The 103322-nt window shown below is 40.6% G+C and overlaps 2 protein-coding genes across 2 annotated transcripts; both read left to right on the top strand.

Moving 5' to 3' along the window:
• The first annotated feature begins 2415 nt into the window (after positions 1-2415).
• med28 (mediator complex subunit 28) lies at positions 2416-11174 on the top strand. Its single transcript, XM_072252978.1, has 4 exons — positions 2416-2592; positions 4245-4311; positions 8215-8327; positions 10433-11174. The coding sequence occupies exons 1-4, from the start codon at positions 2431-2433 to the stop codon at positions 10628-10630; spliced, it is 540 nt and encodes a 179-aa protein (XP_072109079.1). The 5' UTR covers positions 2416-2430; the 3' UTR covers positions 10631-11174.
• A 12297-nt stretch (positions 11175-23471) lies between these two features.
• haspin (histone H3 associated protein kinase) lies at positions 23472-103104 on the top strand. The gene is made up of 15 exons (XM_072254396.1): positions 23472-24004; positions 41708-41929; positions 44865-44985; positions 57970-59358; positions 71590-71698; positions 72315-72499; positions 73595-73795; positions 79625-79710; positions 81965-82027; positions 87078-87169; positions 89094-89173; positions 89268-89356; positions 90675-90817; positions 97481-97580; positions 99038-103104. Exons 1-15 carry the CDS (start codon positions 23472-23474, stop codon positions 99243-99245), a joined length of 3621 nt encoding a protein of 1206 aa, XP_072110497.1. The 3' UTR covers positions 99246-103104.
• Positions 103105-103322: the final 218 nt, after the last annotated feature.

Raw genomic sequence — 103322 nt, 5'->3', positions numbered from 1 at the left:
CGAGGAGGAGGTGATGGACTGACAAGTCAGAACGGGAATGGGGATAAGAATTAAAATGGTTGGCTGCAGGGAAATCCCGCTTTTGCAGACGGAGCAGAAGTGCTCGGCAAAGCAGTACCCCAAGCTGCGTCAGGACTCCACAATGTAGAGGAGCCACATTAGGAGCACCAGATACAGTGCATGATCAATTGCCAGTATTTCTATGAATAATCAAGAATCTTAAAGCAGCCTGCCCATTGGATATTCTGTCATATCCTAAACGTCGGCAGACTGTACCATGTACAAAATGGCCAGAGGCATCTTGCCAAGGTTATTCAAAAACAGTGCATGGAGAAAAAACTTGCACCTTCCTTTTTCACTACTTACACTATTTGCTTTTATATTAATGATCAAATAATCATGTAGGTAGAAATCAATCATTGAATGCATATTTCATTATACCCATTTTACTGGATATTCTATTCTGAAATCAGTAAGAAAGTTGAGAATAGGCAATCATTATGTCCCTATTCGGTTAAATAAAGCCTGTTATAGAGGCAATCCCATTATCCATAGCACCATACAGATGTGGAGACAAATGGGGAAGCATTTGAAACTCAGAACATTATCTTTTCTTGTACCTGTATCAGCGAACCCCTCTTTTATCCCCTCATGTATAGATGGGGCCTTTGATGCATGGCGAGAATTGGGGATAGGCAGCGTTGGAGACTTGTACATACAAGGGATTTTTGCGTCATTTCGGCAGCTCCAGGACAAATTCGGATTGCAAAAGAGTAATTTTTTCAGGTATCTCCAGCTAAGACACTAAATAAGATCACACCTTTCTGGTTTTGAGACAGCAGAAGCTGATAAATTAGATAATCATTTAAGATTATGTTTAGGGACAGAACACATCATCGCCTATCTGTATGCAAATTTGTTACATAGTTATGCTTTATGTCCCAGGATACAAGAGTATTGGAAGCAAATATTTGAGGTCCTATCGAAGGTACTAAAGGTTCAGATAATACCAGACACCATTTTAATAATTTTTGGAACTTTTGCGAGGTCAAATAAATTCCAGGCTACCCAGCAACAACTCCTGACCTGTGGCATACTTAATGGAAAGAAACTCGTACTGATATTCTGGAAAAAGAAAGAAACTCCATCACTTAGACAATGGCTGGCTGCATTAATGGATAATCTGCATCTAGAGAGGATAAAATATGTTATCACGGACAGAGTCAAGGAATTTGAAAAAATCTGGCAACCATTACTGTTGTATTTAAAAGAGACCGTCAGCTGAACTAAGTGTGGGAGGTGGTAGGACCTAAACAGCACATACTTGGGGGGGGGGGTGGTGAGGGGAGGGTAGGGTTGGGAAGGGGAAAGGAGACGGGGTGGCAGGGTTTCCTTTGCTTTTTGCTTGTTTACTATACATACATTCATTTGACTTTCATAATGTTATAAGAAAGAAAAGAAAAAAGAAGCATTGTACTTCAGGACGTTGTCGGTTGTGGTTAAGCTGATGTTGCTTCACAATAAAAACATTTGAAAAAAAAGCTGAGAATAATATTTAAGTGACGTGAGATCTGCAGATCAGTGAGTGAATGGCTGCCCATAAACAAAATTACCCAAAAGGCAAACAGAGCTAATTTACCGTATTAACCAAATGGACCAGATTTTAAGTCTTCTTGTTTTTAACTTCATAGTTGTAGAATACCTTGCCCATTGTTACTCTTTGTCAACATTCATTTGTTCATTTCCACTCTTACTTCCTTCCCACCCACTCTTACCGAGATTCACCTATAGCTTGCCGGCTCTTCCTCTAGCCTCGTTTATCTCACCTCTTTCAGTCTAGATGAAGAGACTTATCTCTTCTTTCAGTCTAGATGAAACGTTTCGATTTTGAATTTTGACTGTCCATTCTACCCTACTGATGCTGCCAGACCTACTGAGTTCCTCCGGCAGCTTCTTTTGCTTCATTTGTTTTATTTTAGAATGGAATTTGTAACAATGCTTAGGTTTATTTGTTGATATCAGTTGCGGTAATACCATGGTAGTTTTTGAACATAAGTTATAACTCGAAGGAACTTTATGAACTGAACTGGCAACCAGCACATGTAGTGCAGCTTCCACAAACTATACTGATATAACTTAGCCATTAAATATTAGACAGGGCCATAATAAAGCGAAACTGTCCTCATCAAAAATTGAAGACACCCGGACAAAGCGTCAAAAATATAAATCGCCGGGAATTTTTACACGAATATGACAAAAGGCAAAACCAATAGGTCATCTTGACGTATTCACTCGGTAATCAAATCCCTTTAAAATTTGCTTTTCCCAGTTAAAAGTTGAAAGAGTTGTACGCAGCCCGCCTGCACTTTCTCTGCAGATTTGCGCAAACGCGGGGTTGGGAACCGCGCATGCGCATCGAGGTCCAGGAAAATGGCCGCTTCGCTGTCGGGGATGTTTTCACACCCGCCGCAAAACCCCAACCCGCCACCTCCACCGCCGCCTCCTGGGTCCGGGCCTACGTCTGTGGCCTCTGCGTCCGCGCCGGTACGGCCTCCCAGCACGCTGGTGGACGAACTCGAAGCTTCATTTGAGGTAACGGCGGCGTTTGAGGGCCAGTGGTTTTTCAGCGAGGAAGGTGGCGGTTGTATCCCGGGAGGGATGGCGGTGGGTTGGAATGGGAGGTGCACGAGTGCTCTTAGTAATCAGCCTTTCAGTGCATCTGCATTTATTGAGAAAGAATGAATAAGCTGGATTTTTAAGAAAAACGGGTTTATATGAAATTTAAGTTTTATCTTTGTAGAGATTAAAATTAGGGGCGAAGATAAATTGGACAATTCAGGAGAAAGTTTTGTACTAGAAAACTTTATATAGTACTTTATATGTATGCAAGACCATTTGCCTTTTATTTCTATCGACGTCAGGTAAATTTGAAAGCATGTTCCACAAAGTGTAGAGATAATTTCCAAATTTACATTTATCATGGGTGCTTTTAAAGAGAATTCTGGATAATAAGTGAAACAGTGTTGATAGTTTCTCTGGCACCACTTTCCAGCTGCAAGCTCTACCAGCCGGAAGAGCAAAGACAGCAAATACATGCAATTGTCATGATGAATTAGTTACTCTGGAAAGCACACATAACCTTGACTTGGAAATACATCATTGTTGGATCTGAATTCTGGAACTTCTTACTAAACAGTATGGAATACATTCACCTGGACGGTTGCAGCAGATCAGTATGGTGTTTCACTCACTCTTTCACAGGGACAGTACAAATTCTGGCAGACAATAAGAACACAACATATAAGAAATAGGAGCAGGAATAGGCCATCTGGCCCGTTGAGCCTGCTCTGCCATTCAATAAGGTCATGGCTAATCTGGCCATGGACTCATCTCCACCTACCTGTATTTTCCCCTTAACCCTTAATTCCCCTACTATGCAAAAATCTATCCAACCTTGTCTTAAATATACTTACTGAGGTATCCTCCACTGCTTCATTGGGCAGAGAATTCTACAGATTCCATACTACTGTGTCCTCTTGTTATTGTTTAGATTCCTTTGTATGTTCCACATCTTCATTTTTGTTATAATGTGACTCCCAATCCAATGGCTGGATGAGGTTTTACAATTCTTTGATCGTCTGAGTAAATCATGCCCTTAATATGGTGAAGTGGGGTTTAAAGACCAGCGAATCCTGTGAGTGTGGCAAAAGGGTGCAGAACATTGAGCACGTTCTGTGCAACTGCCCACTCTCACCTGATTTAGCTGACACTGACCTGCTCAACATCAACGAAACAACACTAGAGTGGCTGGCTGTCTGGTGTGACAAGCTATGATGATGATGCCCTTACTCCTGTCAAACTTGTATCCCATTGGAAACACACTTGCTTTGGCTGCACTGCTCACAGTTTAGATTGTCATGTTCATATTATATTTAAAACTTAATGCTTGGGAAAGTTTCTTGTTTCATTCTACTTTTTCCACAAGATTTTATTACAGTTGTGTGATTGTTGCCTGCTCTGTCTATTTAATGATTTCCCTTTTATGGACAAGCTCAGCTTACCCCAGTTTAATAAAAAGCTACTACACAAATATTTTACTGACATATTTCATTACTTGCTATCCACAGAATCCCTGATCTTGATTTGTACTCCAGTTCTAACATAATGGAAAATTGCTCTTGTGCTGGATTGTTTCTGTTAAATTAATTGGAAAATTCTAAATATTAATTGAGAATTTCTTGTAGGCCTGCTTTGCATCATTGGTCAGTCAAGACTATGTGAATGGCACAGATCAAGAAGAAATTAGAACAGGTGGGAAACCTTGGAAGAATGTATATAATGATATAAATAATTATTTAAGCACTAGTTTGTAGCTGGACCTAAAATGATTATGAAAGCTCTTTCTCTAGTGTGTTGTGTTCTGGTGGAAGCATTTTTCCAAATATATTTGCATTGTTACAAAGATGGAATGAACTGTAGTAATAATTTCAAAGATCCTGTTTACATTATGTATAAGCTTACATGTTCTTTTGTTGATTATTTATCTTGCTCATGTATTGATACAAGCAATGGCCTTATGAGGCACAAAAGGAAACGTTTACATACCTGAGAACACACAGACAACAAAATTGAAAATTAACCTTGATATTCTAACTGTAGTCTGTGTAATGAGGAAAGCATATTCACAGATTAGGCATTACCTCATGTTTGTACTCCTTGAGATAACTTGTAAAACTTAGGACACACTGACCTGGATTTTGTGTGAGCTGACTTACCGACATACAAATTTGGAGCAGCAGTATGACACTTAGCCCCCAAGCTTAAGATCATGGCTGTTCTGATGTAATGTCCACCTCACATTTATGTCTGCATAATGTCTGCATTTATGTCACCTTTCATACTCTGTTTCACTATCACACTTTTAAATGTTGATGTCTTATTTTTAAAGTCACTTTTAGTTGAAGATTCTCCAGCAAGAGAAAACATCCTCTTGACATCCACTCTGTAAATATCTCGTACAATTTTATTTCACTCAAATCCCCTTCACTCTACTATACTCCATCTTTAGAAACCTAGCATGTCTAACCTTCTCTCTTAAGACAATTCAACTATTCCAGGTAATTTTGTTTAGAAAACCTCTGAACTGCTTTCATTGAATTAACATTTTTTCTCAAATAAGGGGATCAATTTACATAGTACTCCAGAATTGGTCATGCCTCTGTCTTGCATAACAAGGTTAACTTCCATACTTTTGCATTCAATTCTCCTAGCAATAAAACAGTGACTTTCTGTTTAGCAACACACATAAAAGTTACTGGTAAAAGCAGCAGGTAGATTTCTCCCTCCCCCTCCCACTTTCAAATCTCTTACTAGCTCTTCTTTCAGTTAATCCTGACGAAGGGTCTCAGCCCAATACGTCGACTGTACCTCTTCCTAGAGACGCTGCCTGGCCTGCTGCGTTTACCAGCAACTTTTATGTGTGTTGCTTGAAATTCCAGCATCTGCAGATTTCCTCGTGTTTACATTCTGTTTAGTTTTGTCAGTAACTTTACTTAATTATCATTTGGAATCATGCACTAGGACTCCCAGATCTCTCTCTATCTAGCTATCTATCTATCTCTATCTCTCTCCCCCTCCCCCTCTCCCTCCCTCCCCCTCTCCCCCCACCTGAGAGCAAACTTTTTCATTTTCCTATCAAAATGGACAATTTCACATTTTACTAGATCTTTGCTTATACACTTAACCTCTACTCCTTTTTGCCCTCCTTAAGCACTCCGCACAACTTTTGTACTTTGAATTATTTGCAAATTTAGCGACTGTACCTTCAGTATAAATTGTAAAAAAAAAAGTTCAGCTCACAGTCTCAATTGGTATGGGTGCATAGGCTTTGGAACTTCGTTGGCTTTGGGATTCTGGTTTCAACAAGAATTAGTGAGCTTTCAGTAGCAATTAGGCTTTGGCTGTATTTTTCCGAGGTCTTGCTTCCAACCATCTTGACAGAAAACAAAACTGGTATCAAAGAATTTGACAGCTTTTAAATGTCTGATTTTTAGTGACATTTATAAACAAAATTTATGTAAACAATTTAAAAACAATGTCATTAAGTTGATAAATGCCATTTAAAGCAAACACAACCACTTCTGGGTCTTTAAAAGTTAAACAAAGTAGAGTATTTAAAAAAAAACACCCTTGGGAGAGATTGTGTCGACTAGGACTGCATTCCTTGGAATGTTGGAGATTAAAGGGTGACCTGATAGAGGCATATAAGCTCATGAGGGACATAGGGAGGTGATGCTAAAAACAAGAGCTCATAGGTTTTAGACTGGAAATGAGAAGTTTAAAATGGACATCAAGGGCAGCTTCTTCATGCAAAGTGTGATACAGGTTTCCCCCGCTATCCGAAGGTAGAGCGTTCCTATGAAATGGTTCATAAGCCGGAATGTTATAAAGCGAAGAAGCAATTACCATTTATTTATATGGGAAAAGTTTTTGAGTGTTTCCAAACCCAAAAAATAACCTGCAAAATCATGCCAAATAACACATAAAACCTAAAATATCAGTAACATAATAAAAGCAGGAATGATATGATAAATACACAGCCTATATAAAGTAGAAATCTAGCGCAGCGAAAATCTCGCGGAAGCGCTCAGCAGAAACACGGCGCAAGTGCTCTTGGCAGAAACACTCTCTCCAGTAACCTTTAAGCTATGAAGCTGCCAAATCATGCCAAATAACACATGAAAATACACAGCCTATATAAAGTAGAAATAATGTATGTACAGTGTAGTTTCACTTACCGTAATCGGGAAGACTCCAATAAATTGCAGTTTCGTCACAGTTAAACACTTATACGAATAACCACCTGACGCAATCAGCAATCGCCCCTGATCTGGGCCGACATTTACGTGTCAGGTGGTACCTAATTAATTAGCTTGTTTATTTCGGCTTTTTTCTTAAAGATGTGCTGGGTGCGTTCCAACTACTGTTGCACAACTGCATTCTTCATGGCAATGTATCGGTCCACGGCCCAGAGGTTGGGGACCACTGCTTAAACTATGAAGCTGTCTTCGCCTCAGAAACCGATCAAACCACCCATGACTACCTTTAAATTCCACTTTTGCAACACTTTCATCACCATCGTCCAGTGTTTTCTGTTTCAGCTTATTAAAAAGACTGATTTCAAGTATAAGAAAACATAACGGAACACCACGCTTTGTACACCCATCAATCCACTCAAGCAATAGACTTTCCATTTTATCCATTATTGGATGCTGACTAAAAGAGACCACTTTGCTACGAGCATATCCAACAGTAACATCGGCAGCTTTCAAAGTTCTTTCTCTCTGCGTTTAAATAGTGCAAATGGTGGACGCGGGCAAGTTCAACGCGCGGACAATGTCCTTACTTCGTTCACCACAATTGAAATGCTTAATTATGTCTAGTTTTACGGCTAAGTGTAACACCCTTACGAGCTCTCTTAGGCTTTTCCGATTCCTTAGAACTCATCTTGCTAACGGATGCGCAAAGTAAAGCGGGATAAAGCACGTGTTTAAGAAATGCCGGCTAGAATGCAGTTCCGGGGGAGGAGCTTGGCTGTTTGGACGCGCACTGCCTTTTTTTGTAACAGTGAAAATACCTTCTGTTAGCGAAAATAGGTAACTAATGTAGGTCTTTCGTAACAGCAAGGTGTCCTAAAGTGAATGTTCGGAAAACGGGGGCCACCTGTATTTGGAAAGAGCTGCAGAAATTGTGGGCAGATTAACAACATTTAATAGACTTCCAATTAAGTAACACACAAAATAATGCTGAGGAAACTCAGCTGGTCAGACAGCACCTTTGGAAAGGAATAAAGAGTCAACGTTTTAGGCTGAGACTCATCATCAAAACAGAGTTTTTAAAAGTCTTTTTGGAATATCCGCCTGAAACCAGGAAGGCTTGTGGTATTTACAGATTTTAATCACCCTTGCATGTTTCAGAAGTAAACTATTCTTTATTGATTTAACAAAATAAATGCGACCTGGCGCAGACTTATAAAGTCATAGTCATACTTTATTGATCCAGGGGGAAATTGGTTTTTGTTACAGTTGCACCATAAATAATAAATAGTAATAGAACCATAAATAGTTAAATAGTAGTATGTAAATTATGTAGAGTCATTTGCTTCTAACCAGCTTACAATTTTATTCATAAATGTGTTCATCTATAATGCTACAGGTGTAGAGCAATGCATTCAAAAGTTTTTGGATGTTGCCAGACAAACAGAGTGCTTTTTCCTACAGAAGAGGCTGCAGCTTGCTGTACAGAAACCTGAGCAAGTCATAAAGGAGGTAAAGAACTTATTTCCTATCGTTTTATAACTTATTGTGTTTGAGGGGAAAAAAATCAATTGACTAATCAGCATTACGTGCTAAAATAAAGTTAACAGAGTTGGTGGATTTGAGTCATGATTTTAGGAGTCATGGATTTTATTAGCCTGCGTAGTTGTCAAGATATTGAATTGTGTACATTTAAAAATCTGCAGAATAACGTGACAGTTGTTTATACTTTTAATACCCAAAAATACACACAGGACCCTATGAGTTCTTGATGGAGTACTTGGAAATATAAACAGTTTGGACATCAGGATCCTAAGTTTGGATTGTACCCTACAACTTCCATAATATTGAGATGATACAATTGGCTTTAATGTTACTGAGCCTGTGACAGAGGGAGTGCAAAGTAGATTTGGTAAGGGCAACAAGTACAACAGGCTTATGCCAACTTCATGCTATCTTGTTACCCAAGTATATTACCTTGTACCCATGTGTATTGTAAACCAGCGGTCCCCAACCACTGGGCCGCAGAGCATGCGCTACCGGGCCGCGAGGAAACGATATGATTTGGCGATATGAGTCAGCTGCACCTTTCCTCATTCCCTGTCACGCACTGTTGAGCCATTACCCACGCGTCATCCATTTCAGCGCGGGAAGGAGATCAACTCCTCGAGCTTGTAAATGACGGCAGGCTGAAAAGTCTGTTTGACCTAACAGCTCTGCCGGCATTCTGGATCAAAGTCAAGGCTCAATATCCTGAGATACCCACGGAAGCACCGAAAACGTTGCTTCCATTTCCAACATATCTCTGTGATGAATGTAACAAAAACTAACTTGCGGATTAGACTGGACATAAGGAACCCCGTTCGAGTATCGCTGTCCCCCATCATCCCTCTATAGGACCGTCTTGTTGCAGGAAAGCAAGCCCAGGGCTCCCACTGATTCAGCAATATTGGTGCGTTGCAATGATTTTATAAGTTCATACGGGGAAAATATGAGCTGTGTTTAATATCCAAACGTTACTTAAAATGTTATGATGCTATTGACTTATATAACCATATAACAATTACAGCACGGAAACAGGCCATCTCCGCCCTTCTAGTCCGTGCCGAACGCTACTCTCACCTCGTCCCACCGACCTGCACTCAGCCCATAACCCTCCATTACTTTCCTGTCCATATACCTATTCAGTTTTTCTTTAAATGATAATATCGAACCTGCTTCTGACACTTCTACGGGAAGTTTGTTCAACACTTACTTCAAGCTCCCCTGACCTCCCCTGATAATTGACTTATCGCTATATTCATGCGAGGAAAATGCGCTGTGTGTTTAATATTAATTTCGTTAGATAAAGCCTCTTAGAAAGGAAATTGAGTGTATTAGCCACTTATCACCGATATTCCGGTCGTGATTAACACACTCCCCCCCCCCCCCCCGAACAGATTTGTAGAAAAATTATCAACAGGAGCGCGCATGCGCAAATAATGCATGCACACTGGTGCCCGCGCAAGGCTTCATGGTCATTGTTGTCTTTCTGGGTAAACGCAACGTATTTGACTGCTACTCTTGTCCGCTGGCAACCATCCCGCCCCGGTCGGCCGGTCCGCAAGAATATTGTCAACGTGAAACCGGTCCGCACTTCAAAAAAGGTTGGGGACCCCTGTTGTAAACAATGACACAAGTGACTCAAATCCTCACAGTGCAATAATACTAAGAGTGGCCATTACATGGAAAGGAATAATTGATCTTGTGTTCTCTGATCTGATGTCAACTGCCCTACTGACATTGGGGAAGATGAATTTTAGATCAGAGAAAGTGTACAAATGTGATCAGTCTGCAGAAGGTAAATCTAACAAATTACATGAACAGCAAAGACCAACTGGACCTTGAAACAAACAGAGTATCTTCCAATTCAAAGGCTTTAACCATGCTGTCAGTTCAAATGCTTCGTACTACTCTTAAGCTGTTCCAGTGCTTTACACTACTCAGTTTTTGAAAAGTTTACCTTGAAGTATCTTTTGTTGTTGATAAATTCCTTAATTATTTTGTACTCTTTCAAGGCTTAAGCATTAAAATATTCTGTTTGGAAGTGTTCTTAACAATATATATGCATTTTGTAGGATGTTTCAGAATTGAAAAATGAACTACAGAGGAAAGAAGCCTTGATCCAAAAACATCTAAGCAAGCTGAGACACTGGCAACAAGTCCTGGAAGATATTAATGTACAACCCAAAAAATCATCAGATCTTGCTCAAGGACCTTTAGCCTATCTTGAACAAGCATCTGCAAATATCCCGGCCCCACTAAAACAAACGTGAAACTTATATCAGCAAGGCATCTGGAAGTTTCATATAAACTGTTCTAAGTCCCTCCTCTTTCCTGCCCTGTAGCCCATTTCCTTTAGTATCAGTTCCAAGTAATCCCTTGAATGAAGGTAGTTATAGAGTGTAAATATACAGTGAGCAAATCACATTGAAATTGTCTTCATTTTGATTTGAAGGCATAAATGTTAGCTATATGCAATATTTGTATGAAAAAAGGCTGTAATTGTCTTGTGAATACAATTGTTACAATAAAAATGTACAACAGATCTGTAGCAATTACATAAAATTGAGGAATTTTTGCAGTTTTCAGAGCCAAGTTTGCATTGAAATTATTTACTAGATACATTCTATCCTGTATAATGTTCTATAAAGCAAGTATTTAAAATGTCTTGGGGAAAGGTATAGTACCTATACTTTGTTAACCGTGGAGCCTTTGAAGAGAAAAGCATTTGCCTAGTAGCATTACAAACAAGGGAAAATCTGCAGATGCTGGAAATCAAGTATACACACAAAATGCTGAAGGAACTCAGCAGACCAGGCAGCATCTATGGAAAAGAGTGTGGTCAACATTTCAGGCTGAGAACCTTCATCAGGAAAACCCATTGCCCTCTGGTGCTCCTTCCCCTTCCCTTTATTGCATGGCCCTCTGTCCTCTCCTATCAGATTCCCCTTTCTCCACATCTCTTTCACCAATTGGCTTCACAGCTCTTTACTTCACCCATCCCCCTCTCCCAGTTTCACCTATCAGCTACTACTCTGTACTATTCCCTCCCCTCCCCCCCCACCTTCTTATTCTGATTATTTTTTTCCCCCCAGTCCTCCTGAAGGGTCTCAGTCCAAAACGTCAACTATTTACTCTTTTCCATAGATGCAGCCTGACCTTCTGAGTTCTTTCAGTGTTTTGTGTGTGTTGCCTTGTAGCATTGGTCAAATCATGGTGAATATTCATTGGAATCCTTGGTGTTCAGATGCTAAAACTGACATCTGTCCTTGTCTTTGCCCGTGCACTGCAAATTGTAGAAGTCTGGGACTTACAGATTCAGAGGTGTTGTGTGGCAAAATCTGAGTGGAGTTGATGGGATTGGGAATAGAATAAGTTACAGGGAAAAATAGTAGGGAATGGGTTTGTTCTGTGAGCTAGCTTAGACTCAAAGGGCCAAAATAGCTTAGTACATTGTAAGGAAACAATATATGGAGTGGAATTCAATAATAGCTTCCACAGCCATTCGTGATAAAGAAATGTAAAGATTTGGAGTAAATCAATTCCTATCATATCAGTTCTAAACAGCTTACTACTTATTCTGAGACTGAGATCTAGATAGCTAGGAGAAATGTCACTTGGTATCTCCAGACTGTTAACTAAATGACAGCTTTCAAAACTGTAGAACAAACAGAAATAGATTTAATTGCCAGTTGTATTTACAAACACTGAGCTTGGTCTAAATTAAAACATTGTAATAGAGCCAAGATCTTTTCACTTTTGACAAAATGACTTCAGTGATCAAAGATTATAGAATACTGCACAGAAATAGTGGCAACAGACAATTGTTTGTACTTTTGAGTACTGCTCAGGCTTTTACTCCGTTAACTGAGCTGTTAATGTGCCATCTAACTACAGTGCAAATCAGCACCAGTGAAAACCCTACTGCAAGTATGAGTCGGGCCAAAGAAGCTTTTCAGTGAATGCACATATTTTTCTCTTAAGTAGGGCTATGATGATACTTCTAGTCTGTACAGTTAACTACTCGGTGAATGGAAAACAAAGAGCAACTTCTACAACCACAGAACGTACATTGGAATGTGCAATGTTTTACATGTAATGGTGCACCAAAAGAAGTAGTTTCAACACACACAAAACGCTGGAGGAATGCAGAACTCATGATGAAGGGTCTTGGTCTGAAACATTGACTGTTCCTCCCCATAGATGACCAGAGTTCCACTAGCATTTTCAGAATCAAATTTAATTTCACTGGCATATGTCGTGAAATTTGTTGTTATACGGCAGCAGTATATTGTAATACATTAAGAATGAGTTAGTGTAAAAAAACATTTAAAAAAAGTAGTGAGGTACTGTTCAATGTTCTTTCAGAGATCTGTTGACAGAAGGGAAGAAGCTGTTCCTGAATCATTAAGTGTGTGCCTTTAGGCTCCTGTCCCTTCTTCCTGATGATAGCAATGAAAAGAGGGGATGTTCTGGTTGATGGGGCTCCCTAATAATGGTGGTTGCCTTTTCACTCCTTGAAGATGTTCAGGATGCTAGGGAGGCTAGTGTTCATGATGGAGCTGACTGAGTTTACAACTTTCTGCAGCTTAGTTTGATTCTGTGTAGTGCCCCCGACCACCCTTTACCAGACGGTGATGCAGCCAGTTAGAATGCTCTGCCCAGTATATCTAGAAATTTGTGAGTGCCTTTGGTGATATACCAAATCTTCTCAAACTCCTTATAAAATATAGCCGATGTTGTGCCTTCTTTGTAACTACATTGTTATGTTGGGCTCAGGATAGATCTTCAGAGATGTTGGCACCCAGAAACTTGAAATTGCTCACACATTCCACTTCTGATCCCTCTATGAGGACTGGTGGGTCTGCCCTTGTCCTACCCTTTCTGAAGTGGACAATAGATGCTTTGGCCTTACTGATGCTGAGTGCAAAGTTGTTTGCTGTAACACCTCTCAACCAGCTGATCTGTCTTGCTCACTCAGCTTCTCATCACCATTTGAAATTATGCCAACAATAGTGTGTTGTCATTAGATGCCATTTGAGCTGTGCCTAGCCAAACAGTCATGGGTGTAGAGAGAGTATAGCAGTGGGCTAAGCCCTTGAGGTGTGCCTGTGTTGATTCAGTGAGGTGAAGAAGTTATTTCCAATCTGCACAGACTGTGATCTTCCAGTGAGGAAGTCGCAGATCCAGTTGCAGAGGGCGGTACAGAGGCCCAGGTTTTGGAGCTTTTTGATTGGGTGGAATTGTATTAATTGCCGAGCTGTGGTCAATAAACATTATACTATCCAGGTGATCCAAGGCTGTATGAAGAGCCAATGAAATTGCATCCGCTGTAGACCTATTGTAGCGATAGTCCAGGTCCTTACTGAGGCAGCAATTGATTTTTTTAGCTATTACCAAACTCTCAAAACACTTCACTCTAGATGTGAGTCCTACTGGACGATAGTCATTAAGGCATCTCACCCTACTCTCCTTGGGCAGTGGTATGATTGCTTCACTTTTGAAGCAGATGGGAACTTCCAAATGAGAACACTTGCCAGTTGCTTGGCACAGGTGTTTAGAGCCCTACCAGGTATCCCATTGGTACCTGTTGCTTTTAAGGGTTCTTCCCTCTTGAAAGGTAATTTGACATTGGTCTCCGAGACAGAGATCACAGTGTCACTGGTTACTGTAGGGATCCTCATAGATGCAGTTTTATTCTCCTTTTTCAAAGTGTGTGTAAAAGGCGTTGAGCTCATCTAGGAGCGAAGCATCGTTTTGTAGGAAGTAATGGCTTGCAAACCCAGCCAGAGTTGACATGCATCTAATCCTCCTCAAACCTTGTTCGGAATTGTTCCTTTGCTCTTGAGATAGCCCTCCGTAAGTCTTACCTGTCCTTCTTATACAGTCCTGCATCACTCTCAACAGACTACAAACCTGATTCATCCATGGCTTTTGATGCGGGTATATACAGTATGTTCTTGTAGGCACACACTCATCTGCACAGGTTTTCATGAAGTTAGTGATAACTATGGCGTTCTCATTCAGACTCAATGGATCTTGTTCCCTTAGATTTTCAGAAGGCCTTTGACAAGGTGCCACACGTGATGCTGCTAAAAAAGGTAAGAGCCCATGGTATTACAGAAAGATGCTGGCATTGGCAGCACAGTTGCGCAGAGGTTAGCATAATGCTATTACAGTGCCAGTTATCACCAGTCAGGATTCAATTCTGCTGCTGATTGTCAGGTGTCTGCCTGTTCTCCCTGTGACTGTGTGGGATTCTTTGGAATCCGTAGTTTCTTGCCACAGTCTAAAGACGCATGGTTAGGGTTAGTTGTGGGCATGCTATGTTGGCATCTTGTGTGTAGTGACAATTTCTGATTTGGTTTGACACAAAATGATGCATTTTGCTGTATGTTTCAATCTACAGGTGGCAAATAAAGCTAATCTAATCTAATCTATAAAAAAATACATCTATTGAAATGTCGTATAAATGTAACTGTTCCAACCACTAGCACTTTGTCTGGTTATTTGTTTCACAGACCCATCACCCTCTGGTCCTCAGGTCCCATTTAAATTTTCCACCTCAAGTTAAATCTATATCATCTAATTTTCGGCTCCCTTCTCCTGGGAATTTTGTTCGTGGTTTTATAGACTAAGATCTCTCCTCTGCCTCTTTCACTCAAAGACAATGGTACCACCTTATTCAGCTGCCCTTCTAAAGTAAATCCTCCATTCCCAATAACATCCTCGTAAATCTTTTCATACCTTGTCCAGCTTAATTATATCCTTCCTATTGCATGGCAACTATGACTACAAACAATATTCAAAATTCAAAGTAAATTTACAAGGGACATATATATGTCACCATATACATCCCTGACTGAGATTCATTTTCTTGTGGGCATACTCAATAAATCTGTAGAATAATAATCATAACAATCAATAAAAGACTGTTCCAACTTGGTTGTTCAACTAGTGTGCAGAAATCAAAAAATTGTGCAAATACAAAAAGAAATAAAAATAAATAAAGAAGCAATGTTCAGAACATGAAATAAAGAATCCTTGAAAGTGAGATGCAATCTCACCAATATCTTGTACAGCTGTAAATACAGAAGTTAATATTGAAGGGTTAAACATTTTGGAAATTAACGTTGCCAGGGCTGGTTGAAATATTCCAGAATTTTTAACTTTTTACGAGGGATCATCCAAAAGGAATAGGTGTAGCAGTAGCACTAATATTAAAGAACCTATAAGGAGTGAAGAGGATATCACGTAGAATCACTCTGGGTGGAACTAATGAACGTGAAATTCAAAGTAAATTTATTATCAAAGTACACACATGTCATATGTTTTGTTTTCTTGTGGGCATACCCAATAAATCCAGGAACTATAATAGAATCAAACACACCCAACAGGGCAGACAAACAGCTGATATGCAAAAGACAACAAACTGCAAATAGAAAAGAAAAAAAGAAATAACAATAATGAATAAATAAGCACTAAATATCCAGAACATGGGTTGAAGAGTCTTGAAAGTGAGTCCGTAGGTTGTGAGAACAGTTCAGTGATGCGACAAGTGAAATTGAGTGGAGGAACCATCACGAACTCCCACTCAGACAGGAGTTGAAATGCTTCAACACCAGCCTCCCAAAACACTTCATCACTGTAGATGTAAGCTGCCACTGGGAAAACTGTGAATTCTGTCTCTGAAGATGACATGCGAGCAGCCTTTAGGAGGGTGAAGAAAATTAATTAAGTTGAAATTGTGCCCAGAGAGAACTTGAGATACTGTTCCTCACAATATGTTGGGCCTTGTTGGAATAGTGAAAGAGGACACGGACAGGACACAGTAAAAGTGGATTGGAGACCGAGGTGGAGACGGTCAACAACTTTAAATTCCTTAGTATTATCATTTTGCAGGACCTGTCCTGGGCAAAGCATGTAAGGGCAATTATGAAGAAAGCATGGCAACGCCTCTACTTCCTTAGGAGTTAGCAAGAATTCAGTATGACATCTAAACCTTTGACAAACTTCTACAGATGTGCAGTGCAGAATATGTTGATTGGGTGCATCACAGCCTGGAATGGAAACACCAATGTCCTTGAATGGAAAGTCCTACAAAAAGTAGTGGATAGAGCCCAGTTCATCGTCGATAAAGCCCTCTCCAGCACTGAGCACAGGAAAGCAGTGTCTATCATCAGGGACCCCCACCACTCAGGTCATGCTCTGTACTCACTGCTGCCATCAGGAAGAAGTTACAGGAGCATCGGCACTCATACCTCCAAGTTCAGGAACAGTTATTACTTCTCAACCATCAGGCTCTTGAACCAAAGGGAATAACTTCACTCAACTTTACCTGCTCCATCATTGAAATGCTCCTATCAACCTATGGACTCACTTTCATCTCATGCTCTTAATATTTATGTGCAAACCAACTAGCTGGTGTATTCACAGGTATCTTCAACCTCTTGCTCTGGCAGTGTGTGGTACCCACCTGCTTCAAGGAGGCTTCAATCAGTACCCAAGAAGAGCATGGTAAGCTGTCTAAATGACAATCACCCAGAGGCACTTACATCTATAGTGATGAAGTGTTTTGAGAGGCTGGTGTTGACGTATATCAGCTCCAGTCCGACTGGCAATTTCGAATCTGCTCCAATTCGCCTATTGAAACAACAGGTCTACAGATGCTATCTCGTTGGGTCTTCACATAACACTAGAATATCTGGACAGCAAAGATGCATACATCAGGACGCTCTTTATTGAATCAGCTCAGCATTTAACACCATCATCCCCTCTGAACTAATCAGCAAACTCCAAGACCTGGTCCTTAATATCCCCTTGTGCAATTAGGTCCTGGATTTCCTCACTTGTAGACCCCAGTTAGTTCAGATTGGCAATATCATCTCCTTCACAATCTTCATCAGCACAGGAGCACCACGGGGATGTGTACTTAGCCCCCTGCTCTCCATGCATTACACCTATGACTGTGTTACTAAATACAACTCCATCACCATGTACAAGCTTGCTGATGACATCACTGTCCTGGCCTGTATCAAAGGTGGTGATAAATGAGCATTCAGGAGGGAGACTGAAAATTTGACTGAGTGGTGTAATAACAACAACATCTCACTCAGTGTCAATAAGACCAAGGAACTGATTGCAGACTTCAGGAGAGGGGAACCAAAGGTCCATGAGCCAGTAATCATAAGAAGTGGAGAGGGTGAGTAACTTTAAATTCCTGGGTGTCGCTATCTCAATGGGCCTTTCCTGAACCCATCATATAAATATTATTGCAACGAAAGCACAATAGCACCTCTACTTCCTCAGGGGCCTGCAGAGATTCAGCATGTCATCAAAAGCCTTGGCAAACTTATGTAGGTGTGTGGTGGAAAGTGTGCTGACTGGCTGCATAATGGCCTCTTTTTGTATTTGCAGTTTGTTGTCTTTTACGCACTGACTGAACACCCAAGTTGATGTGGTCTTTCATTGATTCTATTATGAACACCAGTGCCTTTGAGTGGAAAATCCAACAAAAGGTAATGGATTCAACCCAATACATCACAGGTAAAACCCTCCCAACTGTTGAGCACATTTACATAGAATAGTACAGCACAGTACAGGCCCTTCGGCCCACAATGTTGTGCCGACCCTCAAACCCTGCCTCCCATATAAGCCCCCACCTTAGATTCCTCCATATACCTGTCTAGTAGTGTCTTAAACTTCACTAGTATATCTGCCTCCACCACTGACTCAGGCAGTGCATTCCACGCACCAACCACTCTCTGAGTGAAAAACCTTCCTCTAATATCCCCCTTGAACTTCCCACCCCTTACCTTAAAGCCATGTCCTCTTGTATTGAGCAGTGGTGCCCTGGGGAAGAGGCGCTGGCTATCCACTCTATCTATTCCTCTTATTATCTTGTACAACTCTATCATGTCTCCTCTCATCCTCCTTCTCTCCAAAGAGTAAAGCCCTAGCTCCCTTAATCTCTGATCATAATGCATACTTCCTAAATCAGGCAGCATCCTGGTAAATCTCCTCTGTACCCTTTCCAATGCTTCCACATCCTTCCTATAGTGAGGTGACCAGAACTGGACACAATACTCCAAGCGTGGCCGAACCAGAGTTTTATAGAGCTGCATCATTACATCGCGACTCTTAAACTCTATCCCTCGACTTATGAAAGCTAACACCCCATAAGCTTTCTTAACTACCCTATCCACCTGTGAGGCAACTTTCAGGGATCTGTGGACATGTACCCCGAGATCCCTCTGCTCCTCCACACTACCAAGTATCCTGCCATTTACTTTGTACTCTGCCTTGGAGTTTGTCCTTCCAAAGTGTACCACCTCACACTTCTCCAGGTTGAACTCCATCTGCCACTTCTCAGCCCACTTCTGCATCCTATCAATGTCTCTCTGCAATCTTTGACAATCCTCTACACTATCTACAACACCAGCAACCTTTGTGTTGTCTGCAAACTTGCCAACCCACCCTTCTACCCCCTCATCCAGGTCGTTAATAAAAATCACGAAAAGTAGAGGTCCCAGAACAGATCCTTGTGGGACACCACTAGTCGCAATCCTCCAATCTGAATGTACTCCCTCCACCACCACCCTCTACCTTCTGCAGGCAAGCCAATTCTGAATCCACCTGGCCAAACTTCCCTGGATCCCATGCCTTCTAACTTTCTGTATAAGCTTACCATGTGGAACCTTGTCAAATGCCTTACTAAAATCCATATAGATCACATCCACTGCACTACCCTCATCTATATGCCTGGTCACCTCCTGAAAGAACTCTATCAGGCTTGTTAGACATGATCTGCCCTTCACAAAGCCATGCTGACTGTCCCTGATCAGACCATGATTCTCTAAATGCCTATAGATCCTATCTCTAAGAATCTTTTCCAACAGCTTTCCCACCACAGACGTAAGGCTCACTGGTCTATAATTACCCGGACTATCCCTACTACCTTTTTTGAACAAGGGAACAACATTCGCCTCCCTCCAATCCTCCGGTACCATTCTCGTGGACAACGAGGACATAAAGATGTCCAGAGGCTCAGCAATCTCTTCTCTCGCCTCGTGGAGCAGCCGGGGGAATATTCCGTCAGGCCCCGGGGACTTATCTGTCCTAATGTATTTTAACAACTCCAACACCTCCTCTCCCTTAATATCAGCATGCTCCAGAACGTGCAATATTGCCATGGAAAAGCAGCATCCATCATCAAAGATCCTCATCACCCAGGCCATCCTCTTTTCTCACTGCTGCCGTCAGGTAGAAGGTACAGGTGCCTCAGAATTCATACCACCAGGTTCAAGAACAGTTACGACCCCTCAAACATCAGGCTCATGAACAAAAGGGAATAACTACAATCATTTAAGGATTCTTCTATCTTGTTATTTCATGCTTGTTATTTATTGCTGTATATTTATTATCTCCATTTGCACTGTTTGTTTACAGTTAACAGTTCCTGATCTCTACTGTTTACAGATCCTGTTTATGGTTACTGTTCTATAGATTTTTTTAAGTATGCCTGCAGAAAATGAATCTCAGTGTTGTCTGTAGTGACATGTGTGTACACTGATAATAAATTTTAAATGTAACTATTTATTGCATATTTATTATTATTATTTCTTTCTTTTTGTATTTATACAGTTTGTTGTCTTTTGCACACTGACTGAACACCCAAGTTGATGTGGTCTTTCATTGATTCTATTATGGATATTATTCCATGATGGGTTTACTGAGTATGCTCGCTAGAAAATGAATCTCAGGGTTGTATGTGGGTCCTGAGGTTCCTGTACCTTCTTCTTGATGGCAGTAGTGAGAAGAAAGCATTGCCTGGGTGGTGGGGGTCCCTGTGACAGCCTCTGTGTAGATGCGTTCAATGGTGGGGAGGGTTTTACCCATCGTTGACTGGGCTGTATCCACTACTTTTTGTCAGATTTCCCATTCAAGGTGTTTTCATTCCAGGCTGTGATGCAACCAGTCAATATACTGCTTACTACACGTCAAAGGAAGTTTGTCAAAGTTTTAGATGTTGTGCCGAATCTTCGCAAACTTCTACAGAAGTAGAGCGCTGCAATGCTTTTTTCATTATTGCACTAATGGGCTGGACCCAGGACAGGTCCTCAGAAATGATAACACCAAGGAATTTAAAGTTGCTGACCCTCTCCACCTCTGATCCCTTGTTGAGGACTGGCTCATGGATCTCTGGTTTCCTCTTCCTGAAGTGAATTATCTTAGTCTTGCTGACATTGAGTAAGAGACTGTTGCTATGGCACCACTCAGCCAGAATGTCAATATCTCTGCTCTATGCTGATTGTCACCACTTTTGTTTTGGCCTATGACAGTGCTGTCATCAGTAAACTAAATATGGCATTGGAGCTGTGCTTAGCCACATAGTCATAAGTGTAAAGCGAGTAGAGCAGGGGCCCAAGAACACAGCCTTGTGGTGCACCTTTGCTGAAGGAGATTGTGAAGGAGATGTTGTTGCCAATCCAAACTGACTGGGGTCTGCAAGTGAGAAAAAATCGAAGATCCAATTACGCAAGGAGGTATTGAGGCCTGGTCTTGAATCTTACTGGTGAGAAGCCCAACCCCCTCCACACCCACGAGGTAGTGATAATCAGGCATAGTATAAATTTGAAAATTAGAGGTGCAAGTATCAGAATAATCATGGAGCACTCATTTCAGAGATTTATAAGGATTTTGTCAGTGCTATAAGTAAAGATCTCAAATTAATGATGAGGCTATTTGCATCTCAAATGATGGGAAATTAATTCATTAACATGGGCAGACCATATCAGGAAAGTTGAGGAGAAATGTAAAAAAGTAATAAATGTGATGAGATGTTTGACTGGTAGGGAATGGGGAGCAAGTTGTTCAGCTTTGAAGAGAATGTATGTGGCTTCAGTGAGATCTGTATTGGATTATGGAAATATAGTATATGGATCAGCAGCTAGGTCTCTTATAAGGAAACTGGATGTGATTCAGGCTCAGGCCTTGAGAGTGTGCAGTGGGGCTTTTAAAACGTCACCAGTGTCAGCCCTACAGGTAGAAATGGGAATAATGCCTTTGGAACTAAGAAGGATGCAACTGATGGCAAACTACTGGGCTAACTTGCAGGGGCACAATGATTCTCACCCTACTAAAGGAGTGTTGCAGGAGTGCTGGGAAAATGGGAGGTTTCAGAGGGATACCTTTAGTCGGGTAGGGAATGATATCGCGAAAGAATGTGAAGTATTTGATCTGAGGATAAGTCCTTCAGTAGTTTATCCGGTTGTAGCTCCATGGAAGCTTGTATGGCCGGACATAGACTGGCATTTGTTAGAGGTAAAAAGGAAAGAAAGATATAAAACAGATTTGGTAAATGCATTTAACTATCATGTGATGGAAAAGTATAGTGATTATACTCACATTTATACGGATGGTGCGAAGGAACCTGAAACAGGAGTGACAGGGTTTGGGGTGGTAATACCAGCAAAAGAAATTGGAATCAGCAGAAGAACATCTAATAAGTTAGGGGTGTTTACAGTGGAGATGCTGGCAGTGTTGGTTGTGTTGCAATGGGTGCAGAAAGCCAGACAAGCCAAAGCATTGATATGTTCAGATTCATCCTCAGTTCTAGCAAGTTTAAGGTCTTTTCACACAAACAGTCGGCAAGAGGTACTTTATGAAGTCCTTCAGTTAGTTACAAGAATTGCAAATCAGGGAGGTCAGGTAAAGTTTCTATGGGTTCCAGCACATGTAGGAGTGAAGGGGAATGAGAGGGTGGATGAGTTGGCAAAGAGGGCGTTAAGGAAAGAAAATGTGGAAATGCACATTAGTATCAGTAAAGCAGAGGTTAAGTGTGTAATCTGGGAAAAAGTCAACCGAATGTGGCAAGAAAGATGGGACAGGGAGGGGAAAGGGAGGCATTTATATCAAATACAAAAGAGTGTTGCAGTTACTAGGGTAGGTAATGGAAACAGAAGAGAGGAAATTGTGTGGACTAGGTTAAGGCTGGGGCATTGTGCATTAAACAAAATATTGAAATTGATAGGGAAACACCAGACAGGATTGTGTGAGGAATATCAGGAAGAGGAGTCAGTAGAACATGTAGTTTTGTGTTGCAGGAAGTATGGGATACAGAGAGAGATGATGAGAAATAAATTAAGGGAGTTGGGGATGCAGGAATTCACATTAAAAGGGTTGCTGGGCATGGGTGAGAGAGCACAAGTCTGGGTATTTTTAGCGTTTTAAAGGGGGACAGGGTTTTTTTTTATAGAATATGACGAATAAACAGGAATAGGATACTAAGATGGTCAAAGATGGGAGGGTGAAGTGTAGGTTTGTATCTGTGTGTGTGTGTGTGTGTGTGTGTGTGTGTGATTGGGTGAAGGGATTTAGAATGTATGTCTAGTGCACATCTGGAGCAGAGGGTGGCGGTAATGCACCATTAAGCTGGTTGCCAACCGCCGTAAAACAAGATACAGACAGACAGACAGACACTTTGGGGGTGGTGAATCCTCAGAAATCCAAGAGGGCTGCTGAGGCTCAGTCAATTATTGCGTTCAAAACAGAGACGGGTAGGTTCCTAACTATTATATGAACTAATGATACAGGTGTAGAGCAGAAAAATAGTGTTAAGGCAAAAGATTAGCAAGAGTCTGTTTAAAGTTGGAACAGGCTTGAAGGGTCATATGGTCTACTTCAGCGCGCAATCCCTATGTTCTCATGGACAATTATATTCTCTTGGCAAAGACGGGAAATACAGTACGGCGTTACAGGCGAAGTTTGAGACTCAGTGTCCCGCTGGTTACTGGACTAGTCATTTAGGCAAATGAGCACGCCTTCAACAAGACACAAGTCCTGATGGGGAGTTTCGGCCCAAAACTGTTTATTCGCCTCTTTAGATGCTGCCTGACTCCAGCATCTTACGTGCGTTGTTCAAGATTTCCATCACCTGTATAACCCCTCGGATAAATGATTCAGAAATGCAATCGAACCGTCGCCACGTAACATCTTGGGAATTTAAGTTCAATGTATTAAATTTGGAATGAAACCCCTTAAGTGTTGTAACACTATTACAGTACCGATATTAGGGACCCGTCGGTTTATAAGTGTTTCCACACTCAAGTGTAAATGCAACGTAGCCGCCGCAACATCAGGCAGGAATCCGAATTCAGTTTTCAAACTGCATTCAAGAAACGTCTTCCGACATCCAATCAGAGCGCGAAGCGGAACCACGCGCTGTCCAATCAGAGAGAGAAGCGGTACCACCAGCTGTCCAATCAGAGAGAGAAGCGGTACCACCAGCTGTCCAATCAGAAAGCAAAGCGGCACCACCAGCTGTCCAATCAGACGAGGGGAAATTCAAACGGCGGGGCGGTTAATGGCTTGGTTTGCTCGCTTTCCACCCATGTCAGCGGTGTTTCCGACGTCTACTCGCCCGTCTACCGCAGCAGAATGGTGAGGAAGCAGCCGCAAGGTGGTCGTCTGGGTGTGGTGCGGACTTACGGTAAATACGGTACTCGGACGGTGAATGGCCCCAAGTGGCTGAGTCCAGAAGTGGGCCTGAAGCACCTCTTCTCGTCGTCAGAGTCCGCGAACGCATCGTCCTCGCTGTCTCCGAAGACGGACACCAGTGACGAGTCCTTTGTCGTAGGCAGAAAAAGGTGCCTGCCTCCGCTAAGTTGTAGTTGTTTTGTCTTGGGAGGTTCGTGGGGATGGTTTTGGGGACAGAGAGGGGAGTTAGATTAGGGTTCGGGTTCAGGACCAGGGACGTGGGTGAATTAGGCAATTGTACTGTTAAAAGTTTCCGTTCCGCCAGCCAAGGAAGTTCTATGTTCTGCCAAGGAGGTCCCTTGAGTCCCTTTCTGGAACAGCACTTGCACTCGGCGCATCAGGACACAATAATCCCTTTGTATTTACGTCAATCTACAACATAATGTATCTTCCTGTCATTGTTCATTCGCTCCTTTCTCCTTGATGTTTAGTTTTCCGTCTCTGCTACTTCCTGTACGTGCCTCTGCGTTGCTGCATGTACAATCATATCATCATCATCATCATCATCATCATCAGGTGCCATGCCCAGTTTGAGTTTTGACTGCCATGGCCCACACACTCCTGTTTCCGGTCAAGTGGATCAATTCATTGGTATTCATTTCCAATACTCTGGCTGCTGTCTCTATCATCATTTGTCTTTCTTTTCCGCTTGCTTTCTTCCCTTCAATCTTTCCCATAATTACCGTGCATTCTAACTCCTCTTTCCTAATCACATGTCCAATGAAGTTACATTGCTTTTTCATGATCTCATACAATCATATAAACAGCCATTTCCAAAACATCCCTCTTCAAGACACTATTCTAGCTGTCTGGTACAGCAACCAAACGACATACCACATGGTATATACTGTTCCTCACGTACATTTTCCCTTTAAACAAAACCGTACAGATCATGAAATATATAGTGGCAAATTCGTCAGTATATAGTGGTTCTTCATCACACGCTGCTCCACTAATCTTCCAACTATCCACTAAAAGTACAAATAATCCTTACACATTTTATTCTGCAATTGTTGAACATAATTGTGATCTTAACTTTGATTACAATATATGAGGGGTGATTGATAAGTTCATGGCCTAAGGTAGAAGGAGTCAATTTTAGAAAACCTAGCACATTTATTTTTCAACATAGTCCCCTCCTACATTTACACACTCAGTCCAGTGGTCGTGGAGCATACGGATCCCTTCTTTGTAGAAGTAGGCATCTTGGACCTCTACATCTAAGTTTGTGGCCTAAGGTAGAAGGAGATGAGTTATACAGCTCTCGTTACATGAACGTTCAGTTCAACTCTTTGAGTGATTATGCAGAAAGTTTGAAGTTAATAACTCACCTCTATCATCCCTGCTGTGGACCACTTCTACAAAGAAGGGATCCGTATGCTCCACGACCTTTAGACTAAGTGTGTAAGTGTAGGAGGGGACTATGTTGAAAAATAAATGTGCTAAGTTTTCTAAAATTGACTCCTTCTACTTTAGGTCACGAACATATCAGTCACCCCTCATATATTGTATACCTCGTGTAGAATATATACTGGATTATTGCATGGATATCGCCTGTATGCACTAAAATATCCTGGACATCATAGAATTTCATAAGCTATCAATAACGACAATAGATAAATATTTTGTATTTGTTATGCACTAATGTTCCAGCAATCTCTGATGGTTATGTTTTAAAACTCTCCATTTTTGCTTTCATACCTAGTATACTGATATGCTCTGAATATTGTATCTTTCCTCTTCACTGTGAGGGTCTTGTTTTTTGACTTCTCCAGTGCATTCAACACCATCCGTCCTGCCCTGCTGGGGGAGAAGCTGACAGCAATGCAGGTGGATGCTCCCCTGGTGTCATGGATTCTTGATTACCTGACCGGCAGACCACAGTACGTGCGCTTGCAACACTGTTTGTCCGACAGAGTGATCAGCAGCACTGGGGCTCCACAGGGGACTGTCTTGTCTCCCTTTCTCCTCACCATTTACACCTCGGACTTCAACTACTGCACAGAGTCTTGTCATCTTCAGAATGACGAGTCTTGTCATCTTTTCGGATGACTCTGCCATAGTTCGATGCATCAGCAAGGGAGATGAGGTTGAGTACAGGGCTACTGTAGGAAAGTTTGTCACATGGTGTGAGCAGAACTATCTGCAGCTTAATGTGAAAAAGACTAAGGAGCTGGTGGTAGACCCAAGGAGAGCTAAGGTACCAGTGACCCCTGTTTCCATCCAGGGGGTCAGTGTGGACATGGTGGAGGATTACAAATACCTGGGGATACGAATTGACAATAAACTGGACTGGTCAAAGAACACTGAGGCTGTCTACAAGAAGGGTCAGAGCCGTCTCTATTTCCTGAGGAGACTGAGGTCTTTTAACATCTGCCGGACGATGCTGAGGATGTTCTACGAGTCTGTGGTGGCCAGTGTTATCATGTTTGCTGTTGTGTGCTGGGGCAGCAGGCTGAGGGTAGCAGACACCAACAGAATCAACAAACTTATTCGTAAGGCCAGTGATGTTGTAGGGATGGAACTGGACTCTCTGACGGTGGTGTCTGAAAAGAGGATGCTGTCTAAGTTGCATGCCATCTTAGTCAATGTCTCCCATCAACTACATAATGTACTGGTTGGGCACAGGAGTACATTCAGCCAGAGACTCATTCCTCCGAGATGCAACACAGAGCGTCATAGGAAGTCATTCCTGCCTGTGGCCATCAAACTTTACAACTCCTCCCTTGGAAGGTCAGACACCCTGTGCCGATAGGCTGGTCCTGGATTTATTTCATAATTTACTGACATAATTTACATATTACTATTTAACTATTTATGGTTCTATGACTATTTATTATTTATGGTGCAACTGTAACGAAAACCAATTTCCCCCTGGGATCAATAAAGTATGACTATGACACTTCTTCCCCTTTTTCAGTTGTTTTAGAAGTTATCTTCTCTTTCTAGATCATCTTCAAGGATTTGAACTGATATGAAGTTGGTCTGCTAGAATGTATTGGCCTGGCATTAATAAGCCATGACTGGTGTCCTAGCCAATAATATATTAAAATAATTGGGCTCAGAATACATGCACTCTTAGGACACAAACATATTTTTATTTTGTGTACAAGAAAAACAGTATAACCCCTGTCATCTGCTCTGTTCTGAAGGCTGAACAAAAAACTACTACTTTCATAAATAATTGGCATTTTAGTTACTGTACTGAGTATTTGGTAAATTAAATTTGGAACATTTCGTAAATGTTTGAATTTCTTACTTGCAAGATCAATTACCATTCACAGTGCAGGTGTTGAAAGTCAATTGAAACTACAAACTGTTAGCTGATGACACTTTGAACTTAATAAAGCAATTGTCCTTTAGTTGTTTAGTGTATTTCACATTCTTCCATTATTCTTATTTTGTTGATCTCTGGCACCCTCACAGAGGTTGCCAACCTGGAATGCATGGACCCCTTGCTTAATGGTATTCCATGGCGTATAAAAAATGTTGGGACATATCTTCCCTGCAGAGTCTACAGGGAAGCTATGTTCTTGGTTAATTACACACTGCCAACAGACCTTCTCACCTACCTGGCTGCAGTAAGCAAGATAGGCTCCAAGTGGACTCGCTTCAGAGGTCTCTCTTGCCTGGGCTGACTACATATTGCAGCAGTCAGTTTCTCTGGATGTTGTCTTTAACCCTTGCCTTACTGCAACTTCCATGCTGCTAAACATCGTTAAGGATCTTCAGAATTTGGGCACTGCCTCTGTGTTGCAGTGTAGCCCCTTTTTAAAACATCCAACTCAATCTATGCTTGATTCCATCTATTTAGCTGTTCTGTAAGTAGTGGTACAGTGGATTTTTGTCTTTTTCCTGGAACGTGTAATTTTTGTTATATGCCTTCAGTCTAATTGTAACATTTGTGTCCTGAGGGAGTGTTTGCCTCATTAATTTAGGAAATAGAGGCAGGATTAGGCTATTATCTCTATATCACTTTCCCTGGGGTCAACCATGTGCTGAATCTGTAATCTCCCACATTGTTTGTAATTTTTTTGTTGTATTTAAAATTTATGAACTGACTCTCTCATGATCAGCTGAATTACAGACTTGTCCTCCAATTTTCTGACTAGCTTGTTCTCTCCAGTTCTGTTGTACTTCTGGAGACACAAGAGACTACAGATGCTGGAATCTGTTGGAAGAATTTAGAAGAAAAGATCTGCAGGTGCTGGAAATCCAAGCAACAAATATAAAATAATGGAGGAACTCAGCAGGCCAGCAGCATCTATGGGAAAAAAAGTACAGTCAAAGTTTTGGACCAAGTCCTGCCAAAGGGTCTCAGCCCAAAAATTCAACTGCTTTTTTCTATAAGTGCTGCCTGGCCTGCTGAGTTCCTCCAGCATTTTGTGTTTGTTGGAAGAACTTGTTGAGTCAAAGCACATTTTTGTGAGGAAAGGAATTGTCTCCTTGATATGACCCGCCTTTTTGCCTACTCCTCTTATCATGGACATCTCTCCTCTGTATTCGGTGACCTGATGCATGGTTTCAATGATGTAAATTCCTTTCCTCCCACAGATTCTGCGCTGCTGGATGAGTTCTTCTGTGTCTATTCCTCCATCTGCTTAAGATATCTTCTGGCCCAGGAATACGTTGCCTTCATGATACTTACGTGCTTACCATTGCGTTGCTCCATCTCAGTAGAAAATAGTTGACATATCTTGGATATTACAGACTGTTGTTATATTATTATACTCAATCAACAAAGTGGCCCATTGCTTATACTCCATGGAGACAGAATATGTTCCTTTAAGCTTTCTCATTTCAACCTGATTATTGTATGTGTTTCTGCCGCATGCATGGTTCTCCAGTGGAACTGTTTCCTTGTGTCTGAGCTATGCAGGAGCTATCATCTTTACTGGATATGAATTTCATATGTGACCATGCAATATACTACATTTGTATATACTGCATTTGTTTGATGGGTAACTTGAGTGGGCATTCTGTGGATGGTGTTTCCTATAATGTCTGCAGTGAGCTCTCTGTTTCTCTCCATGTAATTAACCTGCAAGGAAGAGAACTAAGCTGTCACTACATCTGTGGGATCGTTACCTGCTTGCACCTTGCAAATGGCCTGAATGAAAGAACCTCACATCTTTAATCTCCATCTCTCTACTGATGGATATTATTTTTTCCCTTGAAGGTGAAGTCTATCACTTTGTCTGAATTCTTTCCCCTGCCATCATGTAAGTATAAAGATGCCTGGTCTAGGATGGTCTTGAGATTTCCCCCCTTTTTTCTCCTAGTGTCTGTGGGCTGATCCACACTCTCCATCTGTTTCCTGTTGTTCCTTTGTTGTATATTGCAATGTTCAAATCTCTGGCACAACCAAGGTTCACCCAGCTCTATCAAGTAGCAACATTCCAAACTCAACATTTGTGTGGTTTCCTTTATGTTTCTTTAGTTTGCTATTTGCATAAGTAGATTAACATGTAGAGTATTCTTAATTGAAGGTGGTAACTTAATAATGTTTAGTACAACGATGCATTAGAGATGTACTACGTGGTACATCTTGAAGGTGTAAACTTACACTTTGTCTTGAACCTTTCTCAAAATTTCCTAAGCCCCTTTTTTTGATGTTACTGAGGAGCTATGGAAATTCGAGGAAGGGAACATGAAGCAGGTTAAGAATTCTTTCAAAAAAAAAGCACCAAGTTTTGTCAATGTAGAAGAGAGTGACAAGTGTTGGTGTTAGGTAAACCTTTAATGCACTTCTCACCAGAGTTCCTCATTCTATTCGCTGTAAATTTGAGGTCACCCAAAATTCTGCTGCCCAAATCCAAATCTGGATCCTTTTGCTTGCAGATCTATGCTAGCTTCTGGTCAACCAAAGCTTTTTTCCAAAAAAATGCTTTTGGCTGTTCCCTTCCCAAATGTCATACTCTCTTTAAGCTTTATAAACCCTTGACTTAACTCTGATTCACCAATTTTGTCCTCATAACTCTTAATTTAATTTCTCTCCCATTGGTAGCTGTATTTCTGACTGCTCAGATCCCAAATCTTAGAATTGATCCTTAAATCTCTCTGCTTTTATACCTCTCATGAAGAAGCTTCTTTTTAGTTCATCTCTTGATCAAACTGGAGGACATCTTTACCATGTATGGCTGGTATAACATTTTAATGCTATTTGGCTTATTTTTTAAATTACTGCAGTATAATCTGGTTGTGCAGGGGGGTTGTAAACAAATTCGTGCAATTAGAGATTGGTCGGTACCTTTGGGCATCACTGAGTCATGGCTGAAAGAAGGGTATGGTTGAGAGCTTAACATCGAAGAATATTGAACGTTTGTGGGTGGAGTTTAGAAATTGCATGGGTAAAAAAAAACATTGTGAATCATGTACAGGCCTCCAAATAGTAGCCAAGATGAGGGGTTGAGATTGCAAAGGGAGCTGGAAAAGGCATGTAATAAAAGTAATGACACAATTGTAATTGCCAGATGAAGTGGTAAATGCGGGCTCACTTTTAACATTTAAGAAAAACTTGGGCAGGTACATGGATGAGAGATGTATGGAGAGATATGGTCCACGTATGGGTCAGTGGGACTAGGCAGAAAAATGGTTCAGCACAGCCAAGAAGGGCCAAAAGGTCTGTTTCTGTGCTGTAATGGTCTATGTTCCATCAGCTTATATTTCTGTTTTATGGTTCATTTTTCAGAGCCATGTTTAATAAACTTTGGGGGAATTGTTTTGTCTCTCACTCAGCACAATGTCAGTTTAGGAGTGTTGAATGCTTACTGTTTCCTTTAAATATCAATAATGGAGTTAAAGATGACGCTACGAGTGACAGGAAGTTGTACTGTTGGATGATTTCTGTTTTAAGAGCTTGCTGCTATGCTCCCTGGCAGGTGTCTTGTTGTGGGTTGAGTGGGGGTAGGGGGAGGGTACTCCAATGCCGGTACTGTTTTAAGAACCCTTAGAAGTCCTTGTTATACAGGATTTATTTCTGCCCTGTTTCTTTGTTTTACATTTTTGCCTCAGAGCTGATACCAGAAATCTTGATACCACTTATGCCTATCTCTTTTAAAGGAGAATGGTTAGTCCATTAAATGTTGTAAGCTGGAATGTCAAGGGGCTGAATCACCCTGTTAAAAGGAGGAAGGTGTTCTCACATCTCGAACAGTTTAATAATAATCCTGACGAAGGGTCTCAGCCCGAAACGTCGACTGTACCTCTTTCTAGAGATGCTGCCTGGCCTGCTGCGTTCACCAGCAATTTTTATGTGTGTTGCTTGAATTCCCAGCATCTGCAGATTTCCTCGTGTTTGCATGTTTAATACAGCAATTGCATTTCTACAAGAAACACATGCGCAATTCTGACAATTCCTGTCTTATGTCACGATGGGCGGGGCAGCACTTCCACTCCACTTTTCAGGCTAAAGCGGGGGGGGGGGGGGTGGTTCTCAATTCTCATAAATCAAAACATTCCTTTTGAGCTCCACAATACAACATAAGATACAAACAGCTGTTTTGTCATTATCTCAGGGAAATTATATAATACATTGGTAGAGTTGAACATTTTTATTCTGCGCTGTCTGATCTGAGTTCATACTCTCTCATACTGGGTGGAGACTTCAACTGTTGGTCAGATCCAGTGCTGGATTGATCGTCTCCTATTCCCAGAGTACTAAGCAAATCGCCTCATTAATTCAGTCCTTCCTCTCTAACTATGGCATCTCTGATTAGTGCTTTCTCCACCAAATAAGAGAGAATGTTCTTTCTTCTCACACGTCCATCACACCTTTTCTAGAATTGACTACTTTCTAATTGATTACCAGCTGATTCCATCGGTCCGTTCCTGTGTTTATCAGAGTATAGTGATATCAGACCATGTACCGGCTGTTCTGTCTATAATTCTTCCTGGCCTTTCTCAAATAAACAAGCATTCGCGTTTTAATTCAACCTTACTGTCAGATAATGAGTTTGTAAAATTTATGGAGGACCAGATAATCTTTTTCCTTAATACCAATACGTCACCTGAAACCTCAAGCCTGGTTGTTTGGGATGCTTTGTAAGCATACCTCAGGGGTCAAATAATTTCCTACACTGCGAACATGAAAAGAAAGACCCATAAAAAATGACTAGATATGGCCAATCAAATTAAAGAAATAGACCAACAATATGCTCAAATTAAAAATCCGGAGATGTACAAAAAATGAATGGAACTTCAAACTAAATTTGACCTTATTTCCACTCACCCAATTGAACGCCTACTTTTGAAGAGCAAGAGCCGGTTCTATATCCATAGTGTCAAATCTGGTAAATTTTTAGCCAACCAATTAAGGGGCCTCAAAGCCAAACAACACATTACAAAAATTCGAATGGAAAATGGAAGCCTCACCTCGAATCATTTGGAAATCAACGACACATTCAGGAATTTTTACTCCCGACTTTACACTTCTGAATCCCCAAATGATAACATTTCGGTCGAAAATTTTTTAAACAGCTTAAATATCCCACACTTTCTCCTGATCTCAAAATGAGACTGAATGAGCCAATGTCATGAGAGGAAATATCCTCAGCCATCTCATTACAGCAGACTGGTAAATCTCCAGGACCCGATGGGTTCCCTGTAGAATTTAAATCATTTTCGTCACTGCTCTTACCTCAACTAGCCTTGGTTCTATCTGGTTCGTTTAAGCAAGGTAAACTGCCAGCATCATTTAATGAGGCATGCATCATTCTTCTAGCAAAGAGAGGCAAAGATCCAACAGAGTGCTCCTCATACAGGCCAATCGCTCTGTTAAATGTCGATGTCAAAATCTTAGCTAAAGTTTTGGCCCGTAGACTGGAGAACATCCTACCCTCAATTATTTCTGAAGACCAAACCAGTTTTGTCAAAAACAGCCTCCACTTTTTTAACATACGCCGTCTATTAAATATTTTATATTCACCTTCAGCTGGGATCCCTGAATGTGTCATCTCCTTAGACGCAGAGAAAGCGTTCGACTGTGTTTGCTGTTTTAGAAAAATTTGATTTTTAGACCAAGTTTTATCACGTGGATTAAACTCGTAGAACATCCTCAGCATCGTCCGACAGATGTTAAAGGACCTCAGTCTCCTCTATTTCCTGAGGAGACTGAAGTCCTTTAACATCTGCCGGACGATGCTGAGGATGTTCTACGAGTCTGTAGTGGCCAGTACGATCCTGTTTGCTGTTGTGTGCTGGGGCAGCAGGCTGAGGGTAGCAGACACCAATAGAATCAACAGACTCATTCGTAAGGCCAGTGATGTTGTGGGGATGGAACTGGACTCTCTCACGGTGGTGTCTGAAAAGAGGATGCTGTCCAATTTGCATGCTATCTTGGACAATGTCTCCCATCCACTACATACTGTGCCACACGACAGTGAGTAGGAATGCGATGAGGTGGAGGATAAATGCGTGGCTGAGGGATTGGAGCAGGGGGCAGGGATTCAAGTTTTTGGATCATTGGGACCTCTTTTGGCGCCGGCATGACCTGTACAAAAAGGACGGGTTGCACTTGAATCCTAGGGGGACCAATATCCTGGCAGGGAGATTAGCGGGGGCTACTGAGGTGACTTTAAACTAAAATGGTTGGGGGGTGGGAATCAAATTAAAGAGGCTAGGCGTGAGGAGGTTAGTTCACTACAGGGGAATGGGAACCAGTGCAGAGAGGCAGAGGGGTGTAAAGTGAGGGTAGAAACAAAAAGTACTATGGAGAAAAGTAAAAGTGGCAGGCCGACAAATCCAGGGCAAGCATTAAAAAGGGCCACTTTTCAGCATAATTGTATAAGGGCTAAGAGAGTTGTAAAAGAGCGCCTGAAGGCTTTGTGTGTCAATGCAAGGAGCATTCGTAATAAGGTGGATGAATTGAAAGTGCAGATTGTTATTAATGATTATGATATAGTTGGGATCACAGAGACATGGCTCCAGGGTGACCAGGGATGGGAGCTCAACGTTCAGGGATATTCAATATTTAGGAGGGATAGACATGAAGGAAGGGGAGGTGGGGTGGTGTTGCTGGTTAAAGAAGAGATTAATGCAATAGAAAGGAAGGACATAAGCCGGGAAGATGTGGAATCGATATGGGTAGAGCTGCGTAACACTAAGGGGCAGAAGGCGCTGGTGGGAGTTGTGTACAGGCCACCTAACAGTAGTAGTGAGGTCGGAGATGGTATTAAACAGGAAATTAGAAATGTGTGCAATAAAGGAACAGCAGTTATAATGGGTGACTTCAATCTACATGTAGATTGAGTGAACCAAATTGGTAAAGGTGCTGAGGAAGAGGATTTCTTGGAATGTATGCGGGATGGTTTTTTGAACCAACATGTCGAGGAACCGACTAGAGAGCAGGCTATTCTGGACTGGATTTTGAGCAATGAGGAAGGGTTAATTAGCAATCTTGTCGTGAGAGGCCCCTTGGGTAAGAGTGACCATAATATGGTGGAATTCTTCATTAAGATGGAGAGTGACATAGTTAATTCAGAAACAAAGGTTCTGAACTTAAAGAGGGGTAACTTTGAAGGTATGAGACGTGAATTAGCTAAGATAGACTGGCAAATGACACTTAAAGGATTGACGGTGGATATGCAATGGCAAGCATTTAAAGGTTGCATGGATGAACTGCAACAAATGTTCATCCCAGTTTGGCAAAAGAATAAATCAAGGAAGGTAGTGCACCCGTGGCTGACAAGAGAAATTAGGGATAGTATCAATTCCAAAGAAGAAGCATACAAATTAGCCAGAGAAAGTGGCTCACCTGAGGACTGGGAGAAATTCAGAGTTCAGCAGAGGAGGACAAAGGGCTTAATTAGGAAGGGGAAAAAAGATTATGAGAGAAAACTGGCAGGCAACATAAAAACAGACTGTAAAAGCTTTTATAGGTATGTAAAAAGGAAAAGACTGGTAAAGATAAATGTAGGTCCCCTGCAGACAGAAACAGGTGAATTGATTATGGGGAGCAAGGACATGGCAGACCAATTGAATAATTACTTTGGTTCTGTCTTCACTAAGGAGGACATAAATAATCTTCCAGAAATAGTAGGGGACAGAGGGTCCAGTGATATGGAGGAACTGAGCGAAATACATGTTAGTAGGGAAGTGGTGTTAGGTAAATTGAAGGGATTGAAGGCAGATAAATCCCCAGGGCCAGATGGTCTGCATCCCAGGGTGCTTAAGGAAGTAGCCCAAGAAATTGTGGATGTATTAGTGATAATTTTTCCAAACTCGTTAGATTCTGGACTAGTTCCTGAGGATTGGAGGATGGCTAATGTAACTCCACTTTTTAAAAAAGGAGGGAGAGAGAAACCGGGGAATTATAGACCGGTTAGCCTAACGTCGGTGGTGGGGAAACTGCTGGAGTCAGTTATCAAGGATGTGATAACAGCACATTTGGAAAGCGGTGAAATGATCGGACAAAGTCAGCATGGATTTGTGAAAGGAAAATCATGTCTGACGAATCTCATAGAATTTTTTGAGGATGTAACTAGTAGAGTGGATAGGGGAGAACCAGTGGATGTGGTATATTTGGATTTTCAGAAGGCTTTTGACAAGGTCCCACACAGGAGATTAGTGTGCAAACTTAAAGCACACGGTATTGGGGGTAAGGTATTGGTGTGGGTGGAGAGTTGGTTAGCAGGCAGGAAGCAAAGAGTGGGAATAAACGGGACCTTTTCAGAATGGCAGGCGGTGACTAGTGGGGTACCGCAAGGCTCAGTGCTGGGACCCCAGTTGTTTACAATATATATTAATGACTTGGATGAGGGAATTAAATGCAGCATCTCCAAGTTTGCGGATGACACGAAGCTGGGTGGCAGTGTTAGCTGTGAGGAGGATGCTAAGAGGATGCAGGGTGACTTGGATAGGTTGGGTGAGTGGGCAAATTCATGGCAGATGCAATTTAATGTGGATAAATGTGAAGTTATCCACTTTGGTGGCAAAAATAGGAAAACAGATTATTATCTGAATGGTGGCCGATTAGGAAAAGGGGAGGTGCAACGAGACCTGGGTGTCATTATACACCAGTCATTGAAAGTGGGCATGCAGGTACAGCAGGCGGTGAAAAAGGCGAATGGTATGCTGGCATTTATAGCGAGAAGATTTGAGTACAGGAGCAGGGAGGTACTACTGCAGTTGTACAAGGCCTTGGTGAGACCACACCTGGAGTATTGTGTGCAGTTTTGGTCCCCTAATCTGAGGAAAGACATCCTTGCCATAGAGGGAGTACAGAGAAGGTTCACCAGATTGATTCCTGGGATGGCAGGACTTTCATATGAAGAAAGACTGGATGAACTGGGCTTGTACTCGTTGGAATTTAGAAGATTGAGGGGGGATCTGATTGAAACGTATAAGATCCTAAAGGGATTGGACAGGCTAGATGCAGGAAGATTGTTCCCGATGTTGGGGAAGTCCAGAACGAGGGGTCACAGTTTGAGGATAGAGGGGAAGCCTTTTAGGACCGAGATTAGGAAAAACTTCTTCACACAGAGAGTGGTGAATCTGTGGAATTCTCTGCCACAGGAAACAGTTGAGGCCAGTTCATTGGCTATATTTAAGAGGGAGTTAGATATGGCCCTTGTGGCTACGGGGGTCAGGGGGTATGGAGGGAAGGCTGGGGCGGGGTTCTGAGTTGGATGATCAGCCATGATCATAATAAATGGCGGTGCAGGCTCGAAGGGCCGAATGGCCTACTCCTGCACCTATTTTCTATGTTTCTATGTTTCTATAATGTACTGGTTGGGCACAGAAGTACATTCAACCAGAGACTCATTCCACCGAGATGCAGCACTGAGCGTCATAGGAGGTCATTCCTGCCTGTGACCATCGAACTTTACAACTCCTCCCTTGGAGGGTCAGACACCCTGAGCCAATATGCTGGTCCTGGACTTATTTCCTGGCATAATTTACATATTACTATTTAATTATTTATGGTGCAGCTGTAACGAAAACCAATTTCTTCTGGGATCAATAAATTCATAGTCATAGTCATACTTTATTGATCCTGGGGGGAATTGGTTTTTGTTACAGTTGCACCATAAATAATAAATAGTAATAGAACCATAAATAGTTAAATAGTAATATGTAAATTATGCCAGTAAATTATGAAGTAAGTCCAGGACCAGCCTATTGGCTCAGGGTGTCTGACCCACCAAGGGAGGAGTTGTAAAGTTTGATGGCCACAAGCAGGAATGACTTCCTATGACGCTCTGTGTTGCATCTCGGTGGAATGAGTCTGCCTGAATGTACTCCTGTGTCCACCCAGTACATTATGTAGTGGATGGGAGACATTGACCAAGATGGCATGCAACTTAGACAGCATCCTCTTTCCAGACACCACCATGAGAGGGTCCAGTTCCATCTCCACAATATCACCGGCCTTCTGAATGAGTTTGTTGACTCTGTTGGTGTCTGCTACCCTCAGCCTGCTTCCCCAGCACACAACAGCAAACATGATAGCACTGTCCACCACAGACTCGTAGAACATCCTCAGCATCGTCTGGCAGATGTTAAAGGACCTCAGTCTCCTCAGGAAATAGAGACGACTCTGTCCCTTCTTGTAGACAGCCTCAGTGTTCTTTGACCAGTCCAGTTTATTGTCAATTCGTATCCCCAGGTATTTGTAATCCTCCACCATGTCCACACTGACCCCCTGGATGGAAACAGGGGTCACCGATACCTTAGCTCTCCTCAGGTCTACCACCAGCTCCTTAGTCTTTTTCACATTAAGCTGCAGATAATTCTGCTCACACCATGTGACAAAGTTTCCTACCGTAGCCCTGTACTCAGCCTCATCTCCCTTGCTGATGCATCCAACTATGGCAGAGTCATCTGAAAACTTCTGAAGATGACAAGACTCTGTGCAGCAGTTGAAGTCCGATGTGTAAATGGTGAAGAGAAAGGGAGACAAGACAGTCCCCTGTGGAGCCCCAGTGCTGCTGATCACATTGTCGGACACACACTGTTGCAAGCACACGTACTGTGGTCTGCCAGTCAGGTAATCAAGAATCCATGACACCAGGAAAGCATCCACCTGCATCGCTGTCAGCTTCTCCCCCAGCAGAGCAGGGCGGATGGTGTTGAACGCATTGGAGAAGTCAAAAAACATGACCCTCACAGTGCTCGCTGGCTTGTCCAGGTGGGCGTAGACACGGTTCAGCAGGTAGACGATGACATCCTCAACTCCTAGTTGAGGCTGGTAGGTGAACTGGAGGGGATCTAAGTGTTGCCTGACCATAGGCTGGAGCAGCTCCAGAACAAGTCTGTCCAGGGTCTTCATGATGTGGGAGGTCAATGCCACTGGTCTGTAGTCATGGAGGCTGCCGGGGCACGGCGTCTTCTGCACAGGGATGAGGCAGGACATCTTCCACAGCACAGGAACCCTCCGGAGCCTCAGGCTCAGGTTGAATACATGGCGTACTCCACATAGCTGAGGGGCACAGGCTTTGAGCACCCTGCTACTGACACCATCCGGTCCTGCAGCCTTGCTTGGGTTGAGACGTTTCAGCTGTCTTCTCACCTGTTCAGCTGTGAAGCCCACCGTGGTGGTTTCGTGTGGGGAAGGGGTATAGTCATGAGAGAGTGTGGGGGACTGTGAGGAGGGGTAGGAGGGGAGAGTGGAATATGTGTTTGTTGGAGACCGACAACAGATGGCTCGTGGGGGATGAGCAGGGGCCACAATGTCAAATCTGTTAAAGAACAGGTTAAGTTCGTTGGCCCTGTCCACACTGCTTTCAGCTCCTCTGTTGCTAGTTTGCCAGAACCCAGTGATGGTCCTCATCCCCCTCTAGACCTCTCTCATGTTGTTCTGCCGGAGTTTCCACTCAAGCTTCCCCCTGTACTTGTCTTTAGCATCCCTGATCCTGGCTTTCAGGTCTCTCTGTATTACCCTCAGCTCCTCCCTATTTCCATCTCTAAATGCCCTCTTTTTAGCGTTCAGGATGTCCTTAACGTCCTTTGTTACCCATGGCTTGTTATTTGAATAACAAAGGACAGTTCTTGTCGGAACATTGCAGTCCACACAGAAGTTGATGTAATCCATGATGCATTCTGTGAGCCCATCAATATCCTCTCCATGTGGCTCACAGAATGCCTGCCAGTCTGTCACCTCAAAACAACCCTGGAGCGCCTCATAAGCCTCCTTTGACCATTTTCTCACTGTCCTCGAGGTTGCAGGTTTACTCTTCACCGGGGCATGTAGCAGGGTTTTAGATGCTCCAGGTTGTGATCTGACCTTCCCAGTGGGGGGAGGGGAGAGGAGCTGTATGCATCCTTAACGTTAGCGTACATCAAATCCAGAGTCCTCTCCCCTCTGGTTGTACAGCTCACATACTGTGTGAAGTTGGGCAGTGTTCTAGCCATGGTAACATGGTTGAAGTCACCCGAGATGGTAATGAGGGCACGTGGGTGCTGGATTTGTAATCTGGCTATGACAGTGTAAATGAGTATGACTATGACTATGTTATATTCGTGTCCCACCGCCTCTGTTTTGACCAACTCTCAGCAATTTCAACCTCAAACGTGGAACCCGCCAAGGGTGCCCTTTAAGCCCTTTACTTTTCGATCTGGCCATAGAGCCACTGGTGATTGCATTCCGTAGTTGTGCGGATCTGTTGGGGATTTGGAGGGAGGGAGTTGAGCACAAAGTCTCCCTTTATGCTGACAATCTTTTACTTTTTATATCAAACCCGATCACCTCCTTACCCCCCACCCCCCCACGTTCTCAGTCCTTAACAAAATTAGCCAGTTTTCAGGGTACAAACTTAATTTACACGAGCGAACTTTTTCCAATAAATGGAGAAGCACAATTGTCAGAGTTCCATAACCTCATTTTTAAGGTAGTGAATGACCAATTTACTTACCTTGGCATCACAGTGACAAGGAAACAAGTGTCTTTTTGGAGAAAATTTCATTAATTTGTTAAATCATACAAAACAGAGCCTAGCACAGTGGTTACCCCTGTCCATGTCCCTGATGGGCTGAATTAATGTTGTCAAAATGAACATCCTTCCTAAATTCTCATACCTTTTTCAATCCATACCAACTTTCATTCCTAAAGCCTTCTTTGACTCGCTAGCCTCAGTCATATCATCCTAGTTATGGAAGGGCAAGCGTCACCAACTGAATAAAGTCCATCTTCAAAAATCCAGAAGTATTGGGGGCACGGCTTTTCCCAATTTCTGCTTAAGCAGCTAACATCAGGAATTCTGCAGATGCTGGAAATTCAAGCAACACACATCAAAGTTGCTGCTGCGTTCACCAGCATCTTTGATGTGGGCAGCTAACATACGTGGTCTCATCGTTTGGTCTCATCTTTTGGTCTCATTTTCACAACCAATCTGACTGCCCAATATGCGTGACAATGGAGCTGAACTCTATTAAGAATGTCTCCATCTCCGCACTTCTTGGATCCGCACTCCCTTTTCTTACACCTAAGCCAGTTGTTATTCCTGTTATCAGGCACACCCTGAGAGTATGGGCTCAGTTCAGAAAGCATTGTGGTCTCCATGGCTTCTCTCTTTCAAATCCTATTCTACGTAATCATCTCTTCCAGCCTTCTATATATGATTCAACATTTCAAGACTGGTATAGAAAGGGCATCAGGTGCTTTAAAGATCTTTGTATAGCCAACTGCTTTGCATCATTTAAACAACTGTCTGCAAAGTTTAACCTACCCAACACTCATTTCTTCAGATATTTGCAAATTGGACATCTTATCAGCCCTTTGATATCAAACTTCCCTGAGGCACCCAACACAAATGTCGCTGATATGTTTCTCTGCATGAATCCATTGTGCAAAGGTCTAATATCTACTATTTGCAACAAGCTAGCGGTCTTGAGGCGAGCCCCCCTTGACAAAATTAAATTTCTCACTGTCGGACAATTTTGGGATTCCGTTCTTAAGTTAGTTCACTCAACCTCTTTATGTGCCCGCCACTGCTTGTTACAGTTCAAGGTCGTACACAGGGCCCGTATGTCTAAAACTAAATTATCTCGCATTTACCCAGATGTTAATCCCTGCTGCGACAAATGCAAAAGGGGTGAGGCTTCCCTTATTCACATGTACCGGACCTGCCCTAGCTTGGAAAAATACTGGAAAGATGTTTTCTAAACTCTATCCCAAATACTTAATTATAGTTTGGAACCTAACCCCTTAATTGCTCTTTTCGGCACCTCTGGGGGGGGGGGGGGCCACGCACCTAAGTCCGACCAAACGTCGCACATTGTCTTTTGCCTCTCTTTTGACCAGGTGCGCGGACTTGCTCAGGTGGAGGGATGCTGCCCTGCGCACCCATGCTCAGTGGCTCAGGGATATCATGTCCAGTCTACACCTTGAGAAGATCCATTATTCAATTCTCAACTCAGACATGAAGTTTCAAAAGGTGTGGGGACCCTTTCTTGAATATTTTCAGAATTCTCAGCCAATCTTAAGGTCCATCCTTTTTTTCTTTCCTCTGCACATAAATCCCTGACTTCCAGCATTTCCCGGTAAAATTCTACGAATCCGGACTTATAAACATACAACAGTCTATGTATTGGGAAAATACACCTTCTCTCTACCAATGCAGCTCCGTGGGGACAAAGGTTCTGTTTAACCCGTTTTGTTAATGCAATGCTGGCTTAGAGATGGGGATTAGGAGGGGTGGTCGGGGCAGGGAGGCAACCAAAGCGTGACTGTACTATGGGTGTATCTCTTTCATAGATGTGAATTGTACATTTGATACATTTGTTATGAACTGCACAAACCTCCTTTATACTGTGCTCTCTTTATTTAAAAAAAAATAAAAAATTTGAAAAAAAAATCTTATTCTAAATCTTTTCAGACTGCGAGGGGGAGTATTGCGTAGCTTTTCAAAAGGCAAAGTGCTGAGAAAAAATGTTAAAAAGCAACAAAACACTGAAAGCCAAAAGGGGAAAAGTTATCTCCTCCGAAAGAGAAGGGTTTTGCGTAATAAGGATCGTAGCACTACTTCCATAGAAGGCGAAAGTCAAGAAGACAGTATATTTGTGGAAGAGAAAGAAAACCATTTTCCTCATGTTACCAGGTACATGTTTATTTATATGTATATACACAAGTTTTTCTTGAACAGTTTTTAATGAACTGAACAACTTTTGAGCTGATATCTTGAATGATTCTTCAAAAAATAATGTACAAGGCATGTTATTATTAATATCAGATCATAATGAATGTGCTGGCATGCAACTCTGGAGGGTTTTCATGCTCTGATCAATTTACTACAATTGTGTACCCATTTTAAGTATATTGTGGGAAATTGAATGCTTGTGACTTAACCATCAGCGTAGTTAAATCGGAAATTGATAGTGATTTAAAGTTTCCAGGGTACTGTTATATAAGACCGCGAGATATACAGTAGGAGCTGAATTAGGCCATTTGGCCCATCAAGTCTGCTCTGCCAATTCATCATGGCTGATCCATTTTTCCTCTCAGCCCCAATCTCCTGCCTTCCGCCCTGAATCCCTTCATGCCCTGATTAATCAAGAATCAATCAATCTCTGCCTTAAATATACATAAAACTTGGCTTTCATAGCTGCCTATGGCAAAGAATTCCACAGATTCACTACCCTCTGCCTAAAGAAATTCCTCCTCACCTAAGTTCTAAAAGGACACTCCTTTGTGTTGAGGCTGTATCCTCTGATTGTAGACACTCCCAACAGAGGAAACATCTTTTCCATATCCACTCTGTCATGGCTTTTCACCATTCGTTAGGTTTCAATTAGATCACCTCTCATTCTTCTAATTTGCAGTGAATACAGACCCAGAGCCATCAAATGCTTTTCATATGACGAACTCTTTAATCCTGGAATCATTTTCTTGAACCTCCTTTGAACCCTCTCCAGTTTCAGCACATGAGCCCAAGATGATGTGCACAGTACTCCAGATGCGGCCTCACTAGTGCTTTACAAAGTCCCTGCATTACATCCTTTTATATTCTAGTCCTCTTGAAATGAATGCTAACATTGCATTTGCCTTTTTCACCACAGACTCAGCCTGCAAATTAACCTTTAGGGAATCCTGTACAAGGACTCCCAAATCTTTTGGCGCCTTAGATTTTTGTATTTTCTCTCCAGTTAGTCAACCCTTTTCATTTCCTCAGACCCCTGTGGAACACCACTAGTCACTGGCAGCCAGCCAGAAGAAGCTCCCTTTATTCCCACTCATTGCTACCTGCCAATCAGCCACTGCTTTATCCATGCTTGAATCTTTCCTGTAATACCATGGGCTCGAAGCTTGTTGAGCAGCTTCATCTGTGGCACCTTGTCAAAGACCTGAAAATGCAAGTATGCAGCATAGACTGACTCTCCCTTGTCTATCCTGCTTGTCATCTCCTCAAAGAATTCCAACAGGTTTTCCCTGGAGGAAACCATGCTGACTATGGCCTGTTTTATCATGTGCCTCCAAGTACCCTGAAACCACATCCTTAACAATCGACTCCCAACATCTTCCCAACCACTGAGGTCAGACAACAGGTCTATAATTTCTTTTCTTCTGCCTCTCTCCCTTCTTGAAGAGTGGAGTGACATTTGCAATTTTTCAGTCTTCTGGAATTATTCCAGAGTCTATTGATTTTTGAAAGATTATTAATGCCTCCATAATCTCTTCAGCCTCCTCTTTCAGAACCCTGGAGTATACACCACCTGGTCCAGGTGACTTATCTACCTTCAGACCTTTCAGCTTCCCAAGAACCTTCTCTCAGACACTTCATGACCCCTGACACCTGGAACTTCCACCATATCGCTAGCGTCTTCTACAGTGAAGACTGATGCAAAATACTTATTCAGTTCTTCCGCCATTTTCTTGTCCCCTTTACTACCTCTCCAGCATTGTTTACCAGCAGTCCAGTAACCTCTCTTGCCTTTCATTTACACTTTATGTATCTGAAGAAACTTTTGGTATCCTTGTTAATATTATTGGTTAGCTTACTTTTGAATTTCATCACTACCACCTTAATGACTTTTTTAGTTGCCTTCTGTTGGTATTTAAAAGCTTCCCAATCCCCTAGCTTCCCACTAATTTTTGCGCTATTATATGCCCTCTCTTTGGCTTTTATGTTGCCTTTGACTTCCCTTGATAGCCATAGTTGTGTCATCTTTTCTTTAGAATACTACTTCTTCGGGATGTATATATCCTGTGCCTTCCGAATATGCTCCTGAGGAACGTGTTTTATATTAGAATGAATTATTTTAGTATTACAGTTTGGGTGGAACAATCTGTCTAAAGGAACATTGTTCGCAGTTAAAATTTTACTTAAATTCAATCATATGAATTGTTATTCCATGCCATTAAAATGAATGGAGTTACTGAACCTGTAGGGAGATTCCCCATCATAATGTTGGGAAGCATCAGAAGATAATGAGTTTTCAACACTGAAGGAGTTGCGAGCACTCAGCTGTGAGCAACTTTGGAATTTCTACATATTTATGCTTGTCTGGGTTCTTCTGTTTCCTAGTAGTTAAGGAGGAAAGTGCTGACAGTTGAGTGCAGAATTTGCAGTTCTCAGGAACATCAAAGTCATTAAGATGAACAGAAAATGGTTTGAGGGAAATTATTTTTGTAACATGATACATTCCAAATGTGAGCCACACCTGAGAATATCACTAAACATTGAGGTATGTAAAGAATTAAGTGGGGAAAAAAATGAAATGGTATGGGAAGAGAGGCAGATCTGGAAAGTAGAGTGAGCTGGTTTTCTTTTCAAAGACGTAGTTGCAGATTTGATAGCCAAATAGTTTCATTGCATGCTGTGTACTTTCTTGATTCAATTAATAACTACAATAGAGTTAGACTCCAGAAGGCATTCTGTTGTACTGATTCTGGAATTAGTTTTATCAAGTTTGTTTTTAAAAAAAACACACCTTCTGAAATAATTTGTTATTTTATTAACTATACCGCTTAAAATCTTTCTTCTTTCCTTCCTCTCTTTCTCCTTTTGGGGAGGAGGAAAGGTGAATTTAAAACAGGCACAAAGAACAAATCCCAACAATGGCACAATCCAAATTTGTCACTTATCGCCGGAAACTAAGGAAGCATAAAATTGCGTCAAATCAAGTTAGAAGTACCCAGTTTCAGATGAGGGAAAAGGTAAGTTGGTATTTCCTATGCTTCCTACTTATACTTTGCAATCATATTAAATAACAATTCGAGCTATTGTTTTGTAGTCGACTGCATCTGAGATGCAGCAGAATGCTAAATATGGAACATAAAATGATTCTGCAGCAATTTACATTGTGATTGGCTATCTTACCGGCAAAAATATGTTCAAAGCATCAAAGGTCTGTGTATCACAATATAAGCAATACAATGTAATTAAAAATATTTCCTTTTCTCTTCCCCTCCACAACACTTCAACAGCCCACTATCTTGTCAGTAAGGGCACTAGTTGGCTTTGCTTGGAACAATAGATAACATTGGATTTCAAATTTAATTCTTTATTGCAGGTTAACTGATACTTAATGTTACTTTGGCAACTATATTCTTTGATTTCATTTCTCTGTCATGAGGAGATAAAATTATGCTTTTTTATGCATTTATTTTGATTATGAGGACATTTATTGTCATTTAGTAATGCATGCATTAAGAAATGAAAAAATGTTCTTCCAGAATGATATCACAAAAAACACATGACAAACCGACTTAAAAACGAACAAAAACCACTTAATTATAACATATAGTTACAACAGTGCAAAGCAATACCGTAATTTGATAAGAACAGACCATGGCACAGTAAAAGTCTCAAGGTCTCTCGAAAGTCCCATCATCTCACGCAGACGGTGAACCTCCAGCGCCGCCAACTTGCCGATGCAGCATCCTGGAAGCATCTGACCACAGTCTGACTCCGAGTCCGTCCGAAAAACTCCGAGCCTCCAACCACCTATTTGACACCGAGCACCATCTCCGCCGCGCGCTTCGACCCTGGCCCTGGCAACAGGTGATATGCAAAGCCGAGGATTTGGGGCCTTCGTCTCCGGAGATTCTCGATCGCACAGTAGCAGCGGCAGTGAAACAGGCATTTCAGAAGTTACTCCAGATGATCCTCTGCGCTTCTTACGGCTGTCTCCATCAAATTTGGATTGTGCATGGCCCCTAGTTACACATAATTGATACTCATTTGGAATGGCTGCACGCGCTGCGTCGCGCCGCCATCTCCTCCTCCCTCCCTCCTTTATTCCAGTAAATGAGAATGGTTTGATTTCTCTGTGGTTTTGAGGGTTCTTTGGTGACTGATGAACTCAATATGAGAAGTGCAGCTTCTTCCATAATGGGGACAGGAGGTAGCTGATGGGGGCATTGAGAATTGATGTTTACAATTCTAGAATTTTTTTTTTCACTGTATCAATGCAGGCCAGAGGTGCCCAAGATTTGGGGTGGGGGCAGCAGGAGAGTGGCTGCCTTTTCTTCTTCATGCCCCACCCCCAACCTCAGTGCAGACTTTGAGCCATCCTTAAATTTGTTTTTTTTTTTTATTCTGTTCACCTGGTCACAGCAAAGTTCCTGATCATTTTCAGAGAGACCTCCAATTCTTTATTTATTTCATGCTATTGTTATCTCAAATGTACAGAGAATGGGTGGGAAATAACTTCGTGAAAGGGCCATAAGTTTTAAGAGATCTCACGAAAAGTGATTGGGTGAAAGTCTGGCAAATGAAGTTTAATGCAGGGGGTGATTAATATAGTGTTGTCCACTTAAAAATTAGAAACAAAGCAAAGCAAAATCCAGGGAGTAGGAAGCGCAGAATCAAATATCGCTATGATGATTGTACGTTCTAGTATCAATTGTTTGGTGACTATAAAGTATAAAGCATATCAAAATGGTGAGCAATTACAGAGCTCTGAAATAGAGGCAGCATGCAGACACGACAAGTAACTGGGAAAGCTAACAGTATTATTATTTATTGGAGAGGGAAATGAATGCAAAAGCATTTACGTAATGCTTCATTTATATAAGGAAGAAACACATCTGGAGTACTATGTGCAGTAATAGTCTCCTTATTTCAGGAAGGAACCTTGTTCATTGAAGGTTGAGTGCATTACCACGTGGAATGGGCAGATAATCTTGTGAATAAAGGTTGGGCAGGCTAGACTTGTAACTGATTAAAACTTAGAATAGTGCAAGGGGTCTTGATAGAAACGTCAGATCCTAAGGAATTTTTACAATATAGATGTGGAGCAGAAACTTCCCCTGAGAGTATAGAACCTGGATTGCTTTAAAAGTGTGGGATTGCCATTAAAGATAAAAATGAGAATGTTTTGGGCACTCTGTTTCTGAAAATCTCCTCAAATGTTGATGGGAGGAGAACCTGAATAAATCTGAGGCAGTGGCAGATAGATGCTTGATAGCAAGTTTGGGGTGGAGTGATGAGAATTCTTACTGTTAAAATTTGTAAATGCAGATTAGCCATGATTTGGATTGGTTGTTGAGGTGTCAAGTGGCCTCTACCTGCTTCTAATTCGTATGACTATATTCAGCTGGTTGAAATCCCCCATTATCAATACTCTGACTTTTGTATATCCTTGCAAATTAGCTTTATAATTTCCTCCTCACTAGTTGGCAATCTATAGATGGTTCTAGTACTTTAATGCTACCTCTGTTGTTTCTAAAGTCTAGACATATTGGATTTTTGACCATTCCAGAACAACTTTTCTCAGCAGCACTAATCTCAATAGGCTGCTATTCCATACCCACTCTTCCACGTCACCTCTTCAGCTACATATTTAGCCGTACAATGCTCTTGCATACAGTGCTTTAAGGAATTAAATAATCTGATCTTTACTACCCTTGAGGTTTTGCTTCTTGGCCTCTTCCCTAACTTCTCAAAATCCACCTGTACAACCACAATCCCTTTTAGTATGTAGCAATCTCACTGGTTTCCAATACAGATCACAACATTTGCCTGTTCGTATATCCCTTTTGGAATTTTCTGCAGCTGCTTGATGATGCACAAGAAAAGCAGTATAATGTTCTGGAATTATGACTGAAAACCTGACTGGTCCCCTAACAATAGCAACCCCTATGATTTTTGCTCGCTTGACCTTTTTGAGTAAATAATTTTTATAGTCCAATAAATGGTGGTACAAAGACAATGGAAATGGCCAAAATGTAAATTTTCAACGACATTGAGCGAAAAGCATGCCATTTCTATGTTTCTATATCTATATCTTCAAAGAAAATTGTTAAACTATCTGCAATAGTTTAGAGGCTTGATCATTGTGGTAACTGTTAATAATGAAATAAACACCTTTGAAACATTAGCACATCAAGCGGCATATATTGTTCAGGTGGATAGCTTTTCCCAGTTTGATGAAAGGTCAGAAACAAATTTTATAAAGCAGAGGGGGGGAAGGAGAGAACAGTATTTGATAAAAATCGAATTCTGGATAATGAGGAGGAGAAGATGGCGGTGTGACGCAGCTTGCGTGGCCACTCCTGTGAATGATATCTGTAATCTGTCAAGTAGGGTGCCGTGCACAATCCTGATTTGATGAAGAACGGCGAGAGAACGGAGGAACATCTGGAGAAACTTCTGAAATGCCTTTTTCACTGCCGCTGTTACTGTGTGATCCTGAATCTCCGGAGGGGAAAGCCCCGAGTTCTCAGCTTTGCTTGTTGCTCGGCAGCCAGAACGGGGTCGAAGCGCTCAGCAGAGATGGTGCTCGGTGTTCGCTGTCAAAGGGCTGGTCGGAGGCTTGAAGTTTTCGGACGGACTCAGAGTCGGCTGGGGTCGGGTGCTTCCAATGCATCGACAGTTGTCGTTGCCTGGAGGTTTATGGCAGAGAGAGTTTCTCCTTTCTGCCACCTGCTATCGGGGACTATCGGGAGTTGATCGGAACTTAGAGACTTTTTTTTTTACCGTTCCCATGATCTGTTCTTTATCAAATTATGGTATTGCTTTGCACTGCTGTAACTATATGTTATAATTATGTGGTCTTGTCAGTGTTAGTCTTTGGTTTGTCCTGTATTTTTTTTGTGATATCACTTTGGAAGAACATTGTATCATTTCTTCATGCATGCATTTCTAAATGACAATAAATGAGGACTGAGTGTCCTCATAATCTATTAAAGAACAGGTGTGGTGCTGGTATTTGATGAAAAGGTTGAGGGGCTGTTGATTAGAGTCCTGCAGTTCAGGTGAGTGGGTAGTTAGAGTGGTGAAATAGGACTTAAAAAGCAGGGGGGAGAAGAGAGTTGGGAATGGATTGGGATCTATCCGTTTCAATGGGAGAGGAGGATGGCAAAGTGGGAGAGAAGGGCAGTTGATTAGGAGTATCATCCTGGGTGAGTAAGATTGAAATCACATATTTAAAGTGATTGCAATGACAGACAAATGCAGAAAATAGAAATATATGCAGGAAAGGCAGGCTTGAGGGTTATTTTTGTTTTCAGATTCTATTATGAATGAAAGTAGTGACATTTCCCAAAGAGTATTAAGTTAATTTTCTTCAAAAGTGTACCTCACACCATGGATTTGAGTAATGGGCCATTTTTAGTTGAGTGACATGAATATTAATTAAAGTGATTGTAATGTAAGAGTATAAAGTACTGATTGAAAGCAAGCTGAATACAAAATACCTGCGAAGATTCGTGATGCCAGGACAAATGTATGTCCCTTCTATCTGAAGCCAAGAGAATTTATAATGGAGAATAGAGAAATGGAAAGTAAATTAATTAGATTTTGTGTATGTTTTCATAGCAGGAAGCAGAAAATACCACCCAGAAATATGGGAGTTCTAAAGGGAGAATAAGGAACTGAAGGAAATTAGTATTAGTTTTAGGAGTCTGAAAAAATTATTGATTCTAGGGGCTGATAAATCCTAAGAACTAGATAATGTACGTGAGCTGGCTGTCAAAATAGTAATCAAGTTCTAGTTTATTGTCATCTGACTGTACATTTATACAACAAAATGAAACAAAGTTCCTCTGGACCACAGTGCATCCACACAGCATGTATCACACACAGCACATAAAACAAAATATTATACTGCAAATAAGTTAATAAAATATAATAAAATAAAATGCATATAGTAAACCACAGCGCAGGTGTAAACAGTTTAAAAAAAAAACAAGCAGTTAAAAAGGGTATAAAAACAGTAAAAAAAAAAAAAAAAATCAATGTTTATTAATCATCTTTCAAATTCAGCATATTCAGTAATGGTTCTACAGATAGGGCAGCAAATGAGGCTTCACTATTTGAGAAAGCTGTGAATAGCAGACCTCTCAGTCTATCATCAGCAGTACATGTAAATGTACTATAATGGAGGATATAATGGAACTCCTAGAAAAGGATGATAAGAATTATCAGGATCTGCTTGGAATATGAGCTGAAGTCATGATTGACTAATCAATTGGAGTCCTTTGAGGATGTAACCAGCAGAATAGATGAGGAGCAACCTGTTGCTATAATGTATATCGATTTTCATAAGGATTCAGTAAGATGTTACAGAGGAGGTAAATCAACAAAGTTAGAGCCTGTGCAATCAGGGATAATGTGCTGGTATAATTCTGGGAATTTGGCAAAAAGCGGAGTGATAGTTTGTCTTTCTCAAATTGACATGCTGTGTCAAGTGGGATACTTCAATGACAGGTGTTCGAGTGTCCCCTATTCACAATCTTTATCAATAACTTCCAAATCTGCTGCTATTATATTAAATGGAATTGTGAGTGGAGAGGAGAACGAAAAACTGGCGACTTTGCGCGAGCTCTCCCGAGCAAACTGCCCTCTCCACTATCCTATACTCGAGAAACCCTTCTAAACCTCCAATCTAGCAAGATAAAGATCAACAACACCCTGGCGAAGCAACTGACCCAGCTGGAAAACACCGCGCCAGAATTGCTCCTTAAACTCCGGATCGCACCTGGACCCGACCAGCGAGGCCCACCACGTTCCCGGAGACCCACAGTCTGCTACCGTGCCGGAGCGCTTGGAGACACGGCCCATTCCGACCAGCACCTCTCCGGAGCAGACGATCAAACAGAAGTGACGGCGGAGACCTCAAGGTGCCCCAGACGCTTCCTCCGAGCGACCATTGTAAAGCCCCGTTGGTGGCCATCCACAGCTGCCGGAAGTGAGGCCTCCACCACCGACCTCAGAAATCAAGCCCAAAGGCTCGGCCCGATCCGGAACGTCCGATGACGCAACCAGCCGATCGATCCCTGTGGGCTTCGTCCACCAACCTAAAAGAGCTGACAACACACTGCATTGATGGAAACCTGGAAAAATGCACTACTTACCGAGGAAACGTGGGAAAAGTGCTGGGTTGCTGGTCAGATTGAAGCTGAGGGGCTTCAGGGTCCCTATGCCCGCTATCCTACTAGCTAATGTGCAAGCCATCGAGAACAAGGTGGATGATCTTAAAGGGATTCTCACCTACTGCAGGGAGATGCAGAACTTCTAGGTATTCTGTTTCACCGAGATCCGGCTCTCCCCTGCACCACCCCGCGCCCCCCCCCACCCCCCGACTGTGCCATCTGACCGGAGGGATTTTTGATCCATTGGATGGACCACACAGCGTCTTCAGGCAAGATGAGGGGAGGTGGTGTCTGCCTACTGATCAACACTGCGTGGTGCTCGGACACAGTGGCACTGACAGGCTCCTGCAGCCCAGACCTGGAACATCTGTTGGTGAAGTGTCGTCCCTCCTATCTGCCATGGGAATTCACCTCGGTCGTACTGACAGCGGTCTACAAACCCTCCCAGGCAGACATAGAGTGTGCTCTGAACATACTGTATGCCAACATCCGTGAACTTGAGACCAGGTATCCGGAGGCTTTGCTCATTACAGCCGGGGACTTTAACCAGGCCAACCCCAGAAAGGCACTGCCAAAGTTATACCAACATGTCTCCTGCCCCACTAGAGGCCCGAATATACTTGACCACTGCTACACAGCAGTCAAGGATGCCTACTGTTCCGTCCCACGACCTCACTTCGGAAAATTGGACCATCAGGCCGTACTCCTTCTCCCGGCTTACAAACAGAAACTGAAGCGGGAGGTCACGGTGTCAAATGTAGTGTCACGTTGGACGGAGGAAACACATGAGGTCCTCCGTGACTGCTTTGAATCGGTGGACTGGTTAGTATTCAAGGACTTGGCAGCTAACCTCGATGAGTATGCCTCAGCTGTCATGGACTTTTATTTGGAAATGCACAAAGGACTGTGTGTCTCGCAAGACGATCTGGGTATTCCCTAACCGGAAACCTTGGATGAATTATGAGGTCAAGTCCCTTTTAAAGGCTAGAGCTGTGGCTTTTAGGTCCGGGGATACCAGTCGCTACACGGAATCCAGGCGTCAACTCTGGAAAGCCATTAATGGTGCCAAGAGGCAATATCGAGCCAAGTTGGAAGCCCAGGCTAACCAGAGGGATGCCAGTAGACTATGGCAGGGTCTAAATGAGATCACTGTGCACTAAGAAAATCCAAGGAAGGCGACGGGCCCAGATGGCGTCCCACGACGTGTTCTCCGGGCCTGTGCAAGTGAGCTAGCTGGAGTATTTGCTGACATCTTCAACTGCTCCTTGCTTCAGTCTAAGATCCCCTCGTGTTTTAAGAAGGCAACGATTATCCCAGTGCCGAAGAAGAGCAAGGTGGCATGCCTGAATGACTATCGACCTGTGGCTCTGACATCAATTGCTATGAAGTGCTTCGAGCGATTGGTCATGGCACACATCAACCACAGCCTACCGGTCAACCTCGACACTTTGCAATTCGCCTACCGGAGCAACAGGTCAATGGCAGATGCCATCTCTCTGGCCCTACATTCCTCCTTAGAACACTTGGAGAATAAAGACGCATACGTAAGGCTCCTTTTCATTGACTACAGCTCTGCCTTTAATACCATCATTCCAAATAAACTGATTACTAAGCTCCGGAACCTGGGCCTTAGCATTCAGATCTGCAGCTCGATCTTCAGCTTCCCCACAGATAGGACCCAGGCTGTAAAAATAGGGGACAAGCTCTCCTCTACAATCACTCTGAGCACAGGTGCCCCACAAGGCTGTGTACTCGGCCCCCTGCTGTACTCACTGTACACCCATGATTGTGTAGCCAAGTTTCCATCAAACTCAATATATAAGTTTGCTGATGACACAACAATTGTAGGCCGTATCTCGGGTAATGGTGAGTTTGAGTTAGAGAGGAAATTAAGAACCTGGTGGCATGGTGCGAAGACAATAACCTATCCCTCAACGTCAGCAAGACGAAGGAATTGGTTGTTGACTTCAGAAGGAGTAGCGGACCGCACGACCCAATTTATATTGGTGGTGCGCAAGTGGAGCAGGTCAAAAGCTTTAAGTTGCTCGGGGTCAATATCACAAATGACCTGACTTGGTCCAACCAAGCAGAGTCCACTGCCAAGAAGGCCCACCAGCACCTTTACTTCCTGAGAAAACTAAAGAAATTTGGCCTGTCCCCTAAAACCCTCACTAATTTTTATGGATGCACCGTAGAAAGCATTCTTCTAGGGTGCATCACAACCTGGTATGGAAGTGGTCCTGTCCAAAACCAAAAGAAGCTGCAGAAGATCGTGAACACGGCGCAGCACATCACACAAACCACTCTTCCGTTCCTGGACTCACTTTACACCGCACGCTGTCGGAGCAGTGCTGCCAGGATAATCAAGGACACGACCCACCCAGCCAACAGACTTTTCATCCCTCTTCCCTCCGGGAGAAGGCTCAGGAGCTTGAAGACTCGTATGGCCAGATTTGGGAACAGCTTCTTTCCAACTGTGATAAGACTGCTGAACGGATCCTGAGCCGGATCTGGGCCGTACCCTCCAAATATCTGGACCTGCCTCTTGGTTTTTTTGCACTACCTTACTTTCCATTTTTCTATTTATGATTTATAATTTAAATTTTTAATATTTACTATTTTTAATATTTAATATTTGTAATCCAGGGAGCAGGAAGTGTAGAATCAAATATCGCTGTGATGATTGTACGTTCTAGTATCAATTGTTTGGTGACAATAAAGTATAAAGGAGATAAAGAATGTAATGTGGAGGGATATGAAGCTATGAAGGAATGGCAGGCACATCGTATGAGGAGGGCATGAACAAACGATGTCTGTATTCCTTATAGAGTTTAGAATGAGAGATCTCATTGAAACAAACAATTCCTCCCTGGCTCACAGGCTAGATGTAAGGAGGATCTTTGCTTTGGCTAAGAGGTCTAAACTTAGAGTATATAATTTTAGAATAAGAAGCAGGCCATTGAGACTTGGGCTGACAAAGAAATCATACTGAGTATGGTGAAGCTTTTGAATTCTCTATCCCAGTGGTCTGTGAATGCTCTGTCATTAGCTGCATTCAAAGTAGATGTTAATAGCTATCTGAAGATAAGAGGAATTGGGACATCTGGGGATAGTCCAGGAGAGTGGCATTGAGTTTGACGATCGGACATGATTCTGATCTATGATGGACCAAGCATGATGAGCCATATGGGCTATTGTGATGTTCTTATAAGGCAGGCTTGCTGCACAGATCCAGTGACCCATATCTGATCTGGCCTTGGGTACTTCTATATAGAGTTTACACGTTCTTCCTGTGAGTGCATAGATTTCCCTTGGCTGCTCTGGTTTCCTCCTACATCCCAAAGGCATGCTGGTAGGTTAACTGGCAACAGTTGTCTAAGTGTGGGCAGGGGTTTTGAGATTTGTGAGGAGATGATGGCTATGTACGAGAATAGTTTATCAAGGAAATAATTAGTTGGGTAGGAATTATGGGAATGCTCTGACTTCTGGAAAATATTAGCTTGGTAGAGATGGGTAACTTGATAATCAGACTGCGTGGTGAAGAGCCTTTGTCATCAGTGGCCACTTTATTAGATATACCTGCTCAATAATGAAAATGTCTAATTGGCCAGTCCTGTGGTAGCAGCTCAATGTATAAAAGTATGTAGACTTGGTCAAGAAATCCAGGTTTTGTTCAGAATGGGGAAGAAATGTGATCTAAATGACTTTGATTGTGGAATAATTGTTGGTGCCAGATGGACTATTTGGAGTATTTCAGAAACTGCTTATCTAATGGATTTTCATGCACAACAGTCTCTAGAGTTGGTGCAGAGAATGGTGCAAAGAAAAATCCAGTGAGTGGCAGTTCTGTAGACAAAAATGCCTCATTAAATAGAGGTCAGAGGAGAGTGGCCAGACTGGTTCAAGCTGACAGAAAGGTGACAGTAACTCAGATAAACAAGTGCAACACATTGCACCTTGTTAGAATGCACAACACATTAAACCTTGAAGTGGATGGGTTACAGCAGCTGAAGACTGTGAGCATACACTCAGTAGCCACTTTATTAGGTACAGGAGGTACCTAATAAAGTGGCCCGTGAGTGTATGACACTAATTTTATGTAACACACAAATACTATTTGTGGTGCACTAATTAAATCGACAAATTGTTAAAAATGAAGTTGAACACTGGGAGGTATTCAAAAATGGTAAATTAATATATTGAATGAGTAACCCCCAGGGAGTCCAAGTTATATGTGTAATAAAATGGACATAGTTGATTCAGAAGATAATGATGTAAAAAATGAAGTGAGAAAGTAAGCAAAAGGAAAAAAGAACTACCATAGGTCTTGGTAAATAGGATATGGAAGAGTGGTTAAGAGTAGAAAAAGTTGACTAAGTCATTAAGAGCTCAAATGTTTAATAGCGGAAAGCAGTGATGGTTGAGTGATAATCAAAGAGGCCTATGTACATAGATAATTAAAATATCATAGACAGATATAGTGTAATTAGGTTAATGGGATGTTGAGTTTAAAGAGAACTGGCATGCAAGGAAATACACATTTTGCTATAACTGCCGAAGTAACTGATGAGAGTATCTATAGTGCTTTTCTGGATATTTAAGAGGGAAAACAATATAATTTGCCAAAGTATAACCAAGGCTCTAAGGGTTAAAATGTAGTAACTAGTATTGCATTCCCTGTAAGTTAGAATGTATGGTATGATTGGATTGAAGTGATTGAGTAGTTGGGGGAAAGCTTTCTTCTGGTTGGGAGCCAAGGCTAATTTGAATAGTAATTACTGAATCTGGAAACTTCTGCACATAGGATGGTGACAATTTAGAATTATTTGATAAATAGCAGATGATGCAGTTGATAAGTTTATTTTAACAGATATGAATTATGTCACAGTTCAAAAAATGAACTACTGGAAGAACTCAGCAGATCAGGCAGCATTTATAAGAGAAGTGGAAGTCATCCTTCTTGTTTAAGGTCCTTCATCTGGACCTGAAACATTCATTGTTCTAGATTCCAGCATCTGCAGTCTTTTTTTTTGCCTCCAGGTCACCATTCAGCCCTGATCTCATTAAATGGCAGAATATGCACAAAGAATAAATTGTCCACAGATCCTATATTGAGCTTAAGGGGGCACTGTGCAGATTTAACAAAATTTATATCTACACTTGAAGAGTCAATTGACAGGTTATTTGAAGTTGCTGTGTATTTCCTTGATAACAGAAGTTTGAGTGGGTAATCTGAATAAGTTGAGAAAATACTAAAGATTCAATTGGAAGAGATGATACTGCAGTAAAAAAAAAATAAATTACAAGCAGGAGAGCATGGCCTAAAACGTTAGGTATTATATAAATGGAAATTAGGAAATTGTTGTTTGTGTGTGTGTTGCACATTTGAATAACTGAGATATGATATTCTCATTTTTTGTGGGCTAAATTCTGTAATTGTGCTGAAGTGAGATGTATTAAGTTTATTGAATAATTTTAAAAGTAACAAAATGAAGATGTGGGTTAAGACTGGTCGGTGCGGATAAGAATGTGAGGGGATTGGACAGAGTGGGGAAGTGGAATCAAAATCAAGTGAGTGATGCATTAATGGAGGGGACACAGGTTTTTTCTTAACAAAAAAAAAATTTGGCTTTGTGCAGAAGTACTTAAAACTGTGTTCAAGGAACAACAAACCATGGAAAGTATAATTCTTAAAGACTTTAAATGATGCATTTTAATAAGGGTCAATGAATTGAATCTACTCAAGATTCAATGGCAGTTCCATTGTTAAATCCCTTTCTTGACCTCGTGGGGGTGTGGTGGAAAAGCATCCAAGAAAGTAGACATTTTACAAGGTAGTCCTCTTAATTGGTACTCCATTCACCACTCTCTAAACATTTATTTCTTCCACCATTGGCACACAGAGAATGTAATGTACCATCTGCAAAATGCATTGCAGTTACTTGTTTGGATAATAAAATTCATGTCTACTACCATTAAGAAGGGAAAGGGCTTCATGTACATGTTCCCTTCTAACATGCACATTATCTTTGGAAATGTATTGACATTGCCATGAGAATGAAACTTGGAACCTCCTTGCTTTTGGAGTACCCTCACCAAAAGGAATGCAGTGGATCAGGAAGTCAGTCCATTGACTGCTCAATGACACTTAAGCTAGAACAATAACTGCTCACCTTGCTGGTGACACCCTGATTCCAAAGGAATGAACAAAAAAAGTTGCACATTGAGCACAGAATGTTAATCATGCTTGAAATTTATTTGTCATTATGATTAGTTTGGTTGTGATTGCCATATGACATTTTTCCAGTATTGTTTACAAATATGAATAACTTTTTGCATTTGGGGATACTAATTTTGGGTCTGTCAGATTTGTGTGTATGGAACATAATTCAGCTTCATCAAATTTAAACCTGACCAACCTATGGTTCTGTTTTAATTTGCTTTGCAGATTAAGGTATTAAGCACAGATATACAGTTATTTAACTTGGTCCAAAAATAATGGTTTACATTTCAAGGAAAATCGAAATTGTAAAACATAGGTGGGGGGAGAAGTGCTTTAGGAGCTCAGTAGTCCTGGTAGCATCTGTAGAGGGAAACAGACATTCAGTGATGTGGGTTTAGACCCTTCAGCTGGTTGACTGTCTGTTTTCCTTTACAGATGCTATTTGGCCTATAGAGATCCCCCAGCAGTTTGTTTTCTGCACCAGATTCTGCAACTGATTTGTGGGCAGTAATTAAAAACATAATTTGAATGTTGATTTCATAGTTGGCCTGGTATTTGTATCTAAATTAATAAATTCCTTTTCTGACCTTCTGTTCCAGGGTTTCATTAGAAGATCAGGTCAATCTACTGAGTCATCAGTTTGTTTTGATAAGATGAAAGTGTCAAACCCCAGCTTTATAAAGAAGCTCAACAGACTTCCTTTGCAAACCAGCACACCCTCTTGTACTCGGAAAATGAAAATTAAGAAGCCATCAAGATGCTTAATTTCTGTTGATAGTGAAAACGAGGAGGATTATGCGTGGAAAAACAGTGTAGAGCCTTGTACTGCTGAAACTACTGACCTCCCTAGTGTGGTGGAAATTTGCTGCTTCAGACAGAGTAATTCATCATGTAAGGAGCTTGCCTCTACAGAATTTTCACATTATTCAGAATTTCTTAGACAGTCTCATAGAAAGCTGGAAGGTACTTGTGGTTTTGAAACTGACCATAAACCTGTGGCTTCAGTAGAAGATTTTGAATATGTAGATCTAGTAACTTCTCGTCCATTTCAAGTTCAGAATGATGGTCGACAGCAAACTTCATACAGTTCGTTTTACAGTAAAGAATTATTTTCTGATGACCCTGAAGAATTTCAGGTATCTCCCAAGGCTGGCTTAATTCATGAAACGAATGATCTGAAAGTACTTGTCAAAGACCCTTCGGCAAAGTCTGGATTACTTAACTGTGCCTTAAATCTCAATTTAGTAAATAAACAGGAACATCGTGAATGTGGAAACAGGGATTCCAATTTGAACTTTCAGCCTGTAGTAAAATTAGATCATTTTTCAGTAGAAAACTACTTGCATAATCAAAGGTCATTGACCACTGAACATGGCTTCTCTAAAGCAAGTTCTTTCCAAGGAGATGCTGAAAAGAAACAGCAGATTATTAATAATCTGCATGTAAAATTCACACCCCAAAAATGTTTGGTAAAATCATCTAATAGCCTTGTTTGGAAGCCTATTGTGTTACTCAGGCGTCTTGAACTACAGCAGCACCTGTCACAAAAGAGAAGTTCAAGAAATTCATTATGTCTATCTGATGTTGATTTTGATGAATATAAATACTGTTTTGAAATGTTAGGTAAAGAACATTATGTAAATTCATATCCATCTGCAGTACATCTGAATTTGCAAATGGATCAATTAGGTGGGGAATCAGTTGTTCAAGACAAGTTTAGTAAAGGGTCTGTAATTGACACAAATGCTCTTCAAAATATTGGAGGGCAAAATGACAAAACACTTTCAAAGGAAAATCATTGCCAGATGAAAACAAGGAGCCTGTCTCGCCAAAATAATCTTATGAGTAACTTCAATGTACTGGGTGAGCAGAATACTCTCTCTAAATCAATACATCAAAAAAGGTCAAGTCCTATTTCAGCAACAGTGAAACGTCAAGAGAAATCCACACTGGATGCACTTAAGCCCACGTTTCTGCCAGCAACGGAGGTAAGGAACTATAATAGTCATACTATTGCATACTTGTTCGCACTAGTTTGTAATAACTTGTCTCAGTGAAAATCTTCTCCAAGTTGGGGATTGGTATGCTCAAGCCCTACTCCAGCATTTCATTTTTCATTTTAAAAATCTTTTTATTGATATATAATCTTCTACAGCTATAAAATACAGAAGTTCAGCAAATTAGTACATATATAATTAATAAAGCTGAAAAAAAACTTATATATGCTAATGAAAAAAAAATGACATAAGAAAAAGAAGGAAAAAAGAGAATCCCAACTAACTGAAAGAACCCCCACTAACTACAAAACAAAAAAAAAAGAAAAAAAAAAACCCATTAGGAACCAACTCCCAGAGCAATATGTCTTACGATTTTATATATATATATATATATATATATATATAAAAGAAGAAAAAGAAAGCAACAACTGCCAAATCACATTTGTATAACATAAAATTGGAAGGAAACCATATAAATTAATTCAAATTAAATGATAATATTTGGCAAAAGAGTCCCACCTTCTCTCAAAATCGAATCGGGGATCAAAAGTTCTACTAATTTTTTCCAAACAAAGACATAACATTACTTGGGAAAACCATTGAAGTAGTGTAGGAGCAGAGGTATCTTTCCACTTCAATAAAATAGCGCTTCTCGCCAACAATGTAACGAATGCAATTTCATGTTGGTTTGAAAATGAAATACCCCGAATATGATGCGGAACTATTCCAAATAGAACAGTCAATGTATTAGGTTGTAAATTAATTTTCAAGGTTTTAGAAATTGTAGAAAATAAAGATTTCCAAAAAGATTTCGGTGAGGGACATGACCAGAACATATGTGACAAAGTAACTACTTCATTTTTGCACCTATAACAATAATTATCTATATTAGGAAATATTTTGGATAGCCTCCCCTTTGTTAAATAATAACGGTGAATAATTTTAAACAGCATTTGAGACTTGTACTCTTGAGACAATTCCATTTTTAAACTATGTAATCCATATTGAGTGCTTCCATCATAAAGGAAACACATGGGAATAAACTATTAAGTGTCATTGGAGTTCTATTCTCAAAAGCCATTTTTTCCTTGGGCTTTGTGCATCTCCATATAACATGATTCCTTTAGTGTCCAAAAATCTATTCATATAATTTGTAGTTAAGCATTGCCTTCCAGGATTGAAGTTTCCAAAGATTCGTTGCAGAAATTTTCCTTCACTCAGTCCAAGTCCTAGCTCAAAATGGGAGCTGCTCAAACTTTTGTTCTTAAAGGCTCATATTTGAGGTTGTTGGAGAAATCTGTGAGCTGATGATATTGCTGACATTTGTGCAAATGTACCAAGGCATGGAATCCTCCTGGGCATTTGTAATATTACTTATGCATGTTGTACATTTAAAATTACTTTTCAAAAGTCCATTTTGTACTTCATGCCTACAAATGGCACAGGCCACAAATGCTGGAAGTCAGTTAAACCACAGTTGTGATGTGCTTTAATGTTGGTTAAATTTTCTGACTTTACCTGGCTTGTTGTGAAAGAGTCGAGGAGGCATCCATTTTCCTCCAGACAGGTCCCTTTAAAATTTCTCCCAGAATTCCTCCCTTTGCAGAAAACATCTTGGGCCTTGGAGCAGAATGCAGGAGATTAATACCTTAGTTTCTAGCTGTATACCTTGATGAAAAATCATCTTGTCTCCTCTGTTAAATTAGAATTTGTATTTCAGTATGACCCCCTTCTTGTTCTTCTAATCATCGGTAAATATAGTGTTGTTCTCTTTGGTCTCATTGTAGGGTAACCTTTCTTGTGGACCAAATGATAATTGAATTTTTTGCATTTTCTTTAAGGAGAGTATGTCATCCTTGAGTAAAGATGGTGTGTCTCAGGAGAACTCTATGTCATTGCCTTAAATTGTCCGTTGCGACACTTAAATTAACACAGATGTCTGTGGCCCTATTCAAAAAGGCATTGTAGGTAACTATTTAATCAACTGAAACATTATCTAATTACTTATCCCCACTGGTTTATGAAGCTTTGCTGTATATTAACTGGATGCTATCAAAAGTAGAAGTGCTTTATTGGCAATGAGCTATTTAAAGATGTCTTGAGGAGATGAAGCAAGTAATACAACTGTTAATACAAAAACACGAGATTCTGTAGATGCTGGACATCTTGAGCAACACACACAGTGCTGGAGGAACTCAGCAAGTTGGGCAGTATCTATGGTGGGGAATAAACAGTCAATGCTTCGGGCAAAGACTTATCTGCTCGCTTTTACACCTACCCCTTCCCTACAATTTTATTCTGGTTTCTGACCCCTTCCTTTCCAGTCTTGGTCTGAAATGTTGACTATTTATTTTCCTCCAGTGATGCTGTCTGACCCGCTAAGCTCCTCCAGCATTTTGTTTGTGTTGCTAACTTCAAGATTAATTTCTCCATCTGCTTTTTTTTTTAAGGTCAACTGTTCCAGGAACTTTTTGTTCAACAGTTTTCAAAAGAAACCTCCTAACTATGTTCTGATATACTAAAAATCTGAAACTTCCATAATATTTTTGTTTTCAACACATTTTAATTTTTTTTTCATTTCCCTTTGAGGGAGGCAATTTGGCCCATTAAGAAAGACAAACACTTCAGGGACCTGTGCACCTGCAAGATGCACATTACCCTTGGTATTTGGTTTGAGTGTGAAAATTAGAGCAAATCATGGAACTTCCTTGCTGTGGGAGTATCTTCATCAAAAGGAATGCAAATGTTACCAGAAATTAGTCCGTTTTGGATTGAGTAATAACTGCTGACCTTGCTGGTGACTCCCTGATTCCAAAAGAATGAATTTTAAAAAAAGTTGCATAAGTTATTATTCTTGTTTAACATTGTGAAAAGTTCATGAAGAGTTTGTATTCTGTTTATCAGAAAGCTTGATTTGATGTACAAATCATCCATTGGGCTCACCCTGTAAGTGCACTGATATCAGAATCAGGTTTAATATTACTAGCATATGTTGGGAAATTTGGTGTTTTGTGACAGCATAATTTTAAAAAAACCTGTATATTACAATAAGCAACTTGCATAAAAATTAAGTAAGTCGTGCAGAAAGAAAGCATAGAAAAAGTTAGTGCACATGGGTTCATTATCCATTCAAAAAATATGATGGTGGAGGAGAAGAAGTTGTTCCTAAAATGTTGAGTGTGTGTCTTCAGGCTCCTGTACCACTGCCTTGATTGTAGCAATGAGAAGAGGGCATGTCTGAGTGATGGGGGTCCTTAATGATGGATGCTGCCTTTTTGCGTCATCGCCGTTTGAAGGTGTTCTTGATGTTGGGGAGGTTAGTGCCCATGAGGAGCTGGCTGAGTTTACAACTTTCTGCAGCTTTGTCTGATCCGTTACAGTGCCCCCTCCATACCAGATGGCGATGAAACCAGTTAGGATGCTCTCCGTGGTACCATCTGTGAGAAATTTTGCTGACAACTTGTTTTATATGAAACATAAAGCACATTCTGCAGATGCTAGGAATCCAGTACGACACACAGAAAATGCTGGAGGAACTCAGCATGTCAAACCCTCTGCTCAGGATTGGGAAAAGCTACAGTGGCCCCTCCATACCAGTGATGCAACAGTTAGAATGCTCTTCCCAGTACATCTGTAGAAATTTGTGAGTGTCTTGATGATATACCATGTCTCCTCAACTTCTTATGACATATAGCTGCTGCTGCCTTTGTAATTGCATCAATATGTTGGATCCAGGATAGCTCTTAAAAGCTGTTGACACCCAGTAACTTGAAACTGCTCACCCTTTCTGCTGCTGATCCCTCGATGCAGACCCTTGATTAGACAGGAGTTAATTCAGGCCATCACCAACCTCTCAAAGTACTTTATCACAGTAGATGTGAGTGCAACTGAATGATAATCGTTCCGGCAGCTCACCCTGCTCTTGGGCACTGGTATGATTGGAATAAGTTAACGGAAATCATGTAGCTCTTTTGTTCCGTGAATTTTACCTGATGTACTTGCATTCAAGTTGGGAAGACAGATGGGTCTTGGGGAAGAATAGTTTTCCTTTATCTCTCTATCCTTCAGTATTTCTTTCATTTGGTTGTGCTAGTGAGGCCAGTTTACGATAAGGAACTTGGTGTTGGATGACCCAAGGAGTCCTCGTGCTTAGGGCACCAATACTGTTTTATTTGATGGATGTTCAGATAGTTGTATGAATGTAGCAAGATCTGGTCATCATCTGAACTTAATTTGCCATCATAATTCCATCACATTCCATTCATACTCTGCAATAATCAAAATGGTAAAGTAGAAGGCTAGCCATTGCTGCCTAATGTCACTCTCCAAGTATGCAATTATGAAGAGGCGTTCCTTGCCAGCTGAAGAACAGTGGGTATAGAGCAAAGCAGGCAATGCTTTCTATGTCTGAAACTTACTTGATGCTTATCCTGTCGGTTGGGGTGCAGGTTTGCAGTCTGTATCTAAATTTAGTAAGTCCTTGCTATTATTTGAACTGAATAATTTGCTGTAATTCCTGTTTATGCTTTGTGATATCCCCAGTGAAAGTCAGTTAATTTTTCCTTTGCCCTCATTGACTCTAACATTGCCCATATCACCAGCAGTATTATTCCAAGGAATACCACTGAGCAGAAAATGGCCATGACTAGATACCTGATTTCTGTGCCTGTATGTTTGTAATCCAGTGAGGAACTTAACAACTGTTGCGACATCTTAAAGGAAGAGTCTGTGAGATTTCTCCCCAATGGTTTCAGGACTCCGTTTGCTGTGCTGGAACCTGCACTAGCCAACTTACACTTTCTACTGTAGACTAATGACAAAACATCTGCATGATGTGTCAGTTACGAAATAAATGCAACAACTTGACAAAACTTATCTCTAGCACAGAGATTTTTTTTAGCCAAACTACTCAGCTGTCAGTTGGGTAGACTTAACAGTAGTAAAGTGGACTTGAGTCACGCAACATGCTGAGCTAGGAAATTTTCTTTACATTTTTACATTTGTCCATTCTCCCTGTCTCCCCGTCTCCCTGTCACTACTCAACTCAATACCATGAACTGAACTGAACTTTACTCATCATCGTAAGACTATCTATTTACCCCTAGACTTGAAGAAGCTTGGTTTTCATATATTTCCACACTTACTGATATACATACTTATATATAATCGTTGCTAACCTGTTTGATTTATCTGCATTTATATTACTGTATTGCGTGGTTACTAATAAATATCATTAGTTAGTAGCAATACTGGACTCCAAAGTGTTTTCCATTTCTGCTGGTACTTTAACCCGTCATGGGGTTCATGACAGGAAGAAGCCATTACCAGGCCTTGCTTTGGGAAGTGAGCCTATCCAGGTGATTGGTGTTTCAGTGTGAGAGTATTTTGAACAGTAATGATTCTGGACATTGCAAGATTGATATCGATAAGACAGGACATCAGTGGTATGTGTTGAATTGAAAGAAGGTTAATTACGACAGTCTTAGTTGATAGTTTGGGAGAGTAGATTTTGTGCGACTGATTTTAGGTAAGTCCATGTCTGATTTTTAGGAGTTCTTTATAGATCAGGACAGATTCATTGGATTCTTAAAGCAGACTGGAAAATTTAATGGTAATCCATGGCCACCTTATCGGGAGAGAGCACTTTTAAATCCAAGCTACAAAGGCTTAACATGAATATTGCATTGTAAAACTTTGCACATTGTGCTGTTTAATTTATACTCTCCTTTATAAGGTAAATAAGAGACATGCAAGTCTAATGTGTTGACTGGTAACTAAACATGACATTTAAGTTGAACTTCTTGATACCATATTGTAATTAGTGTACTGTAGGCTGGCCTGGGTCACGTAAAGGTTCAATTTTGTAAGCCTATAACTCTTTGTCAAATACCTGTTTTTAAGAGAATTCACTTTGTATTGTTATTTATATGCTTGCTATAATTTCATTTCATTGAATAATACCCTGAAACCTAGTCACAATTAACCTACTGAAATATATACTGTATAGAGTTATTAACAAATGCCTTGAAACATTTTACTATTACTAGAGTGCAAAATGCTTAAAAACATATATGTGAAATTGCATAAAGTTAGATTTTGGTTGTTAGGATATGTGTAACCTGAGAAGGCCCTGCACTTCATGAATTGCATCTTGATAATGCAAGCACCTTTTCCTCTGGTCCATCATAAGGGTATGCTCCACCACTGATCAGTGTTGCCAGGGAATGACAATCATAAGAATTTGCAATTGAATTTTGTTGCACTTTATATGTTATAAAAGTCAGGTTGCTTTATCACAGTTTTTTGGATAAATTCATTTTGGCTCGGTATTGTTTTAGTTACCATTATTTATGTCAATTTATGTTACCATTTATGATAGACAATGGTTTAGTTACCATCAAGTGTCAGATTTCTCAGTGGGGGAGCATTTTGGAGATAGTGATCACACTTCTATCTCCTTTACCATAGCTTTGGAGAGGGATAGGAACTGACAAGTTAGGAAAGTGTTTAATTGGAGTAAGAGGAAATATGAGGCTATCGGGCAGGAACTTGGAAGTATAAATTGGAAACAGATGTTCTCAGGGAAACGTACAGAAGAAATGTGGCAAACGTTCAGGGGATGTTTGCGTGGAGTTCTGCATAGGTATGTTCCAATGAAACAGGGAAAGGATGATAGGGTACAGGAACTGTGGTGTACAAAGGGTGTTGTAAATCTAGTCAAGAAGAAAATAAAAGCTTATGAGAGGTTCAAAAAACTAGATAATGATAGAGATCTAGAAGATTATAAGGCTAGCAGAAAGGAGCTTAAGAATGAAATTCGGAGAACCAGAAGGGGCATGAGAAGGTCTTGGTGGACAGGATTAAGAAAAGCCCCAAGGCATTCTACAAGTATATGAAGGGCAAGAGGATAAAACACGAGAGAATAGGACCAATCAAGTATGACAGTGGAAAAGTGTGTATAGAACCAGAGGAGATAGCAGAGGTACTTAATGAGTACCTTGCTTCAGTATTCGCTATGGAAAAGGATCTTGGCGATTGTAGGGATGACTTACAGTGGACCGAAAAGCTTGAGCATGTAGATATTAAGGAAGAGGATGTGCTGGAGCTTTGGGAAAGCGTCAAGTTGGATAAGTCACTGGGACCAGACAAGATGTACCTCAGGCTACCGTGGGAAGCGAGGGAGGAGATTGCTGAGCCTCTGGCGATTATCTTTGCATCATCAATGAGGACGAGAGAGGTTCCGGAGGATTGGAGGGTTGCGGATTTTCTTCCCTTATTCAAGAAAGGGAGTAGAGATAGCCCAGGAAATTATAGACCAGTGAGTCTTATTTCAGTGGTTGGTAAGTTGATGGCGAAGATACTGAGAGGCAGGATTTATGATCATTTGGAGAGGCATAATATGATTAGGAATAGTCAGCATGGCTTTGTCAAAGGCAAGTTTTGCCTTACGAGCCTGAATGAATTTTTTGAGGATGTGACTAAACACCTTGATGGAGGTAGAGCAGTAGGTGTAGTGTATGTGGATTTCAGCAAGGCATTTAATAAGGTACCCCATGCAAGGCTTATTGAGAAAGTAAGGAGGCATGGGATCCAAGGGGACATTGCTTTGTGGATCCAGAACTGGCTTGCCCACAGAAGGCAAAGAGTGGTTGTAGACGGGTCATATTCTGCATGGAGGTCTGTGACCAGTGGTGTGCCTCAGGGATCTGTTCTGGGACCCCTACTCTTCGTGATTTTTATAAATGACCTGGATGTGGAAGTGAAGGGATGGGTTAGTAAATTTGCTGATGACACAAAGGTTGGGTGTGTTGTGAATAGTGTGGAGGGCTGCCAGAGGTTACAGCGGGACATTGATCGGATGCAAAACTGTTCTGAGAAGTGGCAGATGGAGTTCAATCCAGATAGGTGTGAGGTGGTTCATTTTGGTAGGTCAAATACGATGGCAGAATATAGTATTAATGGAAAGACTCTTGGCAGTGTGAAGGATCAGAGGGATCTTGGGGTCTGAGTCCATAGGACACTCAAAGCTGCTGTGCAGGTTGACCGTGTGGTAAGAAGGCATACAGTGCATTGGCCTTCATCAATTGTGGGATTGTGTTTAGGAACCGAGAGGTAATGTTGGAACTATATAAGACCCTGGTCAGATCCCGCTTGGAGTACTGTGCTCGGTTCTGGTCGCCTCACTACAGGAAGGATGTGGGAACTATAGAAAGGGGGCAGAGGAGATTTACAAGGATGTTGCCTGGATTGGGGAGCATGCCTTATGAGAATAGGTTGAGTGAACTCGGCCTTTTCTCCTTGGGGCGGCAGAGGACGAGAGGTGACCTGATAGAGGTGTATAAGATGATAAGAGGCATTGGTCATGTGGATAGTCAGAGGCTTTCTCCCAGTGTTGAAATGGCTAACATGAGAGGACACATTTTTAAGGTGCTTGGAAGTGGGTACAGAGGAATTGTCAAGGGTAAATTTTTTTACGCAGAGGGTGGTTGGGCTGCTGGCGACGGTAGTGGAGGTGGATATGATAGGGTCTTTTAAGAGACTCCTGGATAGGTACATGGAGCTTAGAAAAATAGAGGGCTATGGGTAACCCTAGGTGATTTCTAAGGTAAGGACATATACAGCACAGCTTTGTGGGCAGTAGGGCCTATATTGTGCTGTAGGTTTTTCTATCAGCAGATCAGAATTAAGAATCAATTTTTTTTTTGTGTAAGGAAGAAAGACAAGATGGCAATGTAAGCCAGGTTAATTAAACCTAAGGATGTAATGTTAGAAAGCTCCATCTGTGGAGAGGTGAAAGTGAAGTTTACCAGTTTTTTTTAAAAAAGAGAACTCGTATGAATAAAAGCTATTTGAGAGCAGGGCATGTCTGACGCAGCGCGGGAAGCAAGAGAAATGCAGCAAACTATTAGAAACTAAAGATATAAACTGTTGAAAGTGGAATTTGTACTAAGTATCTCTACCTTACTTGAAAACCTCAGGGTGAAACCCCTGGAGGAGAGATGATAACATTAAAAGATCTATTGAAGCTACAGCTATAACAAGCAGCAGCTCTAATGAGACAATATCGGCAGAGACGAGTGTCCAAGATCATGTTACTGGGAATTAGTTCTGTTAAATCACATCAAGGGATCTGGTCAGGTTTTCTTTTTGAATAAGTTTGTGAATCGACTTTCTGTGGATGATCAACTATTTGATCCAACGAAACAAGAAACAAGATAGTGAAGAACAGACGTGGGAATGAATTGTTTCATGATGTAGAGGATTTAATGTTGGATGTGCAAGTTTATTTTCAGTTGAAGGATCTGAATTTGATTTTCTGCAAGAACTGATTATTTTTGCAATGACTTTGATAAGTTACTGAACGAGATTTATTTTGTTTAAAAGTTGTGATGGAGAATTGCTGTGAAAGGAGTTAAGCTGTATAGATATATAATTTTTGAATTTCAATTTGTAGATATATTGACTTGAACCGAAACTGAAATTAACCATAATATGGAAGAATAGGAGTTCAATTAGTTTTCTAACTAACTAGGGATAAATAAAAAGGAAAGGTTAGTCTGTAAACACTTAAATGGGGAATAATACTAGATCTAATTAGTGAGAGAAATTGAAGTAACAAAGGTTATTATAATGAATCTCACTGATTCTAACTAAACAAGAATTTGTTTTTTGTTGATATCTGAGATTTGGAACCTAAACAGAATATTGGAATTTTGAATTGTTCTTATTCATGTAAATATTTTGTATATCTTGTTTTTATAAACAAAACTTGCCTCCAGGAGTGTGTGTTTTCTATTCACTGCCTCCTAGAGCTTCTGATGGCCTACTAGCACCTAGTGTAGTACTACGTAATTTGATTTTTCTCATACAGAGTGCGGCAACCAGTCACACGAGATAAGACAAGCACTACAGCAAGGTTTGAGAACTTTGGATGGTAACAGATGGTGCAAATTTAGGCAAAAAGTAAAATGAAGCATATCTAAGGTTGGGGAAGCTGAGATCTGACAGGATCTTTGAGGAACTACAAAGGAAATGAGAGAGAACTTAAACAAGAAGTCGGAAGTGCTGAAACTGGTCACGGAAAGCCTCTGTATAGGATTAAATCCCAAAGCCTTTTGCATATAGATTTAAAAACGAGGTAATGCGGGAGTGGGTGCAACCACCTTTTGACAAAAGAGGGAGATTGTGTTTGGAGCCATAGTCAATGTGTGAAGTGGTAAATGAATATTTCACATCAGTACTCACCAGAGAGTTGGGCATAGAAGGTAGCAGGATCAGGGAGGTTCATATTCTAGGTCATCTTGATGTCAAGAAAGAGCTGGCATTAGAGCTCTTAAAGAACTTTGAGGCGGATAATTACCAGAACCTGATGGGATTTATTCCAGATTACTGAGAGAAGCAAGAAAGGAAATTGCTGGGGCTTTGACAGAGATCATTACCTAAAAGCAATAAAGACAGACTGGAAAATTACATGTTGATGAGTCATTCATCAGTGGTAGGAAAATTATTAGAAAAGATCCTTGGGTATAGGCTAAACTTGCATCTGGACAACCATAGTCAGCATGGCTTTGTGCAGCATAGATCATGTCTTACAAACTTGATTTTATATTTTATATTATAATTTGGACTAAAATGTAGTTGGTCTGATTAGTAAATTGCAGGCAATACAAAAATTGGCAGAGTTATGGATAGTGAGAAGGTCGACAGAAGATCCAGCACGATATAAATTGATTAGAAATATAGGCAGATAAGCAGTAGATGGGGTTTAATTTGAACAGTTGTTTTACCTTGGGAGCTCAAATGCAGGGTGGAAAGTATACAGTAAATCGCAGGTCCATTGCTCCCTGAAAGTGGCAACATAAGTAGATAGGGCCATAAATAAGGCACATGACATGATTGCTTTCATTGGTTGGGGTACTTAGTTCAGAAAGTCATGTTGCAGTTGTATAAAAACTTTAAGGTACATTTGGAGTACTGGTTGCCATACCTCAGGAAGGATGTGGCAGCTTTGGCAAGTATGCTGAGGATGTTCACCAGGAATTGCTTGGATTAGAAAGAACATGGCCTGGATTAGCTACAAGAAGAGGTTGGGCAAGCAATCTTTTCTCTAAAGTGTCTGGGCCAGAGAGATGACCTCACTATATAAATTATGAGATGCATAGGTAGTCAGAATATTTTCCCAAGGTGAAAATGTCAAATGCTAGAAGGCATAGTTTTAAAGGAGGAAAGTTTTAAGGGAGACTTGTGAGGCAATCTATTTATTTATTTATTTATGTATTACAGCTTGTTGTACTTGAGTATATCCAAAGTAAGAAAGGCATAAAATTTTGTCGTATTGCAGAAAAGAGACACATGAGTGACATAATTAAATCATGTGAATTTTGTATGATAGAAGAGATTGTGGGAAGTGACATAGAGAATTAATGATCCCCCACAGATCAAGCAGTATCTATGAAGTGGGCATCAACAGTTGACATTTTGGGCTGAGGCCCTTCATCAGGACCAGAAAGGAAGCTGGAAGAAGCAGAATAAGAGGGTGGTGGGGAGGGGTAGTACAAGCTTGAAGGTGATAGGTTAAGCCAGGTGAGGGGGAAAGTAGGAAGGTGGGGGAGGAGTGGTGGTGAAGTGACAAACTGGGAGGTGATGGCTGAAGAAGTAGGAATCTGATAGGTGATGAGAGTGGGCCATGGGAGAAAGGGAAGGAAGTGAGGCATGAGAGAAGTGATAGGCAAGCGAGGGGAAGAGAAGGGATGGGAGGGGAGCCAACATGGGGAATGGAAGAAGAGGGGGAGAAATTATCAGAAGTTAAAGAAATCGACATTCATGTCATCAGATTGGAAGCTGCTCAGACAGAATATGAAGTGCTGTTCTTCTAACATGAAAGTGGCCTCATCTTGGCAGTAGTTAGTCACCTGGATTGTACTCCTTCCCCTGCCCCACCTTCTTCTGTCTGCCTTTTACTCCTGATGAATGGTTTTACCCTTTGTTCCTTTTCCTGACCTGCTGAGTCCCTCCAGTATTTTGCATGTTACCCTGGATTTTCAGCATCTGCAGAATATCTTGTATTAATAATCTCCAAAAATCTGCTGGCTCTGCCAGCCAAATTTATTAACATTACCACTCTCACTTCCAGATAATCAGGCCTAAAGATAAGGTAGAGCCACCCAATGTCTATGTTCTGTACAATATAACTGATTTTTTTTTGTTTGCTTTTAAACCTAGAAAAAGAACTTACAATCATCATTTATGAATTCGTCAGTTTCCACGCCCCTGGGCTCTCGTAATTGGTCAAGGTTCAAGGCAGCTCATTCACTTCACAAAAAAAAGCAAGGTTTGGAATTATTCCATTTATCAATTGACTTTTCAAAAAAAAAAAAAAGGCACTTGTAATAAAACCAGCTAGGATATGTGATCTGTGATTTATTTATTTTTTGACTTGTGGCCTGCATCAACCCTGCCTATTTCATGTTGTGGTGGGGCTTCAGGTGTTTTTCCAGTTCATTATTTCATGAAGGCATGGCAGTCAATTTGTGGTAGACTGCAAGTAAAAATTCTAATTTGATATATCAATTTCCGTTGTAAATGTTGGGTGGTAGTCTCATAAACAGTTTTGCTGTCCAAAATGTTGATTTTTTTTTTAATTGTGTTATCTCAGTATAGTTAACTTATTTTCTTAAAAATGCTGTAAATAAAGGTTACTTTTTAAATTCCCACACATTGAACAAATTGCGGTTACACCTCTTTACCTTAATGATGCTTCAGTGAAGCTGCTGTGTCATTTATCCTAATCAACTATTATATTATAATCAAACTTGCCATTAAAGTTGAAGTAATTTTGAGTGCCTAACTACAGTCTGTTAACTTTCAATGTAAATTAAACATTTCTATGAGATTTAAGTATATGCAATACTTAAAGACAGTTTTGATTTTGTTTTTTTTTCTTCCAGTTATTACGCCTGTGAAATTAAACGAAAGCAGTCTGGAATTTGCATGTGCCTCACAAAGAGCACAGAGCAACAATCAAAGTAATTTGATTGCACCCCAGGGTACATTGGTTTCGATGGAAAACTTATCTCCAACTCCAATTTGCAGCAGCATGAAAAGATCCAAGTTATTCGAAAGTTCAGAAGTGGTGGGTATTGAGGCTAAGCACCAAAATAATGCTTGAAAAATTTGAAGACATTAACTTAAAGTAAAATACGCAAAAGTAAAAAGACAGGAAAGTCCTGTCTATACAAACTCAGTTTTATAAATTTCACTTTGACTTTGTTGAATTCCATGAGAGCAATTATAAATCATCTGCACAGTCAAGATATTGCACACCAACTTTCAATTCACATCTTAACAGTTGAAAGGCTTGCCAGAGATATTTGGAGCCTAAGAAAATTGTGAATCAAGTAATATGAATTGCAAGGAATTAATGTTTGTCCATTTGACCACAAAAGATTCATGAAAGCAGTGAGCAATTGATGATTTCTTTGCAGGATATTTACATGTTTTAATTTTTATTTGTGTCTTTTAACCCAGTTTGAGTTTTGTGACATAATTCAAACATCTGATTTAAAATTTACAAATGAATATCATGCTGATAAATAATTTAAACATTCTGAAACATAGTTCCACAGAGCTATTGAACAGAAACTGCCAAACCTTGACTACTTTTCCCAAGTGGCTGAAAAATCGTTTTTTGCTCTCATCTTTCCATGGGTGTTTAAGGATGGGCATTAATGGTGACTTTGCCAGTGACATTTATATCATGTAGATGAGTGAATAAAAACAAAAATGGAATGTGCCAGGTTTTCTGGAGCTGGAAGGGCATAAAGAAGAGAGTGGGAGGCTGAACAGATGGATCATGCTGATTAAGATGTTATGCATGAAAGATGAATTTCCTTGGGCCACAATTATTCACTGGCAGAAATATCAGTCACTAAATGTTTTATAATGCAGTGTCCCAAAAAATTGTTTCTAAGAAGTCATACTTTTTGGAAACTAACTATATGGGATGTAGGATGTAACAAAGAATTTAAAATATTTTCAAGATTATTGCTGCTTTAACCTTCCCTACAACTATGAAGACTTCTAATATTTTTTGATACTGTTAGTGCTATTAAAAGATATTTCAATTGACCTATTTAATATCAGAGGCTTATGGAATTTAATTTGTGATAAATATTAACATGCAAATATTTGAATTGTATCGTACAACTCTTTTTCAATTGCCCTTCAGGAAAAATTGTCATCTGCATTACTTCTATCAGTAATCCAATCAGATGAAGAGAAAGTATACAATGAATGTCATCAAAATGGACCTATTTCTTTTAAAGAATGCATTCCATTATCCAAACTCAGGAAGTGTGAAAAAGTTGGAGAGGGAGTCTTTGGAGAAGTTTTTCAGACAATAAATAATGGAAGTGACGTGGTCTTCAAGGTATTTCAAGTGTGATTTCATAGAGAATTTACAGTTGATATCAGAATTTTACAGCAAGGTAAAAAGTGTTGCATATGCAATGGCTCTTTACCAAAAGGTATTGTTTGAACTATGGCTTTGTATTTCTCGCGTGCATTAACGTTTTTCTTTTCAATACTTACGCATTTCCCTTTTTAAAAGGTGTTGTCATGATACTTTTAGGTGGTGCACATTAGAACCACTTGCGAAAAATGCATTGCAATTGCAAAATCAACGAGGATTTTCCTGTAAACAAGATCTTCCAGTAAGATGGCGACGTGTTTGGTTGCAGTGGCTTCGATGGTGCTACTGCCATATTTAAATGTATTTTTAATGATCGCAAGATCATGTTGAGTATTAAGAACTTAAAGTACGGGCCGGCTGGTGGCGCAATGACATCGGCACTGAACCAGGGAGCAGAGGTTCCCGGGTTCAAAACCAGTCGGGTCCACTCCCGAGTACACTTTCCATCCATGCTGGGTTGAGTGTCAAGATCACAACTCAACCTCATAAAATAAAGGGAAAAATACCGCGAAAATGTCTGTGTGAGGAGTGGCACGCCACACAGTCTCCCTCGCTCTGCGCCTTGTAAAAAGACATCGTCACGGATGCACGCATGCACACGCAGACGCACACATGCACAGACTCGCACGCATGCAGGTACACACCAAAAAAAAGAGAAAGAACTTGAAGTACTGCAGGTCTACCCCATTGGGGAGTTGCTTGCTGGCAGAGGAAATGAAGGAGCTAGCGACGTGCTGCCTGAGTTGAACGAAGAGTACAGTCAAATAGTGAGTGACCGTCTTGGTTGCTTTTCTTGTCATCGCAAGACTCTTGGGCATTAATGTGGTACGCAACAAGTTCAATTTACTGATTTATTGGCAGAGAGTAGGGGTGGATGGCAGGGGAGCTGTGTGTCCTCAGTTGTAGGAACGACTAGCCTCAAGCCATGGTGTTGCCTGTTTACAGCTACTGGGAGAGAGGCATCGGAGCTAAGGCTCCCCACCGGATGTAGCGTGGCACAACATTTAGGCTAGAGTTGGTGCTAATACCCCCCACCACACTCCAATGTTTGCTTGGCAGGACGATAGTCTCAGGGTCTGGACTATATATATCTATAGTGTGATTATATTTGATTGATATCCTATGTGTTTGCTATCTTGTATGTGTGAGGACCAAGCCATGGTGTTGTCTGTTTACGGCTGCCGGGAAGAGGTGGCGTTGGTATACTCCACTGAGGCGTTAAGGCTGGAGTTGGTGCTGGCCCCCTCCCACCCCTCGCCCACGTGTTTGCTTGACAGAAGACAAGGTCATCCACAGATTTTGGCTGTGTTGGATGGCTTGAGTTTGGACTTTTTTATTGAGTGGCAGTATCTTTCTATCTTATATGTGCTATGCGTGCTTTGTGCTGTGTGTGACTGTTGGTACCGACCTTGACCCTGGAGTAATGCTGTTTCATTTGGCTGCATTTGTGTATGGTTGGATGACAATTAAACTTGAATTAAATTACATCTCTTAGTCACTCTGACAGCACCTCCCATGTATTCTACCATAGGAAAGACGAGGGTAGTGGGAGCATTGGAATATCACTACTTGCAGACTCCTGTACTGGTTGTGCATTGTCTTGATTTGAAATTATATGACTGGATCTAAATACTGGAATTTCACATCCAACAACAGAGTACCTTCACCAGAAAGACTGTGGTTGTTTAATAAACCCCATCTTCTCAGGCAAAAATAATAAATGTTGGCACTGCCAGCAGTGTTGTGATCTTGAGTAATGGATAAGTAATTAATAACTAAGCTCAGTTATATGAAAGCTGATCTGGCTTTGGCATCGGCTTCCCTTTCAAGCTATCATCTTTACCATGAAGAATTGGTTTCAGTGAATGCCAATTACTACATTTTAATTTGTAATGGCAGCTTTAATTTGTAATCTTGTTTTAGATTAATTTGAATTGTACCCTGCATCCATCTGATAAGACCTTAAAAATAAAAAGTGTCTGCCATTCATTCATCTCTGACCCTGCTCCATCATTTAATCGGATCACAGCTGCTCCCTACCTCAGTGCAGTATCCAGCATGCTTGGGCCTTTGGTGCTGGACAAACAGGTGCTCCAAACTATTAGATGTTATTCTATTAATAACCCTATATACTTTAACTCTTTAAAATATTACACAGTGAAATAATATCTGTTCCATTGAAACTGGCAAGTTTAAAGTGAGGATGGAAAAGGAACCCTGAGGGAGCATAGAAAGGGGGTGAGTTTACAGGGAATACTGGAACCTGGGCACCAGTGAGTGGGTGGATAGCATAGCAAACATCACCTGAAGACCAAAGATCCATATTTTGGAATATACAGAAGTGAATTCTCAGTTTTGCTATACCATCCCCAGATCCCTTTAAGAAGCCTTGATGACTATTGCCCGGTAGCACTCACATCTACAGTAATGAAATGCTTTGAGAGGCTGGTCATGACTAGACTGAACTCCAGCCTCAGGAAGGATCTGGACCCACTGCAATTTGCCTTTTGCCACAATAGGTCAATGGCAGACGCAATCTCAATGGCTCTTCACACGGCCTTAGACTACCTGGACAACACAAACACCTATGTCAGGATGCTGTTTGTCGACTATAGCTCAACATTTAACATCATCATTCCCACAATCCTGATTGACAAGTTACAGAACCTGAGCCTCTGTACCTCCCTCTACAATTGGATCCTCGACTTCCTAACTGGAAGACCACAATCTGTGCGGATTGGTGATAATATCTCCTCGCTGATGATGAACTCTGGTGCACCTTGGGGTGTGTGCTTAGCCCACTGCTCTACCCTCTCTACACCCATGACTGTGTGGCTAGGCGTAGCTCAAATACCATCTATAAATTTGCTGATGATACAACCGTTGGTGGAATCTCAGATGGAGACGAGGGCGAACAGGAGCAAGATATACCAACTAGTGGCGTGGTGTTGGAGTGACAACATTGCACTCAATGTCAGCAAGACTAAAGAGCTGATTATGGACCAGGAAGGGTATGACAAAGGAACACATACTAATCTTCATAGAGGGATCAGAAGTGGAGAGAGTGAGCAATTTCCTGGGTGTCAAGATCTCCGAGGACCTAACCTGGTCCCAACATATCAATGCAGCTCTAAGGAAGGCAAGTCAGCAACTATACTTCATTAGGAGTTTGAAGGAAGAGATTTGGTATGACAACAAAAACACTCAAAAAGTTCTATAGAAGTATTGTGGAGAGCATTCTGACCTGCTGCATCACTGTTTGGTATGGGGTGGGGGGTGAGGCTACTGCACAGGACTGAAAGAAGCTGCAGAGGGTCATAAACTGAGTTGGCTCCTTCTTTGGTACTAGCCTACAAAGTACCCAGGATATCTTCAAGGGGTGGAGTCTCAGAAAGGGCATTATTAAGGTTCCCAGCACCCAGGGCATACCCTTTTCTCATTGTTACCATCAGGTAGGAGGTACAGAAGCCTGAAGGCACACACTCAGTGATTCAGGAACAGCTTCTTGCCCTCTGCCATCCGATTCCTAAATGTTCATTGAACCCATGAACACTACCTCACTTTTTTAATATATTATTTCTGTTTTTGCACAATTCTTAACCTATTCAATATACATATACTGTATTTTATTTACTTATTTAGTTTCCTTCTATGTTATGTATTGTATTGAAGTGCTGCTGCTAAGTTAACAAACTTCATGACGCATGCCAGTGATATTAAACCTGATTCTGATTCTTATCCAGAAATTTATCTGTTTCACTTTTGAATGCAAATAATGTCTGAGCATCAAAGCCTCTTAGGTGGAAATTTCCTAAGCTTTCTTGCACCCCATTGAAATGGCTTCTGACTTTTTCCTAAATGACCTATTCCTTTATTTTGGACTCTGAGCTGGAAATACATCTACCTTGCTGGGCTCTGTCTCAATGATGTCACTTCTCATTCTGCTAAATTGAAAGCGCAACGTAGTCAACTCAATCTTTGTATGTTGTATCTTTGTATCTTTGTATGTTTGACCTGCCGTTCCAGGAACGAATCTGGTGAATTTTTGATGCACTCTCTTTTTAGCAGGTATCCTTTGATAATGTGACATGTGGTCTTGTCAAGGCTCTACTTAATTGCAGTGAGACAAATCTTTTCCTATATTGAAATCTTATTCCAGTAAAGGTCAGAATTCCTTTTGTCTTCCTTACTGCACCTGTATATTCACCTCTGATTATTTGCATACAGGAGACTTGGGGTCCTTTTAACTTCAATATTTTCCAGACTCTCAACATTTCAAAAAGTACTTTGTATTTAAGTTTCACTAACAATGGATAACCCTACAATTTTCCATATGGTGTCCATCTTCCATATCGTCATATATCATTTTGAGTTCTTTTTACAACCTCATTGTTACCAACTAATCACTCCCCCCCCCCCCCCCAAATTTGCTGATAACACATAGTCATTATGTGCCGTTTTGTGGGTGATTATGGTCTTCCTATCCTGACCATGATTGTTCTTGGCAAATTTTTCTACAGAAGTGGTTTGCTATTGCCGCCTTATGGGCAGTGTCAAGACAGGTGATCCCTGCCATTATCAATACTCTTCAGAGATTGTCTGCCTGGCATCAGTGGTTTCATAAACTGGACTTATGATACACAGCAGTTGCTTATACAACCATCCACCAGCTGTTCCCATGGTTTCATGTGACCCTGATCGGGTGCTAAGCAGGTGCTATACCTGCAAGGTGACCTGCAAGCTAGCAGAGGGAAGGAGTGTCTTACACCTCCTTTGGTAGAGTTGTATCTCCACCCCACCACCCATAATAATGACACAAAAACTGTTAAATGGGTCCTTTCAGACTCTATATTAATGATTTAGAGTCTGAAAGGACGAGAGCAGCAATCCCTGTGTTATGCTACAGTCAACTTGAGAAGAACCTTTTTATTCCCACTTAGTTTTTTATTTCTTAACCCACTCTGTCAATGCTGGTATATATCCCCTTGCTCAGTGACTATGTGGGACCTTAGGGAAAAAAATCTTCTGAAAATCGTTGCATCTACATCTATTTGAGTAGATACCTCCAAAGAATTCCAACACAGTGGGCACAATTTCCCTTTCATAAATCAATGTTAACATTGCTTAATTATATTATTTACAACAAATTTTGATGTTGCACCCTGTAGTATAGATAATTGGGGAAATTTTGATATCTTTGACAAGCTCACATGTTGGTAGTTCTCTGTTTTACTTTCTCCCTTATTTCTTAAGGAAAATCTGGGTCACATTTCCTTATATCTGCTGGAACCAGTCCAGAATCTATAGGATTTTGGAAGATGATGGACAGAGCAACTACTATTTCTTTAACCACCTCCACATTAAAGTCACTCCTATCCTTCATTACCCACAGCATAATTATATTTGAGTTGCTGAAGGATTAGTATTAGGTTAAATGCAGTTATAGTAAATAACCAAAAAGAAGCAGAAATGAGATTTCACCTGTAGGCATCACTTTGTATCAGTCAAGAACAATGAAAGTCTGGACAGCTTTAAATAATGTCGGGTTTAAAGTGGCAACATATTACAAGCAAAAATGCTTTTTCAATATTTTGATGTTTTGAAATATTGCATCTTTGAGCGACTAATTCTCTATGTAAGTATGGCTGCTAAAAGCCTGAGATTTTTGTCAGGTACTTGGGTATTAAGATTATGGAGCCAGTATTCATATTTCATTAGCTACACTGAAGAGAAAAGCTATAATTATATATATATTTTTGTTTCCCAAAAATGAAATTTGACTTTTAGATAATACCTATTGAGGGCAAGAAAAATGTGAATGGTGAACCACAGAAGAGGTTTGCAGAGATTCTTCCCGAAATAATCATTTCCAAGTAAGTGTTGTTTTCTTAAAGATTGGTGTTTAATAATGGTCATGATTATTACAAAATCAAGATGAAGACATTGATGGTGAACAGACCATGTCTCATTAACTGCATTAAGCTCATAATATAGTGCAGGAAAAAAATATATGAAACAGTGTAAAGTTCCCTTTAAGTTGGTCAATGATTTCTTTTGGACATTAAAGTCTACAGGTATATTACGTTATGAATAGGGGTGTTTGGTAATCAATGTCTTGATTATAGTGGCACGATATTATGTACGAAGACTAGTAATCCTGGAACCTGCATTTGAATTCATTTCACATTAAGACAGTTGAGAAAGTTAAATTTAATTGAATAATAAACAGATACCGATAATGATCATGTAACTATCAAGTAGTTGTAAAAGTTCATTAAGTTCTCAAATATGTTTTAAAAGGATATATTTCCCTAGTCTAGCTTAATTGTGACTGTTCACCAGCAACAAAAGATTTATTTCTGAACTCTGGAAATAATAGATCAAGTGATTTAGTTGTGTTAAAGCCAGTAGGTGGTGTGGGAGAGCTTTCACCCATATTGCCATATAGGACATTTGGTGCTGAGGGATAAATACTGGCCTTGCTGGCAATATCCTAGTCTTGTTTACAAGAAAAAATGCACTTCATGTTTACTTTTATCCTATACCTGTCAATATTTATGAAACTGTCATATATTTTACCAAAGTTTAATGTTTTGGTATGAATTTACCAGCACAGCTTCTAGGTTTTTCTAAAGTATTGCAGGAAATATTAACTTGCACAAAAGGTGATTCTTTGCTTTTTGTCCTTTAGCCTTGAGGGGTCCCTTTTTGGAGCTGCTTGGCTGTAGCTCAGTCTGGTCGCTTCTGTATAGTTGCAGCAGTTACTCTGGTTGATCTGATGGATCTCCCTTCCACATAATATTAATGTTGAAGGCTAATGTTTTTCTCCCTTTTCACAAACCAAGCTGTAAATGAGAAATTAAAATGCATATGAACAACCAAAATGCTCATGCACTCTTGAATCTGCCAAGCAATTCAAAAGGTTAAAGATACAGTACATGGCTATATGAGCTTTCATTGGTTAGGGTCGACCATGGATTTTGTGTTCTACTTGTTTAGAGCCAAAAGCCAGGGCGGGACAATATGGAGAGCAAGCTGTTGCTCATGTAGCAAGCTCCCCCTCTTCACACATCAGATGAACCCAAAGGAATTACAATTTGGCACCAGCAACGTCGCAGGAGCTACCAGTCGATGTTGAACTCAGCATAGGTCTGCCTTTGGGACTCCAGCTCTGGATTTTTCCCTTGAGGTTTACTCTTGAAGCCTTCCACATGACTGGGTATAGCCACAAAGCAGTGAAGATTTGACAAACCCCATCTGCCCAAAGCAATTGGTTTTAAGGCATCGTTAACTTGCCTTCGCCCCTTCTTCTGTCAGTAGAAACGGTTTCACTGGACTTAGTAGCTTAAGCACGTGAAGGCTAGAGCTGGATTTGGTTGTCAGAGGCTGTTTGAGACGCATGCCATTAGGAGGATTTAATAGGTAGTGAGATTCATCCCTATTACCACCCTCTGGCTGTAACAACTTTGAGGAACCAATGCTATATGGTACAAATGAATTTCACTGGGACCTAAGTCTTTTTGTATTTTTGTAGCAAGTACTATTTATCTCTGACAATTTGTCCAAGGCTCTCAGCTACATATTCAGGTTGTATAGGTCCATGAATTTTCTCTCCACTCATGCCTTTTTCCTGCTGAAGAATCATAAGTGCAGCATGTTCTCTACTTGTGCGAGGAATAATACATGGAATTGGTACTTAAAAGGTATTTGGACAATAGTTTCCATACATAATGTTTAATTGAGCAGGACCCTAGAATTGTTTGTGGATCTGCATCTAGAAAGATTGGGAATAGACTGTTGCACTGTGTAATTGGCATAACTTAACACCTTCCCCCTGTCCCTCCTGTGTTCACTATTTATATGCTAATTAAAATTATGGTCATCTTCATCCAGCTTCCCCTTATTGCCACTTATATATATCCCTGCTATATACTAGTTATGCTCTGTAGTCCTGTCTGGTCAAGAGCATACTTCAGTGTAATTTGCATTTCTTAAATGGATTTCACTCTGTTTTGTGATTTTTCAAATGTATGACACTATAAAACTCCAGTTTGCAGTAATTCTTTTACTGTTTTGACATTACAAACAATTAGTAATCCTAAATAGAATTTTTTTTTCTCTCTCTAGGAAACTGAGTCAACTGAATAAAGGAAGTGAAAATTCCACTGTTGGATTTATTTCTCTATATTCGTAAGTAAATATGACATTTTCAAGTGGATTCCACAATTCTATTTTCATTTGGCATAAGACTCAATTATTATGTGTTGGTAAATGTTTTTGTTCTATGCAATGGTTGTTTCAAAATGTTGGCAGAACTTTTTATTGTACACCTAAAATTTTCTGTGGACATTTATTTTTGGACTTTCACAGCTTTCTTTTTTTAGTGAGTGGTAGAAAATTGGGGGCATGATATTAATGCCAACCTACTTCATCTTGTTTCTCTTTCTTGACATTTATATCAAAAGAACTGATTGTAATCACACACCAATCAGTAGATGTACTGTATGTTTGTGATTGCAGTTGCTCATCAATCAGTACATTGTTTTGGTTAATGAAGTTGACACATATTTCTCAGAAAATAAAGTGCAATTGACAAATTAGCTTTGTTAATAAATTGATTTGCTTAATCAGCAAGGGAGGAATTAAATGGATTTCTCTGATAAGATAATGGAATTTTGTTGTACTGTTAAAGGCTATTTGACCTGTCTCACTTTTATCAGTATAGTTAACCAAAAGTGCAATATCTTAGTTAACTATGGCCTGTGATTTATTCTTCTGCCTTTTAAATATATGTCTACGCGCTACCCCAGATCTTCCCATTTCAAATTCTCACTAATGTTGTCCCATTTAGTTTACATAGCCTTTATTTGTTATTCTAACCAAAATATACATATCACTTCACATTTCCTGGTCAAATCTACCTATTTTGACAGTCTCTTTAGCTTTGCCTAATATCTGGAACTATGCTTCTTGCTGTTTACTATGTTTTTGTTTAATGTTTTCTCCAAATGTAGGTGTATTTTTTTTGTTCTGTCTTGGGTATAGAAGGGGAAAGTCAAAGTCACAGTAATTCCATTACGATCCCTTAAGGACGTGACCTCCAGTCCAAAAGTTAACCATTAGTTTACCATTATGCATAACTTTCTATCCTTAACTAATTTTGTAGTTTGTACATAATTGCAGGGTATTTTGTTAAAGGAGCATGATCAGCCAGAGGTTGTGGTCCATATTGGTGCCTTTGACATATTTGGGATGATAGATGCATCCTGTAAACATTTCAGGGAACTAAGAATAGCGTTTTTAAAGAGTAGCATTTCAAAACTTGCAACCTCTGGATACTCTGAGCAGATGAATGTGTGACTGGAGATATGTGTGGGAGGAGGTGTGTGCATTAGGTTTCTGTTGTATTGAGAGCATTTTGATGGGTAATGGGATCTCAACAAGCCATATTAGCTGCACTCCATCAGGAATGGGAGTAATGTTGTCACAGAGGGGTTTTGTTAAAGTTGCTGAGGAGGTTTTGGACTAAATTGTCAGGAGATTTGGAGTCTAAAAGTAGAATCCAAAGTGGAAAAAAAACTAAATTGGAAATAAAAGATAGGGATTTAGGTTTGGGGGCAAATTTGAAGACAAAAAAGGTAAATAGTGCAAAGCAATGTTAGTAGGATAACATTGTCAGTAAAGGACAGAGCTGAACAATGACACAATTTAAAAAAAAATTGTGATCTGATGGTTCATAGAATTGTTGCAAGGTGATTCAGGCTGGTCAGGAGTATTTGAAGTTTTGGAAGGATAAGTTGAAAGGAGGAGGGTTATTCTGAGTAATATTGTTTCTCACTATTGCAGTGATCTCGTTCAGTAGCCTGATGGTTGTTGCTTAATAACTGTTCCTGAACCTGGTGGTGTGGGACCTAAGGCTCCTGTACCTCCTGTCCAATCATAGTAGCGAGAAGAGGGCATACTACTTGTAAGTGTTCTCAGTGGTGGGGAGGGCTTTGACTGTGATGGACTGGGCTGTATCCACCACTTTCTATAGACTTTTCCATTCCTGCGCATTGGTGTTTTCACCAATTTGTGTTAAAGGCAAGCCATATCTGTAAGCAGTAAAACTTGAATAATGTTCAGGGGTAATTGTAGAGTTAAACTTCATGTCTGGAATGACCATCTCCAACACAAATCGTCTTGACGTTTAATGAAATTACTATCACTAAGGTCATCACCATCAATATTTTTAGGATCATCATCGAACAGTTAAACTGAGCCAACTATACACATACCGTGATTTGAAGGATGGATCAGAACTTTTATCATCTCATTATGAGTCACTTACCATGCAACTCAAGTCTTTACACAATTTGTAACATGCAAGTCAAGAACATGATGGAATATTTCCTGTTTGCTCATGCTCTAACAGTACATGGAAAGCTCAGTGCCATCTAAGACAATATACCCATTTAATGGGCATCCACTCCTCCATTTTAAACTGTCACTTCCTCCAGTCCTGCTGGATCAGAGGTGCAATTTATGTGCCATCTCCAAGACACTCACAAAATTGCTTCAAATGCATGACATCTGGCATCTAGAAGATTGAGGAAGTCATGCATGTGAAAATGGCATTGTCGGAAATATTTCCTGTAACTTGCACAAAATCCTGAAGGGAAACTATTATTGTCCCATCATCACTACCGGTTCAAAATCTGGAACTTACTAACATTAATTGAGTTCTTTTCAATATACAAAATGCAATGGTTTGCAAGACGTGGCCCAGCATCACAATTTCAAAGTAGTTAGGCAGGGGTAAAACATACAGACATTACAGTGAGGCATAGATGAATAAAGGAAAAACTATCACATTGTAACCTCATCAAAGTGCTCAAGTAATCAAACACCATTGACCTTGAACAAATCCCGACTGGCTATAATTGATTAAACCATGTGAGAATTAATTTTGTCCCTGCTTGTCTTCAAAATTTTCTTTTAACTGATGAGTAGTTGACTGCCCTGAAATTAAGTTATTTATCTTGTGACAGTTTCTGTTTGAAGGTTATAATGTCGTTTAAACTGAATGTCTTTCAAACAATAAACATGAGATCCCACAGATGCTGGAAATCCAGAGCAGCACAAAATGCTGGAGGAACTCAGAAAGTCAGGTAGCATCTTTGAAAATGAACAAATATTCACTGTTTTGGACTGAGATCCATCCAGTCTTAATGAAGTGTCTTGGCCCGAAACGACAACTGTTCATTTCCATAGAAGCTGCCTGACCTACTGAGATTCTCCAGTATTTTGTGTGTTTCTCCAAAATAAGTTGCATTTATGAGACTAAAAGACATAGGAACAGAATTAGGCCCATCGAGTCTGTTCTGCTTTTTGATCATAGCTGATTTATTTTTCCATCTCAGCCACATTCTGCTGCCTTCTCCCCATAACCTTTGACACCCTTACTAACCAAGAAGCTATCAACCTATGTTTTAAACATAGATAGATAGATATACACTATTGATCCCGAGGGAAATTGGGTTTCGTTACAGCCGCACCAACCAAGAATAGAGCATAAATATAGCAATACAAAAACCACAAACAATCAAACAACAAAATGCAAACTATGCCAGATGGGGGAAAAAGTCCAGGATCAGTCTATTGGCTCAGGGTGTCTGACCGTCCCCGGGAGGAGCTGCAAGTTCGATGGCCACAGGCAGGAACGACCTCCCGTGCCGCCCAGTGTTGAATCTCGGTGGAATGTGGCCGATGTCCAACAGTAAAAAGTTCAATATTCGGTCTACAAACACGTTCCTCGATCGTAATATGACCCGGATTGCACCATCTGTTGTTAACCAGAACAGTAAGCACCCAACTCCTTTACGCTTACCGCTCTCAGTGCACTTCCGGTCACCCCGAACGGTCTGGAAGCCGTCCATGGAGAAGTTTTGATCGGGTATGTCCTCGTGCAGCCCCGTTCCAGTGAAACACATAACAGTGCACTCCTGAAATGTTCTCTGACGCCTGGCTAGCGCCGTGAACTCGTCCATTTTATTACCCACCGAACTCTTCTCCATAAGTCTCTGTTGTCTCGACCTGGGCCTCTTTCCTCAATTTTGTGATTCCCCCTCTGCATCCTCTATGTGTTTTCCTCCAGATTTCAGCAGGAGTGTCCGGCGCTCTGCTTGCTAAACCGGCCGGTATTAGCGCAAGCAGCTGGTCCCTGGAATGAACAATGCGACCATGCTTCTGTCCCGCGTGTCGGGATGTAAAAAATCCAAATAAAATAAGCCAAATAAGCGCTAAAAACCCAAATAAAACTCTCTCTACCAGCATGTTAGAGAGGGTGCAGCTTCGACGTGTTACCGTGAAAAAAAAATCTCAATGACTTGGTCACCACAGCCATCTATGGCAATGAATTCACCTGATTCACCACTCTGTCTAAAGAAATTCCTCCTCCTCTGTTAGAATAGAATACCCTTTTATTCTGAGGCTGTGCTCTTTCGTCCCACTACTGGAAGCATCCTTTCCTTGCCCACTCTAACCAGGCCTTTGAATATTGATAGGCTTCCCTTATCCTTCTAAACTCCAGCAAGTACATTTGTATCGTGTAAAATTTTTATATCATTTGCATCCTACTATCTTGAAACCTCATCCTTAACAAAAATATTACCAACCAAAGTCAGGCTAATCAGCCTATAATTTGTCTTTTCTCTCCCTCTCCTCTTAGTGGAGTGACTTTTGCAATTTTTTAGTCCTCTGGTCATTTTGCTTTGGTATCCCATTATATACACACATTTAGAAGCGTTTAACATTTGACCATTAGCAAATCGCCTGTGTAGCTGTCAGCACATAACTTTTAAGAATATTGAAATCTAAATTTCAAGTTCTATGGCTATTGTGGCAGGAGAGCAGGAAAAAGGGGCAACCTCTGATACGCCACTACACATTTGGCCATGCAGCTGACATTGGGTCCAGGCCAGAGAAATGGCCTGTATTCCCAGGAATTCCAACAGTGTTTTTTGTGGGTTTTAATGTAGCAAGTTTGGAATGAGTTAAGCACTCCTCCAGACAACCTAGTGACCCTTCAAATCCAGGAGTATGGAAAACAGTCCCTGCTTCTTCCATGCTAATTGTAAGCATACTTTGGTAATGTTTTTAGCTACTTATACTTGGTGCTTTGTATCTGGTCTGTTTGACCTAAATTATGATACTTGTTTTGTGTAACTGCTTAAAGCCAATTAGAGTTCTTGTTTTATAGTGTGCATTGTATCAAAGATTCTTACCCTCCAGAGCTACTTAAAGCTTGGGATAAGTATAATCAAATCAAGACTTCTGAGAACGATCGCCCAGGTAAGAATAGTATTTGCTCATTCTAAAATGCTGCAAAATGAGTCTTTGCACTCAAGTATTTTGGTACATTTGAGAATAAATATGACTAAACTGCTGAAACAGACACACAAAACTCCCTTGTAACTTTCTGAAAGTCAATTGCAAACTTTGTGTAAAGAATATCCTAATTGCTTCATGTCATTATTGGTATCCAATAAATTCAGAGGATGGGAGGGTCAATTAGCAAATGAAGCCCATTTTTTCCAAATCAGGACTTCTCACACCTAATGTTAGCATAGAAATGTACACCACAGAAACTGAGTTTTTCAGCTCAAATCATTCATACCAACCATGATGCCTATCTATGCTAGTGCTCATCACTCACTTTGGCAAATATAATTTCATTCTCCATCACAGCTAATATTCATGGGGAAAATTGATGTAAAGTATTACAGCACAAACGTGCTCAACCAGTTTATTATAGCACAAAACGTGCTCAACCAGTTTATTCCCTACATTGTAACTTAATCTTGCATGTTTCCTTAATTCTCAAGTCTTAATTTTCCCTTTCCTAACACCCACCTATATTCTTAACATTTATTTTGTTTTGGGCATCAACTAGGAGTGCATAACTTGTAAGTTTCCTTATCCTCGCCTCATGCTCTTACACACTTGTTCTGTCAATGTAGATGCCACTGAAAACTCTTTTCATTTGCTTACAATCTTCGACCTTAATTGTTTGTATTTTCCTTTTGATAAAATGTTTTTCAATTTTTCATTTATTTTTGTCCTTGTCGTTCCAATAACATGTTGTATCCAAGCCTGCGTTATGCGAAACCCAGAAATGCCATGGTGCGATAGAACTAACAGTTTAAATTGAATTCAATGTTGCATCAGATGGAATTAACTTTTGTTGGAATTAACAAACAACTCACTTTCTCCTTGCAATGGATAATAGCTGAAACAGTTGAAGGTGGTTATGCTTTGGTCATTGCCCTTGAGAAACTCCTGGAACAATGCTATGAGCATCTCATAAAATCATAACCATATTGTAGAAAATTTCTTAATTTTATTTTGACTTGGATATCTAAAAATTCGATCTTGATTCCAAAGCACATTGGCTCTGTCCACCCTTATAAAAGCTGTGCCGAACATGTCCTTGCCTCAGAAATTACCTAGGGTTACCCATAGCCCTCTATTCTTCTAAGCTCCATGTACCTATCCAGGAATCTCTTAAAAGACCCTATCGTATCCACCTCCACCACCGTCGCCGGCAGCCCATTCCACGCACTCACCACTCTCTGCGTTTTTTTTAAAAAAAAACACCCCTGACATCACCTCTGTACCTACTTCCAAGCACCTTAAAACTGTGCTCTCTTGTGCTAGCAATTTCAGACCTGGGAAAAAGCCTTTGACTATCCACATGATCAATGCCTCTCATCATCTTATACACCGTTATCAGGTCACCTCTCATTCTCCATCGCTCCAAAGAAAAAAGGCCGAGTTCACTCAACCTAATCTCATAAAGCATGCTCCCCAATCCAGGCGACATCCTTGTAAATCTCAAAGAGAAGGATTTTTCAATTTCTGCTCAATAAAGCTGGTTAATAATATCAAAGATTTTATGTTTGTACTAACCTCTTCTAAATCATCAATTTAAAACTTAAATATTAATTTGAGTCCTGACGAAGGGTCTCGGCCTGAAACTTTGACTGTGCTCCTTCCTATGGATGCTGTCTGTCCTGCTGCGTTCCACCAGCATTTTGTGTGTGTTGCTTGAATTTCCAGCATCTGCAGATTTCCTCATGTTTGCGAACTTAAACTTTAAGTTATTTTTCAGAGTTTAAAAAATAATTATTTAATGGTGTAACGGCTTAATTGTCTTAATTCCTGAAGTTATTAAAAGTCTTTAACAATGTACAGTGAAATGCATTCTCTTTCCTAGATGAATTGCAGAATGACCAACTTTACATTATTTTTGAATTTGAATATGGTGGATGTGATCTAGAAAGTATGAGAACAAAGGTATTTTTAATACTTACATCAAATTTATTAAAATTCTGCTGTTACTGTAGCTGTTCCTCTTTATTGAATTCACAACATCATCCTATTCCTACAGATACCTTCCCTTGAAGAAGCAAGAAGTATACTACATCAAGTAACTGCATCCTTGGCTGTAGCTGAAACTACTTTAAATTTTGAGCACAGGTAATGGTGTGGAGGAAGGAAGAATCTTGCACTAACCTTTGCAAAATAAGAAGACAAGACTAAAAATGGACTTCAATATTCTTGGGGCATGTGAATTATATCTTGAAGGTGTGGGTTTAGTTCAGTGACTTGATTTTCTGTGACAAGGATATTGAGGACCGTAGTGAATATATATTAGTGCTAGGAAAGTCATTTATAATCCAATTGCTTACCGTAACAGCCAAAGGCACTGATCTATAGTACCTGTGAATATAACAGCCATTGCTTGGCATTTTTTTCCTTTCCTCAGATATTCGGAGTTTCCCTTCATAAATTCAGAGTTATTCCAAATGTTTTGTGCATTATCCTCATTGTGCTGATGGCTGGTTCTGTTCATGAAATGAGCTTAGAATGTTTGCTCTTAAATCCTATATTTGTCTTTTCATAGGTGATGACAGTGTTTCTGAATAAGCATTGATGATTTGTGATCTTAAATTGCCATTTAAAGCAATGTGAAACCATGGAATTCTAACTTAGTAACATATTTACTTCTGTACTTCCCTACCAAAAATTACAAAAGAACAAAAGTTATCTATGTTGTGTCTTTAGTATAGTACAGAAATTGACCAAGGTAATTCATTTTACAAAATTTAAGCCATAAATGTATTAGGTCTCTGGAAAAGTTTAGAAAAATAATTTAGAGGAGAGATGGAGGCCAAGAGACTTGAGGTTACTTCCAAGTTTTGGACTTAAATATGTGATGAAAGGGTTGTCATAGGTTAATTGAAATTAGACTGTGCTACAGGCTAGAATGGAAGAAGTACAGAGATATGAGGTTGTAAAGCTGAAGCCTGTTGCAGAGATAGAGGAGTAAGGCTGGGGTAGAAGAGTAAGGCAAGGCCTGGGTTCCTGCATTTGATCTGCTAAAATTAGTGTGGCATGGTGCTGAAATACAGCAGGTGAAAAATCCAAGACACAAGTATCTGATGTGCTGATTTCTGCAATGGCTGTAGTTTAAAATTGATATCAGCAACACTTGGTTGGAAGGCTGTACCACCCCTGAGCAAAACTGCATTTTATTCCGTTGGTAGCTCCTGACCCTCCAAATCTGAGCGAACGGTTGGAACAAAAGCTCTCTGTCCTTTTTTTTGAATTACCATTTGTGGAAATTGATATCGGATGGAAGTTCTTGATTTTGCATCATTTTGTGGTTTCCTTGCTGGAATTGCATTGAATCCTCCTTTCTACCTCCGGAATTTTGGAGCTTGAATATTTTTAAAAGCTGCAACTGTTTTTTTTAATGTTAATTGTGCAATTAATTCCTAAAATTCAATTTCAGAGACTTGCACTGGGGTAATGTTCTTATCAGGAAAACCAGCACCAAAGAAGTTGAATACAAGTTGTGTGGGAAGACTTTCAATGTTAACACCCATGGATATGTAGCTCACATAATTGATTATACCCTATCAAGAATGGGCAAAGGTTAGTAATGTTAAATTGTGTACGGTAAAAACTGTGCATTTGTATTAAATAATGCTTTTTTGTTCATCAATTGAACATAGTTTTTTCATGTTCCTAATCCTAACTTGAAAATTAGAAACATTGAAAGTAGCTTTTAGTTTAATGTTAACTTTATATTGCTTAAATATAACAAAGCCAGGAATGAGGGTTTAATACAAGCCTGTGTACAGTCCTGTTAAACCTTAATGTTCTCAAAGATGTAAAACATTTTAAGATTGTAATTTATATTGGCAGGTTTTATTTTCAAGCTATTTACACAAAGCATTGTCATTTGCTTGAAAGGCAGTTTGGATGTGAAGATTAATTGTCAAAACTTAGAGATTATTGTCCATGTACTTGTCTCACTTGATATTCCCAAGTTCAGTGAGCAAGAATAGTCATGTTTATCATTGTTTATGATAGTACCCATTGCTTATTCAGAACTAGATGGCAAACTATATTTTCTCACTTAGTTGGAATGAATATTATTTCTGACAATACAGTAAAACCTTATGAAGCAGCACTGCAGAAAAAGTTAAAACCACTCCACCCCAACATAAGATGCATCATAGAAACATAGAAAATAGGTGCAGGAGTAGGCCATTCGGCCCTTCGAGCCTGCACTGCCATTTATTATGATCATGGCTGATCATCCAACTCAGAACCCCGCCCCAGCCTTCCCTCCATACCCCCTGATCCCCGTAGCCACAAGGGCCATATCTAACTCCCTCTTAAATATAGCCAATGTACTGGCCTCAACTGCTTCCTGTGGCAGAGAATTCCACAGATTCACCACTCTCTGAGTGAAGAAGTTTTTCCTAATCTCGGTCCTAAAAGGCTTCCCCTTTATCCTCAAACTGTGACCCCTCGTTCTGGACTTCCCCAACATCGGGAACAATCTTCCTGCATCTAGCCTGTCCAATCCCTTTAGGATTTTATACGTTTCAATCAGATCCCCCCTCAATCTTCTAAATTCCAACGAGTACAAGCCCAGTTCATCCAGTCTTTCTTCATATGAAAGTCCTGCCATCCCAGGAATCAATCTGGTGAACCTTCTTTGTACTCCCTCTATGGCAAGGATGTCTTTCCTCAGATTAGGGGACCAAAACTGCACACAATACTCCAGGTGTGGTCTCACCAAGGCCTTATACAACTGCAGTAGTACCTCCCTGCTCCTGTACTCGAATCCTCTCGCTATAAATGCCAGCATACCATTCGCCTTTTTCACCGCCTGCTGTACCTGCATGCCCACTTTCAATGACTGGTGTATAATGACACCCAGGTCTCGTTGCACCTCCCCTTTTCCTAATCGGCCACCATTCAGATAATAATCTGTTTTCCTATTTTTGCTACCAAAGTGGATAACTTCACATTTATCCACATTAAATTGCATCTGCCATGAATTTGCCCACTCACCCAACCTATCCAAGTCACTCTGCATCCTCTCAGCATCCTCCTCACAGCTAACACTGCCACCCAGCTTCGTGTGATCCGCAAACTTGGAGATGCTGCATTTAATTCCCTCATCCAAGTCATTAATATATATTGTAAACAACTGGGGTCCCAGCACTGAGCCTTGCGGTACCCCACTAGTCACCGCCTGCCATTCTGAAAAGGTCCCGTTTATTCCCACTCTTTGCTTCCTGTCTGCTAACCAATTCTCCATCCAGATCAATACCTTACCCCCAATACCATGTGCTTTAAGTTTGCACACTAATCTCCTGTGTGGGACCTTGTCAAAAGCCTTTTGAAAATCCAAATATACCACATCCACTGGTTCCCCCCTATCCACTCTACTAGTTACATCCTCAAAAAATTCTATGAGATTCGTCAGACATGATTTTCCCTTCACAAATCCATGTTGACTTTGTCCGATGATTTCACCGCTTTCCAAATGTGCTGTTATCACATCTTTGATAACTGACTCCAGCAGTTTCCCCACCACCGAGGTTAGGCTAACCGGTCTATAATTCCCCGGTTTCTCTCTCCCTCCTTTTTTAAAAAGTGGGGTTACATTAGCCACCCTCCAATCCTCAGGAACTAGTCCAGAATCTAACGAGTTTTGAAAAATTATCACTAATGCATCCACTATTTCTTGGGCTACTTCCTTAAGCAGTCTAGGATGCAGACCATCTGGCCCTGGGGATTTATCTGCCTTCAATCCCTTCAATTTACCTAACACCACTTCCCTACTAACAAGTATTTCGCTCAGTTCCTCCATCTCACTGGACCCTCTGTCCCCTACTATTTCTGGAAGATTATTTATGTCCTCCTTAGTGAAGACAGACCAAAGTAATTATTCAATTGGTCTGCCATGTCCTTGCTCCCCATAATCAGTTCACCTGTTTCTGTCTGTAGGGGACCTACATTTGTCTTTACCAGTCTTTTCCTTTTTACATACCTATAAAAGCTTTTACAGTCTGTTTTTATGTTCCCTGCCAGTTTTCTCTCATAATCTTTTTTCCCCTTCCTAATTAAGCCCTTTGTCCTCCTCTGCTGAACTCTGAATTTCTCCCAGTCCTCAGGTGAGCCACTTTCTCTGGCTAATTTGTATGCTGCTTCTTTGGAATTGATACTATCCCTAATTTCTCTTGTCAGCCACGGGTGCACTACCTTCCTTGATTTATTCTTTTGCCAAACTGGGATGAACAATTGTAGTTCATCCATGCAACCTTTAAATGCTTGCCATTGCATATCCACCGTCAATCCTTTAAGTGTCATTTGCCAGTCTATCTTAGCTAATTCACGTCTCATACCTTCAAAGTTACCCCTCTTTAAGTTCAGAACCTTTGTTTCTGAATTAACTATGTCACTCTCCATCTTAATGAAGAATTCCACCATATTATGGTCACTCTTACCCAAAGGGCCTCTCACGACAAGATCGCTAATTAACCCTTCCTCATTGCTCAAAACCCAGTCCAGAATAGCCTGCTCTCTAGTTGGTTCCTCGACATGTTGGTTCAAAAAACCATCCCGCATACATTCCAAGAAATCCTCTTCCTCAGCACCTTTACCAATTTGGTTCACCCAATCTACATGTAGATTGAAGTCACCCATTATAACTGCTGTTCCTTTATTGCACACATTTCTAATTTCCTGTTTAATACCATCTCCGACCTCACTACTACTGTTAGGTGGCCTGTACACAACTCCCACCAGCGTCTTCTGCCCCTTAGTGTTACGCAGCTCTACCCATATCGATTCCACATCTTCCCGGCTTATGTCCTTCCTTTCTATTGTGTTAATCTCTTCTTTAACCAGCAATGCCACCCCACCTCCCCTTCCTTCATGTCTATCCCTCCTGAATATTGAATATCCCTGAACGTTGAGCTCCCATCCTTGGTCACCCTGGAGCCATGTCTCTGTGATCCCAACTATATCATAATCATTAATAACAATCTGCACTTTCAATTCATCCACCTTATTACGAATGTTCCTTGCATTGACACACAAAGCCTTCAGGCGCTCTTTTACAACTCTCTTAGCCCTTATACAATTATGTTGAAAAGTGGCCCTTTTTAATGCTTGCCCTGGATTTGTCGGCCTGCCACTTTCACTTTTCTCCTTGGTACTTTTTGCTTCTACCCTCACTTTACACCCCTCTGTCTCTCTGCACTGGTTCCCATCCCCCTGTTGTGAACTAACCTCCTCACGCCTAGCCTCTTTAATTTGATTCCCAGCCCCCAACCATTCTAGTTTAAAGTCACCTCAGTAGCCCTCGCTAATCTCCCTGCCAGGATATTGGTCCCCCTAGGATTCAAGTGTAACCCGTCCTTTTTATACAGGTCACGCCTGCGCCAAAAGAGGTCCCAATGATCCAAAAACTTGAATCCCTGCCCCCTGCTCCAATCCCTCAGCCACGCATTTATGCTCCACCTCATCGCATTCCTACTCTCACTGTCGCGGGGCACAGGCAGTAATCCCGAGATTACTACCTTTGCTGTCCTTTTTCTCAACTCCCTTCCTAGCTCCCTATACTCTCCTTTCAGGACCTCATCCCTTTTCCTACCAATGTCATTGGTACCTATATGTACCACGACCTCTGGCTCCTCACCCTCCCACTTCAGGATATCTTGGACACAATCAGAAACATCCCGGACCCTGGCACCAGGGAGACAGACTACCATCCGGGTCTCTGGACTGCGTCCACAGAATTGCCTATCTGACCCCCTTACTATCGAGTCCCCTATCACAACTGCCCTCCTCTTCCTTGCCCTACCCTTCTGAGCTACAGGGCCAGACTCTGTGCCGGAGGCACGGCCACTGTCGCTTCCCCCGGGCAAGCTGTCCCCCCCCAACAGTACTCAAACAGGAGTACCTATTGTTAAGGGATATATATTTGATGGGACCTATTGTTAAGGGATATATATTTGTTGGGAAAATAATTATAGTACTTACTTGACGAAGCTTTGTTATTGAACTTCAAGGCCAAAAAATGGGACTTTAAAAAATGGGACCAGTTACCTAAACTAAACATATGCTGTAATCATTGGTCAATAGAATGCTTACATTTTGAAATAAGAGGTTGCATTTGTTATTGCACTTCAGTTCCTTTCTTACTACCTACCAATCTACCCACCAATCTACCCAACCATTTAAATTAAGATAATTGGGTAGAAAGTTGTTTGATCAGTTTTAACAATGTATATAACTCTAAGCTTGTGTCTATTTTTTTGAAATCTTGTACATTATTTGAGTGTGCTTTATGTCTGTATTATCTTTTTCCATCAATTACTTTTCTCCCAAGTCCTCACACTGCTAGCCTCACTGCACCTTAAAGAATAACCTAGAGTTTCCTACCTCATTGGGTCTTGTTTCAATATTGCACAGAAGTCGTTCCACCTAAGATGATGTGTTCTATTGAGGATCAGCAGTAATACAAAATGTTATGCCACAGAAGTTTTAGGGAACACTTTGCCTGTGATAAAATATAATATTGATTGCACTCTGTTCTTTCCCTGGAAGCCTGTATATATTTAAAGAATTCCTGCTTTTGATTGTAATCCATTTTGAATTCTAGTTTTGTTTTTAATTCTTTGCCAAGTAACCTCAGTCTGTTGCTTTGTTACCAGCTTGTCAGTAGAAAACGGTTTCTAATTTACACTGTCAAACAGCAGAATTTTTAAGGCATTAATAAAATCTTTTTGTACTTTGAGAATCATTTGCCCATCTGTTTGCACTCCTCCTCAGTTCACCAATCACCTCAGAATCCTTTCTTGCTGAACCCTTTATCTTCTCTAAGCTGGCCATCTTACCTCTCCACTCTCAGTCCACCTGCTGGGATTTGACCTGAACGTGGATAATTTGTTCTCCACTGATGCTGCTTGGCCTACTGGATTCTCGTACTTGCAGCCTCTTGTGTCTCCATTCCTCTTGTGTCTCTCCACATACATTGAACTTCCTCAACTCTATACTGCACCATTTTCAATGCTTTGGCATCCTTAATAAAATGTACTCAGTGTTCAGAATTCAACTGCAGTTTTAATAATGTTAAAAATAATTCCTTTTTTTTGGTATTTGTATTCCTTTATTAATAAACATATTTAAATACCATAGTTATTTTAAAAGCCTTCTCAACTCGTTCTTCTTCAGTGGGATGTATGGAAAGGGGGCTGTGGATTTGCAGGTTTCCCTGTCATACCTTCTCTTTACCCACCCACTCAGCATAATAAGCTTTATGGTAATGAGCATATGTTTATCAGAGTATGTCGCTCTGCCAAAGTGAACAAGTTTATGCACAGAACTGCGGTTACCCTCAAGCCCTGTCCTCATTCTTCTTTTGCCAATCAGCATATCTCACATATAGTACCGGCATTAAATTTCATCTACCTTCCTGACGTCTACAATGGATCTGCCTCATTTTCCACATTTGGGTTTTGTAGCATCTACAAACTGGATTTGTGCTGTGTATGTTTAGGTCCAGGTTTGTCAGAAAAAGGAAATACCACATTTAATTTGAGTTTCAAAGCTAAGTGACCACCCTTACTCTCGGCCTCTTAACAATTTTTAAATTTTATCTGTCGTGTGGAGTTGTCGCTTTTAATACCAGAGACCTTGGTTGTGGAACTGTGTCCTTTATGTGGAATATACATTTTAGATATCTCTGTCACATTGGTAAATGTCTCAAACTAGTCAAATAAATGCTGATAATCAGTTATTTAGATAAATGGCTGTTGATTTTGCTGCAATTTTTTCTCTACTGCCAACATAAAGCCTCCATAACAAATTAAATGATTGCAGGAGGCTGCCAAAGCACTTACGAACCAACAATACGTTTGTGGTAGTCATAGCTACACTGTAGAAAGGAAATGACAGATCTGTGACCCATAGGTTCTAATTCAAAAAAAAAAGGACCAATTAATTTTGAATAAGGGTTAATTGATTTAATAAATGCTGATGAATGTAATGAGGTAAATTGCCCTACATGATTTTATATATATTCTGATGTAACTTTTGTGATCTTCTGACTTGATAGAACACATTGAGTGGAAATACACCAAATCTGACTGTGCTGCACAAGTAAATTGAAGTCTTTAATGGCATCTTAGAGAAAGCATCACTCCTGGTTTATGTTTTGAATGTCTCAATTATTATGCATTTCCAGTACTCATTACTTTTTGCCATGAAATAATTTGTACTCCTCAGATGTTGTGTACTTCTGTGATCTTTCCGCTGATGACAGTTTCTTCCATGGACAAGGAGATTACCAGTTTGATATATACAGAAAAATGAAGGAAGAAAATCTGTGAGTAATGAAAATATTGAAATAATTTCACTTTTATTTATCAAAAGCATGTATTCATTTTGTTATGTTACTGTTTTTAGCTCAAAACTGGTTATACCTCTAATGTATAACCTGTTATGTGGGAAACTGCATTGAGGTAGTTCAGTTGTCAGAACAGCAGTGGGCATTTTTGAATGTTCTTTTGAGATAGGGATAATTTAGAAAAATCATTACGGTTTGGAATTGGGAAATGGGAGGTGAAGGTGTCTGAGTTGCAGGGGAGAAACAATAAACAATGTGTTTATGATTTGTGATGCACTGACAGAGAAAGAGTCCAGTTGAATACAGAAGAAGATTGATAGAAAATGGGTAACATTTTACTGAGAGTTGGTCTTAGCCTGGGATATTGCCTTGGATGTTGAGCGGGATCTTTCTGGTTTTGGTGTGGTATAATTTCCAACTTATTTAACCCACGTGTAAAAATGGTGGGTTTATTATCACCTTTGTTAGATGTTTTTGTATTTTTACGGTATTTTCAAGCTAAGTTTTGAGGTTATAAAATGTTCAAATGAGTGCCACTGATCAGAGAAATGCTTGGCATAAAAGAACATCAAACTAATGTTAACACGAGAAATTCTGCAGATGCTGGAAATTGAAGCAACACACATCAAAGTTGCTGGTGAACACAGCAGGCCAGGCAGCATCCCTAGGAAGAGGTACAGTCGACGTTTCGGGCTGAGACCCTTCGTCAGGACTAACTGAAGGAAGAGCTAGTAAGAGATCTTACTGTGTTCACTTGCAACTGTGTTCACACTGCCTGCTGTGTTCACCAGCAACTTTGATGGGTGTTGATCAAACTAATGTTAATTTTTTTTTACATGCCTTTTTTATATGTAATGGCACCTTATCTCCTTACCTGCCCATCACCTCCCTCTGGTGCTCCTCCACTTTCCCTTTTTTCCATGGCCTTCTGTCCTCTGCTATCATATTTCCCCTTCTCCAGCCTTTTATCTCTTTCACCAACCAACTTCCCAGCTCTTTACTTCTCCCCTTCCCCTCTCTAGGTTTCACCTGTTATCTACAACCTTGTACTTCTTCATCCCTTCCCCCACCTTCTTATGCTGACTTCTTGTCTCTTTTTTCTCCCCAGTCCTGATGAAGGGTCTCAGCCTGAAACATTAGCTGTTTACTCTTTTCTATAGATGTTGCCTGGCCTGCTGAGTTCCTCCAGCATCTTGTGTGTGTTGCTTTGATTCAACTGTAGCAGCCTTCAGTTTTGATTTCTGGTGATCCATGATACTCTCGAAATGCATTTTGCATTAAAACTTTTAAATCACTAACTTTTATGGAATAATTATAATAGACATGCACTCCCAAGTTGATTAGAAATATCCATGTTCTTAATCTTAAATAGCAATATATATTTCTTTAGTTTCTACATCCCTTTCTCTTATTAAACCATTTTTTTTTCTTTTTAGTAACAATTGGGCAGACTACAATCCACATACAAATGTGTTATGGTTGCATTACCTAGCTGACAAAATGTTGAACATGCGTTACAAGAGAACAGCATCCAAGGCTCTCAAAATGCTTAAAGGAATGTTTCAAGAGTTCATGAAGGAATCTCTGGAGTATCAAAGTGCTGTAGATTTACTTCAGTCCAGTCAACTCTTTCAACAGAACTAAAATATATTGACTTTAAATGTAATAATGTAAATAAACTTGCATAACTAGCAATAAAGCTTTTAAGAATATTGTAAAATATGTACTGTATTGTCCAAATAAATTTGCATTGTAAAGTAAAAACAGAAAGTGCTGTTGATACTCTGGTTAAATAATTTCTGTATTGAAAGGGCTGATGTATCTATTTAGTGTTTAATATTTGGTTCTGAAGAAAATAGTCATCTGGGTTGTCAACCCTTTAACTTTATTGCACTCTGTACATACAACTGACTTGAATGTCTCCAGCACCTTCTGTTTTTATTTCTGATTTTGTCTGTTTTTTGTTCAGTATTTATGTAAAAGCTGTCATGCAGTCTCAAATTAATCTAATCTTTAAGTCTCGTTGCCAAAATGAAATTCCATTCTAAATCATTTGTTATTGACCAACAAATAATGAAATATAACCTTTTATCACTGGGTTTGGCGATGACTTTAAAATATTTTGTTTACCATGTGTACAAAGAAGCCTGGTAGTTTATAACACATTGAAACTGACCAGCATGTGAAAGAAAATTATTTCCTTCTGTGTTTTAGCCTGACAGTTGATACTTTCAGCTATTTGCAATATAGGAGTTCTTGTGGCTGTTCCATTTCATAAAAAACTTTAAGGCAGTTGGCCGCTATTCAGCCCATTGTCTGAAGGAAGCTCCCTGCCTGATTGCATCTTTCAGCATCAGGGCTATTAGCTCTGCTGGATCTTCTAAGGCACACATCCAAGTACAGGCCACACCCACATTATTGGGGGCAGTGTTGGTTTACTAAAAATAACAATTTTCTGTAATGCAAAGCTTTCTCATCCGTGAAATGTGAAATATATAATTTGTTTGTTTAGTTTTTTTCCCCCCCACAAGAAATCCACTCATGGAATTTATTCCCTATCTCAAATGCTGAGTACTGATTTATAATTCTGTAAGGTCAGATTTGTATTACACTAACAGCCATGAAGCAGGGATCATATGCACATTTTAAATGTGATGTGATTTCTGTCTGTCATTGCCTAAAGTGTGATACTTCCAGGTTCCAACTTCCTGTAAGATGAAAAGAAAATTACTTTTATGTCTTTTGGTGTTCAATAACTCTTTCCTATTCATTCTGTCCAGGCTGCTCATGATTTTATTCATTTCAATCAAGTTTCTCCTTAAGTTTATCCAATCTTTCCACATGGTTACCACTACAGGGATATCGAGGAGCGGATAGGGAAACAGATCCTGGAAAGGTGTAATAATAACAGAGTTTTCGTGATGGGAGATTTTAATTTCCCAAATATCAATTGGAATCTCCCTAGAGCAAGGGGTTTAGATGGGGTGGAGTTTGTTAGGTGTGTTCAGGAAGGTTTCTTGACACAATAAGTAGATACGCCTACAAGAGAGACTGTACTTGATTTGGTATTGGGAAACTAACCTGGTTAAGTGTCAGATCTCTCCGTGGGAGAGCATTTTGGAGATAGTGATCATAATTCTATCTCCTTTACAATAGCATTGGAGAGGGATAGGAACCGACAAGTTAGAAAAGCGTTTCATTGGAGTAAGGGGAACTATGAGGCTATCAGGCAGGAAATTGGAAGCTTAAATTGGGAACAGATGTTCTCAGGGAAAAGTACAGAAGAAATGTGGCAAGTGTTCAGGGGATATTTGTATGGAGTTCTGCCTAGGTACGTTCCAATGAGACAGGGAAGTTATGGTAGGGTACAGGAACCGTGGTGTACAAAGGGTGTTGTAAATCTAGTCAAGAAGAAAAGATAAGCTTACATAAGATTCTGAGAGCTAGGTAATGTTAGAGATCTCAAAGATTATAAGGCTAACAGGAAGGAGGAGCTTAAAAAGGAAATTAGAGCCAGAAGAGGCCATGAGAAGGCCATGGCGGACAGGATTAAGGAAAACCCCAAGGCATTCTACAAGTATGTGAAGAGCAAGAGGATAAGACGTGAAAGAATAGGTCCTGTCAAAGTGTGACAGTGGGAAAGTATGTATGGAACCGAAGGAAATAGAGGTACTTAATGAATACTTTACTTCAGTATTCACTATAGTAAAAGATCTTGGTGATTGTGCTGACTTGCAGCTGACTGAAAAGTTTGAGCATGTAGATATTAAGAAAGAGGATGTGCTGGAGCTTTTGGAAAGCATCAAGTTGCCGGGACCGAATGAGATGTGCCCCAGGCTACTGTGGGAGGTGAAGGAGGAGATTGCTGAGCTTCTGCTGATGATCTATGAATCATCAGTGGGGACGGGAGAGGTTCTGAAGGATTGGAAGGTTGCGGATGTTGTTCCTTTATTCAAGAAAGAGGGTAGAGATAGCCCAGAAAATGATAGACCAGTGAGTCTTACTTCAGTGGTTGATAAGTTGATGGAGAAGATCCTGAGAGGCAGGATTTATGAACATTTGGAGAGGTATAATATGATTAGGAACAGTCAGCATGGCTTTGTCAAGGGCAGGTCGTGCCTTACGAGCCTGATTGAATTTTTTGAGGATGTGACTAAACACATTGAAGGAAGAGCAGTAAATGTGTATATGGATTTCGACAAGGCATTTGACGAGGTACCCCATGCAAAGCTTATTGAGAAAGTGAGGAGGCATGGGATCCAAGGGAACATTACTTTGTGGATCCAGAATTGACTTGCCCACAGAAGGCAAAGAGTGGTTGTAGACAGGTCATATTCTGCATGGAGGTCGGTGACTAGTGGTGTGCCTCAGGGATCTGTTCTGGGACCCCTACTCTTCGTGATTTTTATAAGTGACCTGGATGAGGAAGTGGAGGGATGGGTTAGTAAGTTTTCTGATGACACAAAGGTTGGGTGTGTTGTGGATAGTGTGGAGGGCTGTCAGAGGTTACAGTAGGATATTGATAAGATGCAAAACTGAGCTGAGAAGTGGCAGATGGAGTTCAACCCAGATAAGTGTGAAGTGGTTCATTTTGGTAGGTCAAATATGATGTCAGAATATAGTATTAATGTTAAGACTCTTGGCAGTGTGGAGAATCAGAGGGATCTTGGGGTCCGAGTCCATAGGACGCTCAAAGCAGCTGCGCAGGTTGACTGTGTGGTTATGAAGGCATACAGTGTATTGGCCTTCATTAATCGTAGGATTGAATTTAGGAGCCGAGAGGTAATGTTGGAGCTATGTAGGACCCTGGTCAGACCCCACTTGGAGTACTGTGCTCAGTTCTGGTCGCCTCACTACAGGAAGGATGTGGAAGCCATAGAAAGGGTACAGAGGAGATTTACAAGGATGTTGTCTGGATTGGGGAGCATGCCTAATGAAAACAGGTTCAGTGAACTCAGCCTTTTCTTCTTGGAGGACAAGAGGTGACCTGATAGAGGTGTATAAGATGATGAGAAGCATTGATTGTGTGGATAGTCGGAGGCTTTTTCCCAGGGCTGAAATGGTTGCCACAAGAGGATACAGGTTTAAGGTGCTGGGGAGTAGGTACAGAGAGATGTCAGGGGTAAGTTTTTTCACGCAGAGTGTGGTGAGTGCGTCGAATGGGCTACCGGCAATGGTCGTGGAGGCATATACAATAGGGTCTTTTAAGAAACTTTTGGATAAGTGCATGGAGCTTGAAAAATAGAGGGCTACGGGTAAGCCTAGTAATTTCTAAGGTAGGGACATGTTTGGCGCAACTTTGTGGGCCGAAGAGCCTGTATTGTGCTGTAGGTTTTCTATGTTTCTATTTCCAATTGGATTGTTCTCTTCAAGATTTCTTTGTCCTTCCACACCACTGAATATACTATTGCCTTTTGTATGCTTTGAAATACTTCCCTAAAAGCACTTTGACGCATTCAATTAGTTTTAAGTATGGTCAATGTATTCCAGTATATTAGCTTAATTTTTGGAGTGTTGTTTTTATCTTTGTCCTGCAAAGTTAAGTTCAAGGTTTCAAAGTACTTTTAGTATCAAAGTATCTGTACAGATTCGCTCTCCTACAGGCAGCCACAAAACGAAGAAACACTGTGGAACCCATTTAAAGAAAATATCAAATACTCAATGTGTGTGTGGGGGTGGGGAGCAAATCACACAAACAGCAAAAAGCGAGCATATTACACA

Source organism: Mobula birostris, chromosome 3 (assembly GCF_030028105.1).
Source record: "Mobula birostris isolate sMobBir1 chromosome 3, sMobBir1.hap1, whole genome shotgun sequence".
Lineage (NCBI taxonomy): Eukaryota > Metazoa > Chordata > Chondrichthyes > Myliobatiformes > Myliobatidae > Mobula > Mobula birostris.
Note: the sequence above shows the minus strand (reverse complement) of the source record. Positions and strands in the feature narration are given on the sequence as shown.

Bases quoted from the DNA above. Each gene is read 5' to 3' on its own strand.
- med28 (XM_072252978.1), top strand. From the start codon at position 2,431: ATGGCCGCTTCGCTGTCGGGGATGTTTTCACACCCGCCGCAAAACCCC. The intron at 2,593-4,244 runs GTAACGGCGGCG...AATTTCTTGTAG, and splicing joins AACTCGAAGCTTCATTTGAG to GCCTGCTTTGCATCATTGGT. The intron at 8,328-10,432 runs GTAAAGAACTTA...TGCATTTTGTAG, and splicing joins CTGAGCAAGTCATAAAGGAG to GATGTTTCAGAATTGAAAAA.
- haspin (XM_072254396.1), top strand. From the start codon at position 23,472: ATGCAACGTAGCCGCCGCAACATCAGGCAGGAATCCGAATTCAGTTTT. The intron at 44,986-57,969 runs GTAAGTTGGTAT...CTTCTGTTCCAG, and splicing joins AGTTTCAGATGAGGGAAAAG to GGTTTCATTAGAAGATCAGG. The intron at 97,581-99,037 runs GTGAGTAATGAA...TTTTCTTTTTAG, and splicing joins AAAATGAAGGAAGAAAATCT to TAACAATTGGGCAGACTACA.